Source organism: Phocoena sinus, chromosome 3 (genome assembly GCF_008692025.1).
Source record: "Phocoena sinus isolate mPhoSin1 chromosome 3, mPhoSin1.pri, whole genome shotgun sequence".
Classification (NCBI taxonomy): domain Eukaryota; kingdom Metazoa; phylum Chordata; class Mammalia; order Artiodactyla; family Phocoenidae; genus Phocoena; species Phocoena sinus.
Window position 1 is genome coordinate 89,944,321 of NC_045765.1, and position 144,179 is coordinate 90,088,499.

Sequence of the window (144,179 nt, forward strand, 5' to 3'; positions counted from 1 at the left end):
TTGATAGCATGATCAATTAATATTTAGTGAAGTACTCTAACTTTCGATGAAAGGACCCTTATAAATGAATAATAGTACTAACGTGCTGAAAATATCATATACCAGTATAGTATCCAGTAATATGAGACCTCTATTAACTTTGCTAAAGGTAGTTCAGACATATTCTTTGAGAAGTTTTACAGCCAACAATTAGATTTGAGGAGGTAGGTTCCTTAACAATCTGCAGTCTTATGAAGCATAACAGCTTTGTGTATGTAGTCCTGATTACATAGCAAAAAGAAAATATTTGTGGTTTTTATTATGTTCCTTATTGGAATAAATAGTTCATTTAGGGAAAGATAAACGTTCCAAGACTGTAATATATAGTTTTCAAAATGTCTCTGTTTAAAATATATTACTTTGGGATGTATTAGTATATCTTTAGAAGGGGACAGAGAATGAGTCCTTTGAAAATCTAATCATACCATGATCATGTCACTCCTTAGCTCCAAACCTTCCTATTTTAATCACAATAAAAGCTAAAGTCCTTATAATAGCCTACAGGGTCTGGCCCCAATCACTTCTTCCTCACCCCACCTGCACCCCTTTACCTGCCTTCAACTCCCACTGCTCTCCAACCATCTCATTCCACCGCAGTCACACTACTTCCCCAATATACCAGGCTCCCTCCCTTAACTTTCTTCAGTTCTTTGCTCAAATATCACCTTCTCAGCGAGGCCTTCCCTGACCACCCTCTTTAAGATATTGCATCAAATTCTCCCCCTTCCCCTAACACACACGCACACTTTCCAGCCTGTCCTTGCTTTACTTTTCTCCATAGCATTTGTAGAGATGTACTACATATTTATTACTTATTTTCTGTCTCCCATTAGAATGAAAGCACCATAAGGGTAGGAGTGTTTGTCAGTTTTTGTGCACTATTGTACCCCAGAACTTAGAACAGTGTTCGGCACTCAGGAAATAAATATGCTTTGATGAATGAATGAAAGGATGAATGAATGAATTGTAACTACAATTAGCATAATGGTTTCAGTTCTTCAAAGTGTCTTATTTATTCCACAGGTAGAAATTATTTACACGACTATCACTATTGTTAATCTTAAGATAGGCAATGTACCGCAGAAAGAATATTATATATACAGCTTTAAAGTTTCTGAGTTCCTATTCCTTCAGTTTGGGGGAAGTGAAAGCTAAAACAAGGGGTTCTGTCGTGATGCTAATGGCTGCGGTGTTGAAGGGCGGCTGGGGATTTCGTTTCTAGGGAGGGGTTACAGGTGAAAGTCTTACCACGTGGCTCATGGAATCCAAAGTATTGTACCTGCGGCTGCTTGATTCTTGGAGTCCAGACCTAGCCTGGTTTGGTAAGCAGCAAGGGAAGAAAACCGCCAGATACTTTCTTGAACGATCTCCTGATGCAACTGTGTTTACAGCCTTCCCGGCAGCACCCAGGGGGAACCTTAGGGCCAGGAGACTCACAGCCTTTATTTGGCTCTCAGTCCCTGGGCTCTGGGAAGCAGCGAGGTGGGCTGAGGGCCCTCTCCCCTTCCCGTGGCGGCCGCCGGGCCGCACGCCCACGCGACAGGTGAGGCGCGGCGGAGCGCCAACTACACAACCGCGGGGCCAGACGCCCGTTTTCTGCGCCGCAGGCGGCCGCGAGCTGGCGGAGGAGTCTCCCGGCGGCGGCGAGAGCCCTTGCAGACGGACGCCCGGTAGGCGGGAACTCTTCCCGCACGGGGGCGCTGCCACCTGCCCGGAGGAGGAGCCAGAGCGGGACCTAGCTTTTTGCGGCTCCCGACGCACGAGAGTGGGGAGAACCCACCCTGATCATGAAGGGCTGCAGAGGCATCGAGAACCCGGCTTTCGTCGCCTCCAGTCCAGACAGCCCGCGCCGTTTGTGTCCATCGCCCTCTTCCGTCGAGGTCTCTGTCTTGTCCACCAATCCGCTGAGAGAGGGTTCGCAGCCGCAGGAGCCTCAGGAGCCCCAGAAGTCCCCGGAGCCACCTCTTTCTTCAGTAACTCCTCCTGGCTCCCAGGAGCGGTCCGGGCCAGAGTCACTGTCAGAGTATGAGGAGGGGCCCTGCGGGTGGGGCAACTTCCAACCCCAGTGTCTCCAGTGCTGCAACACGCCCCAGGGCTTTCTGTTTCACTACTGCCTTTTGGCCCTCACGCAAGGTAAGGTCCAGAGCCGGCTCGAGAGGGCGGTGGGCCTGCGCGGGGCGAGGGTGGCGCGGAGGGCCGGTGGGGAGGAGAGGGCAGATGCGCCGCGAGCCCGAGGGGTCGACGCGCCGAGCTAGGTGGCCCCAGGCTTGGGACTTGGAAACGCTCGCACCGACGTCAACCAATGAGGTTCAGGCATCTACATTTTAGCTTCTCTTTTATGGAAACATTTAAAACTGGCCATGCAAGCTTTTTCTCTTTAGTGTGCTACCTCAGTCTAGAAGATTCGATTCCTACAAAGAAGATGAGTGGAGCCTTCCTTCGGGAACCTTTTGCTGGGGGCTGGGGCGGGGGAGATCCACTGTACGTTACAAAAACATACATTTTGCTAAATCCCCTTATTAAAAGGATTTTTTTTTTACGTTGTTTCTGGAAGAGAAGAATTAATAACTTTGCAGTTGAGGTAGGGTGGTTCTTGAAGGAGAAACTTGGTGAAAATATATGGTATCGGTTAGATCTAGGCATTCGTGTTTTGTGAGTATAGTTTGAGTGTATTGGATGCACACGTGGGGCCCAGTGAGTAAATCCGCAAAGGCTTCAGGCGTTGTTAACTGGTAAGGTTGTTTGTTCAAGGATCTCTTTTATATTCTCTTGGGAGTTACTGATAAAGTCCAGGTTTATACCCTCAGGAGTCTGCAATCTAAGCTAGATTTGGGGGAGTGAGTAGTAGGGCAGAGGGACTATGACTCTCCTGAAAGAAAGCATACAGGGAATGAAAGAAATGGGAAGTTACACTAAGGCGACAAATTAAGGAGGGGGGCATTAAAGTGTAGCATCTTCAAGGACATGCTGATGGTTAGCTAGAATTTGATAGTATGTAGATATTTTTTGGTCACTTGAGTCATAGTTTCAAAATATTTTGTAAAGAGGCAATCAAGGACTGACTGAAAGAAATCTAATCCAAAAAAAAAATGGGGGGAGGAGGTGGGTTGAAATTGCTCTTTTTTAAGATTAACAGAAGACTATATCTAAATATATTCTTCCTGTTCTTATTCCTGCTCCACTGTCTTAAAGCAACTCAGTGACCCTTGCACAGGTTAGGTGCTGAGTAAATATTTGTTGATTGTGAGTCTGAAGCTCTTCTACTAGGGACAGTTTTGTGCTAAAGAGTTACTTCTTTAGCACCTTTCTTGTCCCCAGCAAAGTTGGCCTTCTCTCAACATCTTGATCTCAGTTGTCCAAAATCAGTGATTGTGAAGCATCTTAGTGTCAAGGGAATGCAAAGTTCAAAGAAATTGGGCACAAGTAAAAAATTCCTTGTTTTGTGTATTATCTTAAACGTATTCTGAAATTTCAATATTATTCCAGAATATATCATTTTACATTTAATATAAAATATTGTTTAAAATTATTGAATATAATTGAAATTCTTAGAGAAATGTGTCAAGTTTAGCCTGGAGCTACTCTACCTAGAAATCTCTAATTTCAGAAGCATAATCTGAGATGAAAGTGACCCAGTAAGTTCTTATTTGGGTTTAAGTCTGAATGACTGAAAACATTATTATTGTGTTTTTCAAACAAGATCCTTGGGAAGACCATTTCCATGATATAGTAATAGGTGATTAATTGGTAAAAAGACCCAAAACTTGTAAAGTGAGTTTACTTAACCCAGCACTTCTCAAAGATAAACAGGATTTCTCTTAGCACTTAATTTCCAAATGTACCTCATAGCTTCATGCATTTACAATAGACATAGTATGCAATGTTTCATGAAATTTCTTTTTTTTTAAAAGCCAAGTTCTTGGAACTTGTGTAGCATAGAATTCACATTGGGATCATAGGCTTAAAGTGCTATATTTCCACAAGAGTTTGCAAATTTGCTTTCTTAGAAAATTTTTTACCATAAAAACAGTGAGTTCTAATGACTGACTTTTAATCAGTATGGCAAGGAAAGTTGATTTTAGATAGGAAATTTTCAAATTCTCAGACAACCTTATCTCCTTATAAATGTGTCATTCCTAGGTACCTTAGAAATTTTTTCTTAAAACATTAAGAATTATAAATTGGCTTATAGATTTATTAAACTGGCATAAAAGTAAAAATCATGTTAGGACTTGTAAAGCTTATACAAATTTTCTTGAAATACATTCCTAGTTACAGTCTTGATAAAGCAAAACTTGAAGAGATTATAGAGGTCATGACTTGGATATACTCTTTCTATTAATTAATTAATGAAAACAATTCATGGCAGCCTCTTAAGTAAAAGGAATAATCAGTTAAAAACTTTGTAATTTGATCAGATGCCTTTTATTTTCACTTTATAGTAATATTTAAACTTCTGTATATTTAATCTATATCCAAACATTTTCGTTGTGAGTCAAAATTGGATTTTCAGCTTTTCCTTGTTTATCTTGTACTCCTTCATCATGGTTATAATGAGCAGATGAAGTATAATGTTTTTTTATTTTTCTTTTTTCTGTTACTTTGCCTTTTATTTAGAATGCCAGTGGTGAAAATAAGACTTTCAGTTTGTTATTTTTGCTCCAGGAACTTTTAAATGATAACTTTAAAGAGTGCTAGAAGAAAATAGAGGTTTGAGAACTCAATTTCACCTTTCTTAAGACTAAGTCAAGGATCTCATGTTATAAATATGTTTAAAGATTGAGTAATTTGAGCAGTTTTAGTATTTGACTTCTCAATCACCTCTACATTTTGTACTCTTCCAAGCGAGGTCCATGGGACTATGCTACACCTGGAACTCTCTAGCAAACCAGCCTCATGAGACTTTACCGGTCTTTTTGTCATTTAAAGAAAAATGAAGTTAGTTATAATTCAGTATGTGAGAAGCATCAATTTTATTTAACATCTGAAAATTCACAAGTGTATAATTTAAAAGCGAGCTGATTTGTAGAGGAAATATGTTTGGCTTGCTTAGCTTTGAAACTTGGAGATTTTTAAAATTGGTACATTTAAAAATATCAAAAGAAACAAACAATCAAATTTTAGTATGTCGTTAATAATCATAATCTATATGGTAAAGTTGTAATAATGCACTTAAATTTCCTCTTCTCTCTTTTAGGTATGGTGGTAAATGGCCTAGTAAATATTAGCATTTCCACTATTGAGAAGCGCTATGAATTGAAGAGTTCCCTGACAGGCTTGATATCATCAAGCTATGATATCGCATTCTGTTTGTTGTCTTTATTTGTATCATTCATTGGTGAAAGAGGACACAAACCAAGATGGCTTGCATTTGCATCCTTTATGTTAGGATTGGGAGCACTTGTATATTCACTGCCAAAATTTTTTAGTGGAAAATACCAATTTGGGTCCCTTTTTGAAGGTAAGTTTCTGTTGTGTTTTGCTTATTTTAACAAGTAGTATGAAACTATGTTATACTGCAACTCTATATTGCAGCTCACTTGTATGGGTAAATAGGGTAAGGGCTAGTCTCTTCCACTGCTTACTGCTTTGTTATGATGTGAATTGTGTTAGGAGATTCCTGAGACAGATTGAGCATTATTCATCCCTTCAGTGGTTCTCCAAGTTTTTAATCCTCTAATACTCATTCCCCATATTATACACAATCTTCCTCAGAAAAGACATGACTTGTTTTGGTTTGCAGGTGGTGTGACTTCACTGGGGTTCTAAGATCTAGTTTTTCCCTTAATGGTTTTATTTGCTGTGCCTATAGCTCTGCACCCTGGACATGTTGACTCCTGATTTGAGAAAGAGAGGTAAAACTTGTAGGAGTGGGGCTTTTCCTGAGAACTGAAACTAGCTTTATTTTTGACTCTAGTTTAGAGACACAGAAATTCATGAGTTACCTAAAGTGTTGCTCTGGTCAGTACATTATTTAAAGGCTCAGAAAGGAAGTTTGATTATTTATATTTCTTCCCTTTTTTTTCTCCAAATAATCCTTTTTAATGGAAAAACAATTATGGTAGAGCCCAAGAAATGTGCTAATGAAAGTAGACCTTAACGTTTTTTGTCCTTCCTGAGATTTTTATTAGCAAGTATTGAAATAAAATCAGAGGGCTACAAAATCTGAAGTTTTGATAGGTTTGGTAAGTGAAGAAAAGGCTTATAGTAAGAAGAAAGGAGAACTGGGGCCTCCTGCACAATAGGCATTATTTTTAAAAAGTTAAGATTGTTATATTTGTATTAATTTTGAAAATTCATATTAAAGTGTTAACATTTCCCAAAATCTATTTCCCAATTATAGAATGACAACAAATGGGAAAATATTTTCAATAACAAAGTATATATCTTGCAGTGTTTTAGGGGTGCACTTATTTAGAAAGCAGACTTCATTTTGGAAATAAAAATAGAATATGCAAGCATATGGACCAAGAGAGGATGTTTTAAAAATGTGATAGAGTTTGGAATGAATTGGATAAGGTGAATGTGTTATCAGTAGAAAGAACAATTACTAGATTCTAGTATATTAACTAAGATTCCACAGGATTTTATCAGGCCAACTTCACATATTTTCTCTGGGGGTAGATTTGGGAAAAACACATGTAGACTGTAGTATAATACCTTTGAAATCCTAATTTCAAAGAGGAAAGGAAAAAGCTAATTTTAGTCTGTCACACAAGAAATACGAAACTGATTCTATGATAGCAAAAATATTATTGTGTCTATAGTATTTAGGTGTTGATCTTTCTTTGTACTGAATCTAATCCCTCATTTTTCCAGTTGATCAGATGCCGTTTGTTCTTAAAGTATACAGACTTTGTTAAAAAAATCTTTGACTCTCTAAACTAAAACATAAACACCTAGTACAGTGCAAAAGCCTGATTTGTCCTCAGCCGTCTTCTTAGCTTCTTCTCTTGCCATACATGTGTTGAGTTGCAGCCAGTCTGAATAATTTATATTTACTAAAGAGAAATGGCCACAAATTAAGGTGTGTTTGTGGCCAGAGATGAAGCCAAGAAGGTTGCTGAAGCCAGGTTATAAACTTTTAGTACATTATTGTATATTGTGCAAGTTTTCACCAAATTCATATTGATATTTTTCATTATTTTAGTTGAGGTAGATTAGGTAGAGGAATTGGCTGATCTGTAAAAGTTTTACTCTAAGACTCATAATTTAAATAATAGTTTATCTGTGGCAAATAAAAGCAAAAACTCAGGTTGCCCTTACATTATTCTGCCATTCCTATGAGGAATATTTATTGATATGGACTGTACCTGATGCTGAAATAATAGCAGTGAAACTGTTTCATGCCCTCAGGATTTTATATACTAGTGGGAGGAAATACAAAATAAACAAACAAGATAACTGAAGATTGAGGTGAGTGTATAACAGAACAAGTAGTGTGAAGTAATAGTGTACAAAAGGGAAAATTTGTGGGCAAGGAAAGGCTATTGTGATTGAAAACTGGTTTATGAGGACCCAGCCAAGGAAGATGATATCCAGGCAGGAGAAAAAATGATCACGGGCTTTGGAGCAGGAAACAGCTTGGCTGGTTTTAGGAATTGTCAGTTTTGGCCAGCATGATCAAAGCGAGAGAGAATGTGGCATGAGATGAATTTGAGAGTCAGGTAGACCCCAGTGTGAGGCATTTGGATTTTCCTTCAAGTGCAATGGGAATTCATGAGAGAGTTTTACACAGGGAAGTACATAATCTTATTTATGTTTTTAATTGATCATTTGGCTTCTATTGTTCTGAGGGACAAGAGTAGATGGGAGGAAATCACCCAGGAGGTTTTTATTGTAGTTCAGGTGAGCAATAAGGGTGGTTGGGATGGGGTTGGTAGCAGTAAAGATCTAGAGGAGTGATTGATTTTCAGTGTATTTTATTTTATATTTTTTAATGTTTATTTATTTATTGTTTTTCTTATTAGTCATCCATTTTATACACATCAGTGTATACATATCAATCCCAATCTCCCAATTCAGCACACCACCACACCACCACCCCCCTCGGTGGCCATATGTTTGTTCTCTATATCTGTGTCTCAATTTCTGCCCTGCAAACCGGTTCATCTGTACCATTTTCTAGCTTCCACATATATGCGTTAATGTACGATATTTGATTTTCTTCTTCTGACATACTTCACTCTGTACGACAGTCTCTAGATCCATCCACGTCTCTACAAATGACCCAATTTCGTTCCTTTTTATGGCTGAGTAATATTCCATTGTATATATGTACCACATCTTCTTTATCCATTCATCTGTCGATGGGCATTTAGGTTGCTTCCATGACCTGGCTATTGTAAATAGTGCTGCAATGAACATTGGAGTGCCTGTGTCTTTTTGAATTATGGTTTTCTCTAGGTATATGCCCAGTAGTGGGATTGCTGGGTCGTATGGTAGTTCTATTTGTAGTTCTTTAAGGAACCTGCATACTGTTCTCCATAGTGGCTGTCTCAATTTACATTCCCACCAACAGTGCAAGAGGGTTCCCTTTTCTCCACACCCTCTCCAGCATTTGTTCTTTGTAGATTTTCTGATGATGCCCATTCTAACTGGTGTGAGGTGATACCTCATTGTAGTTTTGATTTTCATTTCGCTAATAATTAGTGTTATTGAGCAGCTTTTCATGTGCTTCTTGGTCATCTGTATGTCTTCTTTGGAGAAATGTCTATTTAGGTCTTCTGCCCATTCTTGGATTGGGTTGTTTGCTTTTTTAATATTGAACTGCATGAGCTGTTTATATATTTTGGAGATTAATCCTTTGTCCGATGATTTGTTTGCAAATATTTTCTCCCATTCTGAGGGTTGTCTTTTCGTCTTGTTTATGGTTTCCTTTACTGTGCAAAAGCTTTGAAGTTTCATTAGGTCCCATTTGTTTTTGTTTTTATTTCCATTACTCTAGGAGGTGGATCAAAAAATACCTTGCTGTGATTTATGTCAAAGAGTGTTCTTCCTATGTTTTCCTCGAAGAGTTTTATAGTGTCTGGTCTTACATTTAGGTCTCTAATCCATTTTAAGCTTATTTTTGTGTATGGTGTTAGGGAGTGTTCTAATCTCATACTTTTACATATAGCTGTCCAGTTTTCCCAGCACCACTTATTGAAGAGGCTTTCTCCATTATATATCCTTGCCTCCTTTGTCATAGATTAGTTGACCATAGGTGCATGGCTTTATCTCTGGGCTTTCTATCCTGTTCCATTGATCTATATTTCTGTTTTTGTGCCAGTACCATATTGTCTTCATTACTGTAGCTTTGTAGTATAGTCTGAAGTCAGGGAGTCTGATTCCTCCAGCTCCATTTTTTTCCCTCAAGACTGCTTTGGCTATTTGGCATCTTTTGTGTCTCCATACAAATTTTAAGATTGTTTGTTCTAGTTCTGTAAAAAATGCCATTGGTAATTTGATAGGGATTGCACTGAATCTGTAGATTGCTTTGGGTAGTATAGTCTTTTTCACAATATTGATTCTTCCAATCCAAGAACATGGTATATCTCTCCATCTGTTGGTATCATCTTTAATTTCTTTCATCAGTGTCTTATAGTTTTCTGCATACAGGTCTTTTGTCTCCCTAGGTAGGTTTATTCCTAGGTATTTATTCTTTTTGTTGCAGTGGTAAACGGGAGTGTTTTCTTAATCTGTGTTGAATAATAGTGGTGAGAGTGGACATCCTTGTCTTGTTCCTGATCTTAGAGGAAATGCTTTCTCTTTTTCACCATTGAGAATGATGTTGGCTGTGGGTTTGTTGTATATGGCCATTATTATGTTGAAGTAGGTTCCCTCTATGCCCACTTTCTGGAGAGTTTTTATCATAAATGGGTGTTGAATGTTTTCAAAAGCTTTTTCTGCATCTATTGAGATGATCAAATGGTTTTTATTCTTCAATTTGTTAATATGGTGTATCACATTGATTGATTTGCGTATATTGAAGAATCCTTGCGTCCCTGGGATAAATCCCACTTGATCATGGTGTATAATCCTTTTAATGTGTTGTTGTATTCTGTTTGCTAGTATTTTGTTGAGGATTTTTGCGTCTATATTCATCAGTGATATTGGTCTGTAATTTTCTTTTTTTGTAGTATCTTTTTCTGGTTTTGGTATCAGGGTGATGGTGGCCTCATAGCATGAGTTTGTGAGTTTTCCTTCCTCTGCAAGTTTTTGGAAGAGTTTGAGAAAGATGGGTGTTAGCTCTTTTCTGAATGTTCAATAGAATTCGCCTGTGAAGCCATCTGGTCCTGGCCTTTTGTTTGTTGGAAGATTTTTAATCACAGTTTCAATTTCATTACTTTTGATGGGTGTTGTCATATTTTCTATTTCTTCCTGGTTCAGTCTTGGAAGGTTATACCTTTCTAAGAATTTGTCCATTTCTTCCAGGTTGTCCATTTTATTGGCATAGAGTTGCTTGTAGTAGTCTCTTAGGATGCTCTGTATTTCTGCGGTGTCTGTTGTAACTTCTCCTTTTTCATTTCTAATTGTATTGATTTGGGTTCTCTCCCTCTTTTTCTTGATGAGTCTGGCTAATGGTTTATCAATTTTGTTTATCTTCTCAATGAACCAGCTTTTAGTTTTATTGATCTTTGCTATTGTTTTCTTTGTTTCTTTTTCATTTATTTCTGCTCTGATCTTTATGATTTCTTTCCTTCTGTCAACTTTGGGTTTCAGTGTATTTTAAAGGAAAAAGAGATGGGTCTTTCTAATGGATTGATTGTGAAGAAGGGGTGACTCCTTCATATTTGGTTTGACCAACTGGAGCCATTTACTCTAAATTGGAAGACTGGGTTAGAACAGAATTGGGAGTGGAAATCAAGAATTCAGGTTTGGACTTAAGTATGAACTGCATACTATATATCCAATGTTGTGATGTGTATTTTTGGACATGTATGTTTATGTAAATGTGCAAGTTGTTCTTTAGTCTTCATTCCTTTAAATGAAAATACTGGTTTGAAGGGCTTCCTCATTCTAATTTTTGATAGATAATGTCACACTGACTTTTAGGAAGGGATATACCAGTTACTCTCCCACAGTCAATATATGAAAATGCCTGGTTGCTATTTTGAAATTTTTACATTATTTTATATACTTGTCTGCTCACGTGAATTAACCCACTTTTGCAAATATGGGATTCTGTAACCAAAAATCTGAGTTATTTATCCAACTCTAAGGAGAATATAGAGGAAAACTGGAGATTTAAGTGAGAAAAGGAAAACAAATTAGTTGAAAGCTTTTTGTAAATAAATTAGAAGCAAGGAAATGTATAATCTTCTTAGGTAACATTACATAAATAACCTAAAGAGTATAACATTAAGAAATAATATTATTAATTGAAATCATACATGTAATTTAATTTGAAACTGACATTGAGAGAATTAACATATTCCCTTGTGTGCTTTTTTTTGTTGCTGTTGTTTTTTTGAACTTGAGGTAAACCAAACTCAGGCTCAGTTTGGATGAAATAATCTCTGTGAGAGGATATTAAAGTAATGTAATATATTTTGTAAGTAGAAGAAAACAAAATATGAAATATGATAAGCTTGTATAATTTCCCCAGGTGTGAGAATTACACAGAAGGAGGTTAAGAGTTAGCAAAAAGGTAGAAAAATGTGTTTGGAATCAGCTTGAATTTTCTACTCTATAAAAAATAAATTTAAGTAAGTTTGGGAAAGTATTTTCTTAAGGGAAGTTTTAATGGACACATAAGGTTTAGAGGTGATTATCTGTCTTTGAATGGAGATAACATTTATCAAAGAGAAGTTTTGCTTGTTATTGGACAAAGGAAGAATTAAATTTAACGGAGAAAAATGCTTCTAAGGGCTAATTTTGGTATGTGTTAACCTGAAGATAGAATAATGTCATAAAACATTTTCAAGTAAATCATATTTGCCACTCACTTTTGATATATTTTAATAGACCATTAACATAACACATCATATTTTAATATAACTTTTAAATATTTTAAAAAATGTAATAAATAAATAAATCTTTACCACATAACATTTTGTTTTCATTCAAGCACTTTTTAATTTCCTTTGGATGAGTTAATTTAATGTTGGTAAACAAAATAATATTTTCTTCTCTTTGAAACTTTGTGACAGGGGCCATTAGTAAATAGCAATACTTAGGAATTGTAGAGAAGTAATTACTAAATCCAGTAAAGCTCTTTTTTTTTATTGACCAATAGTTGGATAAATTTTCCTAAGTTATATTATTTTCTTGTTTCTCTTTTCCATCCCTTTCTCTGAAAAGAATGTAAGTCTCAACACTTCCCTTTTGCTTCATCACTAAATTTCTAATATTTTAGAAATGGTATTTCAGGGAGAATGCTGCATTAAAGGACTATGGTTACACAGGCTGACTACCTAAAAATGTTGAACCAGGAAAATGATTAGAGTGGGACTCAAAGTCAGACTTAATTTTTGGTTACTGTTTTGTCTTTGTCTTGTATTCTTAAGGTTTTTTTGTTTGTTTGTTTTTTTAATATGGAATGCTTGCCTAGATTGGAGAAGACTTAGGGCCAAGAATCTTAGAGTTTTTCAACCACCAGTTCAATACAGGATGCTTTAATTTTGCTTGGCATCTGGGAAATATGTGTCCAGTTTAGTGTTTACTTATTTTGTAAAGTCAATTGTGGACATTTCAGGATTATTGCTTTATATTTTCCTTAAAATAGGAGTTTCACAACCATCATGAAATACTACATACCTTACTGTAGCCAGTTTTGTTGAAATTCAAATGACCTAACTTTTGAAATAGAGGAAACTCACTGAGAAAAATAAGTACGAAAGCATGTGTCAATGAGATGTTAGCACAAACTCTGTTCTGCCCACAGTTATAATTTGCAGATAGGTATAAATTTTAAAATGAGTGGCCTTGAACAAGAGAAAGTAACATCCCAACATTTCTCAAAATATGATCTGCTGAGCAGAGTTTCTGAAGGTATTAAGATATACAATGGAATATTACTCAGCCATAGAAAGGAATGAACTTGGGTCATTTGTAGAGACGTGGGTGGACCTAGGGAGTGTCATACAGAGTGAAGTAAGTCAGAAAGAGAAAAGCAAATATCGTATGATAATGCATATGTGTGGAATCTAGAAAAAATGGTATAGATCATCTTATTTGCAAAGCAGAAATAGAGACATAGACATACAGAACAAATGTATGGATACCAAGGGGGAAAGGAGTGGGGAGGGAGGAATTGGGAGACTCGGATTGACACATATACATTATTGATGCTATGTATAAAGTAGACAAATGATGGGAACATACTGTATAGCACAGGAAACTCTGCCTAATGCACTGTGGTGACCTAAATGGAAGGGAAGTACAAAAGGGAGGGGATATCTGTATGTGTATGGCTGATTCATTTTGTTGTGCAGTGGAGGCTAACACAACATTGTAAAGCAATTATACTCCAATATAAATTACTAATAAAAAAAAAAGAGTATGTTAAACATGGGTTCCGTAGTTCAATGAGTTTGGGAAAAGGTGAAAGTTAAAGAGGCATCTCTATTGCATCACTGTAAAAGTGAATGCATTGTGTGCCTCTTTAGTTAGGGAATATGAAATGTATAGTTCTGAACTTATTGACCAGGAACTCCATTGATATGCTTGTCCCTTTTACCCTGCTTCAACTACTCACTTTACATTTTCTCCTCCAGATTACTATTTCAGTGAACAGGCTTTGGAAAAATCTGCTCTATGCTGTCTTATATCTAAGTATGTGATTTTGAAGCCCTTGTTGAATTTAGAAACTTCCTTATGGCCAGCACCTAGAACAGCGTGTGATAGATAGTAGGTACCTGAGAAATGTTTGTTGAGTTGTCAAATATATAAATGAACGATTGGATCCCTTCAACGGAGGCATATTAGGAGTCTGATGAATTGTCCTTCTGTAGAAGGCAGTAAGAGTAGGTAATGGCAGATAAAGGCGATCTGGGATTCTCTGTTCACATTTTCCATAAACTTGGCTTTATGGAATAAACATATTCCATAAAGAATTTTCTTTTGGCCACTGACTTGGGAAGAATTGTAAGTTATCAGAGGCAAAAATTATTTGCCATAGATGATCTTTACGGGTAAGATTTTGGATCTGAAAAATTTGCAGTAAAAGGAAGCTAAAATGAGAAGCATATTCAGAAATAGAAGCAAAATGCAGTGATATTCTATTTTTGGTTTTCATCTTAATTACTTGATAAAATATTGATTTCACTATGTATCTACTGTACTTCTAAAGTGGTGATAAAATGTCAGAGTTATTTTTTCATAGACTGTTAGTAGTGATTACCCTTATTTGTCTTCATGTATGAAATAAAAAGAAATGCTCTGGTAGGACATTCAAGTGGACCATAGGCAAAGTTGTGTCTAACCAGGTATAATGTATGGGAGGTAATGATTAAGTAATGCTTTTTGCTTACATCAGAAAGGTTGGTAAAAATGAGGTTTGTGGTAAGAAAGAAATGAGGAAATTCTTTTTTCTTAGTCACTGTTCTTAAAAATGCACAAATAACCAACGTGTGTTTTAATGTATTTTTTCTCTTTTATTTTAATGCTGTTAGCACATTACACTGAGTGAAAGTATGCAGCAATATAGCAGGGATATTAAGATCAGACAAAACAGTTTAAATTTTTGCTCAAGCACTGTATGATAGAGCTTTGTGACCCTGGACAAGTTTCTTCAACTGTAAATCATGATGGGGATAGTAACTGCTACTTCATAGGAAATTATACACAAATAGTGATAAGGCGGTGCCTGGTGTGAGTAAGTGCTCATTAAATAGTAGCAATGAATAAAAATGATGTTCATGATAATTAAGTAACAGCTATATTAATGTAAAAAAACTGCCTTTCTCCGTTTGTTTACTTATTGTCAATGATAGTTACAAGATAATATGAACAACTAAAAATCTTTCAATATGATACATACTTTTTTTTTGGTGCCCCTTGATATTGACTTATCCCAAAAGTTTGGCTAAACACTTTCAAAGTAATATATTAGAAAAGGTTTTAATTAGCTATGTTTCCAAGATTGTATTCTTTTTATGAGATAAGAAAATAAATTTATTTGCTGTAGCTCAGATTAATTGGAGCTACTCAATATGACATATTAAATATTGCCTTTTAGATAGCCAAGTTGACTCTTTCTAAATATTTTAAATTTTTTTTCCTAATTTTAAACACGATATGTCCCTTTGCAAGCCAATCAGAAGCTAGAAAAATACAAACAAAAATGGAATAGAAGGAAAAAAAATGGAATATATGGAATAAAAAAGTAAGGAAGTAAAATTTGTTTATAACAGAGCCTAGATAACACTGTCAGTATTGTTCAGTACACATTCACACATGTATTCACAAATAGTTATGCATAATTACACTTTTACATTACATAGTCATTAACACACACTCATGCACACACATTCTCACACCCTCTTACTAACCTTTATACATATTCATACATCTTTACATCACATTTTCACATATACGTTCAAATGCACATTTTTAAAGAAACAAGATTTTGAACTTAATGGATATCTACTTTTTTTTTAACTTAGAATATATATTGGATATTGTAAATATTAAAAAAGACAAAACTGCAGAATATTTGTTTTTATTTTATTTCATTTTATAGATAATATGTTCAATCAACCCTCCTTTGTTGTGATTTTTATTAATACATTTTATTTTTCTGATTAGAAAAGTTCTACTGGTCATTGCAGACAATTTGGATAATACTAAGAAGTACAAAGAGAAAAAAACCCAATTCATTATTATTCTTTTCTCAAGGAGAACAACTTTGAGATTGTCTTAATATTTTTATTGTGCCTATTTCTTGTAGAGTTAGTATAATATTTTTCAGAGTTTGCAGCATGTGAGCACTTATTCTTGCATAGCATTCCATTTTATATTTTAATGATTCTCATAAATATTTACATTTTAAAAGTTTTCCATTATAAGTCATCTCATGATAACATTTTTCTGTTTCAAGATTTTACTATATTTTGGGAGTTACACAGTATTTAACATTTTGGAGTTGGCTTTTTTCATTCAGAACAATTCTGTGAAGACTCATCAGGGTTGAATTTATCAGTTGCTCATTCCTTTTTATTGCTAACTAGTAAGTATTCCATGGTATGGATTTACCATAGTTTGTTCAACCATTCACCTGCTAAAGGACATTTGGGTTGATCCCAGTTTTTTGGTTATTACAAATAAAGTTATGAACATTTGTGTACAGATTTTTGTGCAAACATACTTTTTAATTCTCTGGGATGGATGCCTAGGAGTAAAACCAATGGGTCATATGATAGTTCTCTACTTAGTTTTTTGAGAAACTACTGTTTTCCAGAGTGTACCAATTTATATTCCCATCAGCAATGTATGAATGATCCAGTTTATCTGCACCCTTGCCAGCATTTGGTGCTGTCATTATTTTTTGTTTTAGCCATTTTGATAGGTTGTAGTAAAATCTTATTATGCTTTTAATCTGCATTTCCCTAATGGCTAATGATGTTGAGAATCTTTGCTTGTGCTCATTGGCCATCTGTTTGTCCTTCATGTAATATCTTTTCATGTTTTTTGCCCATGTTCTAACTATATTGTTTACCTTTTACTGTTGAGTTTTGAAAGTTACTTCTGTATTCTAAGTACTAGATCTTTGTCAGATAGATGGTTTGAAGATATTTTCATCTCGTCTGTAGCTGGTCCTTTGCAACATCGTAACAGGGTTTTTCACAGAGCAAAAGATTTTAATTTGGGTGAGGTTCAGTTTATCACTTTTTTCCTTTTGTTGTCGAGTCTAAGAATTCTTTACCTAGTCCTTGATCCCGAAGAGTTTCTATTTCTTTTCTTCAAAAAGTTTATTGTTTTCCATTTAAATCTGTGATACATTTTGAGTTGATTTGACTCTCTTTATATTTCCAAATAACATTCTCTGTTTACTGCTTTTAAAAACAGAAATGTATAACTAATGTATTTGTCACAATAATCATTACCGGTTGGAAAGGGGAAAATACACAGGAGTCACTGATTCAGAGAAATCCTGAAATCCCACTGGGAAGCTGTCATGCTTGTTCCTTGAGTAAACTCTCCTTCTGCTTCTTGGGAGGGGCTTCATAGTTCATTGTTCTCTGTTGGTCTTTTTTAAAAATTATCCTTGGCTATATTTAAAGAGGGCAAATGGAGAATATATTACTTAGATGCTTAGAAGCTGTATCAGCCTGTTTCTTGCCTGTAGAAATTTGGGAACTAAGGGACATTTTAACACTCATTCTGTCATAATCTCTCCTAGAAGAGGTTAATGGTTCATCTGATAGTGCAGATGTTTCAAAAACGAATTGATTCAGATATATGTGCCAATAACCACACACTTAGTTTTGCATTATATCTTGTCTTAACCTCCTGTCTCTCTGAACTTAATTAAGCTTATCAGATTAATGGGAGAGTCATACCCTTAGGTACTTTGCCTTGAGCCATATTTTCCAATTAAAAGTATTTGCTTGGGGCCACCTTAATCCATTCAATGGCATTAACAGGGAGTGGGGCCATAGCCTTGGTTTTATCTACATCACAGGCTGTTTTAATTAACCTTTGCTGCTCAAAGGCTTTCTGAGTTCTGAGTTCTGGAACAAGATAAAGTTCTTGCAGCAGGTATGGACAGAGTTTATGACAGTGTTTATGGCAGACAGGGAAGATGTAGGAAGCCTCGGGCAAGTCTCCAATAGGGAAATCCCAGTGAGGACACCTGGGTTTCTGTAGTAAGACCAAGCTTTTCTGCCTAACTATTCTCCTTTTGAAAAGCAGCTATTGGTTTGCTCTTTAATGCTGGTAAACAGGATTATGAACACCGTTCAACCTGGACTCCCCATCATGAAGTGTATGTTATCTACTGTAACAAATCATAAAATTAGACGTGAAAATTAGACATCTCATTGTTGGTAGATGCAAGCAGATTTGGAAGGCACAAATAACTATATAGGCAGGTATCTCATACTACTATCCTGCTTGTTTTTATTGACTTTCACTTCCTTCTTTTTCAATAGAGAAAGGTTATTATAGGCAGAAGTTAGCATGGTCTTACTACAAAAACCTAGATGTCCTTATTAAAAGGATCTCACAGAGTTCCTTGTGGCTGGCTAACAGAGGAGGAAGAGGTTTAGCCTGGCTTACAGTGGGTTTTTGCTGGCACCCACCAGAGATGAACATTTTGAAGAAAAACCCCAGTCAGGCATGTCCCTAAAAGGCAATGGTCAGTGGAAATTCTCTTGACAGAAGGGAAGGCCTGAGGTACAGATTTATATTGATTCATGCACAACACTAATAGATAAGCTGGCCAGTCAGAAGCTTGGAAGAAAACAAAAATGAAAGTTGTTTACAAGGTACGAGGAGTTCCAGCCAAGAGATTTGTAGTATGCTTCTGGGCATGGGCCTAGAATGTAAAGCTATTTTTCCCACATGTTAATACTCACTTGAAGGCATCCTTTGTAGAAGAGGCTCTCAATCAGGAAGAAAAGATGGTCTGTACAGTGAGTGTCAATCAGTGTTTTTCCCCAGCCACTGTGGTGCTTGTGGAATTGTCCCATGTAAAAAAATGGCCATATAGCATAAAAGGAAGCTAAACACGGGTTCCAAAAATGCCCTTTCCCTCATAATGGCTGGTCTAACTACCTGTACTGCAGATTGGTTGCTCAGTTTACCAATTGCAGGGGTCAGTCCTGAGAGCAGTGATTTGGTAACATTCCCTAGGGCAACCACTATACCCCAGGGCAACGAAAAAATATATATCCTGGTTGCAATTTGTCCTCCCAAGACAAGTAAATCTTCTAAATATGAATTTATTTTCACTGCCTGCAATACTTCTACCAACACTCAATGTTGTTTGACTTACAAAATGCCTTATTCATTATTATAACCTATACAGCATCACTTCTGATGAAGAAATTCATTTGCAGCAGAATTATGGTAACAAACTTCTGCTCATGAAATTCACTTGTGTGTCTTACTATGTACCTCAACACCCAGAAGCCGCTGACTCGGTAGAATAGTGTCTGTTGTGTTAAAACTTGCAGAATAAAATTTCCTTCTCTACAGAATATGGTATATGCATTAAATAAGGCAGAAACCATTCTGTGTTGCTGAGTCCTCCATAGCCAGCATACACGGGGTAGTGAACTAGGGCGTGGCAATGGATTGGAGCCTCTTGCTACTATACCTAAAAATCCACCTACAGAATTTTTGTTTCCTGCCTTGGTCTTCATACTAAATAATCAACCGGAGGAGAAGATGGTCACTGAACTGACAGAAGTGATGGATCCTCGTTACGAAGGGGAAATTGGGTTGTTTCTAACAGAGGCAAGGAGGAGTGTATTTTGGACTGAGGGAATTCACTCCTGTGCCTCTTAATATCCCCAACCCGATAGTACTTGTTGAAAGGAAAACTGTGGCAATCCAATAGAGACAGAACAGCTGAAGACTTGTAAGAACTTTGTAAAATCCCTCACCAGCTAAGGGATAGGCAGGAGGTAAAGGAAACATGATCTGGATGATAGAAAAAGAAGTGATTACAGACAGGAGCATTATCAAGCTTGTCAGTTGTCTTACTGCTTTATTAGAATAAGCCTCACGGACTATATTGCCGTGCACTTTTGCCTTCCAGCTTCTAGCTGGGTTCAGCCAGTGGGAGTTTGCATGTGGGGAAGAAGGAGGTTCTTGTGCTTATTTCCCTGGTATGCTCCCCACAAGACCTAGTGTGGGAGTTGCTGTGTGTCTCTACCTAAGGCCACGTTGCTGCAAGGTTTCGGTAATTGCCTAGTAGCACCCACTGTTTGTTCCCTTAACTCTGCCTTTGTAAAAAATCCACCCATAAAACAATCCACATCCATACAAAACTTTTAAATTTGCTTCAGTTATCTCTTTTGTCTGTGTCCTACTGCAACCTTAACTAATACGTAAAAATATCCATACACATATTCTAACTTGAGTATTTTAACAAATATTTTGATTTAAGTAAGTTCCTCCTTACAAATGACTGCTGTTTTTGTTTTTATTTTTATTATTTTTATTTTTTTTGCGGTATGCGGGCCTCTCACTGTTGCTGTCTCTCCCGTTGCGGAGCACAGGCTCCGGACGCGCAGGCTCAGCGGCCATGGCTCACTGGCCCAGCCGCTCCACGGCATGTGGGATCTTCCCGGACCGGGGCACAAACCCGTGTCCCCTGCATTGGCAGGCGGACTCTCAACCACTGCGCCACCAGGGAAGCCCATGACTGCTGTTTTGAAGTGAAATTGTGCTAATACTTCATAACAAATTGGGAAACTTTTTATTTTCTTCTCTATATTGGAACAATTTAAATAACACACAAGGATTGATTTTTTTGATGGAGCTTTGATATAAATTCTCCAGAAAAACCATTTTGGATATGTTGATTTTGAGGTACACTTTTGATTCCCATTTTAATTTATTCCAGAATCATATCTTCATTCAAATTTTATATCATTTATAGTCAATATTTTTAAGAGATTTTCAAATTTCTTGGTATATGATTATACATAGAATTTTCTAATGTTAAAATTTTTTTTATGCATTTGTGGTCATTCCTATTATATTCATGATGTTGGATTCTGGTTTTCATATCTTTTAATGGGTTAATAGCCTGGTAGGTCAGGAGTTTGTATTTTAGAGACCATAAGGAGGTTGACTGTTAGATCTTATATCAAAAGTTTTTGTCTATCTTGATAGTCAGAAGCTCTTACAGAAATGTTTTGAATTTACATCCCAAATTATTTAAGTAACTGATTAATTTTACTTTGTCACTGTTAACCATGAGATGAATCTCTTAAATACATAGGCTCTTAAATCTTAGAGATTTTGAAGTTAATCCAATCCTGACTTTACTCATCGTTAATGAGGAAAATAATAGTATCTCTTTCATAGGATTTTTTCTGGGGATTAGAGAAGATAATGTATGCCAGTGAAGGACCTTGTATAAGATAAGCACCCCATAAGTATTACTACTATTATTATTGCTATTAACATAAATGAGGATAAGGTAAAAGTAAGGTATGGTAATCAAGAACCTAGTGAGTCATACAGGCTTATTGTCACTGAATGAAGAAAGATACTAGTAAATGAAGAAAGGGTTTCCTTTGGACAACTCAGGTGAGAGCTTTTAATAGGAAGTGGAGTTTTAGCTAGACTTGAACAATGGGTATGATATCAGTAGGAAAAGCATATGATATGGTCATTATAGACAAGGAATATATTATTGAATGCTTTTTGTGTTTTAAACTTGACTAGAAAATGGATGTTATGAACACATATGGGAAAATCAGGTAGAGAAGTTGGTTTTATGGTGAAGATTGTGAATTTTGTTTTAGATTTTGAGGTAGAAATTTGGCATTAGAAATATAATGCTAGAACATAAGACATTGGACGTTCAAAATTGAGATTTGGAGCCATCCTCACAGTTTCTGCATCTGTGACAGTATATGTTCACTCCAAAGGAGATGGGTAGTAATAGAAAAGGTGGGAAGCAAAATCCTGAATCTTGACACTATGAATCATTAAGCAATCATTGATAACACTAACCCTTTAAAATTTATGTCTGTCTATACAGGGGTTACATTTAAATTTTTTAATTATCTAGGATTGTTTTGTTTTACTTGACACCTTTGTCATACTTCAAACCAGTATTTTTCAAAGTGTGTTTTATGGAACACTAGTCTGTGAGCTGTTAGACATCAATGGAGGAAAAAAGTAACTTGAATATACAATAAATAATGTATAAAACTTTATCATATTACATATAAATGCATGCTTATTAATCTAAGAGGAGAAGTGCTATAATAGAGTGTTTCCCAAACTAATTTGACCAAAGCATCATTTTGTTTATGGAAATTCTCAGAAGCCTAGGGTTCTATAAATTATACTTGGGGAAATCTTCCTTTGTACCTCTTTAGATGATGGTTCAAGCTCATTAAATTATAGCTCAAAGATCATGGAGTATATATTGGAGGATCAGAAGAATAGGAATCAGATTATTAGGCTGTGTTGCAAAATCTGACTATGCATAGCATGTGATTTCGGGCTTCAGTTTCTTCACTGGTAAAATGATTGCAGAAAGTTGTAAAGATTAGGCTAGGAAGTGTATGTGAAAGCTTATAGTTTTTTTCCTCTGGAACAATACAATGTGAGTAAAATAGGATAGATTTAATTGTAGTTAAAGATTAATATGTTATTTGGCACAAGGTGTTATTCATTTTTGTGACTTCACTGTTTCTCTTTTTTACATTCGTAATTTGATCATTGCCTTTTAGGGAATTTCTTATCCATTCTTATATTATTTAAGTTCTCAGCAGCTTTTTTCCACCTGTGTATTCTGAAATCATTTAGAAGTGCTTGTGACACTGGATATATAATATACTGCTCATATTTTCTACCAAGAATATTCTCAAGGGTCCATATGTCTATGAAATTTGGAGTCTCCTCAAAGTCCAGTTTAAGCTCTATCTTGGTGATGACTGTTGATGTCATGTTTCCCTGGCACCCAGTTATGCAGATTGAAGTATATACATTTACATGCATATTAGCATTTTAGGGACATTTTCTTAAACTATTTATCTGAGTATTTTGTTCCATGATGTTAGTTTTTTTTTTTTTCCTCAGATACTTCAATTATGCGTATGTATGATCTTCTTTGGCCACCTTATATCCTTAGCATTTCCTCTGCTTTTTTTCTTTATCATTCATTTTACTCACTTTTCTAATTTCTGTATTACGTGCCTGTTACTGTGTTTTCTCAATTTGTTCACCCTTGTACCCCTTTCAATTTTATCTTCCTTTCTATGAGATTTTAGTTTTTCCCTTTTCCTTTTTTCTCTGAGTTCTACCAGTGCAAGCTTCATATCCTCTTTCTTCCTCTCACCACTTCTTTTCTAAGTTATTTCATTTCTGCTTTGCCATTATGATGTGTTCACATTTTTCACCTGCTCCATGAAAATATTTCTATGGTCCGTGTCCTAATCTTAATTTTTTTTTTTTTTTTTTTTTGCGGTACGCGGGCCTCTCACTGTTGTGGCCTCTCCCGTTGCGGAGCACAGGCTCCGGATGCGCAAGCTTAGCGGCCATGGCTTACGGGCCCAGCCGCTCCACGGTATGTGGGATCTTCCCGGACAGGGGCACGAACCCGTGTCCCCTGCATCAGCAGGTGGACTCTCAACCACTGCGCCACCAGGGAAGCCCCTTAATCTTAATTTTAATGAAAGTATGTTGGTCTTTTTTCTTACAACATCTTTGTATGGATGCCGTGATAGGTTTTTTTTCGAAAAATCACTTTATTGGTTGAGTTAGGTTCCCATGGGAGGTGAGTGATCAGGTCAGCATCCCAGGTGGGTTAGCTGCACAGGCAAAGGCTCTCAACTTTTTATCACCCATAAATATAGAGTCCTAAATTGTCTGTGAGATTCCTTGTGCTGCCTCTTCCCACCCACGCTATCTATTTTTATGAACCAAAGCAGCCCAAGAATTCCCTGCTGCCACCTGGCCTATCTCCTGTTCCTGTATCAGTTGTCTCAGGCAAGGGAAGTCTGGACTTCTGCGTGTTGCTCCCCACCTTCAAGAAGAGTATTTTTTCCCCCCTTTATCAAAGCTGCCACCAGCTGCCTGCCCTTAGGTCCGGACAAGAAGGGTCTTGCCCTGAGCCCTGTGCTTAGAGGGACCCATATCACAGACACTGAAATTCAAAGATAATTTGTTCTTCTCTTAAAGCTTTGTGAGAAAGATTTTTGCAAGATTGGTACACAGGATAAGTGAACAGAGGTTATAGGAGAGGGAGGTAGGGATGAGCTACCATCCCCAGGCCAGAAGCTGCTACATAGACTTGGGGACGGTCAAGTTTAAAGAAAAGCAGCAGCTCCTTCTCCCTTTTCAGGGCTGGGGGTTGAATATGGGAAGTGGAGCCAGGGGGAGAAAATTACAGTCACTTCCTGGGAAGAGAGAAAGAGAGGTTGCTTTTCATTAAAGTTAGCCACCTCAAAGTACCTGATGCAGGTAATTAGGCAGACCCGGTTCCCCAGAAAACAGTGCTTCTCAGGAGGCACGGGCACCTCCTGGAAATACTGTCAGAAAAGTGTGGCTAGGGGAGTGAAATACCATATCAAGACTGCAACATCCTTCCCTGCCCCTGGTAGCAAGATGGGCCAGAGGAAAAGGTGGTCTCTTTAAACTTATAGGTGTTGAAGGTAAATGCTTGGCGGGGAGCAGGCTGTGGACCTCTAGGTGAGGGTGAGGGCTGCACTGAGCTTGATATTTAACTTCTAAATATTCTGGTATATGGATTTTCTTTTGCCGTTTTGCCTTTTTGCCTTTAGTTCCTGCACATGTTACTGGGCAGGACTAGACACTGGTTTGTTCATTAAGTAAAATTCTAAGCCTTAATTTTATTGGCAACACTCCTCTGTGTTCATAAACAACATAGAAGCTCCCTCTTGTGGTGTATTGTCAAATCACATGCCTTTAATTTAGCGTTAAGTATTTTGTCAGAAATTTTTTGATTTCATGTTAGAAGTTGAAATTCGAGGTTCAGATAGTTTCCTTAAGCAATAATACCTCAGAATTCATATGGGGGTAAATCTATCTATGTTGTAAAGCTGTATTATAACAGACACAATTTAATAAATTATTTAATATTACTTAAGATGAATAGTCTTCTTTAGGTCCCCATGATGCATCTCTGAATGACTATTTCGTGGTAAGCTGAAATGTACCCTCTAGTAAGTGTTCTTTTTGTTTGTTTTTAAAGGAAAGGTTAATTCCATGAGATTTTAAATATGTTAAATATTTGTTTTTTGCCTTTATATTTGGATAAGAGTGTGGCTGAGTGTAAAATTTCTGAGCCACATTATCTTTCACTGATTTTTTTGTCATTCCTTTACTGCCTTTATGGGATTAATGTTGCTTTAAAGAAGTCTGATGCCATCTAAGGGTTTTTTTTTTTTTTTTTCCTCTGCCTAAGTGACTATCTTTTTTCCTGTCTGTTCAAAGAAGTCTTTCTTCATCTTTAAAATTCAGTGACTTTTAGTGTTGAAAGTTCTGCATCAAAATTTCCAGGGTTTTTCTATGCCTTTTAAAATTATAGATCAGTCTTCATTTATTAAGTTTTACCTTTGAATATATATAAATTTTTTCTATTCTGATTGATTATGCATGTTTATTTTCTTTGTCTGAATATCATTTCTATAATTTTCTCTCTAATCTTTTAAGTCTTAGGTTTTGTTCATTTAATTTTGTTTGTATTTCTCAAGCCTTTTCTGTCTGTCCTTGTAATTCTCACAGTCTCTAGTCTCTCTTGTCCATTGCAGTGTGACTTTTATTTCTGTTTGGGGATGTTTTTCCAGAGTTCTTTCAGCCCATTTTTTTTTCCTTTTTTTAAAATCCCTTATCTCACCACATTCATGAGTTTATTAAATCCCTGTTTTCACCTTTTGATTTTAGGAAGCAATTGTTCCTGTCACTTTAAAGGATGGCAATATGGTAATTGTTCTGCTATGCATTTGCTTTTCTTTTTTGGTTATTATTTACCTTTGAATGAAGTGGATTATTCCTTGGCCAGCTTTTTGTAAGATGTTTGTATTAACTTTCTTTTGCTGCATAGCATATTACGCAAACTTACCAACTTGAAAAAGCACAAATATGTTATCTTACACACTCCATAGTTCAAGAGTCTGGCATAGCTCTGGGTTCTCTGCTTAGAGTCTCAAACTCAGGGTGTCAGCTGGCTGCATTCTCATTTGAGGCTCTAGAGAATTCTTTTCCAAGCTTATTAAACTGTCGTGAAATATCAGTTTCTTGTAATTGTTGAACCGAGATCCCCATTTCCTTGACGACTGTCAGTGGGGGTTGCTGTCAGCTCCTAGAAGCTCCCCACATTCCATCTTCAAAGGCAGCAAAGGTTCACAGAGCCCTTTTGCTTTAAATTTCTCTCATTGCTTCTGCTAGCCACAGAAAGCTTTCTGCTTTTAAAGTGCTCATGTGATTAGATTGTTGAGCACAGCCAGATAATCTCCTTTCTGACTAATTCAAAATCAACTGATTAGTAACTTAAGTTAGTTAATTAGTAAGGCGAACTTACTCTGCAGAATCCCTTTTGCCACTGTAACAGAATTAGGTGTGATGTTGTCATATTCACAGTCCCAGGAATTAGGATGGGGAATCTTGGGGACCATTTTAGAGTCCTGCATAACATAGTATGCATGCAGAAGAGGGACTGGAACTCTGTCTGGACAAGTGGGGATTTTCTCTGATTGAGACAGATGTTCCTTCTGAATAAATTATTTAGCTTTTATTTCTTCCCCACATAGAAAGATTGCTGTTCAGATTTAGAATTTTTCTCTGGCACCATGCCTCTATGTGACATACTGTTCCTTGTTCTGTCCCACCTTGCTTGCTTCTCAATGATGCTAGGTAGACAAGTATTCTTCATATAGGATGTTCACATTTATTTCTAAGTGTATTTAGTTGATCTTTCTTACTATACATTGGTATTTCTACCATCATGTCATCTAACTTATGCATGTGAAGCTAACTTATTTTTTTGTATATTCTTTTTTTATCTCTTTCAAAATTAATTTTATGTTTTACTACTTTACTAAATTCCTTTATTGTTTTTAGTAGTTTTTCCATTGGTTCTGGAACCAATTAAGTGTTCCAAAAAGACAATTATAATTTCTGCAAATAGAAATTGTTTTACCTCTTGATTTCCAATTCATAGGCCTCTAGTTCCTTTCTCTTTCCTTCCAATACAATATGAAAAGTTGCAGAGTTAGGGCACATCCTTGTCTTACTCCTGATTTTAGCAGTCTATGTGTGCATATACATACACGTGTATGTATACACACTTATATGTTTGATCATGTTAAAGAAATGTCTATTCCTATTTTATGTTGACATTTGTCAGTTTGTCAGTTTTCTACTTGAAATCTATGAAACTGATCATTTGATTTTTCTAATTAGATCTAATATGTTAAATTTTAATAGACTTCCTAATGTGCTTCTTTAAAAAGACATGCTGTATTTTTCATATATGTTGTTGGATTTTGTTGCTAATATTTTGTTTATGATTTTTTTGCGTTGATATTCAGGTATGAGATTGGTCTATGGTTTTCTTCGGTGTTAATGTTTTTCACATGTTATTATCAATTTGTAATCAGTAAAAATATTTTGGTAATTTTTATCTTGTTTCTATGTTCTGGAATAGATTAAGTAGTGTTAAGTTTATCATTTATTATTATTGTCATGATTATTATTTAATGTATAAAGTTTTGGTAAAAATCATCTCTGAAACTATCTGGGCTTGGTAATTAACCATTTTAGATTTTCAGATTAATATGCTAGTAATTTGTTCTAAGTAGTCTCTTGTGATTTTTAAAAAATTTCTTCTCTTCATAGTTTATTTCCTTTTTTCATGTATTATTTGTATATATGTAATTTCTCCTCATTATGTTAGCTAGTGGTTTATTTTACTGAATATTTCAAAGGATTTATTTTTGTGTGAATTTTATTATTACATTTTATTAATCAGATTTCTATTCCTTTGTTAATTCTTTCTTTTTTTAAAATAACTTTATTTTGTTATTTATTTTTGGCTTCATTGGGTCTTCGTTGCTGCACACGGGCTTTCTCTAGTTGTGGCGAGTGGGGGCTACTCTTCCCTTGCGATGCGCAGGCTTCTCATTGCGGTGGCTTCTCTTGTTGTGGAGCACGGGCTCTAGGTGTGTGGGCTTCAGTAGTTGTGGCTCATGGGCTCTAGAGAGCAGGCTCAGTAGTTGTGGCACATGGGCTTAGTTGCTCTGTGGCATGTGGGATCTTCCTGGACCAGGGCTCAAACCCGGGTCTCCTGCATTGGCAGGTGGATTCTTAACCACTGCACCACCAGGGAAGTCCCCCCTTTGTTAATTCTTTATTGCTTTTTATTAGAGATGCCTCTTAATTGCTTGCTTTTTTCAGTATTTTTTTTTTTAACATCTTTATTGGGGTACAATTGCTTTACAATGGTGTGTTAGTTTCTGCTCTATAACAAAGTGAATCAGTTATATATATACATATGTTCCCATATGTCCTCCCTCTTGCGTCTCCCTCCCTCCCACTCTCCCTATCCCACCCCTCCAGGCTGTCACAAAGCACCGAGCTAATATCCCTGTGCCATGCGGCTGTTTCCCACTAGCTATCTACCTTACTACGTTTGTTAGTGTGTGTATGTCCATGACTCTCTCTCGCCCTGTCAAAGCTCACCCTTCCCCCTCCCCATATCCTCAAGTCCATTCTCCAGTAGGTCTGCGTCTCTATTCCCGTCCCACCCCTAGGTTCTTCATGACATCCTTTTTTTTCTTAAATTCCACATATATGTGTTAGCATACGGTATTTGTCTTTTTCTTTCTGACTTACTTCACTCTGTATGACAGACTCTAGGTCTATCCATCTCATTACAAATAACTCAATTTCGTTTCTTTTTAAGGCTGAGTAATATTCCATTGTATATATGTGCCACATCTTCTTTATCCATTCATCCGATGATGGGCACTTAGGTTGTTTCCATCTCCGGGCTATTGTAAATAGAGCTGCAGTGAACATTTTGGTACATGACTCTTTTTGAATTTTGGTTTTCTCAGGGTATATGCCCAGTAGTGGGATTGCTGGGTCATATGGTAATTCTATTTGTAGTTTTTTAAGGAACCTCCATACTGTTCTCCATAGTGGCTGAACCAATTCACATTCCCACCAGCAGTGCAAGAGTGTTCCCTTTTCTCCACACCCTCTCCAGCACTTATTGTTTCCAGATTTTTTGATGATGGCCATTCTGACTGGTGTGAGATGATATCTCATTTTAGTTTTGATTTGCATTTCTCTAATGATTAATGATGTTGAGCATTCTTTCATGTGTTTGTTGGCATTCTGTATATCTTCTTTGGAGAAATGTCTATTTAGGTCTTCTGCCCATTTTTGGATTGGGTTGTTTGTTTTTTTGTTATTGAGCTGCATGAGCTGCTTGTAAATTTTGGAGCTTAATCCTTTGTCAGTTGCTTCATTTGCAAATATTTTCTCCCATTCTGAGGGTTGTCTTTTGGTCTTGTTTATGGTTTCCTTTGCTGTGCAAAAGCTTTGAAGTTTCATTAGGTCCCATTTGTTTATTTTTGTTTTTATTTCCATTACTCTAGGAGGTGGGTCAGAAAGGATCTTGCTGTGATTTATGTCATAGAGTGTTCTGCCTATGTTTTCCTCTAAGAGTTTGATAGTTTCTGGCCTTACATTTAGGACTTTAATCCATTTTGAGCTTATTTTTGTGTATGGTGTTAGGGAGTGATCTAATCTCATACTTTTACATGTACCTGTCCAATTTTCCCAGCACCATTTATTGAAGAGGCTGTCCTTTCTCCACTGTACATTCCTGCCACCTTTATCAAAGATAAGGTGTCCATATGTGCGTGGGTTTATCTCTGGGCTTTCTATCCTGTTCCATTGATCTATCTTTCTGTTTTTGTGCCAGTACCATACTATCTTGATTACTATAGCTTTGTAGTATAGTCTGAAGTCAGGGAGCCTGATTCCTGCAGCTCCTGTTTTCGTTCTCAAGATTGCTTTGGCTATTCGGGGTCTTTTGTGTTTCCATACAAATTGCGAAATTTTTTGTTCTAGTTCTGTGAAAAATGCCAGTGGTAGTTTGATAGGGATTGCATTGACTCTGTAGATTGCTTTGGGCAGTAGAGTCATTTTCACAATGTTGATTCTTCCCATCCAAGAACATGGTATATCTCTCTATCTATTTGTATCATCTTTAATTTCTTTCATCAGTGTCTTATAATTTTCTGCATACAGGTCTTTTGTCTCCTTAGGTAGGTTTATTCCTAGATATTTCTTTTTCCTAGATATTCTTTTGCATGTTATCTTCTCCATTGCTATTCTATGATAAACTCATCTAGTGCCAGTGGTGTTAGTGCTGGGGGCAACTCATTAATGTGCAATTTATTTTTATATGTTTTTTATTTTGACTTCTTTTTTTGGGGGTCTTTTTTTGTTTCAATGAGATGGTTTTCTTATAAGAACTACTTTAGTTATAGCGTATAAATTTCGATGTGGTTTGTTTCTAGTATCATTTCTGAGAAATTTTGTAATTATAATTTTTTGATCAAAGAATAGTTTAATAGAGTTTAATTTTTTTGAATTCCATATAGAAGGGTCTTTTCATTTTCTGTTGTCTTAAAAGTATCTAGCTTTTTTTTTTTTCCATTTTGGTCATAGAGTATTACTGTTATTTACTCTTTGGATTGTATACTGATATTTTTGTTGCATGATATTTGGTCAGGTTTTTTTAGAATTGTCCATGGTACCTAAAAATGGAAGACACAGTTTTATAAGAAAGTAGAATTTGACATGTTTTCCTAAATTCAGTGGTACTAATTATACTGTTTAGGCCTGCTCTATTGTTGCTTATTTTTAACAATTTGCTGTCTTGGACTGGGAAAGATGAAAATTAGTCTGCTGTTTTAACTTTTTATGTCTATTTTGGCATTTCTGGTAGTATCTGCTTAATAAAAATTGCTGCTGTATATTTATATTATTTATTATTTTTTTTAATTTTTATGAAAGTTTAAGTCTTTATCTGTAATTGGCTGTTTTATTCTATACTTTAAAAAATATTAATAAACTTGCCTTTTTAGAACAGTTTTAGATTTACACAAAAATTGTAAAGATAGTATAGTTTCCATATATACCACAACCATTTTCCCCTATTATTAACATCTTACTTTGTATGCTACATTTCTTATGATTAATGAATTAATATTGGTACGTCATTTATTAAATTTTCTACTTGTTAACTGAAGTCCAAACTTTATGTAGATCTACTTAGTTTTACCTAGTTTCCTTTTTCTATTTTAGGATCTGATCCAGTATACCTTATTACATTTAGTTGTCATGTCCCTTTGGCTCTTTGTGGCTGTGATAATTTCTCAGATTTTTCTCTTTTTTTTGATGACCATAGCAGTTTTGAGGAGTGCTGATCAGATATTTTGTAAAATGTCCCTTAGCTGGGATTTGTCTGATGTTTTTCCTGTGATTAGACTGGCTTTATAGGATTTTCAGGGGGAGGACCACACAAGCAAAATGCCATTTTCATCACATCATATGAAGGGTACATGCTATCAACATCACTTATCACGCTTGATGATAACCTTGATCACCTGACTCAGGTAGTATTTTTCAGGTTAATCCATTGTGAAGTAACTCTTTTCCTACTTTCTATACTATATGATTTGGAAGAAAGTCACTATGTGCACCCAACATTTCAGAAATGGAGTGTTATGTGCCGTCTCTTTGAGGATGCAGTATCTACATAAATTACTCGGAGTTATTCTGCATTGGACATTTGTCTCTTCTCCCACATTTATTTATTTATTCAATTATTTTTTTTCAGTGTGGCTGCATGGATTTATATTTTACATTAGATTATAATCCAATGCAACTTTATTTCGTTGCTCAAATTATTCCAGCTTTGTCTACCTGGAGTTTTTTCGGTTGGCTCCTGTGTACCTTTGACATACCTCCATCATTGCAGATATTTTTGTTTGTTTTCCTTATTTTCTTGCACTCTGAGGTGCTGCAGGCTCATCCTATATATTTCCTGCTCCAGTCCTAAAATCAGCTATTTCTCCAGTGGGCCCTGGTTTCTTTAATTACGGAATGGGAAATAACTTTATCATCTAGAAAACAGTGATTATATATAGTTACTTTTGCCTTTAGTCTTGCAGACTCCACTCATTCCAAAGTTACTTAGGTCAGCACCCTTACCCCCACTCTCCTTAGTGGGGTTGTTTCATATATTTGCATTACAGTTAGATCCTTTTGTCACATTCTGCCTTTCCTCCTGGAAACTTTTGGCCTCAAATGATTTTTTTAAATTTGTGTAAAGTTCACTCTTTGTACTATAAAGTTCAATGTATTTTGACAAATACTAGTCAAATATATGACTAGTGTCGTATATCCACAATCAAACCATCATATAGAATAGTTTCACTACCCTAAAAAAAATCCTGTCGTGGTTCATCTGTTCAACCCTCCCTCCCCTCTTCCCTTGGCAACTATTTCTATGGTTTTACTTTTCCAGATTGTCATATATTTGGAATTATAAAGTATGTATCCTTTGTGGACTGGATTCTTTCACTTAGCAATAAACATTTAAGATACATCCATGCCTTTCTGTGGCTTGACATCTCATTATCAATTTTTATCAATTCTAGGAAAAGTAAAAGAAGGAAATTATTCAGAAGTAATGCAGAGAGAGTAATATATTGGATACAGTAGTTTTCATAAGTAGATCTTAGGCCTTGTTTATTTGGGAAAAATGATAAAATAAGATCTGTTAACTGTTACAGCCTTTCATGTAGTACTGTAAAATGGGATATAGCCGGGCTAAAATATTGATACCCACAAACCTTAGACAGCTGAAGTACTTAAAACAGATCTGTGGAGAGGGACTGCAAAGATCAGTGACATGAAACTGATTATCCAGAAATAAACCCATACATAGGAAACCTAACAAAATATGTACTCTTTGGTTAATCCAACACAATGCTATAATCCCTATCTTTTCCCACTAAAATATATTACATATGAATTAAAAAATAAAGTAGTAAAAATGCTAGGATAAAGCCCAACATAAATAACTTTATATGTAATCATGGAGAAAGGGAAGACTTTTATAAGTCAGATATCAAACTCAGAAGCTCTGAAGTAAATTTGAGAAGTTAGTTCACAGAAAAACATGCAGGTGGCCAATAAACATACAGAAAAATGCTTAAGTTCACTGAAGATTTTTTCAAAAGTGTTGCTGCATTGCTAATGGGAATGGACATATTTATAACTCTTTGTTATGGCAACTTGGCAAATCAAATATAAATATTTATACACGTTGACCTGGCAGTTCCACTTTCTGGAACCTGTCCTACGATAGGCTTGCACAAATATGCCAAGATAAATTTTAAAAATATTCATCACAACATTGTTTTGACCTAAATGTATGTATAATATAATATTAATAATATATGTTACATTATTATTAAATAGAAGTTGGGAGGGAGATGCAAGAGGGAGGGGATATGGGGATATATGTATGCATATAGCTGATTCACTTTGTTATACAGCAGAAACTAGCACAACACTGTGAAGCAATTATACTCCAATAAAGATGTTAAAAAGAAAGCATACAAGCAAACTTAAAAAAAAAATAGAAGTTGTGGACTTGGTAAATAAATCACATTTATGCTGTGGAATATTATAACAGTGCCAACAAAGAAATTTAAATACAGCTTTAAGTTCCAACATCAAGGATTTCTAGGACATAAGAAGTGAAAACTGGAACTTGTTGAATATAAGGATAGTATGTTTCATATGATCATACATATGTAAAAATGTAAATGGATATAAAGCATGTGAATGTGTGAGAAAATGTCTGAAAAATGATCAAAGGAACTGTTAACAGGGGTTATTGCCTTCATCTAAGTGACATGTGAGAGCATAAATAGAGGCAGGCAGAGGTAAGGGAGAGCTTGGATTTTTTCTTGGTATTCTTCTGTTTTATTTAAAATTTATTTAAACAAGCAGGTTGAAACCCATTGATTACTTCCTCTGGGAGAAACAAAAAACACCAAAACCCCACAGAATACTCTTATAATCAAAAAGTCTACCAGATTACTACAGAAAGATATTTTCCTAAAGGCAATTTACCTATTATAAAAAGGAAATAGGAGAAAATAGTAAACCAATAATGCATGTACGTATGTTCAGTTTTGCAAAATAAACAATTTGCAAATAACAAAGCAAATAATAAGAGATTGTTAGTCTAATCTACTACCTCCAGGAAAGTGAATATTGAAACCAAGAATTATAATTCAAATGTTTGACATGACCAGGGAAATATCACAAATAATGCAGACCTAGCCCAGTTATAAATATAAATAAATTTTCTGCCAAAATATCCATCAACCTCTTATAACATGAATATATACAGTATTATAGAGTATATTTTAAATACAAAATTAAAAAAAAATATTTTTATGCATAGAATTTGCATCTGAAAATTTGATGACAGTGAACCAGTTAAAGAATATTCAGGATTGGTGCTTTAGGGGCCTTATGTCTCATCAGTCAGGAAATAATAAATCTTGATCTGATATCAAGGAAATGAAAATAGAATTAGCTGAGGCCATTATTAAAATGAAAATTCCTGGATACTACACCATATTCAAAGGGAAAGGGTTGGAAATATATTTTTAACAAATCTCTTAGTTCATTAATATTATATGATGAGTTTAGGAAATATGGATTTACTTTAATACCCAGGCTTTGAATGTGATTTTTTTTTTTTTTCTTTTTTGCGGTACACGGGCCTCTCACTGTTGTGGCCTCTCCTGTTGTGGAGCACAGGCTCTGGACGCGCAGGCTCAGCAGCCATGGCTCACAGGCCTAGCCACTCCGTGGCATGTGGGATCTTCACGGACCAGGGCACAAACCCGTGTCCCCTGCATCAACAGGTGGACTCTCAACCACTGCGCCACCAGGGAAGCCACTGAATGTGATTTTTAAAAAAGATTTTAATCAAATCCTAAAGATAACTATTTCTCAGGTATCTAAATTGGAAAGGAAGAGGTAAAATTATCATTATATGCAGATGACATGATATGATATATAGAAAACCCTAAAGACTCCACACAAAAACTGCTAGAACTGGTAAAAGAATTCAGCAAGGTAGCAGGATACAAGTTTAACATACAGAACTCTGTTGCATTTCTTTACACTAACAATAAAATATCAGAAAGGAAAGTAAAAAGACAATCTCTTTTAAAATTGCATTAAAAAAATATAATACTTAGGAATAAACCTAACCAAGGAGGTGAAAGACTTATATGCTGAGAACTATGAAACATTGATAAAGAAAACTGAAGATAATTTAAAGAAATGGAAAGATATCCCATGCTTTTGGACTGGAAGAATTAATATTGTTAAAGTGGCCATATTACACAAAGCAGTCTATAGATTTAATGCAATCCATATCAAATTACCCATGACATTTTTCACAGAACTAGAACAAATAATACTAAAATTTATACAGAACCATGAAAGACCCAGAATTGTCAAAGCAATTCTGAGGAAAAAGAACAAAGCTGGAGGCATAACTCTCGCAGACTTCAGACAATACTACAAAGCTACAGTAATTAAAAGTGTTGTATTGGCACAAAAACAGACATGGATCAGTGGAACAGAAAGGAGACCCCAGGAAAAAACCCACACACCTAAAGTCAATCTTCGACAAAGGAGGCAAGGATATACAATGGGAAAAAGACAGTCTCTTCGGCAAGTGGTGTTGGGAAAGCTGGACAGCCACATATAAATAAATGAAGTTAGAACACTCCCTCACACCATACACAAAAATAAACTCAGAATGGCTTAAAGACTTAAATACGAGACATGACACCATAAAACTCCTAGAAGAGAACATAGACAAAACATTCCCTAACATAAATTGTAGCAATGTTTTCTTAGGTCAGTCTCCCAAGGCAACAAAAATAAAAGCAGAAATAAACAAATGGGACCTAATCAAACGTATAAGATTTTGCACAGCAAAGGAAACCGTAAACAAGACAAAAAGACAACCTACAGACTGGGAGGAAATATTTGCAAATGATGTGACCAACAAGGGCTTAATTTCCAAAATATATGAACAGCTCATACAACTCAATAACAAAAAAAACACCCCAATCAGAAAATGGGCAGAAACCTAAATACACATTTCTCCAAAGAAGACACACACATGGCCAATAGGTTTATGAAAAGATGCTCAATATCCCTAATTATTAGAGAAATGCAAATCAAAACTACAATGAGGTATCACCTCACACTGGTTAAAATGGCCATCATTAAAAAATCTACAAATATCAAGTGCTGGAGAGGGTGTGGTGAAAAGGGAACCCTCTTACACTGTTGGTGGGAATGTAAATTGGTGCAGCCACTGTGGAAACAGTATGAAGTTTCCTTAAAAAACTAAAAACAGAGTTACCACATGATCTAGCGGTCCCATTCATAGGCATATATTCAGAGAAAACTCTAATTTGAAAAGATACATGTACCCCAATGTTAATAGCAGCACCATTTACAATAGCCAAGACGTGGAAGCAACATAAATGTACATTGATGGATGAATGGATAAAGAAGACTCAATACATAAAATGGAATACTACTCAGCCATAAAAAATAATGAAATAATGCCATTTGCAGTAACATGGATGGACCTAGAGATTACCATAGTAAGTGCAGTAAGCCAGAGAGAGAAAGATGAGTACCGTATGATATCATTTATATGTGGAATCTAAAATACAATACAAATGAACTTACTTATAAAACAGAAACAGACTCACAGACATAGAAAACAAACTTAGGGTTACCCCCCTTAGGGAAAGCGGGTGGGGGAGGGATAAATTAAGAGTTTGGGATTAGCAGATACAATCTATATAAAAATAGATAAACAAAAAGGTCCTACTGTATAGCACAGGGAGCTAAATACATTCAATATCCTGTAATAAACCATAATGGAAAAGAATATGAAAAAGAATATATATATATATATATGTGTGTGTATAACTGAGTCACTTTGTTAAACACCAGAAACTAACACAACATTGTAAATCTACTTCAATAAAAGGAAAAAAAGAAAAAAATAGATAACAATTTTTCCTTTTAAAATATTCAAAAAAACATCCTATGGACCCAAAGATTGCTTCAAAATATAAATGTAATAGTTTGACCTGTAAAAATGAAGTAGACATAACTTCTAAATATTACTGCTTTGTAGTGAATATTTTTAAAAATTAATTAATTTTTGTCTGCGTTGGGCTTTCTCTAGTTGCAGCGAGCGTTGGCTATTCTTGGTTGCGGTGCACAGGCTTCTCATTGCAGTGGCTTCTCTTGTTGCAGATCATGGGCTCTAGGCTCACGGGCTTCAGTAGTTATGGCACGTGGGCTCAGTAATTGTGGCTCACGGGCTCTAGAGTGCAGGCTCAGTAGTTGTGGCGCACGGGCTTTGTTGCTCAGCGGCATGTGGGATCTTCCCAGATCAGGGCTCGAACCTGTGTCCCCTGAATTGGCAGGCAGATTCTTAACTACTGTGCCACCATGGGAGTCTCATGTAGTGAATATTGAGAATTACTGTTTTGGCCAAAATATCCTATAGTCTACGTACACTTTTCAAATGTGTTTAAGATGCTGATTGATAAAATCAATATGGTGGTAACAAAAAAAAATCTTTTTAAAGAAAAAATCAATACGGTGGTCATATTGTATTTATGACTTGTAAAAAAATCAAGTGTAGTGGTTTTTTTCCCTTCAATTTGAAAACTGTCCTTCCCTGGCACCACTTAATTCACTTGTGTTTACACAATTTGTTAATTTTGGTTCTTAAGTAATGTTTCTCAGTTTTGTTCTGTATTTTCTAAATTTTGATGTAATGTTTCATAAATTTTTTTAATAATGTATGTATTTTTAAATGTTTTAAGTATAATCAAAGTGAAGTGATTGGAAGAAATAGGAAGGTTATGTTAGGCAAGTATAATTTGTAAGATATTTAAATTATTAACTAAAATTTTGATAAATTCACAATTTTTTTTCCCCTAAAGATACATGCTTAACAGCAAAGAATAAAACCACCTGTACTGCTTCAAGTTCTTCACTTTTCTACTACTTGTATGTCTTTATTTTGGGACAACTATTGCTGGGAACAGGAGGAACTCCTCTTTATACCCTAGGAACAGCCTTTATTGATGATTCTGTGCCCACCCACAAATCTTCTCTCTATATAGGTAAGTTTTCTCTGTAATGTTAATGTCTCGGTGTCATTTTATCTTATTGCTTGTTTAATTTATAAGTAAAGCATAACATACACTTATTAAGAAGTTATGATTTCATAGTTATTTACATTTGGTAAATGCAATATTACTTTTTTTGTTTAATTATATGCTGATGTATCATGTCCTTTATTTGAATGCGGTTATGATTTTTATTGACATCCTGCTCTGTTTCCTGTGGGGGGCATGCCAGCCTTCCTGGAAGTGCCATCCAAGCAGTAGGCTGTCTAGATTGCTGGAATGTACCCCAGGCTAATTTACACAGGTGTGGGGATAGAGCTCTGCTGTTCTACTGACTTACTTCATCCTACGTGGACTTGACTAGAGTCAACAAAAGAAACCACACAATGGTACTCAGAAACTCCTGTGGAGTTCTCTATTTCAGATTAATGCTGTTTATGTATGACTCAATTTTCTTCCTTTGTGAACTAATACTTAGCAGTACAAGTTTCTCTTAAATTCCATCCCTGAAGTTCCTGGAAGGTAGAGTTAACTAGACCATGCATGGCCCTACATCCAAATTAATGTGTAATTTATTTGCACATGAATTTTCACTTTATCAGTCTATTATTCTAATGTAGGGGACTTAGTCCATTTGGACTACTATAACAGAATACCATAGACTATTTGGCTTCCAAGCAAGAGAAATTTATTTGTCACAATCCTGGAGGCTGAGAAATACAAGATCAGGGTGCCCATAGATTTAGTATATGGTAAGGGCCCATTTCTTGGTTCATAGCTGACTTTTAGCCATGGCAAAAGGGACAAGGGAGCTCTCTGGGGCCTTCTTTTAAGGGCACACTAGTCCCTTTTTGAGGGCTCCACTCTTATGACCTAATCACTTCCCAAAGGCCCCACCTCCAAATACAATTGCATTGGGAATTAGGTTTCAACATACGAATTTTGGGGTGACACAAACTCTTAGTCTATAACAAAGACCTATTGCTGTAGTCACTGGAAGCCAAGTGTGTTCAGTGCAGCCCTGATAGAGGGTACTAATCTCTTAGGCTCATCTTTAATATGGAAACCACTACACTTCTACCTGTTTTCTCTACTTGCTTTGCTTTGGTCTCTCCACAAGATCTGATGCTCCCATTACACGTTCTGGCTGATCTGTACAACTTCTCCATTTACTAATTTAACAGTGCTTTTATTTCAATTAGCTACTAGTTATGCTTTTCACTCTTCCAGTTCACAGATTTTCTTTCTGAGGTCCTCTTCTAATCAGTACTTCTCATAAAACAACTTCAATCTTTATATTTTAGTAACACACAAAATATGAAGTTATTCAAAAATTATTTAAGCATGGGAAGGTGGGGTGAAGGCCCACGAGACCATCCCAGATTTGAAATTCTCTATGACGTGACAGTTCTCAGGGCTATGATTTATCACAGCAGACAGATACAAAGCAAAATCAGCAGAGGGAAAAGGTACGTGAGGTGAAGTAGAGACAACCAGCTGCAAGCTTACATGAGTCCACTCCCTCCTCATGGAGCCCCCTACGGATTGAAATTAATTCCCCCAGCCAGGAGTTGTGACATGTATGAAATGTTTTCTACCAGCTAAGTTCATTAGAGATTCAACGCCCAAGGATTTTATTGGTAGTTGATCATGTAGGAACCCTCTGCCTTGCACATAGAAAATTTCTAGACTCTCAGAAGGAATACAAGTGTTCAACAAAACCACATTGTTTATACGAACAGTTTGAGCACAATGAGCCACCTTTATTAGTTAGGGAATTGTGGCATCCTTCTGGACATTTAAGATCCCAGGTGCCAGACAAAAGCCAAACTTGCAAGCAGGTCTTTCTAAAGATAGCAGCCACAAGGCCTGCTACCTTATCTTTTTCTTCTACTGTAGGAATTCATTGAATGGTATTTTTTGAGAGTAAAGGAAAAAAACAAAAAGTAACAAAACTGGGAAACTCATTTTAGTTTTTTTCAATTTCAGTTAACTGATACTTTTCATTGGGTAATTACGTTTTGTTGATTGAAATCCTTTTGTATGCTTTTTATATTTGTATACATTTCCCCATTTCCAAAATCTTCCTCCCTTCTTTATTTCTTTTAAAATAGTATATATTACTGGTAGCATGCCTTCCTCTATGTGAAACAATTTTATGTAACAAGGCAAAAATGGGCAAAATGAAAACAGTCAAAATTTGCTACCTATTAGAATGAAGGAAAAGAGTGGTTACACAGCATCTCTAGCCTCACAACCTTTTCCTCTTTAAATGCTTTTTTGGGGTTTACAATTTTTGTCCTTTAATTGAACTTTTAAATTCATTTAATGTTATTTTGTGTTTAAATCTTTCATCTTAATATGTGCTTCCTATCTGCTCTACACTCTTATTTCTTGCCCTTTTTTCTTTATAATTTAATATTTATTATTTCATTTCTCCCCTCCATTAACTTCCTAGGTATATGCTCTTTTACTATTCATCTGCTAATTACCTTATATGCAAACTTGATTTTATGAAATTCTAATGTTAATTGATACTTTTACCACATTCCTAATCATCACATAGGTCTTAAAACTCTTTAAATTTATTCCTTTCCCAACATTTATTCAATTATTTCTGTGTACTGTAATCCCTTCTATATTTAAATTCCTGAAATAAGTATTATTGTTTTATTTAAAAATATTGATCCACTTTTATAAACATGTTTACCTTTTTTTATTGCTCTTCTTTCCTTTGCTACTCTGAGTTTCAGTCTGGGATCATTTTCCTTTAACATGAAGAGCAGTGTTGAGTTCATTTATTGGAACAGTCTGCTTGTGATGAATTCTCTTAGTTTTTCATCTAGTTTTTACTGGGAATAGATAATTAGTTGGCCATTAATTTTCTTTCAGTACTTTAAAAGTGCTATTCTACTGTATTCACTTCCACTGTTTCTTATGTATGTTTACCATTTTTAAGATTCTTTTCTGGTATTTGATTTTCATTTGTTTTATTTACTATGAGTGTATAGGTGAAAGATTACATTTATTTCATCTGTTTTGAACTTATATGACTTCATGAATATATTGCTTGATACTTTTCATTGGTTTTGGAATATTTCCTATGATTATTAATATAACTTCTGCCCTATTGTCTCCTCTCCTGGGACTCCAGTTACTCCAATTACATGTATGGTAGGCCTTTGTGGGTTTTGTTTTTTTTTAATGTATTCTTTCTCCTTTACTGTCTTTTCTGTATTTTCTATCCTGTATTTTTTCTGTGCTTGTTGATAAATATTTACTGATTTAATAATATATTTTCCAGTTTAGTAATACTCAGTTCAGTTCTAAGTAATCTGCTGTGGATCCATTTCATTTTTATTGTGACAAATGCATTTTATAGTTCTAGAATTTTTTTTCAGAATCACTCTGTGTGTCTTTTAATAACTTTCCCACCTCTGTCATACATGGGAACACTACAGTCTGGGATGCCCTTTATCTAATTTCAGGGACTGAGTAAGTGCTAAACTGCACTTACTCTGTGAGCCAGTCTACTTCTAACTCATCCTTGCTTTTAGAGTATAGCCTCGTAGGTGCCAACTTAAAATGTAGGACAGGGTAAGTTTATAAGCTCTACTCCCTAAACTGCAACTTTTGTTTCCCTACTTCCTAGAGACTAGCAAAAGACAGTTTACCCTCCCAGTGCCTCTTATAGAATTAGCCAACATACCCAGGAAAAAAAATCAGTCCCAATTTTTGTTAAATCTCTCTCTTCTTAAGAATCTTAACACAGTGGTCCTTCACTATTTTTATCTGCCTTATATTTAAAAATAATTTTTACAGTTTTTAAAAGTTTTTCTTAGTGGGCAATTTGGTTGGAAATGCTAGTCTACCATAGTCCATCCACCATTACCAGAATTTTTAATTTTGGGGTCATAGCAAATTCACCTTTCATCAATTGAAAACTTTAAATTCTTTGCTTTCTTGATATATTTCTTTTATGAACATATTTGTGAACATATGCAAAGCATTCTTTATTGTTAACCAAGGAGTAATTGCTGAGGACTGAGAAAGCAGGTGATATAGATAGTGCTATTCAGTGTGAATTACATAGATCCATGCCAACATGAAGAAAGTCAAAAAATGAAAATAAACTTTTAGAAACTTTTATAGCAATTTTTAAAATAGATCTATATTTATTTATTTAGGCTGTGCTGGGTCTTCGTTGCTGCTCGTGGGCTTTCTCTAGTTGCGGCAAGTGGGGGCCACTCCTCATTGTGGTGCACAGGCTTCTCATTGTGGTGGCCTCCCTTGTTGCAGAGCATGGGCTCTAGGCGCACGGGCTTCAGTAGTTGTGGCCCGCAGGCTCTAGAGTGCAAGCTCAGAAGTTGTGGCGCACAGGCCCAGTTGTTCCACAGCATGTGGGATCTTCCCGGCCCAGGGCCTGAACACGTGTCCCCTGCACTGGCAGGCAGACTCTTAACCACTGTGCCACCAGGGAAGCCCTATAGCAATTTTATACTTCCACAAAACTTATAAGGTATTCTTACAAATGTATCAGTCTAAACCCTTTTGGAAATAATTTATAAAAGGATCTATCACCAAAGATAATTTGGGAATCATTGATTTCCAGATTTCCAGCATTTTTAATCATGAACATGAGTCATATATATATATATATATATATATATATACTTATTTATAAATTATATACTTAAAATTTTCTACCAATACATTTTTTACATTCAGAAATACAGTTATGGGCTTCCCTGGTGGCGCAGTGGTTGAGAGTCTGCCTGCCAATGCAGGGGACACGGGTTCGTGCCCCGGTCCGGGAGGATCCCACATGCCGTGGAGCGGCTGGGCCTGTGAGCCATGGCTGCTGAGCCTGCGCGTCTGGAGCCTGTGCTCCGCAACAGGAGAGACCACAACAGTGAGAGGCCCGTGTAACAAAAAAAAAAAAAAAAAAAAAAAATATATATATATATAGTTATAATATAAATTAGGGTAGTTGATAGATAAATAAAAGTTCTTATAGTTTTCAGATCATCTTGAATGACCTCTACTTTGGAGCCTTGATCTAGTACATAAGTCATTTTTACCATTGATGTATGCTTCACTTTGTGTATGGTATATTCCTTTTCTATTGTGTATGAGAATGAGAATCTCAGTAATTAATAAAAAAACTCAGAAGGTGGTAGCATATGAAGATACTGATGTATGCATAATTTTTTAACAAAAAGTAAAAAGTTATATATGGCAAAGTTTTAAATATCAGAGAAATAAGGTCAGTTTAATTCTGTTGCAAGTTAAAATGGGAGATTCACTAAGAGAAGGAGTTTAATGGTTTACTTTTAAGAAACAGACTAATGAACCAGATCCAGGTTTTAAATCAGCTGCCATAGAATGCTTTTGGAATGTGTATAGAATATAAAAGCCTTCTCATTTCACTTTGTTTTCTTCCGTAAGAATTGTAGCCAGTAATTACTATCACTGTTCACAAAGGGTAATAGTAGATGAACTACCCCTGCTGTGAGTTAACATGATATAACTTTCATAAATTTATAATTATTGGATTTGTTGCCATCACTATTGTAGTCTAAAAAATTTGACATTGAATTATGTATTTTAAGCTCCTTGACAAATATGTGTAATTTTCATATAATTCTAATCATTTTGTTTTTCTATAGTAAAATATTTCTCTTTCTTCACTTGTCAGACATTCAAAGCAAAGTTCCACAGATGACCATTTTCATTGTCTTTGTTCTTTTTCTAGGAATTGGCTATTCCATGTCAATTTTAGGCCCTGCTATTGGCTATGTGTTGGGAGGACAGTTGCTAACCATGTACATTGATGCTGATTTGGGACAAAGGCAAGGCAATATCTATTTTTCTTTTATTTAGATTTATATTATTTGAATCATGTTAGTACCATAGACGGAATATTTTTATAATATTTCTTCAGAATATCATGAGGGATTTTTCAGGAAACAAAACGGAATACACACAATTTTTATGTACTATTTTGGCTGCATTGCTTCACGAATTAATGCCACACCATCTCTTGGTATAGAGTATTTCTTTACAAATAAGGATGCTTAATAGTTAGATGGTGAAAATTTTCAAAATACATAACCAGTACCCTGTGCATTGTTCAAAAATAATAGTTTAATTAAAATTAGTTGTGCTTTCAGTAGATTTAACTGTAGGTAGATAGCCTGAAGAGTCTCGAGAGTTTATGATTCTCAGACTAAGTGCTATAGTAGCTCTGATAATATAGAGATCACAATTGTTCAGCTTTAACAACTGTAACACTGGAGGATAATAATAATAGGTAATGTTTGTTTATCCCATACTGTGTTCTAGACAACATAGGTTTTGTGTGTAATGTAATTTTACACGCCATTTTATTTAATCCTCTGAATAATCTTATAAGGTAGTTGATACACAGAACTTGTTAAGTGGCCAAGGCATGAAATGAAGTAGATCTTTTTGACTCCAAAATCCCCTTCTTACCCACTGAGTTACCATCTCCTTTTCCTGAATAAAGAAGTTAGTGGCCTTTGCTGAGGCCATATTTTCTCATTTTACTGTAACTTCACAGTCCTTTGCATGACTGTGAGCAATGAATAAGAAAATGTGGTCACAGTATGTGATTTGTTAGTCCCAGGTTAATCTTTTAGAGACTAGGTTAATCTGTTTTTTTGTTTTTTTTTTTTTTGGTACGTGGGCCTCTCACTGTTGTGGCCTCTCCCGTTGCAGAGCACAGGCTCCGGGCGCCCAGGCCCAGCGGCCATGGCTCAGGGGCCCAGCTGCTTCTGTGGCATGTGGGATCTTCCTGGACCGGGGCACGAACCCGTGTCCCCTGCATCGGCAGGCAGACTCAACCGCTGCGCCACCAGGGAAGCCCTAGGTTAATCTTTTAGAGACTATAGGTTAATAAAAAATTTCAGAAGGTGGTACAATACAAAGATACTGATGTTTGTAGCCCTAGGTTAATCTTTTCCAGACTGTATAAAAAGGTGTACAGAGGAAGCCCTTGAGCAGAAAGCTGGGTTTTAATTTCAGTGGAGTGAAATGAGTTGTAGAAATGATGTGTTTTGAGGAAGAGCCTGTTGATATAAAAATATGACAACCATTATAACAAACTGTTAATATATTATCACTTTAAGAAGAATTTTACATTCAAATGAATGCCACAATTGGGGCATAGTGTATGGGCGTTTAACAAAAATCAGTGATTCGCTGTGAGATGTATTTAGTATTCTATATATATACTATATATTATAATATTCAGAGAAGAAAAATGTAGCCAAAGTCAAAGAGTGTTCAGAAATTCCATGCATGCTTTCAAATAGTCAACATACATATATTTACTATTAAATATTTAAAACTTCTGTTGTATTTGCCATGTGGAATACTTTATAAATCATTATTCTTAGAGCTCTCACTTATGCCTGCTATCCATTGTGATTCTTCAAAATGGCTCCACTAGAAATTTTGGATAATATAATTATATTTCTCTATATATGCATTTGAATGATAAATTATATAATTATCGTGACTGAGTTTTAATTAACAAGATAGAGTTGACTTTTACCTCCTGTTTTTCTGTCATATAGCATTGATATCACTGAGGATGATCCACGATGGCTGGGGGCATGGTGGATTGGATTTCTCATGTCTTGGCTCTTTGCCTGGTCTTTGATAATACCTTTTTCTTGCTTTCCAAAACACTTACCAGGTAAAAATATTTTCTTTAAAACCAGGGAGTTTTATTCCAATTCTAGGCCAAGTGTTGCTTTCTACATTATTACTGAGAACCCTAGAAAATTCACTATTTTTTTTAATAGAATCTCAGTTGTCTGCCTATGCAAACTTTTGAATATCTGTCTTTATTTTAGGAAATATTGGGTAACAATCTTAATATTCATGGTTTTTCTTTATTTTCATTTAATACCCAATAAAACTGTACATATTCACCTCTTTATTAAATTTATATCTTATGTGTTATCTGGAATCTTGCTTTATGTTTATGTGAGATATAATATCTTTTAAGCTATTAGTTTGTATTCAGTTAGTAACTTCAAGAGCCAATCGACTTTAAATTATTGATGTTAATTATTTGTTAATGATAGTACAAGTACTTTTTTTTCAATTGTCACCGAAGTCATGCTTTTGTATACTTTTGTTTTTTTTTTTTGCGGTATGTGGGCCTCTCACTGTTGTGGCCTCTCCCGTTGTGGAGCACAGGCTCCAGACGTGCAGGCTCAGTGGCCATGGCTGACGGGCCCAGCCGCTCTGCAGCATGTGGGATCTTCCCGGACTGGGGCATGAACCCGTGTCCTCTGCATCGGCAGGCAGACTCTTAACCACTGCGCCACCAGGGAAGCCCTTGTATACTTATTTTCACCAAATTTCAATACTAAAAATCTGTCCTAAAAGAAAAGATTAATAGAAAAGAATATCTATTCCTTTGTCTGTGAGATTTTCTTTATAATCATGTGGTTCATATATGTATCTATAGAAGTATTTTTCTCCAGGCTGAAGGCATTTAGTTGTTTCTGTTATATGTAACAGAATAGATGTAACAGGATAGATGATTAACTTCTGGAAATGGGCAGAAGAAAAGTAGGCAGAGTAGAAGTAGATGGACTCATTGATTTCTTTCTACCTTGGGCCATCCAACTTACGAGTCTATGTATTGACTGTTTTCTCAGATTTATTCACGGTACTATTATTAAAAATTAGACATGATAATAGGTAGTAAATATTATTTCATCTAAAAAACATGTTAGAATTAGAGTAGAAGAGAAAAGCTTTAAACATTCTTTGTTTAATGCATAAAGGATGAGAAAGAATCATTAGAAAGCAAGAAGATAGAGCGGGTAAATTTACTATATTTTTAGGTACAGCAGAAATTCAAGATGGAAAAACTTCCCAGATTCATCAGAGTAATTCTTTACAACATACAGATGGGAATTTTGGACAAAGTTTTAAAGATTTTCCAGCTGCTCTAAAGGTAAAATAACACTGTACACACACACACACACACACACACACACACACACAACTATACACACATACATATGTAGATATATGTATATATTACAGATATATGTAAACAGTATATCCATACACACAAGTATTATCATAATGCACTCTTGCTGGCTTATTTACTATAGTTCTAGCTCTTATAAAAACCTCTTTAGATTTAATTGTATTGTGCTTTGAGTAAATGAAAACTATTCCAGAGTAGATCAGTTGGAAGAACATGAGTTATCTTATTGGCAATATCAATATTCAGTGGTTCCGCGTTAGCATGTAGTCCATTATCCCATGCCATTTCCCTTGTGTAATGGATGGATCAATTGTCATTGAATTGTAAATGTTTTTGAGAATGCCAAACCAATATTTTTCCCTTGTGAAAGAAGTGGTGGTTAGTGGTTACTTGTTTTGAATTTGAGGTTAAAGAAACAAAAGTGTTATGGTCTGTTTTATTGAACTCGGCAGAGAAGTATTCTTTCTATTTAGCATCATAAAAGTTTTGTACTTTAAGGGAATTTATAATTTTACCTTTTCAAGATTTGAACTTATTTACTTTTCATTATTTTTTTCCCTCCTCAAATGAAAGCCTTAACATGTTTTTACTCCATTCATCCTACTTTTTAACTCTCCTTCCTCCTCTTCCATACAGGCACATTCTTGCTGAGATTGTTTATAATTTTTAATTCTAATTACTGTTATTTTCTTTTATAGTAGTTCTGTTCTATTTCATATATTACTATTTATTTTATAAATTCTTATATGTATCAAGAGTCATTACTCACCAATGCTTTTTTTATCCTTATGTTCTCATGCTTTGAGATCTTGATTCTGATTCAGATCTCTATAGATACAGCATTTTATTGCTGGTTTTTCTCAGATAGGATGCCATCTAAGTATCCTTGAATGTCAGAATGATATTTCTGACTGGATGGATACTTTCAGATCATACTCCTTTAATTCTAGTAGTCTGTAGATGTTGTTTGGCTCTTTTCTAGTTAAATATGTTGCAGTTGAGAAGTTTCAAGTTAATGTGATTCTTAGTTATTTCTATCTGCAAATTTGTAAATTTTTTCATTTCTCTTTGATTTCAGGAAATTCACTAGTTTATTCCTAAATATGTATCATTTTTCATTAATCCTTGCTTGGAGTCCATTATCTTTTTCAATCTGAAAACTTAAATATTTTCTACTCATTATTTTTAAAAATTATTGCATTTCTTCATTCAGGTACTTTTTTTCCTTTTGTCACTATTGTTATTCTTATGTTCGATCATCTGGCTCTGACTTCTAAATCTCTTATCTTGCCATTTTGTGACTCCTTTGTGTGTGTGTGTTGCTCAGTTTTATTAAATTTTTTTGCATTGAATATTCTAGAACTATACTTTGTAGTTTTTCACTTTATGGTTAAATATTGTGAAATAACTGAATCTCTACACTCCCCTCTGGTAGATTAATAAGGTTCTGAGAACTCCAGCAATATAAACCCTTATTGAAAATTGCTTAACTCTATACCTAAGGTTCTTAACTACTGAGAGCAATACTTGTGGAGCAATAGCAAAAGTTTGATACTTAGAGACCACTCTCATCTTTGCTCACAGTCAATTCTTCATTTACTGGACATAGGGATTCAAAACACAATTTTAAAAAATCGAATATGGGGTAGATTTATTGTATGGAGATATATAGTAAGACTAGGGAAGAGAACTTTCCAAGCCAGCTTCTACCTCCTTTCCCTGGTCCCTTGCATATGATCAAGGCACATTCACCCTACTGATTAATCATCTGTCAATTTTCTAGGTGCTCCATGTATAAATTTTCTCAACATTGTATGTATAAAACTATTAGTGATAAGTATTTATACTTTTGTGCTAAAGAAAATGCTGAAATTTTACAAATAATTATATTGTGTGTATTTAAAATGTGCTATTTCATCATGGTACCTACCATTCTAATGCTGTATTTTGCAGTATAATCATAGTTATTCATTTGGTGAACTGTATTTTTTCTTTAGAATTTGATGAGGAATACTGTCTTTATGTGTTTAGTTCTATCAACTTGCTCAGAAGCCTTAGTTACTACTGGATTTGCTACATTTTTACCTAAATTTATAGAAAATCAGTTTGGATTGTCTTCCAGCTCTGCAGCTACCCTTGCAGGTAAAACATTTTCTTTGTTCTAGCTTAATCTAATAATTACTTTACCACATTAGATATTTATTAAAATAGCATAAAATTTTGGATAGCCCACTCCTTGAAGTTTAAACTTTACACTGATTTTTATAAATGTTTCCAATTTTCTGACATTAGACAATCTATTGTATGAATTTGAGAGATACAAATGCTATATACAGAGGTAAAGCGAATATATATTAATCTTAATATTCAAAACATTAATTTTATTAATCTCTTACTTAATATAGCCGTTAACTCATTTACTCATGTTGTTTCTAAATCACATGAGTGCTTTCATATGTTAAAACAATAGTACTACTTGTTTTTGATGTTTTCCAATTGTTGGTATAAATTACTGAGTATACGTGTATGTTTTCTCACTGTGTCTTCTTTCTCATTAGGGACTGTTTTAATTCCCGGAGCTGCTCTTGGTCAGATTTTAGGTGGTATCCTTGTTTCGAAATTCAAAATGACGTGTAAAAACATAATGAAGTTCGCTTTGCTCATGTCTATAACTGCACTTACGCTGACTTTTGTATTTGTTTATGCCAACTGTGAAAATGAGCCATTTGCAGGTGTATCTGAATCATATAATGGGTAAATATATTTCACTGCTTTTTGATATTAATATCAGAGTAATAAACTATGTGTGTATTTCCAAGTATTTGCTTTCTTAAATAAAATGATAAGAAATTGGCTTTTTAAAAAAAATTGGAAGGTTGCTTTTCCTATGTAAGCATATGTAGTTTTTACTACATATATCATATTAACAGTTGGATATTTTTTCAGAAAGAATTTAAGAAACAACTATTCTGTACTGAGTACTATTCTCGGGGATACAAAGATTAATATTACAGAATTTTTGTCCGTAATGGATTTCAACATCCTAGGGAGAATTTCATATTATATGTTCCTATTGATTTAAATTTTAAAACTCCCTATGGTGAAATTCTCCTATTAGATGGATTGAAAATAGGCTAGTAGAGAAATTAAAATGAAGTTAAACTAGGTGATACTAATCACTGTTGTGTTTACTTTAGAAGTTCATGTTTATTATAGAGAAATAAATAACTTCTTGTTGTTATGACCTGTAAACATATTTCTACCTATAACTGGTTTGACCATTTTATCTTTCCTTGCCTTGTTTGTTTTGCTTTGAAATCCTAAGCCACAACAGAGGATCAGGCTGTAGGACATTGCCCAGCAGTGTGTTTTATGGCCCACGGTGCTGCTTTAATTGTTTGAATATATGTGTTTGAGACTGTTGAAGGGGATGGTGCTCCAGGTCAAGGACTCTCTAATTTTGTATTAATATGGTATTCAGATAACCTAAATAAAGGGAAAAGTTTGTTTTGAAAAGTTTGCCAGTAACAATTATCATGGTTTGTAGCTACTGTTCATGTCTGTCATTCTTTTATATTAATGAAAAATGTTCGAAAGCAATGTTTAATCCAGCTCCATTACATTTGTTCAACAATTCATCGACTGCTTCCTCTGGCAGACTTTTATGGCAAAATTCCTACTCTAAAGGAGTTTCCAGGGTAGCAGGATAGATTGGGAAACAAAACAGTGAATGAACAATGAATTAGGTGGTGAGAGATATAAAAGGCTATGGAATTAAAAAGAGCTTTTCAGTTTCTTTAATTAGATTTAGGAATGGCTTCATGGCATAATAGAGAAATAGGGCTAAAATATCCTCTAAGTATACAAAAAGCTTGAGAGAGAAAGATTTGGGAGAGAGGGAATGGCAAAGGAATATGTTAAGCCAAAGCATAAATGCTAGAAAGTGAAGGTACCAGTTTGAATGGCGCTTAGGTCATGTGTCTGGAAATAGTAGAAAGATACCTGGAAAGGTCGAAAGATAGATAGAGGTAAGTTGTACAGAAACTGACTGACACCTATAAACTTTACCCAAATGTACCCCAAGAAACCACTTTTTTTGTATGTTCCTTTTAGAAGTACAGAAACTTCTGGATAGTTTAATACTACTCTATCACCTTGATGCAGAGATGATGTGGATGTGAATCCATCTGATATTTTCTACCTTAAGCAAGAGTCACTACCAGATGAGTGGCCTTAGCCTAATCAGAAGGGAAAGCAAGTGAGGTGGTGTCAGTTTGAGGTGCATGTGGGGGCTGGTCATCGAGAGGTATCAAGGTCTGGGACATAGAGACAGAGCTTAATTACATACACATTCTCAGTGGTGAAAAAAACTGAAAGTGAGTATACACACATACACACGCATATTCACACACACGGGATGTGTGTGCGTGTGTGTGTAGATTCTATTAATAAAGAGATAAGGCTTGAAGTCACAGTGGAGGTGTGAAATTGTCAGATTTTTTTTTTTTTTTTTTTTAGTGGTACGTGTGCCTCTCACTGTTGTGGCCTCTCCCATTGCGGAGCACAGGCTCTGGACGCGCAGGTCCAGCGGCCATGGCTCACGGGCCCAGCCGCTCCGCAGCATGTGGGATCTCCCTGGACCGGGACATGAACCCGTGTGTCCTGCATCGGCAGGAGGACTCTCAACCACTGCGTCACCAGGGAAGCCCTGTCAGATCATTTTTCTCTGTGGTCCCAGATTCTTAATTTAGCTATGTGCCCTGCATATTAAAATGTCCACATCATGGACAGCTTAGTCATAATAACCTTATGCAAGAAACACGTGTATAAGAAAAAGTACAATGAAAGAACAGACTAAGAAGCTCAAGAGGGCTTCCCTGGTGGTGCAGTGGTTGAGAATCTGCCTGCTAATGCAGGGGCACATGGGTTCGAGCCCTGGTCTGGGAAGATCCCACATGCCACAGAGCAACTAGGCCCGTGAGCCACAACTACTGAGCCTGCGCATCTGGAGCCTGTGCTCCGCAACAAGAGAGGCCATGACAGTGAGAGGCCCGCGCACTGCGATGAAGAGTGGCCCCTGCTTGCCACAACTAGAGAAAGCCCTTGCACAGAAACGAAGACCCAACACAGCCAAAAATACATAAATTAATTAATTAAAGTACCCTTAATTTAAAAAAAAAAAAGAAACTCAAGAAATACCTCCTTAGTGAAGTGGGAGAAAGAGAGGTTGTGAAGATGCAGGGTTTGTAGTAAGTACACACAGTATTTTTTCCCTATCTGGCCTATAGCTAGAATTTCATTGCTTATCTGAAACAGCGCCTTAAAGAGGCATGTCTATCAAGGAGTTGCAGTAGATTTAGGGAAATCTTTGCTTATTGTAGAAACATAATTATAGAATAATAGTTTGGATTCAAATAAGACATTAATGTTTAAATTCAGCTATTCGTGATAAACATGTTTCTCATATATACATATATGTATGCATAAACACACATTTATGTGTATTTTTTAAATTATTATATATATTTTGTATATAATCAAAATGATATATTTTAAATATTTTTAATATTCAATTTTTAAAAATTTAAGATATTTTATATATTAAAAAATATGTATATATTAAGAAAATTTAATAAACTTCACAAACACTGGCTATTTTCCTGGTAATAGTTTCCCCTTTATGAAATAAACCTTTAGAAAATGTGTAGGCTAAGGTGATTAACCCTTGATAATAAAGAATATATTCTATAGTTCTTTGTTTCTACTGTAGTTTGCCTCAGACTGTCTTAAACTTTCATGTTCTTAGTAATCATTTATCAATAATATGGGGATTATATATTGGAAATTTTTAATTTAAAAATTATTGTGTTGAGGCTATTTCTAAAGTTGCAGGGATAGTTTTTCTGTCACCTTATTTCTACATCTATATTGTAAACTCGATGTGGGCAGAGACTATCCTGATTGCTTTCATGAATGGAATCATGCTTGATAAAGACATCTAGCAGCAGCCTGTGGAACAGATTTGAAGACAGAGAGACTCTAAGCAGAGAGATGAATTACTTAAAATTTACTCTTTGATCACCCTTTCCTTCAAACTCCCTACTGATTTGTTCCCCATTTGTTTTATATTCTTCTCTTTAATCTGTTTCCTTCATGAGCTGCTTGTTCTCCACTTACTCCTTAGGTATCATCATTTTGCAACATAGCAGTTATTATCTTCTGATACTTAGATAAATCGCTCATTTACTGTTTTTGATCCCCTTTGCAAGAAACTTGGCTTCATGGTTGCAGGGAATTTTATTCCTTCCTCCCTCCCTCTTCCCTTCCTCCCTTCCTTTCTTTCCCCCTCCCTGCCTTCCTTCCTCCCTCCCTCCCTTCCTTCCTCTATCTTTATCTCTATTTCTTTATTTATTTTAGATACGTTTCCACCACTTTGAGTCTAGCACATGATTGGAGCTCACTACGTATTCATGAAATAAATGAACTCCCAAGACCTCTCTGTACTCTTCGACTCTTTATATGGTTGATCTTATCACTCCCAGAGTTTCAGCTACATCTATATGCAAATGGATATTAAGATACCTGGCTCCAGGCCAGATTTCTTCACCAAATTTGAGACTGTTAATCTCAATATGTATAAAACCATACCCATCACCTCTTCCCCAGAACTAGTTCTTCTCCACCAAAATGCCAAGTTAGACACTAGGAGTCACTCTTGACTTTTCCATCCTGTTCCTATCTTCAGTCAACCAAACACCAAATCTTACTGATTCTACATCCAAAATATTTCTCAAATCTGTTTTTTTAAATCAAAATTCTATTTTAGTTCTCCTACACATTATCATAATTTATTGCCTAGGGTATTGTAACTGGTCCCCTTCCTCCAAATTCAAACTGTGTATAACTCCTAGGGTTATTTCTTTAAAATGTACTTTTCACATTGCCACTTTTCAGTCTAAAATACTTGATTACTTTTTCAAAATAAGTTAAAGCCCATTGTTTTTTAACAAGGCCCATGAGGCTTTCAACAATCTGGTCCATGACTCTTTTCCAACTACATTTCCTATCACTCTCTGCCTCAGACATCATTCATATTTCTCCATATAGAATGTTGTTTCTCACCTTTTGACTTTTATCAGCTTCTCTGAAGTACCCTTCGCCTTCCCCATTTACTCAGCTAACTCTTACTCATTCTTTAAGACTCATCTCAGACAGATGCTCCTTCAGACCCTCTTATCTAAACTTTGGCTTGTTTTAAGTGTCATTCCTCAGTGCAGATATATAAAATACACTTTGTTGATATCTATAACCACAGTCTATAACCATATTAGTGTATAAATTTGTGTCCACTCTACTCCTAGACTGTGAAATCTTTGAGAATGGTGACTGTCTTATCAGCTTTGTAGTCCCAATACCTAGCATAGGGCCTAGCACTTGCTCAATATATATTGGTTTAATGAACAAATAAATAAGGGATTGGAGAAGTATCGTTGCCTAGGGTAACCCTTTATATTTTAAAAGATGTTCTTCCTATTAAGAGGCAGCATGGAACAACACCGAGCCTGGGAACCAGGAGTATTATATTTGGAAAAGAAAGAAAAGTAAATTAATTTCTCTGGGACTTAGTTTTCCCATTGATAAAGTGAGTATGCTGAAGATTACAATTGTATTCATCCTTCCAGGTTTAAAATTTCACTCACATCCCAGGGAAATTAGGCAGTGCCTGGGTACATTTTGGTTGTCACAACTAAGGGGATGCTACTGGCATCCAGTGGATAGAGGCCAGGGATGCTGCTAAATATCGTACAACCCACAGAACCAGCCCTCCCTTACCCCGCACCAAAAAAAAAAAAAAAAAGAAAGAAAAAAAAAAGAATTATCTGGTACCAAATGAGAAACTGCTTTATTTGCTTACTCTGCCTATGTTTTTTAAATCATTGACAGACATTATATTATATAGCTATTGTTTCTACTGCCTGTCTCTTCCACAAGAAGTTAATTAAGCTGTATGTGAAAAGGCAGACATTCTGTTTGTTTTATTTGTTCAGTAATTAAATGAAGTGTTGAGTAAGTGAATAAATGATTGAATGGCAAGATATAACAATGCTTCTGAACTGTTCATTAAAAGTTATAACATAGATAATTTACCCATCTTTTATTTCTTGTTGGCAGGACAGGAGAACTGGGAAACTTGATCGCTCCTTGTAATGCCAATTGTAACTGCCTGCGATCATATTATTATCCTATCTGTGGAGGAAATGGAATCCAATATTTTTCTCCCTGCTATGCAGGTTGTACAAATTCTGTTTCCAAAAGACATCCAAAGGTAACTTGGGCCTTTACCTTACTTTACCTTACTTCCTTTACCTTAATGAGGCAGTATGTTTATTTCTGATGCCCTTCCTTATCCCTCTAGTGGTGTTATGCTGTGCCTAGTCTTTCCTTCCTGGCCCACCTCCTCCATTCAGAAGCCAGGCATAAAGTTTCAGTCAAGTAAAATGAATAAGTTCGAGAGATCTGCTATACAACATTGTACCTGTGTCAACAATAATGCATCGTACACTTAAAATTTGTTGTGTTCTTACCTTAATTAAAAAAAAAAAGGCCCCTGACCACTCCATATGAAAAAGATTCTTCTTCCTTTATACCTCACATTCAATTACTGTTGAAAAATCAATTTAGCAGCTCTTCACATACATCTTTATAACATCACTTCTGTTATAGAAGTGAAATATTATTTACCTTTTTACATTGTTTTATTTTTTCTCAACTATACTTTATGTTGCTGGAAGTCAGGGAACTTCTCTTATTCTTACTGAGTACAGTGTATATAATAAAAACACAGTAAATATTTGTTGCTTTTAATTGATACACCATGGACACATTAAAAATATATACAGATCACTAATCTGTTCTCAAATGCAAGTTTACTTTTAGCTGTGGATTAGAATGCATATCAGGACTTCCCTAGTGGTGCAGTGGTTAAGAATCCGGCTGCCAATGCAGGGGACACGGGTTCTATCCGTGGTCCGGGAAGATCCCACATGCCGCGGAGCAACTAAGCCTGTGTGTCACAACTACTGAAGCCCATGTGCTCTAGAGCCCGCATGCCACAACTATTGAGCCCATGCACTGCAACTACTGAAGCCTGCGCACTCTAGGGCCCATGCTCCACATATGAGAAGCTACCGCAATGAGAAGCACGTGCACTGCAATGAAGAGTAGCCCCCGCTCGCTGCAACTAGAGAAAGCCTGCGTGCAGCAACGAAGACCCAACACAGCCAAAAAATAAATAAAATTAAAAAAAAGAATGCATATCAGTTTACCTAAATATGATTTCTTTTTAATACAATTAAATGGTTTAAGAAAATCCAATAGAATTTTGTTGTACTACATCTACACTCTAAAGATTTTATCTTCGTTAAATTTAATAGCCTGGGAAGAAATAATATTCACATTACTAGTAGTACATAATAGGTAATATTATGCATTAATAGATAATGTGATAACTTTAAAAAGACCTGAGGGAAATATGTAATATGATATAAGAGACTACAATGAATAAGGTATGTAAGAATTATATGACAAAACAGCACAATCTTGGATATTTGAAATATGTATTAGTGAAATGGCATTCCTTTTCCTATATAAAGATAACTTTAAGATTGCAAGAAAAAATTTTTACATAAATAAATAGAAATCATTAATTGAAATAATCTGTAACAGTACTTCAGATTTCTTTTAGAACTAACACAGATGTCTGTATGTGTGTGTGTGGTTATACACATTTATATGTTCATATATATGCACATAAATATATGTCTGTACATATGTATACATATCTTTAATGATTTTGTGTGTAATAAATACATCAAACATTTATCTCAACAGAGATGTAGGATTTCATCTTTCTGCTAGGGGTAAACCAGAATGTGAGAAACAGTATACTTTTTTTTCATATTACCTAGCTTATAGACTTAAAAATAGTTGTCTAAGAACATTGAAAAATATGCCAGAAAAAATGTGGTGAATCATAGCAGACTTAATAGACTTGGTTGACGTGCAGTTTTAATCCTTGGAGTAAAACTAACTAAATAACTACCATAAAGTTCCTGTGAAAATTTAATGAACGATTACCATACCTTCAAACCAGTGGACATCTGGGGTTGCTTTAGTTTCAAAACAGGTTGAGAAAATTAGGTGTTTGTGTCAGTTATAAGGAATCAGATTCCACAAGTGAGCATAATACATATCATAGGTGAAGGTAAACTATTCCTTTGAGAGGGAGATAAGTAGGTAGCATTTTCCTGTATATAAAATATCATCAATCAATAAGTGCTATTGACTAACTCTAATTAGAAGATTATGACAAGGAATTAAATTAATGGAAAGGTTTTACTCACATAGCAAAACGTATAGACACAAATACCGTCCTGCACAAGGAAACCAAAATAAATGAATAAATAAGTAAATAAATAAAAAATCTAATACCCAGAGCACACTTGAAATGGTATTGGTTATTTTGACATGGTTAATTCGATATTTATATTTGTCACCAAATATTATCATCACCATTTTAAACAATAAATTGTCTTCTAGGGATTGTTTCAGAAAAGCAAGTTATTTTGACTTCCAAATTTTCTTTTTGACCTGGCTTTTTTATGTCCAACTAGTCCATGTAACAACTCATTTTTTCGCAGGATCTTTTTATGAAATGTATCAGATAGGCAAAATGCATTGATAATAATGTAATAAATATCTATGCACATTTGTTCACAGAAATAGAATATATTTCCTACCAGTGATCTGAACTACAAAAACAGATGTTGACTAGCAGCTATCTATATTATAGGCAAATGTATACTTTTTTATATAAGAGAGTTGTAAAGCTTCATTAAGATACAAAATACTGTTTTCAGTTTTCCTTCTTAAAAATTTTAAAGGCTACTTTATTTCATTACTTGACATATCGGATTACTGAGTATGTAATATTTCATTTTAGGAATGTCACTTGCATATTTGATTTTCCTGAATCAGTACCAGTGGTCTCTGGCCTTTGGGACAGTAAAAGCACCACTTCACTTTGACTTCTCTAGCTCTGCTCTGACTTTATTGAGGCCTTAAACATATAAAAAGATTTGTAGTAAGGATGGGCTTGAGATGTAAAAAGCCTTTAAAAAATGATTATGCCTAACTTTTCAAATACCTGAACTCTTTTCTTATAAAAGTAATACTTGTGATTTTTAAACATGTTACTTTCCAACATTTCATATTATTAATTTATATGTATACATATAGGTGCATATATATGTGTATATATATATTAAATAGTTAATATGTTAATAAAAAATAGCCTTCAGGATAACATAATAACTTCTAGTTTTTGATTATCATAAATATGTCATCTTAAGAAGGATCCAGTTTGCTTTTGGTAAAACAATTCAAAAAGTTCAGAAAATTATAGTAAAAAGGTTTAGTTGAAAGTAGTTTTTTTTTTCCCCAAACTCTTGTAATGTATTAGTTAATTTACTGTGGCAATTGTTAAAATTAGAGTGTTAGTTCTTTCAAACTAGCATAGATAGTGAGATTGTCACTATGCATGCTTTTCTTTGTGTCCTAATAATGGAAAAGAAGAAAATTAGGAAAACTATTTGAACAATTGTGATCTATTGAAAGCAGCCTAGAATGTGTGAGATCATCTAATTGTTATATTCTTGTCAATTTGTTTTATAAGACATGAATCAATAACAGGTTACAAGTTAAAATAATGGACACAAAAGTCAAATACATTATTCTGCTTTGTAACTATGGCCCCTTGTTTTCACTTGCTTGATTTCTTAAGGGTTATTACTGTTTCTTATCACTATTTGATGTGTATGAATTAAGACTGTGTAAGTGTTTGCCATGTCTAAAACTCACATAATTTGCAATGATAAAATATGTTTTGAAGATAATCACTTTTAGTATGTTTATGTCTAATATTTCCAGGTATATTATAACTGTTCATGTATTGAAAGAAAAACAGAAGTAACACCTACTCCATCAAGTTTTAGTTTTGAAGCTCAAGCTGGGAAGTGTTCAAGTCAATGTAAAAACTTGCCTGTATTCCTTGGCATTTTCTTTGCTGCAATTGTTTTTACTTTCATGGCTGGTACTCCTATAACTGTGTCTATCCTAAGGTATGTGTTATATTGTGAAATTTGCCATCCCTAAGCCAACATGTTGAATGAAAAAAAATGGACTTAGGGATTTATTTGGGGTTTATATTGACTGTTGGTTCCAATACTAATTCAGCCCTTACAAGATCATTAGTTCTGTGGCATTGGGAATGCTACCTCATTGAACCCAAGATGTTTGAGGCTTTAACGAGATCATGGTTGTGAAAGTGTCTTAACATTGCCTACTTGGCATGTACTCAATGCTAGTTTCTCTGCTTCTTTCATGAGACTTTGGTTGTAAGCTGGAGTTACAATCATTTGCATTTGAGTATGATGGAAATAGCAGTGCATTCCACATGTGTCAGAATCAGAATGATGTGCATTCTGTCTTATACAGTAGGTGCTGTGATATTAAACCTTCCTGTAAACAGTAAAATATGCTGGCTGTCCCCTGGCTCTTCAGTGTTTTGTGCTTTCATTGGCTCTTCTTCCTTCCACACCACTTTGTAAAAATATTTCCTATTTGCCCTTCCATAAGCTCATCAGCCTTTCGATATCTTTCCTAACAAACTAGCTTTTTCTGTCTTCAATTTTTGTTCCTTGATACTCACTGCTTTTTCACATACTTTTTGACAAACAGAAGCTTCAGAGATTTTGTCTAAAAACATTAAGTCTGTTAACATAACACCTATTACATCTATGTCACTTTCTACCTACATATATTTTTTTTTAAAGACTACTTGATCTCTTCTATCTCCCATCTAACTCTCTTGTGTGCCAATATCATGTCTCATTCATCTCTAAGAGTTATTACTTAAAGAATTATTGTTGAATCAAATTGAGCATCAGAAATTGTTTTACACTACCTCAAATTTGTAACCGTAACTCACAGGTATGATTTCTGTCTCAAAGTTAATAAGAGAATAAGAATTATTTGCTTGCAACTTAAGCCATATGACTTGTAACTTATGGGATAGTCGAATAGAAGTCTTGTTAATGAATGTCCTTTCTTCTTTACATTTGCTAAAATTCATACATATTCAATACATTTGTTAAAACTCATTTGACTCCTTTTTGGTATTATTTGCAGTATTTTAGTTGAGATAACATTTTTCTTCTCTTATAATTCCAGAAAGGTTGAACTGTATATAAGCTGTTATGAATAATTTGTTTATTTCATGTGTATAGTATTTGCTTTAATCTAGAAATGCTAAGCTGTTACAAAAATGAATTTGCTCAAAGAGTAAATATACTATACTACCATTTTTTGTCTTATATGCATTTAATATATCCAGGTGTGTTAATCAAAAGCAGCGGTCTCTAGCATTGGGAATACAGTGTGTGTTGCTTCGATTATTAGGTATGCCATTTTTCTTAATGCATTGGTAACTGTTGGTTATTTTTATTCATTACTGTTATTGATTTATTCACTTACAGTATGTGCCAAGAAAACAATTAGTTTAACTGCAGTTCAACTGCAATTAGTTTCTGCAATTGTCATTGAACAGAGCTGTTTTTCACTATTTAAGATGTAGTATTATTTATATATCACATAGGAAAATAATGACTTTACTTTTCACCTACCTGATTGGTTAACTGTTGTTTCCAATTCTGTTGCAAATATAATCCTAAAGAGTATATTATATTTATTTAAAATATAACATATTATCATCAACACATTTCTAATAGAGCAAGTAAAAGATATAATTTTTTTATTCATATAAAACCCATCACCAACATAAATTATGATAAAATCTTATTTATAACTGTTGTAATTCCTTTTCCTCTCTTTATTTAACTCCATTTAGGACATAATTATGTTACATTAGCATTGAAAAATGATGAATTTATATGTTTCAATAAAAACTGTGCTGTGAATATTGTATCTAGTTAAGAATTGATGGAAGAAATAATTTATGCCAGAAAATTTTTAAGGTTCCAGATGTAGGAAGAATAATAAGGCAGAAACATGTCTTACACGTAATTATATGTGTGTATAATTTTACGTATAATATTATACCCATAATATTAAGATTATTTATAAAAATAAAAAGCAGGAAACATTAAGAGATCCCCTAGACCAACTTTTCAGTTTTTTAGATGAGTAAATTAAGGACCTGAGAGATTCAGGGATTTGCCCATAGTTGCACAATTAATGGTGAACTAGGCATGTTAGTGTGAATGTTTGTGTGCATGTACATATGTACATTCCCATGCACATTTATGTCACCGTATGTATGTGTATATATATATATAAATATGTATACTCACACACCCACATTAGTTTACATGCACATGCACACACACCCGCACACACACGTGTAATATATATGCTGTAGTTTAGGAGACTTATTCTGTGCATCAATAATTTATTTTTTTTTAAAGTATAATAGATAATTTCAAAGACATTTATTAAATTAGAAAAGCAGTGAATTAGAATATTTACTTAACTAAATATTAACCCAATACATGACAGAGATGTTTATTAAAATAATTTCTTGAATTGATTAGAAATATATAATATGTATAATTATTTTAGAATGTTTTATCTGCGTTTCTTTATATTCCTATTACTTGTACATGAACTGATTGATTTGCATATGGGCAGATTAATACCTATATTTATATAAAATATATACATAATCATATATTAAAAATTTGTAATTATAAACTATAATCTTCACTTATGTGTATATATATATATATATATATATATATATATATAAGCACTTATATATAATCTTCACATGTAATTCTTCTAGGCACAATACCTGGGCCTATTATATTTGGCATCACAATAGACAGCACATGTATTCTCTGGGATATCAACGAATGTGGAATTAAAGGAGCTTGCTGGATTTATAATAACATCAAGATGGCCTATATGCTAGTGGCCATAAGTAAGTGTGACTTTTTGATATCTTTAGAATAAATGGATTATGTCAAGAGAAAAAAAATCTTATTGTTACTTACTTAGGTTTTGAAATGTTCAGTCCATGCTTTTGGATTATCCTATAGTCCTGAAGCCGAGATCATTTACCATAGCATATTATAAAAGTCTTACCTGGAGTCGGCGAGGCTCAGTCTAAAATAGAAGAGAGTAACATTTTAGCTTTCATCATATCACATATCATATAATTTTCTTTTAACAACTTCTCTCAAACTTTTTTTGGAAAGTATAACAAAAAGCTAAAAGAGAATTCTAAGAAACTGAAACGATTGTCATTTAGGCACCTGGGCTTTGGAAAGCACACAGAGCTGAGGTAGGGAAGTATTTTCTGGCTCTAAGGCAAGTTGTAAAAAACCTTTTTGTGGTTTACAAGGTTAGCCATGATGTTTAACCCTTTTTGCCTTTGGTAGTCTGTCTTCCATAGTCTTGGTTAAGCAATCAATGAAAATTAAGAATAAGGAAATAGATCAATACATCTAGTTTGAAAGAGTATGATAAAATTTAAAATTTAAAAAAACAACCTAAGAAATTAGAGTATTTAAAAATAGAGAAATTCTAGATATAAATACACACACATACAGAGTTGACCCTTGAACAACATGGGTTTGAACTGCTCGGGTCAATTTATAAGCAGATCTTTTTCAATAAATATGTACTACAGTACTGCACAGTCTTCAGGTTGGTTGAATCCACCATCTGGAATCGCAAATACAGAGGGCAGTCTGTAAAGTTATATGAGGATTTTTGACTGCATGGGTTGCCGGTGCCCCTAACCCCTGAGTTGTTCAAGAGTCAACTGTGTGTGTGTGTGTGTGTGTGTATTTAAAATAATGTGTGATTTTCATTGTGATTGTGGTGTGATTATTTTCGCACATGTATCAAGATAGCTTGTTTCTCCTACATGTGTTTAAATCCATAGTATGCTGTCTGAATTTATAATGACAGAATAATAAATTATCCATTGAAGAAATAAATATATAAATCTAGCAAAGTAATGAGAAGATAAATATTGACTAGAATAGGCAAAATTAATCTTCCCATCACTTTTACCTGTTAAAAAACATTTTTATTCAGTGTATTTTTATGCTTAAAAATTTATTTAATTGGTTATGTTTGTACTTTTTGTCCAAAAAATATAGATAACGAATTGTTCCTTTACCTACTCTGTAGTGAATATGAGACTTTTTTCCCCAAAACATATATACCTTTAAATATTCCAAGAACATTGTAACAGTAGTACCTATGTAATTGTTCTTCTTATAAATCTAGAAATGCTTAGCGCAGTGAGTATTCCTGTTTTTCAAATACACAGTTTGAGTAAAATATTAATGATTAACACAAATTAGCTACTGCAAAAACCTTATTGTGAGGTCATTTAATTTATTTGGCTGGCACTTTGATGCTTGTACTGTGACCAGAACTAGTTTTTCTTCAAATAACTGAGCTTAAAATCAGAGTTCTTTGAAGACAAATTGAAGCCTGTGAAGAGCATTGAATGTTATATATTCCCATAGAGGCTTTCTTTTAAGAACTCCAAAGCCTTTTTTATTTTTAGAATTACTTTTCATCATGGACATGAAAATGTTGCAACTTATTACTCAGGTTCAATGATGTCGTAAGCTATTTTTCCTTGGTTAAGAATGTATTATTGTAACCAAAAATAGAATAATTATTGTACATTTTCATTGTTCAGAAAGAAAATAAGGACTAGTTCATTGAATTATGGGCAGATGTTCTATTGAAGAATAGCAACTTTCTCACTAAAGTTTTAAAAATTTAAAACATAAAACTAATTGCTTATATACTTCTCTTTAAGTAGTGAGTTTCTACTCATGAAGAATTTTTCAATGAGAATTAATTTTTGTAATAATTAAAGGCCCAAATGCATGATTAATATTTGTTTCTATATTTAGGTGTTACTTGTAAAATTACCACCATTTTCTTCAATGGGCTTGCAGTCTTTTTGTATAAACCGCCACCATTAGGCACGGATGTGCCGTATCAAAATCAGGATTCAGTTGTGACTGCGGTTTCATTAGAATGTGATCTCAGCAAAGCAGGGAATGATGGGTAAAACAGCAAAAAAGAAGATTGAAAATTGGCCTCCATCTGTAAGAATACACATTGTCACTGCAGCATTAACTATACAATATGGACAATCATATTTTAAAAATTGATATTTTATAATTAAATGTGTTTTCTGTATATGTATGGACTCTTAATTTGGTTTTGTTTTAATATAAGAAACAGACCTGTGCCTTCAAGGCCCATCAGAAGCCTCAAAACACACACACACACACACACACACACACACACACACACACACACACATATATACACACAGAGATACATCTAGGTACGAAATCCCCAACTAATAAACTATACTAGAAACATAAAACCAATGATTAGTTAAAAGTTTACATTTTAAAAACAAAGTGATGTTTCTATCCCTCTTACAACTTGTCTTATCTTAATTATCATTGCCAACAGTTTGGGCTTTTTTAGAAAATTTATGGTGTAAAAATTTAGATTCATCAAGTTTATGTTCGAAGTTTCAAGAACTGTTATTGAAAGACCATGAATTTAAAACCATCTAAATAATATTATTTGATTTTAAATATACATATACTAATCTGTCCTGGATTTATTACAGAAAGTTACTGAACTATTAGAATATTGGTTAATTACCTTCTTTGTGTCCCAGTACATAGTGAATTCAGAAATATTAGCATTGTATGCACATATCTTCACTTTAACTCAAGAATTCCAGAAAGTGATTTGTTGATATTGCTGATTTTTAACACTTACCTCTTATTACTCTATGATAGTTTTATTCAATAACATGTCTTCCAGAGGGATGTGCCAGCTTCAGTAAAGAAAAGTGCCAATTAGACAGGAAAAGATCTCTTTTTTTTTAATGGCTTACATGCATTTTATTGATATTCTTTGAAAAGATTTCTTAATGAACTACTGATCAATGTTTGTATACTCAGTACTTTAACTTTTCTCATTTTCAAAACTGATCACCTAGTACATTCCTTATAGCACTTCAGTAGTGCTTTGCTCATAGTAGGCAGGTATTATTGTTGTTTGATTAAAACATTGAACTCTACTCTTTAACTGATCCACTTATTTAAAGATTAAGTATTTCACATATATGATAACATTATAATTCCATTTTTTCAGATCAGACTTAGGCCAACTTTGTCTACTCAGAATGTGGAGGAGATAGATCAGTGAACATCAATAAAAATAACTGCTACCTGGTCAAGAATTTTACTGATTAAGAGAAGTGCTGAAGTTCATACCCATTTGAAATTTCATAAAATATGGCTACTAATTTAATAAGATTCATTATCAGCTTTTTCCTAGTTTAGCTTTTTACAAGCAGTGTTTTATATACACTGTGATCAGAATAACAAAAAGAGTAAAGGCCTGATAGGAGACCAGGATCAGAAGCATTAGTACTTCACAGAGTTTAGGAGATTATGTTTGGTGGTAATTAGTGGCCAGTGATGATTCAAGAAATGAGTAGCATTTATAAATTGAAATGCAAGAAGGAATGCATTAGAGTTAGGCAAGCAAGCACACTTGAATATTAGAGAATTATAGGAGCAGTGGGTCAGGAATCAGAGGGACAGACCTACTTAAACCAGGAACATATAAACGCCAGAGATTGAAGCCAGATGGGTGGTCAAAAACCCAGGTATTTGAGAAGCAGGAAATTCATAACAACCAAAGAGACAGTTCAAGGTAGGCAGGGGAGCAAACACGTGATACCTCAATTCAGAAGCAGTCTCCCTCCCACCCAGACGGACACATTTTAAATTCCTCTTCGAGCCAAGGCTAAAAGGAGATTTTAGGCTTTCTATATCCTATACGTAGAAGTAGGGAATTGAAACATTTTCTAGCTGTAAAATAATGACAAATCCTCAGGAACTCATTATTAGAGATGTGAAACAACAGAAAGAGAGGAAACAATAATTATAAAACATATTAGTCTAAAGCCACTTAATTTAGAGAAAAGAAAAAAAATCACCCCACTCATAGTTCGATGAATAAGTCACTAAATAATTGGCATTCATAATGATTTTTAGTTATCAAGGCTTTCACTGTATTCAGCATATGCAATTTTAAAGATGATAAACGTTTTTACAAAGCTTTAAATGAAAATGATTAAAGTCAAAATAATTTTGGCACTTGAAAGAAGTCAGACTTTTATTTATAACATACATATTTACAAAGAACACCTTCTCTTATGATAGGGCAGTATAGACACTACTGTAATTTATAAACATTGTTTATACTTTTGGATTTACCTAGATTATATGAGTTGGTATTATGCTACTCTTAGAACATAATTTTTCATAATATGTATTTTTCACAGTTTATAATGATTTTTAAGTAAGTCTGAATCTGTAAGTTGACTATGGTGATTTTTGTACATAATTGGATATATGTCTTAAAATTTAACATTTGGATTTTCTTAATTGTAGGAAATACAAATGTAAAACTCTTATACATGGAAATAACTGTATATAATTGTTTAGCTATGTAAAGTGACAGAAAATACAAGTAAAATTTTGGCTCTTATTTTTTTCAAGATTTTCTTTATTATAAATAATTATGTAAAAAATATATATATTTTTAAAATATCAAAATGTTTGTATTAGTTTGTTTTAAGTGTTTAACCTTATTAAATGTCACAGATTATGAAATATGATTTGTCTCTGTTTATGTATACACATACATTTGATGGCTGGGAGAGGGAAAATCAGTGTACTTTTGAAGTCGGTGAATGTAATTTAATTAATCCAGTGATTTCTGCTATCCCAATGGATGTATTTAATTCAATATAAGCCATTCCTTATGAAATATAGTCTAAAATTCTTTCATATAACATTTTCCATGTAAGACAGATGAATATATAGGATTTATATGAGTAGGATATGTGTTACAGATGGTTTATTGTGAAGTATCTGACACCGAAAGTAATATGTCTTGGAAAGGTTATATTTAATTCATCTTGGGTTATCAAAATTCTCAGTACAATATCTTTAAAGAAATCAAATTGGACATTAATTTGAGATGTAATATCTTTTCCCCTCACTATAGCACATTCAGGTTCCTTTAGCCTTTTTTGTATGTACCCCAAACAATAAACATATGTTACATGTGAGTGATGAAAAATAACTAAGAAATCAAAAACAGATCTGGTAAATTGGATCAAAACATTTTAGAATTTTAACTAAAATGAATATAGCTTATAAAGATTATCAAGAATTGACATTCTAGTTTTTTCTTTTTAGATTTAACTTGTCTATTTTTAAAATTTTATTTTGTAATATTTTAGACTCTTAAAAAGTTGTAAAAATAATACAATTCCCCTATAAGCTTTACTCAGCTTCCCCTAATATTGACATTTTACATATCCATAGAACAATGACCTAAACCAGGAAATCAGTTAATACCACATCTGCAAAAGGGCGTGGCAGAACTATTTACTATGATGGTAGTTTTATTTTTGAATTGTTGAACTATGCACATTAAAATGGTACATTTTGCCATATGTAAATTATGCCCCCAAAGAGTTGATTTGCAAAGAAGAAATGATATTAGAAACAATGTTAAAAAAACAACTATTGCTGGGTGTTTCGAAGTCAAATGAGAAAGCCTAAGAGAATCACGCTAGTGATGAGGGTATTTCTAAGAAAGGAGGCTGGTATCTCCTCCTTACTTGGATGTTTGCTGAGTTCAGTCCCTCCCGTCAGAATGGAGTATGTACCCCAACATGTTAAGGCAGGACAGGAACACAGAACTGGGTTCCTGGCTTAAGCTGAGGGATCACAATGCAAAGAGAGGAAGCCTCAGAGGGTTAGATGCACTCATAACATCTGAAAATGAGAATTTCCCATGTGCCATGAGATCATGAGATGCCATGAAATGTGACATTCTCGAGCAGCCCTGATGGGACTCTGCCCAAAAGAGCTGCCTGCTATGAGGGCCTACTACAGGAAGAAAGTAAGGTGGGTAGGTCTGTAAGAAATCAACTCAAGGGAGCGTCAGCCTGCCTGGGAATTGATAATTTCAGATGTCAGTATTGACCCACAATTGCACCCCATTGTTAAACCAGCTTTTATAGACTTGCCATAATGGAGGGCATGGAGGTCAGCCAGGGCTAGTCAAGAGAAAATTATGTAGGTCCTGGTGGTGTCAGGTTTTCGCCTCTCTTCCTCTATTCCTTCCACCCCTTCCTCAGTGCACAAGAATACAGAAGATGAAAAGTCAAGATCTCCCTTGACTTACAACAGGGTTATGTCCTGATAAACCCACTGTAAGTTGAAAGTATTGTAAGTCAAAAATATGTTTAATACACCTATCTATCAAACATCATGACTTAGCCTATCTTAAAGGCACTCAGAACACATATTAGCCTACAGTTGGGCAACATCCTGTACACGAAGCCTATTTTATAATAAAGTGTTGATTTTATTGAATTCTGAATTCCACAAAGTGAAAACAGAATGGTTGTATGAGTACAAAATGGTTGTATCGTTTACCTCAGTGACCACGTGACTGGGAGCTGTGGCGGCTGCTGCCCACGTGGCAGCAGAGTATCTACAACATATCGCTGGCCTGGGAGAAGATCAAAATTCAAAAGTCGAAGTACAATTTCTACTGAATTACTATCACTTTCCCACCATCCTGATCTCAGAGAGACGGCAGTGAGTGGTCCTGAAAAGAGATCTTAGTTCCCTGCCCAGGAATTGAACCTGGGTAGCCTGGATGAAAACCAGGAATCCTAGTCACTAGACCACCAGGGGCTGGAGGCTAGAAGCAAACTGGCCCTGGCTCTTTCCCCTATTTGAAAGCAAGAATGTTTCAAGGAGGCAAAAACTGTAAAAACAGGTACAAAGTTTATTATTAAAGACACAGCACAATGTATGGGAGAGCACACAGAGAAACAGTTTAGGACTGAAGCTAGGCAGAGATACACACCCGGAGAGAAAGGGTGTGGGCGTCTTCTCTACTGAGGAGGAGCTCAGTAAGTCAGAAACTAGGCAGAGATACACACGCGGAGAGGAGCGTGGGCGTCTTAAATGAGGAGCGCAGGAAAGAGGTGATTTAAATCACTTACATAGGACAGTCCTTCCGGGTCTTTGTTTACTTTGGCCAATTGTTTGTTTCTTTTTTCCCACATGTGACCTGTTCTAGGATCCTCCCCAACATGCATGCGCAAATTTTTGCTAAGATGGATCCCACCACAGAGGCCTGTGGGTGCGTATCCACACTTATTATGGGGTGGCGGCCCCTCCCTTTTTGACCCCCAGGGAGCCTTCCTGCGCATGTGCAGACAGGGAAGTTTTCCTTGACCTCAGGAGTGGTCATCTTATCTCTTTACTTGAGCAGAGCTCAGCTTCTGCGACTAGCTTTGTCTTGGAGTGTCTGGGTGAGAACAAAGCTTCAGTTTTACTCCACCTGACAGGCACCAGCTGTCCAGCCCAGGGGCCCATCTATCTCCTACCTCAGTCCTAAAGTTGAAAAAACGGTAAGTGGAACCATCGTAAGTTGGGACCCGTCTGTAGTGAGGAATTTAACCTACTGCTCTTATTAGGATTCTTTTCCACAAGTCAGTTCTAATTCGAGGGCCAGAGAGAAATGGAACCTTTCTGATACCTAAAAATGGCCACATAGCTATGGAATCTATCCAAGAATGTTTTCAAGGGGTAGAGCTAGCAGATCCTGCAGAATGTACTTGAAGGTAACAATGGGATTAAAATGTTTTTCATGAGTTTCACCTTTTTGAATTACTGTACTATTTTTGTATCCTTTTACTTATTCAAAGGAAATAAACATTATGGGTTTAGTATATTTCTTCCTCTCTAACCTGTGAAAATATTTATTTCTTAACTTTTTGAAATTCATTAACTAGTGTTTGGATTGAGTTGTTGGCTAAGATGACTATAATTGAAGTCACCTGTGGAACTTTAAAACAATGTTCAAGCCCCATCCAGGACCAATTAAATTCGTTAAAAATTTCCTAGGTGATTGTTAAAGTGAAATCAGGGCTGGAAACTTCTGAATATGAACTAACACATTGAGGAAGATGGGGGAAGAGCATGAATCGCATTTTGTGGTCAGTGATTTAATTATGTTTTCTTATTTCTAATTTTGGTCTCTAAGAAAATACAAGTTTGGTTTGAAAGTAAAGGAGAAAGAAGAAATAATTGGGTAATTTTGCTGCTGGGGCTTTCTTCTCAAAACACAGAAGCAGGGACTTCCCTGGTGGCACAGTGGTTGAGGGTCCGCCTGCCGATGCAGGGGACCACGGGTTCGTGCCCTGGTCCGGGAAGATCCCGCATGCCGCGGAGTGGCTAGGCCTGTGAGCTATGGCCGCTGAGCCTGCGCGTCCGGAGCCTGTGCTCTGCCGCAACAGGCGAGGCCACAACAGTGAGAGGCCCGCGTACCGCAAAAAACAAGAAACAAAAAAACACAGAAGCATGTCTTCTCTGGGATGCAGTAAAGTGAGTTGAGGAAGAAAGGGTGCCAGTAAGTTGGAAAGCAATGGAGAGAAATTACCTGTTCTAAAGTTTTCCCAGGGCTATTCCTTTCAGAAATAAAAAATTAGAGACAGCACTTGATGAATTCCTTTTCTTGTACTAGCGAGGTACTTCAGTAATAATGTGGATCTAACATTTACTACAGCCTGTTTCATGGAGGGATCCAAGAATAGTGGGGTTGAGTGCATGGCATCATGTGGTGATGGGACATGAGAAATTCTGATAAATAAAGTAAAACAGAGCAGATTTGACATAACTAAGTGGAGAGGAGAAAGACACTGACAGACATAAAACAAAGACATCCTGGCACATGCTCCTCAGCAATATTCCTGAGATCCTTTAAAGAATATGGAAAAAACGGATCCATCTGGTTTCCCAATGACAGGACACTGGCTGGTCTTTGCTACTTGTCAGCAAAGCAGAAGCTTGCCCACGGAAAGGAAAAATACATCACTGATTCAAATGTATCTGAATTTTTTTCCTTCTGCTCTCTCTTTCCCTTGCTTTATATACATCCTGCTTTTGCCTTGGTTAGACTAAATCAGGTTATTGTTGACTTTCTTCTTTCTATAAGTAAGTGGTGTAATGATAATTACCATAGGTCTTTGACAAGGAATTTGACGTTCTGAAAATCATAAGCAGCAAACCTGTTGGGTAACACTACTCATGAAAACACTTTAAAAAAATATAGCAAAGATCAGGTAAATTCTAGTGAAAATGAGGCTGCTTTTGCTTATTGAAAATATCAGTTTTGTTTATCTCTTGGGTATGAGGAAATGAGCTGGACATGTTACACATTTTATACTCACTACAGTCCTATCAATTGTTTCACATGTGAGACAACTAAAGCCTAGGGAAATTAAGTTTTCAAGGCCACAAAGCTAATAAGTGTCAGAGCTAGAACTTGAATCCAGGTATCTTTGGCTCCAAAGCTTAGGCTTTTTCTTTTTCATTGGAACATGCTGAGGTTATTAGATTTAAACAAACAAACAAACAAAAAACCTCAAACACATATTTTAGTTAGGTGATTACCCAATATAATAATAGAATAATAATTCTAAAATTATATTTTATGAAGTTATAGTCGGTAAGCAAATTTAAGGCACTTAGACATGAAAATAAGCTGGTCTCCAGAAAAAGTGTTAAAATCCTTTCATAGCCTTTCCAGGCTTGCAATTTATATTTTTACCAGCAGATGGTAGTGTTGGCTTGGCTACCACAGTAAAGGTGGTTTGATTTTTGAACCTTTTCTTAATTTTCTTTTTTTAACATCTTTATTGGAATATAATTGCTTTACAATGGTGTGTTAGTTTCTGCTTTATAACAAAGTGAATCAGCTATACATATATCCCCATATCTCTTCCCTCTTGCATCTCCCTCCTCTCACCCTCCCTATCCCACCCCTTTAGGTGGTCACAAAGCGCCTACCTCATCTCCCTGTGCTGTGCAGCTGTTTCCCACTAGCTACCTATTTTACATTTGGTAGTGTATATATGTCCATGCCACGCTCTCATTTTGTCGCAGCTTACCCTTCCCCCTCCCCGTGTTCTCAAGTCCATTCTCTAGTAGGTCTGCGTCTTTATTCCCATCCAGCCCCTAGGTTCTTCATAACCTTTTTTTTTTTTTTTAGATTCCATATACATGTGTTAGCATATGGTATTTGTTTTTCTCTTTCTGACTTACTCTGTATGACAGACTCTAGGTCCATCCACCTCACTACAAATAACTCAATTTAGTTTCCTTTTATGGCTGAGTAATATTCCATTGTATATATGTGCCACATCTTCTTTATCCATTCATCCGATGATGAACACTTAGGTTGCTTCCATGTCCTGGCTTTTGTTAATAGAGCTGCAATGAACATTTTGGTACATGACTCTTTTTGAATTATGGTTTTCTCAGGATATATGCCCAGTAGTGGGATTGCTGGGTCATATGGTAGTTCTATTTTTAGTTTTTTAAGGAACCTCCATAATGTTTCCATGGTGGCTGCATCAATTCACATTCCCACCAACAGTGCAAGAGGTGAACGTTTTCTTGATGGAGGATTCTTTCTGGCTCTTTGGTAAAAATTACATTTTCATTTATTCATTTCCTATCCTTTTAGTAATTTTGCCAGAATTCTTTTCTCATGCAGATCATTGGAAATATTTCCAGTTGGAAGTGACACTATTCAGTAACTAACAAGAATTATTTGGCAAATGCAGCAGAACGGTTTTCACTATGCTGACTTTACCCGGTTAGAAATACGATGGCACATATTTCTGATTTCATGGATTTTGTCTCCAGATATTGACCAAGAGTGAATTTTTCATATTATTCTATATTTTATTTTAAAATACCAAAAAGCTATTTAAATTATCTTTCATAAAAAGAATTTGATCCTTAAAAAGCATAGAAAAAAACCCCCAAAATAATAAATTTCAAAATTTTGTTCAGATTGTCTTTCCATGGGTAAGCATGAATTCTGTACATCCTGAAATTATTAACATTCTTTTACTGTTAGGCTGGCATTTCATCCCATCAGTATCTGTAAGACCTTCTCCAAATCGAATTAAAAAGAACAAGTCTGAGATGAGAACATAAATAATATGCTCTCATACTTTATACTTGCTATTAAAAGGAGATATCAGTTGTGTTTATAATGCTCAAACGCTTTTTGGCTAGCCAAGAAATGCATTATGTTATATGTAGTTTTTTTACAAAACTGCCTCTTAAGGTTTTCTTTTTAAGCCAATAGGGGCTTTAGTATGCAGTTTTGTGACTGAAGTTACTCTCCTCAAAAGTAAAGCAATTAGGGCTTCCCTGGTGGCGCAGTGGTTGGGGAGTCCGCCTGCCGATGCAGAGGACACGGGTTCGTGAGTCGGTCCGGGAAGATCCTATATGTCGTGGAGCGGCTGGTCCCGTGAGCCATGGCCGCTGAGCCTGCGCGTCCGGAGCCTGTGCTCCGCAACGGGAGAGGCCACAACAGTCAGAGGCCTAAGTACCAAAAAAAAAAAAAAAAAAAAAAAAAAGTAAAGCAATTAAAGGTTTAAACGAAAAGTCAGAACATTCAGCTTCCAGAAACGTTTATTGACAGTTTACTTAATGCCAGGAACCCTAAAAATTGGGGGTTGGGGTGGAATGAGAAAGAGAAAGAGATTGAGAGAGAGGCCATCTGTCTGTATTCCTTAGGGGCTTGTGGACTTTAGTAAATAGAACTGTATTTAATCAATTATATTAAAATACAGTTCAATGTTATTACCAGGCATTTTTTGTAGAGGAGATTGATGTCAAGCATAACACAGATAACATGGAAGTAGAGCCCCTCCCCTCTCACCCGCCATTCGCAAGCCGGTGCTTACAGTTAATAAATATATGGAAGTGTAATATGGTGTTACAAATTGTTACCAGAACACACAATGGGAGCGACACAACAAGTCATGCAGGGCAGTGACAGCTGTGTTAGTGATTCAGAAGGTGATGGATTGATGTAACGTTACAAAGCAATGCCTGATCACAAATGATTTGCACTGCTCTGTGCCCCAACTGGTTCAGTCAGAGCTGTCTCCATAAAGGAACATACATTTCAAAGCCCTGATTATGCATCCTAACCTCATTTTCCACAGGTGATAGTGCTTTTTGCTTTTCAGAGTAGACAGAGACTATTAAATAGGACTGTTCTCAGCTTCTGTTTACATCTCGTTACACCCTGTTTACAAATTAACGTTTATCTTTCATTCCATTTCAGTGGAAAAGAGGTCGTTTTTAAGTTATCTACCAACCTAGTCCCTTCATTCTATTCTGAAGGCCCCCTGATCTTCTTAGGACATTGCTCAATTTTCCTCTGTTCTGTGGAATATATTAATCTCTCTCTGTTCCATTTCTTTCACATCTAAAGAGTTCAGAGTTTCCCCTTCTGTAGGACATTATCTTTCTCCCTCCTGCTTTCCAAATGTCCAAGTCCAGCCCTGATCAGCCATTAAATATTTAGGGTTTTGGTGGACACCTCTCGGGCTAAATCACAGGCATCATAAACTCAATTTGTCAGCTGCTGAACTCACCATCTGCCCTGCCCCTCCCTCTTTTCTTACCTCTCTCTTTTCTCTATTTTGATTGATGACTGGATCCAGCTGAATCCCAGACACCTGCCTTTGCATTGTAAACCTGTCAGCATCCTTTTCTAAATCCATAAACAATCCCTATCTCTACAACTGATTATAAACTAGCAACAAATAGTGCATATGACTATAATTTCAAGGAAAAAAAATAACATACAAACACAGTTTTAAATTTCTTCAATAAATATGTATTGGGTCATACTATGTGAAAGTAGAATAAACAAAATGCCATGTCTACATCTAGAGTAAATTTTTATTTCTTCATTATCTATATGTATTGTCAAGAGACAATTGAATTTTAAACAATCAAGAACGATAATACTAAATTTAATTTCTTGGCTTAATTTTTATTTTCAAACATTATTTCATGAATGTATGATAATTTAATAATCTGAAATATGAATTACTTGATGATATAAACTGTCAGTGGAAATGCTTATTCTCTTAAATTCTTATTTCCCAGCTCCACAGTACTCAGCTGATTGGCCAGAGGTGGGAAAAAACTATGAAATAAAATCAATGATTTTGAATATTTTTTTAATAATTTTATCAGGCATTAGGGTATCAAAGCAAAAATTGCTCTAGCAAAGTTAAACAGGAAAGGAAGACTTTATTCAAGATTGTTGCAATAGGGGAGAGACAGACAAATACCAAATTCAGTCTGAACTCAGCTCTGCAGAAAGAAAAGGTGGTGTGGTTTGTAAGAGGTGGGGTGAGGGGAAGATATAGGCCACCTGTGTTTGCCAATGGGCTTTATTTAACCCAAGGAAAAGTAAACTTTCTCTTCATGAGTGAGATAGTTTTACAACTCAGAGCAAGGAGCCCACTGAAGTTAATCTCCTATCCTTACACAGAAATGGGTGAGGGAGGGATGAATAGGGATGTTATCTTCCTTGATAATGCATTTCAAAGGAAAGGCTCCTAAATCCTCGAAAAAGACATCCCTAGGTTGTAAAATAGGCAAGAACCTTTTTAAAAAGTTTACATCTCAAAGGGGCAGAGAAAATGTACGCTCACCAGTTTTCTAAAAGTAAATATTCTAAGAAAAGGGAAATCAGGGCCTGGAGTCAGGAAGAAGTTTTTTTAAGATCAGTCAAGCAGAGGGAAATGCTGAGGATGTATTTGTCAAAAGGATACAGATTCTTTGACTTCATTTCAATCTTCCTTAAATCCTCTCTGAGCACATTTTATATAGCATATTTTTATAGTTGCTTGGTATTTCATTTTGGACTTAGGGACTCTGTAATAGAGTAGCCCTTCATACATTTTAGTCTGACTTAACCTTTTAGTTTTTAATTAAACAATACATCTGTCGATGGATTTGTGTTTTTACTCAAAGAGTGTAACAGAGCAGTTAGCTGCTAGGAACTGAAAAAAATAGGACCAATGTCTGCTGAGGACACTGTGGCTTATTTTGACTCTTTAAAGTTCTGATATAAGAAGAATACACATAAAAGACTGCTGTGAACAGAGCAGGCACAGATAACACAGGCTCAGACACACTAAGCTAATTACTTACAGTAAGTGGTTTGAATGTGCGCCAGTAAGAGACTGGGGAGTAAGCATATTAAAGCCCCTTATAGTAGAAGACATGAAATGAGACAAAAGAAATGAGGGATGAAAATGTAACACATGGAAGGAAAGTCACATAGGAGATTAAGAAAATTACATTGCTATCGTGTTTCATTCCAGTTGAAGTGAATGACCTTGGTTGGCAATAGTTCATGAATCCAGTATTATAAGAGAACACAGACACATCAGTGGTATACAGGTTAGTCTTTTTTTTTGGTCTTTCTCTGTTTCTTTCCTTTTCCTTTTTTTTCTTTAATGCTTAGATAATTAATTACATTGCAGGTTTACAATCTGTACACATGAAACCTTAAAGCACTAGGCTATGCTTATCCAGGTGAAGACAGACTTTTCCAATGTTATATCCTCTTCACCAATCAAAACACTGCTGGATTTACACATTAATAACTGTTTAATTGATGAAATAATGCGTTGTCAGGGCTTTTTCTCAATTTTCAGTGAATTGTTAGGCCCAAGAAGTCTGGCCCTCTGTCGGGTGGATGTCTCCATTTTGGTGGAAAGTAATTTTTTCATTAATTCATTCTCATGCATATATAAATGTGAATAATATGCTTTATTATTCCTATGACAAGATAGCAGTGGGACTTCCCTGATGGTCCAGTGGTTAGGACTCTGTGCTTCCACTGCAGGGGGCACAGGTTCCATCCCTGGTCAGGGAACTAAGATCCTGTATGCCTATGCTACACGCACAGTGTGGCCAAAAAAAAAAAAAGGATATATATATAAAGAATTCATTTTAAAAAAAGGAAAAGAAAAAAAGATAGCAGTGGATCCTGTCATTAGTGAGGGGAAATAAAACTTAAATTTGGTGCCATCTCTGATCTGTCCTAGATAAAGAAATTAAGATTGTCTTAGAATTATTCCCATTTTAATGAATATGGACTTAACTCTCAGAGAGTGGGAGGGAGCAAATATCTTCCTTTCTATCATTTAAATTATGAGGAAAAGAGGCATAGACTGAGGTGAGTTTACTGTACTCCTGTATTACACAGTAATTTTGCAGAGATTAGGTACTGATCCAGAGGTTCCCAAACTTTCTTAGTTCACAACAAACTTAGCATCTCAGTAATTTTTTTCATGGCACATCTAGACCCAAAGAAACAGCTAACAACTGTGTTTATTAACTAGATAGGAAGATAGGTCCAAAATTTAATAACTATTTATTTCCTAAAAGTTTAATACTTATTTGAAAAACACAACACACATAAATTTAAAGAACAATTATATTTTTATTTCATTCTTCAGTAATCACAATTACTAATGTGTGCACCTGTTGGACACTGCATACCTTCTCAAAGCTTGGAATTGGATTGGACACTGTCATCCTTGTTTCCTTTCCTACACTGATATTCACAGGTACTTGCTTTTATTATCATAGTGATTGCTGAAAACCCATCTTTGCAAATAACATCATCTAAAGGAATATAGTACAATCAAATATTAAGACTTTGAATTTCTCAAGCTGGCAGCTTGTACAGAGTACAACAGATACTGAGTAGTGCTGTTTTCTTAAAAACTTTAAATATCCCACTGGGCCTTTGTGAGTTTGCTGTGGCATACTGGGATGTAAAGAGCAAATACAAATTAAAAATTAGATGCTTAATTCTCCCTGTGGGAATAAGGAAAGAGACTTCTTTTCCCTCCCTTTTCTAAGAGCATTTAATCTTTAGAAAACTTGTACTTGTAGCTTCCTTCTGTCTTCTCCTGTAGGGAGGAGATTTTTAATTATATTTCTCTAAGATCTTGGGCTTAGTTTCAGAATATGATCCTAGATGCAAAGGTTGTAGTCTTCCATGTTTTTACCTGGTTCAAATATTACAAACAAGTTATGATTATCATAGATTTATACTTATAGACATTTTCACTTTTTTATATGTTGAAGAGATCATTTGTATCCCATAACATTACCACAACCTTCTACAAGTTAGAAGGCAGATATCACACTCCTTTTTAAAAACTGATTTTAGAGACAAAGAAGAATCTAACAAGGATTATGTGAGTTGCCAGGAAAAGGACAAGGTTAGTATCTAGAATGGGTATGACAGCTATTCTTTTACATTATTTTAAAAAACTCATTGTATATGGTTTGCCTGAGAGTCTAATTCAGCAACCAAATTTCAGTATCTCATCACACTTTCCACAACTTCACGAAAGAAGGGTTTTTTTTAAAAAAATGACTAACACATGTACCGCAATGTTCATTGCAGCTCTATTTACAATAGCCAGGACATGGAAACAACCTAAGTGTCCATCAACAGATGAATGGATAAAGAAGATGTGGCACATATATACAATGGAATATTAGTCAGCCATAAAAAGAAACGAAATTGAGTTATTTGTAGTGAGGTGGATGGACCTACAGTCTGTCATACAGAGTGAAGTAAGTCAGAAAGAGAAAAACAAATACCGTATGCTAACACATATATATGGAATCTTAAAAAAAAAGTGGTTCTGGAGAACCTAGGGGCAGGACAGGAATAAAGACACAGATGTAGAGAATGGACTTGAGGATACGGAGAGGGAAGGGTAACTTGGAATGAAGTGAGAGAGTGGCATGGATATATATACACTACCAAATGTAAAATAGATAGCTAGTGGGAAGCAGCCACATGGCACAGGGAGATCAGCTCGGTGCTTTGTGACCGCCTGGAGGGATGGGATAGGGAGGGTGGGAGGGAGACGCAAGAGGGAGGAGATACAGGAATATATGTATATGTATAACTGATTCACTTTGTTATACAGCAGAAACTAACACACCATTGTAAAGCAATCATACTCCAATAAAGATGTTAGATAAATAAATAAATAAAGCTCTAAGCCAGCCAGGAAAAAAAAAAAAAAAGACTAACAAAGAAGAAATATGCTTAAATTATGAGAAAAAAAATCTTGCGTGTTAAAATTTGTAAGACATTAGAAATCACATTCAAGTAAGGTCCTGGAACTTTTCTTTCAGGAGACTATGCTTTATTGATATTTTCTGTTCTGGTTTAAATTATAACATTTTTATATGGCTATAGACACAAATCAAATAATCTTTCCATCCCTTCACCATTCTTTTCTCGATTTTCCCACCCCTCACAATCTAACTCCCCTAATTAATTAGTGTAATAGGGCATAGGCTTTCTAATTTTTTCCTACATGTAGGTACACACACACACACACATTCACAAGGGTTTTCTTATTTATTTGTCTATTTAATTTTATAAAACTGTAAAACGAGTCTTGCACTATTTCTCCCCCCTTTCATTTACTATATCATGGGCAACGTCAGTACCTCTCTAGATAGATCTAACCTAGTTTTTAAACAACCTCATAGATTTCTAATGTATGACTATCATGATTAATTTACTCTTTCTTTCCATATTATGAAAAATAATATGACAGGCCAATATCTTTAAATGGATTTGAATGCAGTAGAAGTTGCATCAGACATAGGAGATAAATTTGATGAGTCTATCAGTTACCAAGAGAGAAACAATTGTGGTATGCAATACAGCCTTTCTGGTAGACGTGGTACTTATGTGGTACTTAAAGTACCATATTTGGTAGATGTGGTACTTTATGTAGGACATAAAGTGATTTTAGAACATAAAAATGAAAGAAATCAAAAGAAAATTAAAAGTTTTCTTTGCCAATATTTTTGAAACCATGTCATCCAACTTCATAGACCTGAGATTGAAATCTTAGAAAAATTCCTAAGGAATAACAAATTTTGAGCAGAACCTTAAGGGGACAAGATTATATTGGAATAAAGACTAAATAGTGGCATTAAAAATCATCCAGTAGTAATCACGGAAGAACATACTAATTTTTAAAAAGCATGAAAGATACTCTCCCTTGCAGGACAGTTTGCCAAAAACTGACCACAGAGCATTTTAAAAAACATAACACAGGTGGAGCCCCATAATGATTTTACTTACATACATCATGAAGTGATTATCACAAAAAGTTTAGTGAGCATCCATCATCTCATAGAAACAGAAATAAAGAAATAGGAAAAAAGTTTTCGTGTTAAGAACTCTTAGAATTCACTCTCTTAACAACATTCACATGTAACAGTTGTGTTAATTATATTTATCGTGTTGTACATTACATCCCCAGTACTTATTTATCTTATAACTGGAATTTTGTACCTTTTGACCACAATCCCCCTCCCCTAACCCCATGCCTTTGGTAACCACAAATCTGATATCTTTTTCTGAGTTTGTTTGCCTGTTTGTTTTTGAAGTATAATTGCCCTACAACACTGTGTTCGTTCCTGTTACACAAAGTGGTTTGGTATTTCTGTACATTTCAAAATGATCACCATGATAAGTCTAGTTATCATCCGTCACCATATAAAGATATTACATAGCTACTGACTATTCCCCAACTGTACATTTCCTACCCATGACTCATTTATTTTGTCACTGGAAGTTTGTACCTCTTAATCTCCCTCATCTATTTCTCTCCTCCTCCCAGCTTCCTCCCCTCTGGCAGCCTCCTGTTTGTTCTCTGTATCTATGACTCTGTTTCTGTTTTGTTATGTTTGTTCATTTGTTTTGTTTTTTAGATTCCACATATAACTGAAATCATACAGTTTCTGTCTTTCTCTGACATTTCACAAAAACTCTTGTTTTCATTTAGCTTTCAGCACTATTTGACCTTTCAAACTCTGTGTATATATTATGTATACAAAGATTAAAGTTAAAAACCTCTTGATTCATACAAGAAAACAGATTGTTTTTGAAAAAACGTTGACCTACAAAGAGTTTTGTGGGTTTTTCAGTGGAATGTCTAAAATTTTCCTTCAGTGCAATTGCCTAAACTTTGATAGAACTTTCATACTCTGTCTTCTCATTCTGCTTCTCCTATGTGTTTATGAAAAAGATGCACAGAGACTGATGGATCTCAAAGTAAAACACACAGTTTGAAGATTTTCTGAAATTTGTTATTTGTCTAAAAATTTGGAATAGATACATTATGTCTGCATAGGATGCCAGAATAATCAGCTAAAAAGGGAAGAATTTAGTCAGTCAAGGGAATGCAAAAAGGCTTTTGACTCTTTGCCAAGTTTTTTCCATCTTGTATAGATACAAATTCAGTGCTTTCTAGCATTTATGCTACTGAGTTTTAAATGCATTTGCTATGGAATGGTTAAATAGACCTCCAAACTTTTGCGCGCACATACACACACACGTACGCACACCCACTTTTTTTCTTTCCCTCATAGAATTCAAATCCTGAGTTTTAAAAAATTTCTTGACCACAGTAATAGAAATACATGGAAATAGAATACTTCATTTTTATGCTCAGAAGCATAACCTGAAATTTATTTGATTGAATACTGACAGCTTATGGCAGGAAAATAATCAGGAGTTGGTGAGAAAGGCAAGTTTTGTGATTTTTTCACATGGGATACATTTTAGCTCAATGTGTGCATTAAAGTTATGTGTTCCACCACTTTGTTAATTTAAAAAGTGTGTAAGTAACATTAAAATTGAAAATCAAAGTAATCATTTTTCTTCGTTACTGATAAGCAGCCTTAAGCTCTAAGGCTGAGAAAATGAGAATCTACTAAAATCATCACTGAATTCACGTAATATCTAGATATCAGAAGATTTATCATTAAACTAATAAAAAGAAAACTGTTCATTATGCTTCTAAGAGACTATCATGTGAGATAATAAGCCTAAAGAATCTCCCCAAAAGGACCTCATAGTCTTTTTTCTCTTTCCTCCTGCTGGTACATTTCTGACATGCTTTGATTGCATCATATTTTCTCTAGTCACAGAAATGCGAGGCATCTGGACTTGAAGTTTGATCCTGATCAAGAGAGCAACCCTTGCAATCCCAACAGTGGCCGACTTTGCAGTGGCAATGTTATTACAGGTTATTTTTGAAGAAGGAACAATTGGAACAGCATTTTTATTAAAGACAGGGGAAAGTCATTTGGACCAAATGACTGTTACTCTGGGGTATGTGATAATGAATACAATAACGAAGTTTACAAACTAGCTTTCAACAAAATAATTATTTTCAATCACTTGGAATTAACTAAAATAAAACCTAGTTTTGACATAACTTTTTCACATTTGTTCTAAGGCTTTCCAGAGGGTATTTTTTCTGAAAGTTGAAGAAATATTTCTTCAGCAATCTTTGAAAACTCAAGTCTCAGGAAACAATGTCTACTTTTGTAAAAATTAGTCCGCACATTTCCTCTTATAGCCAATCCTATGCATCAGTGATGGATGAAAGTTAATATTGCAAAACCAAATATTCCATAAACTTTTGTCACATCTCCAAATTAATATTAGAAGCAAATTATCTTGGATAAAAAATTCTAATATAGCAAAACTGGCATAATACTATTATGTTTTATGCCAATAGTTTTATGCCAATAAAACCCAATTCATTAATATCTGGTTCCTCCTCAACCTTTAAGCTTGTTCTTTTTTAAGGGGCAGCTCTTTTTGTCTCCTAGATGCCAATTTTTCTCCTGTTCCTAGCCTTTTTTTTTTTTTTGGCTGCACCACGCAGCTTATGGGATTTTAGTTCCCCGACCAGGGATTGAACCTGGGTCCTGGGCAGTGAAAGCGTGGAGTCCTAACCACTGGACCGCCAGGGAGTTCCCCCCAGCCTGTCTTCTTGTTTATGCTGTATAATACCCAAATCAGTTCTCAAGTCCCAGACACACGTTTTCGATTGTTTCATTAGCATCACAAACCCAGTGCTACCAAAACTGGGTTTAGAGTCTACACACTGCTCTTTTTCTGACTATACTTATTCTATTACTTGCCTCAAGTCACACAAGTTCAAACCATCCTAAGTACTTCGGACTCTACCATCCTTACCAGAATACTGTCAGTGCCCAGCCACCTCCCTCAGCCTACCCCGAGGAGCTTACACACAGTCTGTTGTCTTACTTGCTGGCATCCTGAGGGAATTCTCTGGTCACGGAAGCAGGTTTGACCCAGGTATGGAGCAGGATGGAAGTGCCAGGAAGTTGATTGCTTATAATTTAAACTAAAATGTGTAAAATATACAGACTTTTGAAAATCCTGAAGTTAGTCACCTAAAGAAGTTTTTCTCCGATTTTGCAGACTATGTAATCACAATTTTATATACTCAGCTACTGATTTATGGAAATATTAGAGAGAAATTTGCAAAACATTTGTCAGGAAATGAAAAGAAATGTCAAAGTGTCCTCATAGTGCTAGCATAAAACATGCATTTCTTTGATCATACTGTTCATTCTTTTAAAGAAGATGTGAAAATCCCTGCCTTAAACCATAAAAATTACATTTCTTGTCACAGAGATCTAGTGAATGGGTCCCCTATCCACCTACTTCCCATACCAGGGCATTGTCTGCCAGTGATTTTGTTCCACGGCATATTTATTATGAGCTTGCTATTTTCTGTACAGCTTATCCATGACCTGTTAGTAATCTTTCCCTAAGCAATAAAGCAAGGTCATGACTAGAATGATGATGGAGCACCATGCACTGAGAGAAGGGAAGCATGGTGGAACTTGATGCAGGTGCCTTACACAGTCTTCTAGCCCAGGTGACTTTGAGTCTTCCTGAACTGAAAGAACACTGCTGTTGCTGGCCAGTCAGTGCTGAAACAGTTCTGGGTTCCTGGTGGAAAGTCTCCCCATGGCCCAGACAGGAAGTATGTAAGGGACCCCTCATAAATCATTGTCAGGGACAGAATGCTAGTATGTGCCAAGTTTATTGGTCATGTTTTAAGTTCTGCAACTGACCCAGTCGTGAATGTGCCTCAGAAATTTAGGGCAGAGAACGCGTCATATATTTCTTTGCATGCATTCAAATCACTTGTCTCATAGTTGCTACTTAATGAATCAGTAAAGTTTAGAAAAATTCAGAACCTGTACGTTCCTGAAACCAATCCAAGTGTCTTCACGTATATTAACTCCTTTAGTCCACAGAACCTTTTGAGATGGTTTTTTCTTTTTTCTTTTTTTTTGCGGTACGCGGGCCTCTCACTGTTGTGGCTTCTCCCGTTGCAGAGCACAGGTTCCAGACGCGCAGGCTCAGCGGCCATGGCTCACGGGTCCAGCCGCTCCGCGGCATGTGGGATCATCCCGGACCGGGGCACGAACCCGTGTCCCCTGCATCGGCAGGCGGACTCTCAACCACTGCGCCACCAGGGAAGCCCCTGAGATGGGTTTAATAAATGAAGAAACAGAGATTTGAGAAGGTTAAATGACTATTATCCAAACTAACCACTATAAAATGAATGAATGAATACACTTTACAGCTGTGTCGGCACAGTAACATGAAGACCTCACTTTCTCTTCCCTGCACACAACACACATGAAAGGTATCTTTTATGGGGCAGCCTTAAATCCAGTAAATAATTGTTCTGAACAGCTCTGTAACTAAGCATAGTTCAGGAAATGAGTTTCAATACTTAGAACTAGTAGCACCCATCATAAAATTTACTGCATACTAACAGAAACCCTGGGTAAGTAGAAGACCATAGGAAATTATTTAGGTTATTTCACAACATTTGACATTTTTTTCCTGATAAACTGAAAGAAACAGCAACATGAGGTACATCGATTGTAATCACTATTTACCTTTTATAACTTTCACTTCTCTTCACAAAATTAATCCAAAATGAAGTTGTGTTACATCAAAGATAACTAACCCAGCCGTTGCCACACACAGGGAGTTTAGAATGGAAATAGGGGGGGGGACCTTGAAGATGGCGGAAGAGTAAGACGCGGAGATCGCCTTCCTCCCCACGGATACACCAGAAATACATCCACACGTGGAACAACTCCTACAGAACTCCTACTGAAGGCTGGCAGAAGACCTCAGACCTCCCAAAAGGCAAGAAACTCCCCACGTAACTGGGTAGGGCAAAAGAAAAAACAGAGACAAAAGAATAAGGACGGCACCTGCACCAGTGGGAGGGAGCTGTGAAGGAGGAAAAGTTTCCACACACTAGGAAGCCCCTCCGCGGGCGGAGACTGCGGGAGGCAGAGGGGGGAGTTTCGGGACTGCGGAGTAGTGCACAGCGACGGGTGCGGAGGGCAAAGCGGGGAGATTCCTGCACAGACGATCGGTGCCGACCAGCACTCACCAACCCGAGAGGCTTAGCTGCTCACCCACCGGGGCGGGCGGGGCTGCGAGCTGAGGCTCGGGTTTTGGTTTTGGACGGAGCTCAGGGAGAGGACTGGGGTTGGCGGCTTGAACATAGCCTGAAGGGGTTAGTGCACCACGACTAGCCGGGAGGGAGTTCGGGGAAAAGCCTGCACCGGCCGAAGAGGCAAGAGACTTTTTCTTCCCTCTTTGTTTCCTGGTGCGCGAGGAGAGGGGTTTAAGAGCGCTGCTTAAAGGAACTCCAGAGACGGGCGCGAGCCGCGGCTAAAAGCGCGAACCCCAGAGACGGGCGCGAGCCGCGGCTGAGGGCGCGAGCCCCCGAGACGGGCGCGAGCCGCGGCTGCGGCTGAAAGCGCAAACCCCAGAGACGGGCGCGAGCCGCGGCTAAAACCGCGGAGCCCAGAGACGGGCGGGAGACGCTAAGGCTGCTGCTGCCGCCACCAAGGGGCCTGTGTGCGAGCACAGGTCACTCTCCACACCCCTCTTCCGCGGAGCCTGTGCAGCCCGCCACTGCCAGGTTCCCGGGATCCAGGGACAACTTCCCCGGGACAGCGCACGGCGGGCCTCAGGCTGGTGCAACGTCACGCCGGCCTCTGCCGCAACGTCACGCTGCCTCTGCCACCGCAGGCCGGCCCCGCACGCAGTGCCCCTCCTTCCGCCATCCCCCAACCCCCGGCCTGAGTGAGCCGGAGGCCCCGAATCAGCGGCTCCTTTAACCCCGTCCTGTCTGAGCGAAAAAACAGACGCCCTCCAGCGACCTACACGCAGAGGCAGGGCCAAATCCAAAGCTGAGCTCCTGTGAGCTGTGAGAACAAAGAAGAGAAAGGGAAATCTCTCCCAGCAGCCACAGAAGCAGCGGATTAAAGCTCCACAATCAACTTGATATACCCTGCATCTGTGGAATACCTGAATAGACAAGGAATGATCCCAAATTGAAGAGGTGGAATTTAGGAGCGAGATCTATGATTTTTTTTCCCTTTTCCTCTTTTGGTGAATGTGTACGTGTATGCTTCTGTGTGACATCTAGTCTGTATACTCTAGCTTCCACCATTTGTCCTAGGGCTCTATCCGTCCATGACTATTTTTTAAAAATTCCTTTTCTTAATAATTAAGTTTAATTGTAATAACTTTATTATACTTTACCTTCGTTCTTTCTTTCTTTCCTTCCTTCCCTCCCTCCTTTAGACAACGAATCACCCCAAATTGAGGAGGTGGTCTCAGGGAGCAGGATTTATGATTTTTCCCCCTTTACCTCTTTTTGTGAAGGTGTATGTGTATGCTTCTGTGTAAGATTTTCTCTGTATAGCTTTGCTTCCAACATTTGTCCTAAGGTTCTATCCATCCCTTTTTTTTTTCTAAATATTTTTTAACTCAATAACTATATTATACTTTATTTTATTTTTACTGTATCATCTTTCTTTCTGTCTTTTTTTCCCTTCTTTCCCTCCTTCCTTCCTTCCTCCCTCCCTCCCTCCCTCCTTTCTTTCCTTCTTTGCTTCTTTCTTCCTTCCTTCCTTTCCTCCTTTCCCTCTTTCTTTACTCATACTTCTACTAATTCTCCCTACTTTTTCTCCCTTTTATTCTGAGCTGTGTGGATGAAAGGCTCTTGGTGCTCCAGCCAGGAGTCAGGGCTCTGCCTCTGAGGTAGGAGAGCCAACTTCAGGACACTGGTCAACAAGAGACCTCCCAGCTCCACATAATATTAAACGGTGGAAATATCCCAGAGGCCTCCATCTTAACACCAGCACCCAGCTTCACTCAACGACCAGCAAGCCACAGTGCTGGACAACCTATGCCAAACAACTAGCAAAACAGGAACACAACCCCACCCATTAGCAGAGAGGCTGCCTAAAATCATAATAAGGCCACAGACACCACAAAACACACCACCAGACGTGAACCTGCCCACTAGAGAGACAAGATCCAGCCTCATCCAGCACAACACAGGCACTAGTCCCCTCCACCAGGAAGCCTACACAACCCACTGAAACAACCTTAGCCACTGGAGACAGACATCAAAAACAACGGGAACTACGAACCTGCAGCCTGCAAAACGGAGACCCCAAACACAGTAAGCAAAATGAGAAGACAGAAAAACACACAGCAGATGAAGGAGCAAGATAAAAACCCACCAGACCTAACAAATGAAGAGGAAATAGGCAATCTACCTGAAAAAGAATTCAGAATAATGATAGTAAGGATGATCCAAAATCTTGGAAGTAGAATGGACAAAATGCAAGAAACAGTTAACAAGGACCTACAAGAACTAAAGATGAAACAAGCAACAATGAACAATGCAATAAATGAAATTAAAATCACTCTAGATAGGATCAATAGCAGAATAACTGAGGCAGAAGAACGGATAAGTGACCTGGAAGATAAAGTAGTGGAAATAACTACTGCAGAGCAGAATAAAGTAAAAAGAATGAAAAGAACTGAGGACAGTCTCAGAGACCTCTGGGACAACATGAAACGCACCAACATTCGAATTATAGGGGTTCCAGAAGAAGAAGAAAGAAAGAAAGGGACTGAGAAAATATTTGAAGAGATTATAGTTGAAAACTTCCCTAATATGGGAAAGGAAATAGTTAATCAAGTCCAGGAAGCACAGAGGGTCCCATACAGGATAAATACAAGGAGAAACACGCCAAGACACATATTAATCAAACTGTCAAAAATTAAATACAAAGAAAGCATATTAAAAGCAGCAAGGGAAAAACAACAAATAACACACAAGGGAATCCCCATAAGGTTAACAGCTGATCTCTCAGCAGAAACCCTACAAGCCAGAAGGGAGTGGCAGGACATACTGAAAGTGATGAAGGAGAATAGCCTGAAACCAAGACTACTCTACCCAGCAAGGATCTCATTCACATTTGATGGAGAAAATAAAACCTTTACAGACAAGCAAAAGCTGAGAGAGTTCAGCACCACCAAACCAGCTTTACAACAAATGCTAAAGGAACTTCTCTAGACACGAAACACAAGAGAAGGAAATGACCTATAGTAGCGAACCCAAAACAATATATAAAATGGAAATAGGAACATACATATCGATAATTACCTTAAATGTAAATGGACTAAATGCTCCCACCAAAAGACACAGATTGGCTGAATGGATACAAAAACAAGACCCTTATATATGCTGTCTACAAGAGACCCACTTCAGAACTAGAGACACATACAGACTGAAAGTAAGGGGATGGAAAAAGATATTCCATGCAAATGGAAACCAAAAGAAAGCTGGAGTAGCAATTCTCATATCAGACAAAATAGACTTTAAAATAAGGACTATTAAAAGGGACAAAGAAGGACACTACATAATGATCAAGGGATCGATCCAAGAAGAAGATATAACAATTGTAAATATTTATGCACCCAACATAGGAGCACCTCAATACATAAGGCAAATACTAACAACCATAAAAGGGGAGATCAACAGTAACACATTCATAGTAGGGGACTTTAACACCCCACTTTCACCCATGGACAGATCATCCAAAATGAAAATAAATAAGGAAACACAAGCTTTAAATGATACATTAAACAAGATGGACTTAATTGATATTTATAGGACACTCCATCCAAAAACAACAGAATACACATTTTTCTCAAGTGCTCATGGAACATTCTCCAGGATAGATCATATCTTGGGTCACAAATCAAGCCTTGGTAAATTTAAGAAAACTGAAATTGTATCAAGTATCTTTTCCGACCACAACGCCATGAGACTAGATATCAATTACAGGAAAAGATCTGTAAAAAATACAAACACATGGAGGCTAAATAATACACTACTTAATAATGAAGTGATCACTGAAGAAATCAAAGAGGAAATAAAAAAATACCTAGAAACAAATGACAATGGAGACACAACGACCCAAAACCTATGGGATGCAGCAAAAGCAGTCCTAAGGGGGAAGTTTATAGCAATACAAGCCCACCTTAAGAAGCAGGAAACATCTCGAATAAACAACCTAACCTTGCACCTCAAGCAATTAGAGAAAGAACAAAAAAACCCCAAAGCTAGCAGAAGGAAAGAAATCATAAAAATCAGATCAGAAATAAATGAAAAAGAAATGAAGGAAACAATAGCAAAGATCAATAAAACTAAAAGCTGGTTCTTTGAGAAGATAAACAAAATAGATAAACCACTAGCCAGACTCATCAAGAAAAAAAGGGAGAAGACTCAAATCAATAGAATTAGAAATGAAAAAGGAGAAGTAACAACTGACACTGCAGAAATAAAAAAAATCATGAGAGATTACTACAAGCAACTCTATGCCAATAAAATGGACAATCTGGAAGAAATGGACAAATTCTTAGAAATGCACAACCTGCCAAGACTGAATCAGGAAGAAATAGAAAATATGAACAGACCAATCACAAGCACTGAAATTGAAACTGTGATTAAAAACCTTCCAACAAACAAAAGCCCAGGACCAGATGGCTTCACAGGTGAATTCTATCAAACGTTTAGAGAAGAGCTAACACCTATCCTTCTCAAACTCTTCCAAAATATAGCAGAGGGAGGAACACTCCCAAATTCCTTCTACGAAGCCACCATCACCTTGATACCAAAACCAGACAAGGATGTCACAAAGAAAGAAAACTACAGGCCAATATCACTGATGAACATAGATGCAAAAATCCTCAACAAAATACTAGCAAACAGAATCCAACAGCACATTAAAAGGATCATACACCATGATCAAGTGGGGTTTATTCCAGGAATGCAAGGATTCTTCAATATACGCAAATCTATCAATGTGATAAACCATATTAACAAATTGAAGGAGAAAAACCATATGATCATCTCAATAGATGCAGAGAAAGCTTTCGACAAAATTCAACACCCATTTATGATAAAAACCCTCCAGAAAGTAGGCATAGAGGGAACTTTCCTAAACATAATAAAAGCCATATATGACAAGCCCACAGCAAACATCATCCTCAATGGTGAAAAACTGAAAGCATTTCCACTAAGATCAGGAACAAGACAAGGTTGCCCACTCTCACCACTCTTATTCAACATAGTTTTGGAAGTTTTAGCCACAGCAATCAGAGAAGAAAAGGAAATAAAAGGAATCCAAATCGGAAAAGAAGAAGTAAAGCTGTCACTCTTTGCAGATGACATGATACTATACATAGAGAATCCTAAAGATGCTACCAGAAAACTACTAGAGCTAATCAATGAATTTGGTAAAGTAGCAGGATACAAAATTAATGCACAGAAATCTCTGGCATTCCTATATACTAATGATGAAAAATCTGAAAGTGAAATCAAGAAAACACTCCCATTTACCATTGCAACAAAAAGAATAAAATATCTAGGAATAAACCTACCTAAGGATACGAAAGACCTGTATGCAGAAAATTATAAGACACTGATGAAAGAAATTAAAGATGATACAAATAGATGGAGAGATATACCATGTTCTTGGATGGGAAGAATCAACATTGTGAAAATGACTCTACTACCCAAAGCAATCTACAGATTCAATGCAATCCCTATCAAACTACCACTGGCATTTTTCACAGAACTAGAACAAAAAATTTCGCAATTTGTATGGAAACACAAAAGACCCCGAATAGCCAAAGCAATCTTTAGAACGAAAAAAGGAGCTGGAGGAATAAGGCTCCCTGACTTCAGACTATATTACAAAGCAACAGTAATCAAGACAGTATGGTACTGGCACAAAAACAGAAAGATAGATCAGTGGAACAGGATAGAAAGCCCAGAGATAAACCCACGCACATATGGACACCTCATCTTTGATAAAGGAGGCAGGAATGTACAGTGGAGAAAGGACAGCCTCTTCAATAAATGGTGCTGGGAAAACTGGACAGGTACATGTAAAAGTATGAGATTAGATCACTCCCTAACACCATACACAAAAATAAGCTCAAAATGGATTAAAGACCTAAATGTAAGGCCAGAAACTATCAAACTCTTAGAAGAAAACATAGGAAGAACACTCTATGACATAAATCACAGCAAGATCCTTTCTGACCCACCTCCTAGAGTAATGGAAATAAAAACAAAAATAAACAAATGGGACCTAATGAAACTTCAAAGCTTTTGCACAGCAAAGGAAACGATAACCAAGACCAAAAGACAACCCTCAGAATGGGAGAAAACATTTGCAAATGAAGCAACTGACAAAGGATTAATCTCCAAAATTTACAAGCAGCTCATGCAGCTCAATAACAAAAAAACAAACAACCCCATCCAAAAATGGGCAGAAGACCTAAATAGACATTTCTCCAAAGATATACAGAATGCCAACAAACACATGAAAGAATGCTCAACATCATTAATCATTAGAGAAATGCAAATCAAAACTACAATGAGATATCATCTCACACCAGTCAGAATGGCCATCATCAAAAAATCTAGAAACAATAAATGCTGGAGAGGGTGTGGAGAAAAGGGGACACTCTTGCACTGCTGGTGGGAATGTGAATTGGTTCAGCCACTGTGGAGAACAGTATGGAGGTTCCTTAAAAAACTACAAATAGAATTACCATATGACCCAGCAATCCCACTACTTGGCATATACCCTGAGAAAACCAAAATTCAAAGAGAGTCATGTACCAAAATGTTCATTGCAGCTCTATTTACAATAGCCAGGACATGGAAACAACCTAAGCGCCCATCATCGGATGAATGGATAAAGAAGATGTGGCACATATACACAATGGAATATTACTCAGCCTTAAAAAGAAATGAAATTGAGCTATTTGTAATGAGATGGATAGACCTAGAATCTGTCATACAGAGTGAAGTAAGTCAGAAAGAAAAAGACAAATACCGTATGCTAACACATATATATGGAATTTAAGGGAAAAAAATGTCATGAAGAACCTAGGGGTAAGATAGGAATAAAGACGCAGACCTACTGGAGAACGGACTTAAGGATATGGGGAGGGGGAAGGGTGAGTTTTGACAGGGCGAGAGAGAGTCATGGACATATACACACTAACAAACGTAGTAAGGTAGATAGCTGGGGGGAAGCAGCCGCAAGGCACAGGGATATTAGCTCGGTGCTTTGTGACAGCCTGGAAGGGTGGGATGGGGAGAGTGGGAGGGAGGGAGACGCAAGAGGGAAGACATATGGGAACATATGTATATGTATAGCTGATTCACTTTGTTGTAAAGCAGAAACTAACACACCATTGTAAAGCAATTATACCCCAATAAAGATGTTAAAAAAAAAAAAAAAAAAAAAAAAAAAAAAAAGGAAATAGGAATGCTGCTTTCTCTGCCAGAAGCCTTTTCATCTTCCCCTAATCTCCAAGTGACCTTTTCCCTACCCTCTCAATCCATTCTCTTGGCTTTTATTGCTTCATATGACAAATGTGAAGGGCTGGAAAATGTTGAAAATTCTTAGAGGTACTCTGCAGGACTGTTGTCTTCTCAGAGAGAAGAAAATTCCATTACTTTGACTTCTTTTTCCTTCTCGTTATACTACTTAGGTTTACTTCTCATTATACTACTTCCCGATATTGAGGGTTGTAGCCCTCTGGAAGATCTGGCTCTTTCTCTCCCTACCTCATCACACTTAAAATAGTCTCTTTATGAGACTAACATTTTTCAAAGGAAAGAGGAAAGGCTTGGCTTCAACAAGATTTTGTCTTCCTACCCTGCAAAACTCTCTTAGCAAGAAAATACTAAAGATCTGGCTACAGCCTTGAAATTGGAGAAGCATCTGTTTTTCCTTATCCCTGAAAGCAAAATTGCTTGAAAATTCCAAATTTAAAACTTGAAAAGAAAAGTCTGATGATTTGTCTTTCATTTCTCATGATTAGACACATTATCCTCTGTGGAATTATGTAGTTAAGAGGAATAAATATGAGGAAATGGAGATCTTGATTAAGGGTACTCTTTTATTTTTAATTAGCTATGCCCTTAAATAAAAGGAATTCTTTTTTTTATTTTAATTTTTTATTTTTGGCTGCATTGGGTCTTCATTGCTGCATGCAGACTTTCTCTAGTTGCGGCGAGCAGGGGCTACTCTTCGTTGCAGTGCACGGGCTTCTCATTGCGGTGCCTTCTCTTGTTGTGAAGCACGGGGTCTAGGTTTGCAGGCTTCAGTAGGTGCAGCACACAGGTTCAGTAGTTGTGGCTCGCAGGCTGTAGAGCACAGGCTCAGTAGTTGTGGTGCACGGGCTTAGTTGCTCTGCTGCATGTGGGATCTTCCCAGACCAGGGATCAAACCTATGTCCTCTGCATTGGCAGGTGGGTACTTAACCACTTGTGCCACCAGGGAAGTCCCTAAAAGGAATTCTTAAATGCAGTCATCATTCTTGATTTAATGGTGAGATTTAAAGGATTTGTTAAGAGTAGCCATAGATCAGAACCTAGATGCTTGCATGCCACTCACCCTTCAATTAGGCTGAAATTATGAGAAGAGATATGGATTTATATAACTAAATGTGGTATTAGCATAACAATATAGTATAAATTTTTGTTTGTAATAATAATTACCATAATAATACGGTATTTATTTTTTGTTTTGAATATTTAGTCCTGTTCTTTCATATACTGTTAGTTACGTGTAAGTTTAGGGATCCAGGGATCTGTTACTTTTATTTTTCATAATATTCTGATGGCTTAGAAAAATCAAGTCAAATCTCTGCTTTCAGGAATGAGCCGTCTCTTCTGTGGCCAAAAAAAAAAAAAAAAAAAAAAAAATTCAATAAGTAAATAAATAGCAGGGGTCTTTGCAAAAAGTTTATTATAGTCATAAAATTACAGGACATGGGGTTTCTGGGAAGTTCTTGACATCATTGACTAAGCCTTTAAAGGTACATCTTAATAGAGAAACTTTAGAAATAATGAAAAAATAAAACAAAATTCTAGCTCTAAAGCATTGCCATACTTCCAGTTTCTTGTTGCTTATCTCTGTCATTGATATTTTACAAGTCATCTGGGAAAATGGATCTTAATTTCTATCTTCAGTTATAATATTTTAGAAACTGGCCCATCGATGAATAATTAAAGAAAGATTGCCTTTAGAATGATATGAATCAGCTTTGTATTTTCTTCCATAACATCACAATGGTACAAAGATGACATGGGAGAGCCATCAGGAGTGAGGACCAGACTCGCTTAATCTAAAGCAAAGGCCAAGTGCCTTCTTAGTGCAGCAGGCAGTACGTCAGTGTCATAAAAGCAAGGCCAAGCCTGCTGAGAAATGGAAAAGCTACTTTCACCAAATCAAACTTTGGCTTACATTGTATCATCTAGCTTTGATTAGAGTCATGTACTTTAAAAATCCTTTTGATCTTCCCTAGTATTCCTAAGTTTGCATTTTATCATTTGAAATTTAGAATGGAGAAGCTAGTATTAAGAGAAAGTAAATTCCTAAGCGTGCAAATAAATTGAGCTATTTGAATATTTTTTCTTCTTCTGTGGCTCACATTGTTTGTTCAATTTTTCTACTCCTATTAGAGGGGAAAAAGCCCTGTATCTATATAAGCCTTGTATCAGTCTTTGATCTAAAGATGAAAAGTTGCGTAGGGATTATTTTTCTATGTTGATACGTAGGCAGGATGCAGAATTGTGAGGATTAGGCATTGGACTAACATCCTTTTTTCACAAAATAAATTTTCAAGGAATAAGAAATTCCCTGTGTGAAATTGTATAATAGGGTGGAATATTTATTTTTGATAATGATCTGCTCAACTTAAAGTGTCTCTTTTCTTCCTATAATTTGTCTGGCTTTCCTTGCAATGCCTTGACTGTAGGGTTGAACACAAGTCTCACGTCCTCCCTCTCCTCCCTTACTATTATTAATTTACAATACAGTAAACTCATTCAAATTCAGCAATTTAACAGTTTCTCTACATAATTTGGTAACATTCTCTTAGAGATGATTTGAGATTTAAAAAAAATATTTTTGTCATCCCCAGCTGTTTGCCAAGATGCCTTCTGGTACATGTGACGTGGGGCTTATGTGACCTTATGGTGATGTCAGGAGACAAGGTCTGTGGAAACAAATGATTCTTCTCTTGATTTTCTCTGGTCTCTGCTGTGGAGTGACTAGTCCTATATATTCCTTGAGTTAGTGATCGCTGTGGTGGATCCATGAATGTTTGGGCTGTTAAAAGATAAACTGAGGCGTAATACAATTTTTCAGACTTTATTTGAGCAAAAATTGATTCCAACTGGGCAGCTCCAAACCAGAAGTGGTTAGGAGTGCTCTACTGACAGGAGCTCTACTGACAGGGGAAAGATTTTTATGGAGTAAAGGTGGACACAAAGAAAGGAAATTATTGATTATCTGTAGCTTAAAGCCCATAGTCTCTTTGTGATTGGTTGTTCTTAAGTTTCAATTTTGTAACCTTGAGGCATTTATAGGCTTAAATTTTGGTTTGCTTACATAGGCAGCCAGGGCATTAGAGCCACTTCAGTCTAATGGCCTCCTTGTTTAATTCATTTAACACGGCATTGTGCTGAAACTTCCTATTGGGGTGAACGGTCCCATGAAGTCCCTACACATAGCATTCTTTTGATCCCAGTCCCACATGCTTCTGATGGTACCCCGTGTCTATCTCTTTACCAGGGTGTAACAAAACTGACGTCCCTCCACAGCACCCCAGCTGGAGGCGATCCAGAAGGGGGCTACCTTAGGCTATCTCTCTAACTGCTTCCCTCTGCCAATACTGACATAGGATTCCAGACATGCCAGGTTGAACATGGCCACATGCAAAGCTTCCCTCGAGCAGATATATCCAGACTACAGCCTTAGGTCTAATCCACCTGCCACCTGATACTGTAAAGAAACTTATATTGGTCCATGACACTTATTCATTTATGTGCTGTCCATGGCTGCCTGCATGTTACAAGGGCAGAGTTGAGTAATTGCAGCAGAGATGATATAGGCCACAAAGCTTAAACTATTTAATATCTGGACCTTTACAGAAAAGATTTGTTGACTCATGCCCTACAGCCTTGCAGCCTTTCTCTGAGTATCCTGGGTAAACATGTCACCATCCTCTCTCCCCGTCTCCTACTCTCAGGATCTACCATTCCCAGCAGGAATTTTCCAGAAAAATGAGGGCATAGGTTGACCTTTCTTACCACCTTCATGTCTCCTGTTTTTATCTCAAGAGACTCAGGGGACTTGGGGGCACTTCCCATTCTCATCTTGTCTTCTAGGAATTCTCTTAAATCAATCTCTTCTTTCTGTAATCATATTTAATTCTGTTTCCTTTCTTGAGATCCTACTGGCAGGTTGGCCTTGGGAGGGAGAAATAGGCTTACAAACAGGAGAGTGTAAATCAGGAGGTATTCAACAAACATTGTACTTGTTTCACGTGGCTCACTTTTCCTACTTGTATAAATAAATGACAGTAAATAGGCATTTGAAGAGTCGAGCGTTACATTGTTTTTCCTAGTAATGCTAATATTCACATGAATTATTTCTCTTTTTCTCAAATTAAGTAAAACATTATGATTATGAATGATCTAGATAAGCGAAAAATAAATCAGAAAGACATGTTAAGAATAATACTGTGGGGCTTCCCTGGTAGCGCAGTGGTTGAGAGTCCGCCTGCTGATGCAGGGGACACGGGTTCGTGCCCCGGTCTGGGAAGATCCCACATGCCGCGGAGTGGCTGGGCCCGTGAGCCGTGGCCGCTGAGCCTGTGCGTCCGGAGCCTGTGCTCCGCAACGGGAGAGGCCACAGCAGCGAGAGTCCCGCGTACCGCAAAAAAAAAAAAAAAAAAAAAAAAAAGACAAAAAAGAAAATAATACTGTGGTATTAGCAACCAAGTAGACTGCGCAAACTCTGTTTCTACCACACATAGACTTCTATCAGCTCCTTTATTTCCATTCTTCACATGTTTGGATATATATTTATTCTATCTTTATTTCTATCTATCAACCCTAAATTCTATAGTTGCATACAATCTGGGAGTGGACATTCGACTACATTTAGGGTCATTATATAATAATATAATATATATCAGTGCTCAGAGGATAGTAAATATCTTTATTCATGTTTGTTTTTGACTCAGAACATTTAGGAAACATTTGAATTAGTTTTCCTAGTAGCCACGATATGTACTTATTTTTCACTATAATTTTATGTTACTGTGAAGATCAAAGCCACCATCCACAGATATTAGGTCTAAGCCACATTCTTTAAATTAAATACATCTTTAGCTAAATACATCTTTATGGAATTCTTAGGAATTTTGTGTAACATTATATTTTTAAAATCTGAAATTTATATTCTCCCATAAACGTTTATATATTAATATATTTCCTACAAAAGTAGATTCACTGATTTTCTATTCTTATTTATAGGCATGGGTTTGATCATCGTTTGTGCCTCAGAAATTATTCACACAGCATCTTCTTCGTATGCTTGAAATTATATCTGTTACCTGGTTTCTAGAATTTCCATGGGCTGATCAAGAGCTGTTTCAATTTGTCAGCCAAATGTTGTATCTTTGTTTCCTTCATGATAATTCAACTTACAATGATTTAAAGACTTTGAGACGTTTGTACTCAGTAAGGGCGAGTGTGCAGCAAATTTATGAGGATTCTGATGATCCCTAAATTCTGTGTTTATTGTGTGTGTGTGTGTGTGTGTGTGTGCATGCTCGCATGTGTGGGAGCATCCATGCAGGGAGCTCCAAGGATAGCAGGAAGTATTGGTGATGATTAACTGAGAGGCCCTGATGCAGAAGCCCACCTTCCTCCCCTGTTCTTCTCTTCACAGTTGTACTTATCTAGCCAAATACTAGCCTTTTTAAATCCACATTTCTACCCAGTCAGTACCTGCACCCAACCAGCTAAATGTAGCTGGGGAAAAATATCCAACTTACTGGTCTTGTTTTTAATTTATGACCATAAATCTCAAGTGAGTCCTCGGGACTTTCCAGCAAAACTATTACCTAGGGGGCTTCCCTGGTGGCGCAGTGGTCGAGAGTCCGCCTGCCGATGCAGGGCACACGGGTTCGTGCTCCGGTCCCGGAAGATCCCACATACCGCGGAGCGGCTGGGCCCGTGAGCCATGGCCACTGAGCCTGCGCGTCCGGAGCCTGTGCTCCGCAACGGGAGAGGCCACAACAGTGAGAGACCCGCGTACTACAAAAAAAGAAAAGAAAACAAAACAAAACTATTACCTAGTAGGGAAAGAGAAGTTGAAGATGTTGAGGAGCTATGGTATAATTGGTAGAGGTTCTTGATATTAGAGTAGATGGTATCCCTGGGTCATGTGATGGGCAAGATGTGGGCAGGAGCATGGATTCCTCAACCATATTTACAGAAGAGTAGGTAGGGTATCCATGCTGTCTCTTACTTCCAAGAAAACTGTTTCCCGTATCCTCATCTCACTCCAAACCTCTACTCACTCTCCCCATTCCTAATCTCAGCTAATTTAATCTCTTATTTCCCTGAAAAAAATCTGAGCAATCCAAAGAAAACTGTCTTATCTTCCACCTGCAAATCTGCACACATATTTGTCACTATGTATTTACTCTGCTTTCTCTCTTGTTACTTTGGTTGAATAGTCTGAGCTCCGAACCAAGTCTGCCCGTGATGTGACCAGTGGCTACTATGCACTGGGACATCAAGAACCTTCTGTAATTATCCCATAACTCCTCAGCATTTTTGATTTCTTCTTCTCTACTGGGTAAATATTAGCTATATATTATACAGTAATTATACATATGCATATATATATAAAATATATTATTTCCCATTAAAAATAATCCTCCTAAATCCACATGGCCCTCTAGCTACTTTTGCTTCATCCATTTATAGCAAAATTCCCCCCAAGACATTATATATTCTCATTCTCTCCCTTTACTCACTTCCTATTCCCTCCTCAGTCCCCTCCAATCAGAGTTTCACTTCCATTTTTCCACTAAAATTGCTCTTACGTAGGTGCTCTGTGATCTCCATCTTTGAAGCCCAATGCACCATCCACAGCATTCTCTTACTAGACCTCTTAATAACATTTAACACTGTTGATCTATCTCACCCTTTTGAAATATTTTCTTTCCTTGACTTCTGGGCTGCAACATTCTTCAGAACCCTGCACACTTTTCTTCTTACCCCCTAGTAGCTCCTTTTCAGACTCCTTTTCTGATTTCTTCCTCTCCTGAATCATTAAATATTGGAGCACCTAGTACTCATTCTTGCACTTTTTAATTTTTTTAATTTACACTCAGGTCCTGGATGACCTGATCTCATCGCATACATTCAAATACCATCTCTATACCTGTAATTCCCCACTTTATATCTCAGGCACTCATTGTGTTACTGAACTCAAGCTTCAGTAACTATAAATGCCTTCTTGACTTCTGTACTTGAATGTTTAATAGACCTCTGTATCAAACTTCATTATCCTAAACCCCTTTTTTCCCACAAACTTGATAGTCACTCAGTCTCAGTAAATGACACCTTCCACATCACAACCAAACCATGTCCAAACCACGAGCAATACTGTCCTCTTAATCTTCAAAAATATACCTTGAAGTTGATTAACTCTCAAGTCTTCCACTACTGCCACCCTGGCCAACACAACAGAGCTTCTCACCTGGAGCAGTATTTCAGCTCAATTTGGTTAATTCACTAAAAAAACTTCAAGTAAATCTGCTAGCTGAGGAGTAAAGAGTGAGGTGAAAGCAGGAAAATAAACTTGGAAGGGACAGTCATTTGTGATGACATTTATTAACTTCTGATGTTATACATATGAGAACTCACCAAACAAGATTGTTTTTATGACTTGGTGACTATAGATTGAAAACTTTTGGGTATTACCACAAACCCTAGTAGGATTTCAGACCACAATTCCATGCAATAATAATTTTCTGTGTTCTAAGTGATTTAAGTTGTAGAGTTGAGGGGAAGAAATACTACTTCATCTATATTACACTGGGGAAGATAAGACCTCTAGACCTAAATATAACAAGTAAGATGCAACAGTGGGCTATCACTTTAAAGTTTGTATGAATTGTGGGCCATCAATCTATGCATTTAATGAATAAATTTCTACTTTTTTAGGATAACTTTCCCACTATAAAGAATAGCTTCACACGATTACACCCAGTGTGTAACACCTGCATTTTATGAAAAGCTCTGATATACTAGGCTACCCCCTCACTCTGATGACAGTAATGGTTCTGATCCAATCTACTTACATTCTCATACTTTTACACATGTCAGTTTATTCTGGATGATCTGTCTCTCTGCTGGAAATGAGTCAAGATAATGAGAAACCCAAAGCCCTCTTTATTAGATCTCTGATGAGGTTTTGGATTGCTGAGGTGAATCATCCTGATGTCTGGCCCCAGGCAGAGGTGGGGAAATCAATGAAGGAGAACTTCTGAGAATGTCCTGAAGACTCTCAATCCCTTCCAGGTATATGGTCTGCTCTGAGAGCAATGAGCTAACAACTCTGACTTTCTTTCTTGACTTTATTTCCTCCTATAATCTTAAATGATGTGACTCATTTAAAACTATTTCTCTTCTCATATATTTCTCCTTGACCTACTTAGACTAGGAAGTGGGAGGCAAGCAGCATGAAAGAAATAAAACTGAAAAACAAAGTATCTGTTGAGAACTGAATTGCAGGTAACAAACCAGTATCTCCAACATTGTGAAAAATGAGTACATATTTTGCTCTAAAAACTAAAGAGGAGGAAATTTCATTATTGTAATAGCTCATCCCTGTGGCTATTACCATATGTACTATAAAAAGTAACTACTTTAACCTCATATCTTAATATTATTTCCAATTAAGAAGCTGCTTATAATCATCCTCTGTGTAGTAAAGTACTGTACTCTTCATTTGTCCAGTAAGTACTTACTTATACATCATTTTATTTCACTTTAATATTTTGTTTTATATCATTTAACACACAAGAAAATTTCACTGTTAAAGTAATTCAATCATAATTTATAATGGAAAGTGCAGAAGTCTTTAGAAAAATATAAATAACCCTATTTGGTGAATTCAGATTTTATTATTTAGAGTTTAACATAGTGGTAAAGACCATGAAAGGTTTTCAATCATTAAATCATCCCTAAAATGGAACAGTAATGTTCATTTTCCTTTAGTGATCTTTTTCTTTAGTTGTTTAATTTTGGGTCCTCATGATCTGTATTTTTAATCCTTTAGCTCCCATAGAGCCTTTCATGTTGTCTTTTGCAGGTTTTCATGGTCTCAGGTTATTCCTGCCCAGAACTGTGCAAGGTCAAAGCTCTTTTGTCTTCATAGACTCAAATGAGGAAATGTATGTAACAAAGGTTCTCTCTTTGCATCTCATCACTTCTTTTCTCAGAGTGCCACCTTCATGCCCTCAGGCTTCTTCCTTTGATGAGAGGCCTGGCCTCAAGCATGCCTGAGGTTGTGTCCTTTTAGTACAGGTCCTGAGAGGAAGAAGCTTTTTTCCATCAACAGCAACAGAAAATTCACCAGGGAGTGATTCCATTTAACCTGGTTTATGCTCCTTGCCCAACTCCTGGCTGTGTGTGAACTGCAGGGTGAGGTGCCTTGCTCATATCTGTCCTCCACGGACCATCTGCACGATAAGAACTCCTGCTGCTACACAAGTGTCATTACGTGTTTATGAGTAGCTTCCTTTGCCCCTAAGGTCACCCTGTGTAAGCGGGACAAACTTCTTGAAGTTCAGCTTTGGTTTCTTTATGTGCTATAGTTTAGAGGGAGAGGAAGTAAAGGATGCCTGTGGGTGTGTTTGAGGGGTAGGGGGAGGAAGAGAGAAGACCAAGGAGGAAGAAAGAGAGAAAAGACAGTATGGCAACACCAATGAACCGATAAAGCAATAAGGATCGCTATGGCAGCAAAGAAAGAAATGATGGAGAGAGAAAAAATAGGAATTGTTGACAGATTCAAGATATAGGCCCCGGGCTTCCCTGGTGGCACAGTGGTTAAGAATCCGCCTGCCAATGCAGGAAACATGAGTTCGAGCCTTGGTCCAGGAAGATCCCACATGCCGTGGAGCAACTAAGCCCATGCGCCACAACTACTGAGCCTGCGTGCTACAACTACTGAAGCCCATGTGCCTAGAGCCTGTGCTCCACAACAAGAGAAGCTCCCTCAATGAGAAGCCCGCCCACTGCAACGAAGAGTAGCCCTTGCTCGCCGCAACTAGAGAAAGCCTGCATGCAGCAACGAAGACCCAATGCAGCCAAAAATAAAATAAATAAGTGAATTAAAAAAAAAAAGATATAGGCCTGCCTCAGAGCTCTGTACCTCGGCAAAAACTTAGATGTCCCAAAAAGTTTTGATTCCATTTTGAAAAATATGACTTTAGATTAAAATCATTGCTTATTTGGAAGAATAGGAATGAGATTTTACTAAAATCATTTTTGAATATTGTTGCTTGACTGGATGTAATTGAAAATGGTTATTATCCTATAAATGTTTCATAATGTGTAGTGAAATGAGCCATGAACTCTACCCCTTCAGCTCAGTCTTATACCTCTCTTAGCTATGAAAAGCAAAGCCCCAAGTGCACTTTGTGCTGTTGGTTTTAAAACCACAAAGAAAGAGGAAGAAATGGTCTGCAGATCTGATACATATGACATGACAACATATAAATCAATTATCCCGCTCAAATTTAACCCAACTGTAAAATCAACAAAACCATTCAAAGGGGTTGAGGCCAGGCATCACTTAATTGACTTCATTCCACCTATAAGTGGGTTCTTTGAGAAGCTAGTAGACACATACTTATCTGGTGGTTAATATGAACTCAGTTTCGATAACTGTAAATGTGTTGCCTCATAGAAGGGAGTCTGGGGGTTGTGTGGCATTTGGCTTTATTGACATATTGACAATGACATATGATGTACCCATGTACTGTGAAACATATTGCAGTAAGATTTTTGGCAGAGTGTTCCTTTCTAAATATCAAGCTGAAGCTTACAATGAAGTTTGCATTACAACATTCTGTGGTGACACATGAGCACTGCTTAGTTTAGGACTGCTATAAAACAGTCAGATCTAGGATATGAAGGAGGAAGCGTATAAGACAGTCATTTCAATAGATTATCATTTGATCATTCAATTATTAAAATTTTTAAATTTCAGGACAGTTTTAGATTTACAGTATTTTGCACAAAAAATTTACAAGTAAACCAGAGGGTTCCCATAGATCCTCCATTCACTCTTTCCTATTAGTATTTGAAACTATTAAGGTACATTTGTCAAAATTAATGAACTAATATTGTGACATTATTACTTATTAAAATCTATATTTTACTCAGAATTCCTCAGTTTTCTCCTAATGTTGTTTTCTTTACCAGGATCATCCAGTAGTCATGTTTCCTGAGGATCCTCTTTTTTTTTTTTAACATTTTTATTGGAGTATAATTGCTTTACAGTGGTGTGTTAGTTTCTGCTTTATAACAAAGTGAACCAGTTATACATATACATATATCCCCATATCTCCTCCCCCTTTCATCTCCCTCCCACCCTACATATCCCACCCTTTTAGCTGGTCACAAAGCACCAAGCTGATCTCCCTGTGCTATAGGACTGCTTCCCACTAGCTATCTATTTTACATTTGGTAGTGTATATATGTCCATATATACACTACCACTCTCTCACTTTGTCCCAGCTTACCCTTCCCCCTCCCTGTGTCCTCAAGTCCATTCTCTAGTAGGTCTGCCTCTTTATTCCTGTCTTGCCCCTAGGTTCTTCATGACCATTTTTTTTTTTTAGATTCCATATATATGTGTTAGCATACAGTATTTGTTTTTCTGTCTGACTTACTTCACTGTTTATGACAGACTCTAGGTCCTTCCACCTCACTACAAATAACTCAATTTCGTTTCTTTTTATGGCTGAGTAATATTCCATTGTATATATGTGCCACATCTTCTTTATCCATTCATCTGTTGATGGACACTGAGGTTTCTTCCATGTCCTGGCTATTGTAAATAGAGCTGCAGTGAACATTGTGGTACATGACTCTTTTTGAATTATGGTTTTCTCAGGGTATATGCCCAGTAGTGGGATTGCTGGGTTTTATGGTAGTTCTATTTTTAGTTTTTTAAACAAACTTCATACTGTTCTCCATAGTGGCTGTATCAATTTACATTCCCACCAACAGTGCAAGAGGGTTCCCTTTTCTCCACACCCTCTCCAGCATTTATTGTTTGTAGATTTTTTGATGATGGCCATTCTGACTGGTGTGAGATGATATCTCATTGTAGTTTTGATTTGCATTTCTCTAATGATTAATGATGTTGAGCATTCTTTCATGTGTTTGTTGGCAGGATCCTCTTGATTGTGATATTTTCTCAGAATTTTTCAGAATTTCCTTCTTTTGATAACTTTGACAGGTTTGAGAATTAGTGGCCAAATATTTTGTAGAATGTCTCTCAGTTGGGGTATGTTTATCTTTTTAAATCAAGATAAGACTGGGGTTATGGGTTTGAGGGAGAAATACCACTGAAGTAATGTGACATTTACTTCACATCTTATCAAGATAACATTACAGTTGATGTTACCTTAATGTTATTTGTCACATTTCTCTTTGTTTTATTTTTAATGCACTCTGCTAATCTCTATCTTTTAAATGGTGTATTTAAGTCATTTACATTTAAGATAATTATTGATATGTTGGGGTTTAAGTTTGCCATTTATTTATTGGTTTTCCTTTTCCCATTCTTCTATTACTCTTTTCATTCCTTCTTGTGAGTTAGCTGAACATTTTTTAGGATTCCATCTTGATTAATTTATAGTGTTTTTGAGTGTATAGTTTGTATAGTTTTCTTAGGGGTTATGCTGAGTGTTACAGTATGCATGTCTGACTTATCAGAGTTTACCAGTATCAACGCTCTACCATTTCAAGTGAAGGGTGGAAAACTTACTTCCACTGAGGATGTTTACTCTTTCCATTTTTAAGCATCACTGTCCTGAGTATCAGTTGGTGTTAAAATTTGTATCTTAGTCATCACATATGATTTAGAAAACTCATAAGAAAGATAGTCTATTGCATTTACCCATTTTTCTGCACTTTCCACTATTTTTTCTTTCCTGTTGCTCCAAGATTCTTTCTTTTATCATTTGCTTTGTCTTTGAAGAACTGTTATAGCCATTCTTTTGTGTGTGTGTGTGTGGGATTCTTGTGACTTTTAATTCTTATTATACTAATGTTTTACATAAGTGTGGGGAGTAAAGATCGGAATGGAGTAAGGGAAAGGAAGAAGTGAAAAGCATCTTTCAAGTTCCTTGAACTATTGAAGCATGTGCTAGGGTAAGAAAGTTCAATAAAAGCATCACGACCTTATCACCACAGAGCTTTTAATAGAGATGTGCAACAGACACCTGGCAACTCTTTAGCTCAGGTAGAAGTGACTCTGACAGAATTAATCCTGCGTCAACTTGGCATACTTGGAACACTGGGCACTGCAGCTGCTACACAGTTGGGCAGATGAAAAGTCAGCTGTCCAGAATCTACTTCCTAGCATGCAAGTAGGAGCATGTGTGTCTCTTCTCTGGTATCTCTGGTATCTCTTCCTCTCCAGCAGAAAAGAGACACTCCACCAACTTTGTAGCAATGAGAAAACTGTTGGGCAAGACTCTTAGAAAAGAGAAAGATTTCTTATTTTGTATTGAAGTATAGTTGATTTACAACGTTGTGTTAGTTTCTGGTGTACAGAAAAGTGATTCAGTTAGACATATACATATATATATTGTTTTTTATATTATTTTCTACTATGGTTTATTACAGGATATTAAAAAGAAAGATTTCTTTTTTATATTTTCTGGTGATGTAGACTGACTGAGAGTGACATGCCCCCTGTGGGTACTGCGCATGCCCCTGCACACAACACCACTTAAGGGGTGGGCAGACCACCTAAGCCACCCTTCCGGCTGACCCCTTAGACACACCCCAACCCTCACCCCATATAAGGAATAAGCCTCCCCCAGGGGAGCCAGGCAGCAAAGGAAACTGTTTCTTGTTCTGCTCCCCACTGCTGCAGCAGGGGCCCCAATAAAGCTTTGCCTGAATTTCTTGCCCAGCCTCGGTCAATTTCTATTGATTAAGGAGGCCAAGAATCCTGTCAGTAACAGCGTCAGTCGTGGATGATTGGTTTATCCTCGGTAGTGAGATTATACAGCTGAGTAAGGGTTGGGTCTAGTGCATGAATATAGATTTAAATTTTAATTCACAGCAAATGATGATGAGCACAGATTAAGCACCTTAGTTTGCGCTTCCCCTGTACCTGAATCATCTATTGCTGGGAAGCTGAGCTTTAGAGGAGAGAGCTGAATCCTTAGGTAACTTCTCTGATTGCCCTAGAACTGCAGTTTGCTCCAATCTAAGGTGTGGTTTTCTTACTAGAGAAAGTAAGTATTCAATGCTAACTTTGAGACTGAAACTTTTAAGACATAGTGGTGACAGGTGTTTTGGGTCAGGAACAGGCTGTTTAACAAGTCAAATGCCTATCATTCCATCTCAAGCATTAACTTGTTTTAAGCAAGAGAATTCTATGTTGTTTTTTTTTTGACTTGAAATGGTGCTTTCTTCTATATTTGATTTCTCGGTTTTCTTCGTACATACTAAGATGTACTAAGTACATACGTCTTCAAAACTTTCCCCTTTTCTGGGAGGTTTTCTCAGAGGCAACTTTTAACGTTCAGCATCTCCAGGTGGTGCAGCTTCTCCGGGCGAAGGGAGGCGGAGGCCCCGCAGCTGCTCCTTGTTGCAGCGGATGGTCTTGTTCCCGTCGGCGCACGGCGCGGAGAGCTCAGATCCAGCCTGATGGACGCCGGCGGCAGGCCGGGCCAGGCCGAAAGACGAGGCCATGTTGCAGCGGGACAGCGACTGCGACCGCGCCGTTGGCCCCGGAGAGGCGCGAGGACAGGTAGGAGATGGGCGAGGCGGGTGGCGGCGCTGGGGCGGGAGCGCGGGGCAAGGGGCGCGGGGCTCAGGGTCGCTCCTGGGCGCCGGGGAGGCCTCGCCGTTCTTTGGTGGTCGGTCTTCTAGTGATAAATTCTTTTAATTTTCCTTTGTCTGAGAATATATTTCTCCTTTCTGGTTGAAGGATAGTTTCACTAGACCTCGGTTTTTGTACTTTCCTTTCTTCCAGGATCACACTAGTAGCAACTGCTGTGAAACAAACCACACCACAAATTAGCAGCTTAAAATACCAAACATTTATTTAACGATGATTCTGTAGGCTTGCAGTTTAGGCGGGACTCTGCCGAGGACTTCTTTTCTTTGAGCTGGGTTTCCTCGTTTATCTTAAACAGTTACAAGTAACTAGACAGTTGTGCTTCTGAAGGTTGGTTGGCTGAGAGCCTGGGCACTTTAGCTGTTCGCCACATGTCTCATCTTACGGGTGTGTCATTCATTAAAGACGTTAACGTGGCAGTGGTGGGCACCCATGAGAAAATTTCAAAAGCTTCTGGAGGATCAGGCTTGGAACTGGCACAGCATGTCTTCAGTTGCATTCTCTTGGCCAAAAGCAAGTCCCAAATCCACCTCTATACCCAAGGGTGTGGGACACGATTCCACCTTTAATGGGAGGGTCTGCAAAGTCCAAATGCAAAGGGAGTGGGTGCGCACGGGAAGAGTGGAAAACTGGGGGCATTTTTGACATCGGTCTGCCACAAATATCTTAGAACGCCGTCTTGCCCGCAATTGTAGGTCCTTGATGTTGTCAGAAATGTTTTACTCATAGGGGGGTTGACCTGATACAACTTAATCCTCTGTAGTTGGAGGTGGAAGTCCTACGATATTTTTAAAGCATGAATTTTGGAGGAGGTGGTGTCAAAAGTTCAGAAAAAAACAACAGTAAAACCAGCGAATCAACGAAGTAGTACTTAATCAAAGCTTATTTTGCACACACCGAAAGGCAGTTTGTGAATCAGGAGCAAACTAAAAAATGGAATGAGGCTGAAGGGTATATTGTTATAAAGCAGCATAGTGAGAAGGCTGTGACTTTGATTATTCACAGTGATTGGTTATGATATTAGAATCTTAAATGACAGGGAATTGGTTAGTGGTTACCTCATATCAATCTTGGGAAACTGTTTAAAGTTTTGCTTATGATTTCCAGAGGGACAAACAAGTAATGACTCAGTTTAAGGTAGTCTTGCAAAATAAGCTAAATTAAGCTGTTTATATGACTAAACTCGTTTTGTCTGCTCAGGGAATTTTCGAGGCTTGTCTCATTTGTTTTCGATTTTAACAGTGGAAAGATGATTTGCACTTGTGGAAAAGGTAGCCATCTACATGATAAGACTGTAAATGATATAAACTGCTTGAAGTAAAGTTCAGAGCACTGTTGATTTCCTTTGTGTAAGATGACAGTCAGAATTAAGATAATTTAGCAACAGTTGCCTAATCAAGATAGAAATAGAGAAGTCACAAGGATGTGGCAACCATTGTTGTGAGAGAGAAATAAGTATACATGGGGAATCACGATGAAGCCATAGATCTGTGTCCAGCATCATGACTAAGTAAATAAACTTACCCATCAAAAAACATGGTAAACACAAGGGGGAGGTAGAGTTCTTTGTAATGCTAATGCACATGTCTTTTGCTATTGAAATGGAATTGTTTTCTAAGGGTAAAGATCAATGACAATGCATATCACACAGTCTTAAATTTAGTCAGCCTGAATTCAACACTATATTTCTGATGACATTTTTGTTATAATATGTGACAAGACAGTTGTTTTTTTGAATTTTATTTTATTTTTTTATACAGCAGGTTCTTATTAGATATCCATTTTATACATGTTAGTGTATATATGTCAATCCCAATCTCCCAGTTCATCCCACCACTACCACTGCCCCTCGCCGCTACCCCTCTTTGTGTCCATATGTTTGTTCTGTGTCTCAATTTCTGCCCTGCAAACCGGTTCATCTGTACCATTTTTCTAGGATCCACATATATGCGTTAATATACGGTATTTGTTTTTCTCTTTCTGACTTCACTCTGTATGACAGTCTCTAGATCCATCCATGTCTCTACAAATGACCCAATTTTGTTCCTTTTTATGGCTGAGTAATATTCCATTGTATATATATACCACATCTTCTTTATCCATTCACCTGTCGATGGGCATTTAGGTTGTTTCCAGGTCCTGGCTATTGTAAATAGTGCTGCAATGAACATTGGGGTGCATGTGTGTTTTTGAATTATGGTTTTCTCTGGGTATATGCCCAGTAGTGGGATTGCTGGGTCATATGGTAATTCTATTTTTAATTTTTTAAGGAACCTCCATAATGTTCTCCATAGTGGCTGTATCAATTTACATTCCCACCAACAGTGCAAGAGGGTTCCCTTTTCTCCACACCCTCTCCAGCATTTGTTGTTTGTAGATTTTCTGATGATGGCCATTCTGCCCGGTGTGAGATGATATCTCATTGTAGTTTTGATTTGCATTTCTCTAATAATTAGTGATGTTGAGCAGCTTTTCATGTGCTTCTTGGCCATCTGTATGTCTTCTTTGGAGGAATGTCTATTTAGGTCTTCTTCCCATTCTTGGATTGGGTTGTTTGCTTTTTTAATATTGAGCTGCATGAGCTGTTTATATATTTTGGAGATTAATCCTTTGTCCCTTGATTAGTTTGCAAATATTTTCTCCCATTCTGAGGCTTGCTTTTTGTCTTGTTTGTAGTTTCCTTTGCTTTGCAAAAGCTTTTAAGTTTCATTATTTGTTTTTTTTTTTAATTTCCATTATTCTAGGTGGTGGATCAAAAAAGATCTTGCTGTGATTTATGTCAAAGAGTGTTCTTCCTATGTTTTCCTCTAACAGCTTTATAGTGTCCAGTCTTACATTTAGGTCTCTAATCCATTTTGAGTTTATTTTTGTGTATGGTGTTAGGGAGTGTTCTAATTTCATTCTTTTACATGTAGCTGTCCAGTTTTCCCAGCACCACTTATTGAAGAGACTGTCATTTCTCCTTTGTATATCCTTGCCTCCTTTGTCATAGAGCAGTTGACCATAGGTATGTGGGTTTATCTCTGGGCTTCCTATCCTGTTCCATTGATCTACGTTTCTGTTTTGTGCCAGTACCATATTGTCTTAATTACTGTAGCCTTGTACTATAGTCTGAAGTCAGGGAGTCTGATTCCTCCACTCCGTTTTTTTTCCCTCAAGACTGCTTTGGCTATTCACGGTCTTTTGTGTTTCCATACAAATTGTGAAATTTTTTGTTCTAGTTCTGTGAAAAATGCCAGTGGTAGTTTGATAGGGATTGCATTGAATCTGTCAATTGCTTTGGGTAATAGAGTCATTTTCACAATGTTGATTCTTCCAATCCAAGAACATGGTATATCTCTCCATCTGTTGGTATCATTTTTAATTTCTTTCATCAGTGTCTTATAGTTTTCTGCACACACAGGTCTTTTGTCTCCTTAGGTAGGTTTATTCCTAGGTATTTTATTCTTTTTGTTGCAATGGTAATTGGAAGTGTTTTCTTAATTTCTCTCGCAGATTTTTCATCATTAGTGTATAGGAATGCAAGAGATTTCTGTGCATTAATGTTGTATCCTGCAACTTTACCAGATTCATTGATTAGCTCTAGTAGTTTTCTGGTGGCATCTTTAGGATTCTCTATAGTGTCATGTCATCTGCAAACAGTGACAGTTTTACTTCTTTTTTTCAAATTTGTATTCCTTTTATTTCTTTTTCTTCTCTGATTGCCGCAGCTAGGACTTCCAATACTATGTTGAATAATAGTCGTGCGAGTGGGCATCCTTGTCCTGTTCCTAATCTTGGAGGAAATGCTTTCAGTTTTTCACCATTGAGAATGATGTTTGCTGTGGGTTTGTCATATATGGCCTTTATTATGTTGAGGTAGGTTCCCTCTGTGCTCACTTTCTGGAGAGTTTTGGTCGTAAATCGGTGTTGAATTTTGTCAAAAGGTTTTTCTGCATCTATTGAGATGATCATTTGCTTTTTATTCTTCAGTTTATTAACATGGTGTGTCATGTTGATTGATTTGTGTATATTGAAGAATCCTTGCATTCCTGGATTAAACCCCACTTGATCATGGTGTATGATCCTTTTAATGTGTTGTTGGATTCAGTTTGCTAGTATTTTGTTGAGGATTTGTGCATCTGTATTTATCAGTGATATTGGCCTGTAATTTTCTTTGTTTGTAGTATCTTTGTCTGGTTTTGGTATCAGGGTGATGGTGGCCACATAGAATGAGTTTGGGACTGTTCCTTCCTCTGCAGTGTTTTGGAAGAGTTTGAGAAGGATGGGTGTGAGCTCTTCTCTAAATGTTTGATAGAATTCACCTGTGAAGCCATCTGGTCCTGGACTTTTGTTTGTTTGAAGATTTTTAATCACAGTTTCAATTTCATTACTTGTGATTGGTCTGTTCATATTTTGTTTCTTCCTGGTTCAGTCTTGGAAGGTTATACCTTTCTAAGAATTTGTCCATTTCTTCCAGATTGTCCATTTTATTGGCATAGAGTTGCTTGTAGTAGTCTCTTAGGATGCTTTGTATTTCTGTGGTGTCTGTTGTAACTTCTCCTTTTTAATTTCTACTTTTATTGATTTGAGTCTTCTCCCTCTTTTTCCTGATGAGTCTGGCTAATGGTTTATTAATTTTGTTTATCTTCTTAAAGAACGAGCTTTTAGTTTTATTGATCTTTGCTATTGTTTTCTTTGTTTCTATTTCATTTATTTTGCTCTGATCTTTATTTCTTTCCTTCTGCTAACTTTGGGTTGTGTTTGTTCTTCTTTCTCTAGTTCCTTTAGGTGTAAGGTTAGATTGTTTATTTGAGATTTTTCTTGTTTCTTGAGGTAGGATTGTATTGCTATAAACTTCCTACTAGAACTGCTTTTGCTGCATCTCATAGGTTTTGGATCATCATGTTTTCACTGTCATTTGTGTCTAGGTATTTTTTGATTTCCTCTTTGACTTCTTCAGTGATCTCTTGGTTATTTAATGTATTGTTTAGCCTCCATGTGTTTCTGTTTTTACGTTTTTTTCCCTGTAATTGATTTCTAATCTCATAGCATTGTGGTCAGAAAAGATGGTTGATATGATTTCAACTTTCTTAAATTTACTGAGGCTTGATTTGTGACCCAAGATGTGATATATCCTGGAGAATGTTCCATGCGCACTTGAGAAGAAAGTGTAATCTGCTGTTTTTGGATAGAATGTCCTATAAATATCAATTAAATCTATCTGGTCTATTGTGTCATTTAAAGCTTGTGTTTCCCTATTAACTTTCTGTTTGGATGATCTGTCCATTGGTGTAAGTGAGGTTTTAAAGTCCCCCATTATTATTGTGTTACTGTCGATTTCCTCTTTTATAGCTATTAGCAGTTGCCTTATGTATTGAGGTGTTCCTATGTTGGGTGCATAAATATTTATAATTGTTATATCTTCTTCTTGGATTGATCCGTTGATCATTATGTAGTGTCCTTCCTTGTCTCTTGTAGCATTCTTTATTTTCACGTCTATTTTACCTGATATGAGTATAGCTACTCCAGCTTTCTTTTGATTTCCATTTGCATGGAATATCTTTTTCTATCCCCTCACTTTCAGTCTGTATGTGTCCCTAGGTCTGAAGTGGGTCTCTTGTAGACAGCATATAGATGGGTCTTGTTTTTGTATCCATTCACCGAGCCTGTGTCTTTTAGTTGGAGTATTTAATCCATTCACGTTTAAGGTAATTTTTGATATGTATGTTCCTATTACCATTTTCTTAATTGTTTTGGGTTTGTTTTTATAGGTCCTTTTCTTCTCTTGTGTTTCCCACTTAGAGAAGTTCCTTTAACATTTGTTGTAAATCTGGTTTGGTGGTGCTGAATTCTCTTAGCTTTTGCTTGTCTGTAAAGCTTTTGATTTCTCCATTGAATCTGAATGAGATCCTTGCGGGGTAGAGTAATCTTGGTTGTAGGTTCTTCCCTTTCATCCCTTTAAATATGTCATGCCACTCCCTTTTGGCTTGTAGAGAGTCTGCTGAGAAATCATCTGTTAACCTTATGGGAGTTCCCTTGTATGTTGTTTGTCATTTTTCCCTTGCTGCTTTCAATAATCTTTCTTTGTCTTTAATTTTTGCCCATTTGATTACTATGTGTTTTGGCATGTTTCTCCTTGGGTTTATCCTGTATGGGACTCTCTGTGCTTCCTGTACTTGGGTGACTATTTCCTTTCTCATGTTAGGAAAATTTTCGACTATAATCTCTTCAACTATTTTCTCGGGTCCTTTCTCTCTCTCTCCTCCTTCTTGGACCCCTAAAATGCGAATGTTGTTGCATTTAATGTTGTCCCAGATGTCTCTTAGGCTGTCTTCATTTCTTTTCATTCTTTTTTCTTTATTCTGTTCCACAAAAGTGAATTCCACCATTCTGTCCTCCAGGTCACTTATCCATTCTTCTGCCTCAGTTATTCTGCTATTGATTCCTTGTAGTGTATTTTTCATTTCAGTTATTGTATTGTTCATCTCTGTTTGTTCTTTAATTCTTCTAGGTCTTTGTTAAACATTTCTTGCATGTTCTTGATCTTTCTCTCCATTCTTTTTCCACAGTCCTGGATCATCTTCACTCTCATTATTCTGAATTCTTTTTCTGGAAGATTGCCTATCTGCACTTCATTTAGTTTTTTTCCTGGTGTTTTATCTTGTTCCTACATCTGGTACATATCTCTGTGTGTTTTCATCTTGTCTGTCTTTCTGTGATTGTGGTTTTTTGTTCCACAGGCTGCAGTATTGTAGTTCTTCTTGCTTCTGCTGTCTGCCCTTTGGTGGATGAGGCTATCTAAGAGGCTTGTTTCCTCATGGGAGGGGACTGGTGGTGGGTAGAGCTGGATGTTGCTCTGGTGGGCAGAGCTCAGTAAGACTTTAATCCGCTTGTCTTCTGTTGGTTGGGGCTGGGTTTTCCCCCTATTGGTTGTTTAGCCTGAGGCAACCCAACACTGGATCCTGTCCGGGCTCTTTGTTGGGGCTAATGGCAGACTCTGGGAGGCGTCATGCCAAGGAGTACTTCCCAGAACTTCTGCTGCCAGTGTCCTTGTCCTCATGGTGAGACACAGCTACCCCCCACCTCTGCAGGAGACCCTCCAACACTAGCAGGTAGGTCTGGTTTAGTCTCCTATAGGGTCACTGCTCCTTTCCCTGTGTCCCGATATGCACACTACTTTGTGTGTGCCCTTCAAGAGTGGAGTCTCTGTTTCCCCCGTCCTGTCAAAGTCCTGCAGTCAAATCCCAGTAGCCTTCAAAGTCTGATTCTCTGGGAATTCCCCCTCCCGTTGCCAGACCCCCAGGTTGGGAAGCCTGATGTGGGGCTCAGAACCTTCACTCCAGTGGGTGGACTTCTGTGGTATAAGTGTTCTCCAGTTTGTGAGTCACCCACCCAGCAGTTATGGGATTTGATTTTATTGTGATTGTGCCCCTCTTACCATCTCACTGTGGCTTCTCCTTTGTCTTTGGATGTGGGGTTTCTTTTTTGGTCAGTTCCAATGTCTTCCTGTCAATGATTGTTCAGCAGTTAGTTGTGATTCCAGTGCTCTCACAAGAGGGAGTGAGAGCACGTCCTTCTACTCCACCATCTTCACGTTTAGTCAAGACATTTCTTTATAGTGACCCTTTATAAAAGTAAATTTAAAGTCATTTTTCTTATTAGATTTTCACAAATATACAACTTATTAAAATATTTGTGAATTATGTGTTTTGAAATTATCAGTAGTAAAGAAATCTAGAATATTTGTGAAAAGTAAAATATATTCTAGTGCATACAATGAGAACAAAATTTTTAAAGTGCCAACATGGAAGGGAAAAGCATCAAATGGGAAAACTGGAATCAATTTTAATGTAATTATTATAGTAATGAGAGTATAAGTGGTCCAGACTTTTTTGCTTGATGGTAAAGAATCTCAGATTTGACTGTTTAAAACCAGTGTATTTCAACAGCATGGCATTTGCAAGCTAGAGATCTTGACAAAAACATTAAATACCAATGAAAGATATAGTGAACTGAATTCAATTAGACTAAAATTAAAGCATGGATAACAAGTAATAAAGTACAATAACAATAATCATTATGTAATAACAAATAGAAGTACTAATGTTGAATAATATAAAATAAAAATATAGAAGATGAAAATTTCTATAAGGAAACAAAGAATTTATACAGGTATATAGTTGTATTTGGAGACTAAAAAAATTGAATCTGACTGGTCATGTAGATAAAATTTAAATGAGAACCTGCCATATAATGAGCACCAAAATAATCTTTATGTAATTAATTTGATATAAATAATGCAGTAAATAAAAAGAACCACTTGCTGTATGTTGTATTTTATGTGGTGTAATCAATACAAATTTCATGTATTCATGGAATATTTTCCCTAAATGCCAAATGTTACATACTAGGCCTAAAAGAAATGTTCAATAAATGATTAGAAAATATTGAAGTAAAATATGAACCAGAAAAATTAAGAAACTCTCATAAACACATGGGGAAAGATGATGGAGCTGATTAAAGGAATCCTATTCCTTACTTTAATATTTTCCAAGACCATTCCAGATGACCAGCATTAATCAAAATATATTTTTGATAATAGTGTGAAGGCACCACTTTCCATTACTAATAATTAAAGAAACTAAACTGCAATGAAGATTTTTTGATGGAAATTTATATAAAATCTCTAATTTTTTAATGAAACACAATAAAAAGCAAAAACAAATTTGTGTCTTTAGAGCTCAGTTAAGTACACTTTTGCAGGTGGGAAGTGAAATTGTGATTTTTTACAAAGAAAATCTTAGACAAAGCAGCGATGAGGAGGGCTACTGCCATAGAATGAAAAGAAACATGTAGTTTTAATCAATTTCAGTGACTCTATGTCTCCTAAACTACAAATGACTATGATTGTGAGGTCGATTATCAATAACAAGGGGAAATGTGTTATTAAAAAGGTCAGAAAAATCTAACTGGAAAAGGAATAGTTTTTAATATTAGGGGGGATGAGAATTTTTCTGTTTTTTTTCATAATCGTGGAATACAATTTTGACTTCTTTTAGTCTATGCATTTAGACATAGCATAAGACAATTTAGAGGCTTAGATTTTTTTTCTGACTTCCCTGAATTATTTGGTTGAATGGTTCATATTTAAATATAATATGTCTTGAGTAAAATTTGAAAAAGTGGTTGCCTAGTCTATGTGGAATTTGCAAAACTGGGATGGCCTTTTGAGCTTGGGTTGGGGAGAGGGTAGAGGTGAGAAGTAGACTGTTGTTTCAGTCAGGAGTTGAGAATCATAGCAAGATAGGTTTCTGTAGTTTCCTGCTGGGGTAGGTAAATTCACTCTTAACCTTCAATCATACCTGCCTTTGCATGTCATTTTAGTGGTTATCTGTGGTCAAAGTCAAATTTCTCCAACTTGCTTAGGTTGTCATCCTGCCCAGTCTTGGCTTTATTCTTTTTTTTTCTTTCAGTTTTATTGAGATGTAATTGACATACATCACTGTATAAGTTTAAGGTGTACAGCATAATTATTAGACTTAAATATATCATGAAATGATTACCACAGTACATGTAGTGAACATCCATCATCTCATATACATAAAAATTAAAGATGTAGAAGAAAAAATTTTTTTCCTTGTGATAAGAACTCAAGATTTACTCTTAACAACTCTCATATGTAACATACAGGAGTGTTAATTTATCATGTTGTACTTTACATCCCTAGTATACTTATCCTATAACCAGAAGTTTGTACGTTTTTACTGCCTTCATCCAATTCCTCCTCCCCCACTCACTGATGTCTTTTTCTAGGCATTCGTTTGCTTGTTTTTGAAGTATAATTGACCTGCAACATATGTTAGTTCCTGTTACACAATATAGTGATTTGATATTTCTATACATTTCAAAAAGAGCAATAAGTCTATTTAGTGATGTCTCCATGCAAAGATATTACATAATTATTGACTATATTCTCCACACTATTCATTTTGTACCTGTGACACTTTTTTATTTCAACTAGAAGTTTGTACCTCTTAATCTCCCTCACCTATTTCTCTCCTCCCTCTACTTCCCTCCCCTCTAGCAGCCATCTATTTGTCCTCTGTATTTATGACTTCATTTCTGTTTTGTTATGTTTGTTCATTATTTTTTAGATTCCACATGTAAATGAAATCATACAGTATTTTTCTTTGTCTGACTGATTTCACTAAGCATAATATCCTCTAGATCCATCCATGTTTTCACAAATACAATATTTCATTCTTTTTTATGGCTGAGAATTATTTCATTGTATATATACACAACATCTTTATTCATCTATTAACGGGCACTTATGTTGCTTCCATATTTTGGCTATTGTAAATAATGCTGCAATGAACATCAGGGTGCACATATCTTTTCTAATTAGTGTTTTCATTTTCTTTGGATAAATACCCAGGAGTGAAATTACTGGATTGTATGGTAGTTTTACCTTCAGTTATTTGAGGAACTTCTGTATTGTTTTCCATACTGGCTGCACCAATTGACATTCCCACCGGTGGTACATGAGGGTTCCCTTTTCTCCACATCCTTCTCCAACACTTGTTATTTCTTGTCTTTCTGATAATAGCCATTCTGACTGGTGTAAGGAGATACCTTGTGGTTTTGATTTCCATTTCCCTGATGATTAGTGATGTTGAACATCTTTTCATGTGCCTGCTGGCCATCTGTCTTCTTTGGAAAAATGTCTCTTCAGTTCCTCTGTCCGTTTTTTAATTGGGTTGTTTGATGTTGAGTTTTATGAGTCCTTTGTATATTTTGGATATTAACCGTTATTGGATATATCATTTGCAAATGTCTTCTCTCATTCAGTGGGTGGCCTTCTTGTTTTGTTGATAGTTTCCTTCACACTACAAAAGCTTTTTAGTTTGGTGTAGTTCCGTTTGTTTATTTTTGCTTTGTTTCCCTTGCCTGAGGAGACATATCAAAAAAAAAAAACTATTAAGATGTCAAAGAGCATACTGCCTATGTTTTCTTCTAGAAGTTTTGTAATTTCAAGTCTTATATTTAAGTCTTTAATTCATTTTGAATGTATTTTTGTATATGGTGTGAGAAAGTAGTCCATTTTGATTGTTTTGCATGTAGCTGTCCAGCTTCCCTGTCACCGTTTATTGAAGAGATTGCCTTTTCTCCATTGAATATTCTTGCCTTCTTTGTCATAGATTAATTGCCCAAGTAAAGGTGGATTCATCTCTGGGTTCTCTATTCTGTTCTATTGATTCATGTGTCTGTTTCTGTGCCAGTACCATACTTTTTGATGACTGTAGCTCTGTAGCACAGTTTGAAATCAGGGGGTGTGACACCTCCAGCTTAGTTCTTAAGATTGGTTTGGCTATTTGGGGTCTTTTGTGTTTCCATACAAATTTTAAAATTATTTGTTTTAGTTCTGTGAACAATGCCATTGGTATTTAAGTAGGGATTACGTTGAAGCTGTAGGTTACTTTGGGTAGTATGGTCATTTTAACGATATTAATTCTTCCAATCTATGAGCACAGTGTATCTTTCCATCTGTTGGTGTCATCAGTTTCTTTCATCAGTGTCTTACAGTTTTAACTCTATTCTTCATCCTATACTTAATGCTTTTCTCACCCACCCAATTCAGGCTTCTGCTGAGGGAAAGGCAACATGAGAAGACAAGCAAGACACCAGGATTAAAACTAGACTTTCATGTACTTTGAGAATTTTCTTGGGTAGCTGAGAGTTTACAAACTTTTTTCAGATCTGTGTATCTTGCGACTTGAAGAGTGTAGGTCATCAGTAACAAGGCCCCAAATGGAGCCAGAACACCAGCAGCTTCCTGCTCGTTGTTGTTCAGGGCAACTGTAGATGTATATACTCATGTTATTCTGAGCCTTATTCAAGTTAGTGTCTATATCTTTCCTGTTTTGGTAAATGGAAGTTAAAAAGGAATATGTGGTAATAGTAAAACCAATTAAAGAAAACGTGTGAAAGTAATCAGAAAAATGAGTGTTATCCAATTGTTCTATATTCATTAACCAATTATGATTTTCATATCAGTTGTACTGTCAAACCAAATGTGTAATTTTTTCAGAGCTTACATAGTGAACTCAACTGATGATCACAAAATTAGACTGCATGCTTTTCAAATTAATACACCACCAATAATAAAAACTGGAGTCTGAATAAGATGGCAATTATGCAGATACATAAGGAAGATTAGCACACAAAGGGCTAGTCTTGCTTTGCAATACTCATTTTTCTCTTGATAAAGGCTTGGGGGAGTCACTGCACCTATACTGCTCTACATATTGATGAAGCAGTTAGGAGGGGCTAGGCTATAGCTTTGTAACAAGGTAAAATTCCAGGCTAGAGAAATTACTTTATCAGATGTCAGCTTAATTAAAGGCTGCTGCTATACATTAGAAGCCTTGTTCTTTTTTTTTCATAAATGTATTTATTTATTTATTTATTTATGGCTGCATTGGGTCTTCATTGCTGTGCGTGGGCTTCCTCTGGTTGCTGCGAGCGGGGGCTACTCTTCATTGCGATGTGTGGGCTGCTCATTGTGGTGTCTTGTTGCGGAGCATGTGCTCTAGGTGCCCGGGCTTCATTAGTTGTGGCACGTGGGCTCAGTAGTTGTGGCTCACGGGCTCTAGAGTGCAGGCTCAGTAGTTATGGCACACGAGCTTAGTTGCTCCGTGGCATGTGAGATCTTCCCGGACCAGGGCTCAAACCCGTGTCCACTGCATTGGCAGGCGGATTCTTAGTCACTGTGCTACCAGGGAAGACCAAGCCTTGCTCTTAATAATGCCACTCATGCCAAGTCCCCAGAAGAGGAGGAGAGGACAGAAGAGGTGATCAGCTTGTCTCTCTTCAGTTACCTGGTGAACACTGGCCATATCCTTCCTCTGCAGCTCCGGCTGTCTCCATGATGGCTGTTGGCTGTGAAAAGCATGGGTATGTGTCTGTCACTTTAGCTGATGGCCACCTTGATAATGCCAGTTTCAGTGCCAGAACCTAGACTTTGATACTCACAAAGTTGGGACCCAAAGTGGTGGGTCCTACAGTCCCTGGAACTATGCTGAGTATTTATCAGAAACTGGGGAGAATGTTGATTTTCTGATTCAAGCTTATATTTTCTTACTGAAAGACTAGAGCCAAACCTAGAATGTCATGAATATAGCTCAGTTATATATGCCTCCAGCCCCCCTTACCACGTGGCTCAGATTCCAGTGTGGGGGTGGGCTAAGACTTGGTGCATCCATCTCTCTCATGAGGAGCAGCTCAGGTCACAAAACTTACCTGACTGCCCACCTCGTTCCTCAGATATCTGTCATGCCTAGCCAACTCTGATTCCTAGCAAAGGACACAAGGTAGGCTTAAGCTGAGGCTTCTGCAGCACAGTAACAGAAATATGCACAAGTACATTTTAAGTTTCACCTAAGTTGGTGTTTTATAAATTTTGCAATGTAAAAATTATAAATTATAATTGACCCAGTGGTCTCACTTTCTGGAGTTCATTCCTTTGAGCAACTACTAGATGCAAATAAAGATGTCTATTAAGACTGAAGCCAGTGCTTCAGTTTCTCAGAATGTCTCCTCTTTATAGGTTATATTCAGTTTCCTTAAGTCAAAAATGCCTTGTAATGATATTTGTCTAAATCCCTAATATGAATATCCTCAGAGGATTCATATTTGAGATAAGTAGAATTCCTATTTCTATTAAAATGATTTCTCTTCATTGTTTCCTTCTATTTCAAGAGCAAGTCAATTTTGTAGTTTTATTTCCAAATGTCTCTAGTGATCTGCTGACCATTGTCAGGCAATTACCATAATGATCAAAGTGTAGGCCATTATCTGATAGCTCTGTGACTTCTAAAGTGAGCATCCATGCGTTTAAGGACAGCAAATGTTCTCCACATTATAATCTTGACTACATATCTTTTAACAGTAGGCAATAAATATGGGGGTAGAAATCATTTACTGAAGTGGAGATAGAGAGATGAATTTCTACTGATTATAAAAATCATCATCTCTGGGCTTCCCTGGTGGCGCAGTGGTTGAGAGTCCGCCTGCCGATGCAGGGGACACGGGTTTGTGCCCCGATCCGGGAAGATCCCACATGCCGTGGAGCGGCTGGGCCAGTGAGCCATGGCCGCTGAGCCTGCACGTCCCGAGCCTGTACTCCGCAACGGGAGAGACCATAACAGTGAGAGGCCCGCGTACCGCAAAAAAAAAAAAAAAAGAAAAAAAGAAAAATCATCATCTTTTGAGTGAATAGAGGACTGTAGTAAGAACATAAAATATTTTTAAGATTAGTGGAAATTTAGGGATTTAAAGGAAATGGAGAATGGCACTTTAAACCTAATAAACAGTTTACATCTTCCCCACAGTTTGATGACTAGCCAAGGCGAGTTGAAAATAGCAAGAACTCTTTCTTGCCTTGAAGTTATTAATCAGCAGAATTCTTCCATGTTGAAAAAGGTTTGGGAAATAATAACATATCTGTAGAGCAGCTAAGCTGTGTTTCTGGAGCACTCCCTTGCAGAAGAGCTCTACCAGGTAAGGTGAAGGTCTTTGAATCTCTTCAGCCTTGTGATTACTCACTTTGGCCATGATGCCAGATTCTTGGGAACTGCCTCTTGTTCTCTACCAGGTTTTCTTGGAGTATCATAGAGATAGTCATGAGTCCTAGATTATAAAGCAGACCCCAAGTAAGGCAGTCTAAAATGAAGTATTCCAGATCCTGTAACTTTTCTTGAAATGCCCTGCCCTGACTTTTGTTCTTCTTTCCCTCCTCCCAGGCTCCCTAGACCGTTATTTACCCTGCTCTTCTCCAGCTAACTTAGCAGAAACTGCCTATTTGGTCGTGCAGATGCATTTTCTTTCTCTTGAAAATTTCTCTGCTCAGGAGTATACTAGAAAGACAACCTCTACTTTACAAAATTCACACTTTTCCAATTAGAGCCGATATGAAAGTTGACAAATTTTGGTGAATTAGTGAATCCACAGGAAAATATAATTAGACGTTAATATGCAGCCATACTAGGGCATACCATTTTTGTTTCAAATAAAGATTTTTTAAAAACCCCTCAAAATAAGGTTGGGAATTTAAGGCAATAAAACGGGCATGGGAATTATATATGTTTTAGTGGAGCTCTCAAATCAGCTAATCAGGGAGACTTTGCTTAGAGTAGCTTCTACTTTAAACTTATCTGCAGCTCCAGGAGTTGGATGTCAATCTGTTAGTGCTGTTGAAAAGTACTCATTCTGTAACTGAATTTGAGAAAGTAGTAGATGCTCCTGGGCACATCTGACCTCACGATGTTTCATACCAAGTCCTTTTCAGATTTTAACTTCGTTTCTATTTATTTTATACTTAATTTAGGAGAAGACTTTCCTTCTCAGCAGTCACATCCCCATATTATGTAGAAGGTCTGCTGTCCTCTATCAGATCCAAGAGCTCCCAGTCAGAACAACAGAGCATTTTTAGCCTTCAGTGGTTCACTCAGGCAGCTGAGATGAGATCATGCCCTTATAACTCAAGTTCAAAGTTCAAACCCAAGGTTAATGCAGAGGGAGAGGCATCAGTGATCATCAGTTGCCTCTTCTACCAACTGCAGCCACAAGATGGCAATGTGACAATTTAAATAAAATCAAAAGTTATTGAGCTTTGTTTTATTTAGGTCAGAGAATTTTAAAGACTGTAGAATCCACTTTAAGCAACTACTTAAGTTGGACCAGGAATTATATCCCACAATGTATTAATGTTTGTGCTGTGGTTCAGGAGATGGGTGAACCCCAGTCACAGTGATGTCAGCTGGGACAATATTATAACCACACGTCTTGCCTTTTCCTTTTCTCCTCTAATGTACTCAAGTATAGTGGTTGGTGCAAGTCCATAGATTCGGCCTTTACAGAGTAATGAGAAGGTTTCAGATGACATTGACTCGCACTGGAGGACAAGAGCAGACACTTTGCTCTGATTTTATTTTTCTTCTCGTGAGATGAACAGAGTAAATTCCGTCAAAAAGTTAGCTTTTGTAGGACAATAAATTCTATTCTTTTATAGCCAAGTCATTTAACAATTACTCCAAATCTCATTGTTTTTCTCAGTGAGAGAGTATATGGTGAGCTTTTACTTTACGAAAAATTTATTATTTAGGTACTTGATTCATTATAGAGAACTGTTTCATGTATTTTGGGACTATGTAGTTCGAAGTATGCGGGTAACATGTTTATTTATTTATTTATTTATTTTTTGCAGTATGCGGGCCTCTCACTGTTGTGGCCTCTCCCGTTGCGGAGCCTAGGCTCCGGACGCGCAGGCCCAGTGGCCATGGCTCACAGGCCCAGCCGCTCGGCGGCATGTGGGATCCTCCCGGACCGGGGCATGAACCCGCATCCCCTGCATCGGCAGGCGGACTCTCAACCACTGTGCCACCAGGGAAGCCCCCATGTTTATTTTTAAAATAAGTCTAGGCCATGTTTCTTTCCTTAGGACTTAGAATTTTAAAATATATAGTAACTACCTAATAGAAAGTTTGTGGATGTTAAAGAAATAATACATGTAAAATAGTATAGTCTTTGGCACATAGATATACAACGAATGTTAGTTATTGTGATATGATTATTCTTGTTGTAGTGTTCATAGTTGGTGTTACATGGGCGATTATTCATGGGAACCTGTTAGCTTAACTCTGTCACAAAGCCACAGCTAAAATTTTTTACCCAATTATCTGTTTTGGAAATGCAAAGAGAATAATATTAGTAGGTAATTCATGTTGACTAAAACTTTGAAATGTATGCTTTATATGCATAATTTCTTCCTCCTCCTTCATTCTCCCTTTTACATGCCCAGATCACATCCTCATAAATGGGAATGAAGCTCAGCTGTTTGCCCTACTCTCAGTAGTTACTGAATAAAATGTTTCCACTTGGACCACTGCTCAGCAGTGTTTATCTCTGACAGAGCTGTAGAGTGGAAGCAATGGTGATCTCAGTTGCTGTCACTCATAATGACCTGAGTGGGGCTGGATGCTTCTTGCCTCTGCAACTCTAGACTCTGACAGTTAGATGTCTTGGTCCGCAAAGTGAGCACACTTTTGCCAGGATCCACAGTCTACATCAGCCAACTGGGCACTTTGAATTCCTTGTGTCCAGGAAAGAATTGCCTAACAGGCAAGGAGTAGAGATACCATCTTTGCAGGAGTCATTGACCCTGATCATCAGGAGGACTAAGACTTCTGATACACAGTTGGGGCGGGGCGATACTTAAGGAACCAAGGTGGACTATTTAGGTTGATGCTCCTTCTTATGGATTGAATTGTGTCCTCCCCACCACCAAATTTGTATGTGGAAGCTCTAACCCCCAATGTGACTACATTTGGAGATAGGGCACTTAAAGAGGTAATTAAGATAAAATGAAGAGCCCTACTTCAATAAGACTGGTATATTTATAAGAAGAGGAAGAGATAGCAGAGCTCTCTCTGCATGTGTAAAGAGGAAAGGCCATGTGAGGGCATGGTAGGTGAAGGTGGAAGGTGACCACCTGCAAAGCCAGGAAAAGAGCCCTCATCATAAATCAACCCTGTTGGACATGATCTTGGACTTCTAGCTTCCAGAAGCGTGAGAAGATAAGTTTCTGTTGTTTAGACCACTTAGTCTGTGGTCTTCTATTATGGCAGCCCAAACAGACTAATACCTTCCTGTTGCCCACTTTTTACTGTAAATGGACAGTTATAGCAACTCTAGCCTGAAAACAGCATACTGGGGACCTAGTCCCCTCTGGGATGAGAGTTTGGGTCCTGTCAACCAATAAGCTGCTGAGAACAGCAGAGATGGTAGCTGAGAGTTGGGGGAATCTAGCATGGGCAGTGGAGGAAGGTGAAAGTCAGTGTCAGTTGTGGATTGGATAGCTGTTTGTCTTTGCTACCTTTCTTCCTCATTCCTCTCAAGAAGTGAGGCTTACTGGGTTCCTGAAGATGCCTGTTCCCTGAGCATATATGCAGATATGACTGTCAGTGGTATGAAGAGGGTCTGTATGGGCAGGAATACATGCCACGAGATCTCTCTTCAGGGAAGGGCTTGTTACCCAGGTGCTGCAGCAAATAGTCCTTGCCTGTTGAATGACTGCCTCACCTCGAGGCACATCCTTCCAGGCTGATTTCACATCCAGTGACAAATGGAGGCAGAGGTATGAAGGCTCATCTGTTCTGTTCCAAAGCAGGACAGCTCTGAAGGGCCACTTTAGCTCCAGACGACTCCTGAGGTCTGGGGAGGCTGCCTGACTTCACAGCAAGATGCCCTCTTCTTCTGCTCAGTTTTCACTCCTCCCCTGCCCTTCTACCACTGTTGATTTTAACGATGCTCCCTTATCAGCATCTCTTTCTGTGAACTCTGTCTCAGAGTCTGCTTTCAGGAAAACAGAACCTGTAGCATTCACTAACAATTGGGGTAATCTTATTAAAATGGGGACTGTTTAAAGCTTCTGGTTTTCATTTGGGGTCCTAATCACCTTTCTTGGCAAAATACAGAGTCACACTCAACATTCTGTTGCCTAAACAATTGCCTTTTGACTCTGTTGGTGGAAGTTGGTTTACAATCATGAGAGTCCTAAAGGTAACCAGTAGAAGAGGAACAGGTGCATGAAAGGCTGTCGCTGTTTTATTGTAGCTCACTGTCAGGGCTTCATCACTTTGATGCCTCCTTTGATGCCTCCTTTGATGCATCTAGAAGACGGTAAATGTTGAAGGCAGATGGAAAAAGGATAGTATAATAGAGCTGAGAAACATTGAATTTTCCTTCCATGGGTGATTATAACTAGGTATAATCTCATAATCTTTGTGCTAAAATTGTGTCAAACTGACGGTCGTTGTAATTGATATTAAAGGGGACCAAAACAAATGGAACAGGCTGTGTGTGATGGGCTTATTTTGAGATTAGACATCCATCCTGGGTAGACAGCCTATAATTCTGTAATTATGTTCTGCAAACTATGGGAAACGGCAGCAACAACAAAAAGTGCCGTGTCCAGTTTGCACATCATGAATGGAACAACACAGAATAAATACATCCTACTCTATTGATTGATTGCTTTTCTGAACAGTTCCTGTAACACAATATTGCTTTGTCGTGTCAAATCTCTTTATGCCATTGAACTTCCCATTGGATTAGCCGTGTTCCTCCCCTGAAATAGGGAAAAAGGGAAAAGAAAATAGTCAGTAGAAGATATTTCAGTAGAAGAAAAATCCTTTAAAAGTTAAACTATTTTATATTCAAACAAACCATTAAATAATAAATTTGAATATCCAATGGAGTTTTTACTTTTAGTTTTTGTATAATAACTTAGATCTGGATTAATGGAATTTTGTGATCCAAGACACATTTTAAAGTTACTCTCTTTGACTCCTTCATCATACTCATTTCTATGGCCTACATTTTAAAGTCCCTACATCCATCATTAACCTCTCTTATTCACTAATGCATGTACTGTAAAACATTTCTTAAGTTTAAAAAAATGACTAAATCGAACTTCAGTAGATATTTGCTGTTTCACATAGTGGCTTTGTCTTTTTACCTCAGCATCTCTAGTTTTTATTCTGTTGGTAATGGCTTTTAATTGCCTTTTAGAGAAGTATGCCTCCCCCATTGTCGGAATCTTAGTGTATATCCAGATGCTCCGCACACAGTTAGTGGACAGAGAAGAGAAAACAGTTGGAGTTCTTGACTCCAGTGGTGATGGCCAGCATGAGACAGGTCAGCAGCAACAGCACCCTTGACCTTAGGTGCATCCCTGCCTTCACCCTTTTACCCAGTTGGGGTCTTTGGTTATTCTCGCTGATGGTCTGAGGAACCTGACAATTTTCTAATAAATCTCTTTTTCAATCATGTTAGCCAACCACTTTTGTTGAAGCAATAAAAACAAAATCTCTGGTTCAGAACTCTCAAAGTACCTAAAAAATGTCAAGTTTCAGTTTTGTATAGCGAATATAAAATAGGGAACTAATGCATCTAAAGTGTTGTAAAGACAAGGAGTTTTCAACTTTATTATTGAATACCTATCTTACTCATTTTCCTCCATGATCACTAATCTTTTAGAATATTGTCTCTTCATATGCTTTCATAATGTATTTGACCCAAGAACATGTTTCCACTCATTGAAAGTTCTTTATTTTGGAGAGGATATGGCAGAATATTGTCAGAGTGAAGAGTCTTTAGGATATTTGAGTTATCAGGATTGGGGAAGAGGATTTGAATCAAGCAGCAATTATGTCCATATTGATCATATTGATTGATTGATTCATTCCTCCATTAGACAGGTATTGTGTACTTTATGCCAGACAAGTAATGGAGGTAATGAAATAAACAGTCAACTGCAGTGCCCTGAGCAGTGAAAGCATGGGGTGCTGTGGAGCTCAGGGGGATCCTGAAAGGGCCATCGAATTCTCAAACTATGTGATGCTTGTTTTGGGTCTGGAAGAATGTGGAGGAAGTATTCTGGCGAAGAATGAGGGAAGGGAAAAAGAACCAATAGCCTGTGGGTAAGATCCAAGAAGGAAAGCATGGTGCATTTGGAGAAAGGAAGTGGTTCCCTGTGAGCAGGGTTTGAGGGTTGACATTAAGGATTTGATGAGTCGAAAAAGGGTGGTAGGAGCTAGAGATGGAAAACTTTGTGTGCCACGTTCGAGCTTGGCCTTGATCTACAGACTGTGAGGGGCTTGGGAGCTACAGAGTTAAGATAGGCATTTTTAGAGAGTCAACCTGACTGCTGTATAGAGAATGAATTGTATGAGATCTAAAATCAAAAGAGAGAGAGCAGTTAAAGCTATTTAAAGAGTCTAGATGAGATACTGGAGGGGAGACCTAAGACAGAGACTCAGTACGGTTAGTCTAAATGCCCCTTCCATGTAACCACAAAAGCAGAAGGCCTTTCCTTTGTTAATTTTAAATGTAAGTCCCATAAGCAGATTTCTTTCCTCCCTCCTTCCTTTCCTTCATTCAGGAGTTAAATGTTTATGTGCTCTTGTAATGCATTATTCAAGCTACGTAGTTATGGTGGGGAATGTAGCAGGTATATTGTCTACCCTTATTTCTGCCAGCAAGGGTTCTAGCAGGAAATGGTGACATACTCCAAATTGCATAATTCAAGAATGGGTTATTAAAGGGAATATTCTTTAAAGTGGTAGAAGGTGGTAGCCTGGGGCCAGTAACAGCTGTTAGAACCCTTGACCTGAAGAAACAAGGGAAGGGAGTGGCTTTTCATAATCTGGAATACGACAGCCTTGTGGAGAGGACCCACCTTGGGAGAAGCTGTGATCTTCAGTTGGGGTGGAAGGTACTGCCAATCCAAGGTGACTTTCAAAGAGGGAGCTGGAGAACAGATATCCTGCCTATCCTTTTATCATCCTGCTCTATCCTTCCCTCCAGTATGCTGCTGGGCTTTCAGCTGGCCCAACCAAACAGAAGGGCAAAAGGCATGGGGGTCTATGATGTTTTCTATTTGGGTCCTCCTCATGGAGCAAAAAGGCAGTACAGAATTTTGGAGAATTAAGTGGGACGAGCAAACAAAAGTTATAGAGAATGCCAGGAAACTCCCATGCTTTCCTCTATCTGTGCGTGCATGTGTTTACCTTTTCAAGACTGTCTGTGATGTTTCTTTCAACTTGGTCTCACCTTGCTCCGGCAAGGAGAATCCAAAAATAAAAGATTGTATTGTGTGCTTCAGGGAGTGTGAATTGAGCAGGGATGGATTTCAAGACTGCAGCCCACGTGTAATAGTCCATTCTGGACAATGTGAAAGGCCAGAGTTCTCACAGGACCTCCTAGGAACTCCACCTGTGCTGCACAGAAAGCCCACATACCTGCCATACAGAGGGTTGTCGGAGGTCATCCAGCGTGAGCCAGGAAGAGAGAAATGCAAATGTAAAATTTTACCCACTTTCTCTGAACTTCTCATGGGCTCTAGAAAAGCCAGAAAATAGCAGGGCTGAAGAAGTCAAGTGGAAAGTGAAAGAACAGATGTTCCCTTCCCTCTGTAGATCCATGGTTCAGGCTTGTATTGGAGGAGGGAAAGCTCTGGATTGAAATGGAGATGACAGTTTTGACTTAGAATGAAGTTTTTCAGTACCTGAAGGTGAATCTTACTTGCTGAACATGGATTTTGATCCCTTAAAATGACTCCAAAGTCATGTGATATGCATAAAATGGGAGCAGAGATTGAGCAGAGTGTGTTTAAAGACAGTGTTTGTAGAAAAATAAAGCTACTCCCTGGTCTCCGTAAACCAGTTATAATAGTATCATAGGATCTTCTGTGTGTTGAATTTGAAGCCCCAGTAGCGTAATTAGTCAATGCTACACTTTCTGAATAATTTTATTTCTCTAACGATATGGTGGAAAGGTTGAAATCATTTGGATTGAGCAAAATATATATCGTATTCATTGTTCAACCAGAGTAAACTGAGTCACTGAGTCTTGGTCTCCACAACTGCTACTTTTGCTTTCTGGTGCTTAGCTCTTTAACTTCTAGGGAAGTTCTCACTAAGACTGACTCAGCAGTAATACAGGCAACACTTCATTCCAGTTTTAAACATCAGCATCTGTTGAATAGACATGCGAAAGAGGCAGACCGTTGAGAATCTATGGAGTTGGGAGGAAAAAACACAAAAGGAAAACTTCATTCTGAAAAAGGAAGAACAACTGAAGAAGCCAGCAGTGGAAAGGAGTGTGGGTACATCTGACAAAGAAAGATTAGCTCAGTGGTTAATGATGAATTTACTGATAGACTGTAGAGTGGGTTTGAAATGTGGGAGAGTTTAGAAAAGAGAATAGAGTTAGACAAAAAGAGGAGTTTTTCATCATGGGGAGGTTTTTAATCGAGAGAGAGAGAGAGAGAGACAGAGAGAGATAGAGAGAGAGAGAGAGAGAGAGAGAGAGAGAGAGAGATGGGCGGGCGGACTGAGGGGGAGAGAGAAACAGGATCAATAGGAACCAAAGTGGAAAAACAAACAAGAAAGGGCAAATCTCATAAATTCTGTATATGTAACTTAAGAGGGTAAAAAATGAAGTTCCATTTTTTTGTGTGTGAGTTTGAATTTTGTGCATGGGTCTACATCATCCTGGATAAATTGCTGCATGATCCTGATCAGTCAAAATACTTTCTGTGCTGTTTATGTCATTTTAAGTTTCAAGTTCCTGGTGATTAGGCAGGATGCTTATTTTTCTCTCATGATGTTATCACACAAGGGCTCCTGTGCCCACAGCACAGAAGGCCAAACTCTGCAAGCAGGTGTTTGCAGCAAAGTAAGGGTTTGTTTGCAGGGGTCAAGCAACGGAATAAAGTTTAGAATTGGGAGATTAATCATAAACTCGGTGAGGAGATTCGGATTTAGGGGGCTTGGTTTCAGTGATTCAAACTGAGGACTTCCTCCAAAATACGGAGGTGTTCGTAGTAAGGTGTTGTAAGCTCCTAGAATAGATCTGATGAAAACCTTATTTTAAGCCAGAGGAACGTATTACACCAGGCTATCACTGTAAGCAGGGCTTGAATCCCAGTCACCACAGTGATGACTGATTCCAGGCACCGTTAGTGTGCCTTTCCCCATTGCATCCTCCACACAGGAAGCCTCCCACTACTCTTGATCTTTTCCGTTCCCCCATTCTGATGGTTCCGTCTTTCTCAGCAGGTTTTCCAATTGGCAGGTTAGTAGTTTACAGTTATCCTGTTCCTGGCCTGCTGTCCACAGACCATGTTATGTTGATGGTATCATTGGCTGCATTTTCGGTGTGATGATGCCATAATTTTGATGGTTCCTTTTGATTTCCTATGGGGATTTTGACGTTTTTTAAAAAAATTTGTTTTTGGAGGGAGACATTATTTATTTCAGTAGTTGGCTTGGGCAAAGCCATAAAACTTATGCTTTTTGGTATGCAAAATACCAAAAGCACTCTGAGCTATTTGAAGAGAAAAATTCATAGGGTATTGGTATTTGTTCATTTAGAGTATGAAGAGAGCAGAGATGGGATTCCCAGACTATACTTTTCTCAGATTATGCTTGCAAAACGTTAATCTTTAATAACGCAGGGTAAAGGACAGGTAATCAGCAATTTCTTCCAACAGTAATTTACATTTGATATATATTCCTGTCCTCTTTACAAGCTTCATGTGGTCCCATAATTTTATATCTCATGCTCACTGGCATCTAATATAAAATGCCAGTATATAAATCAACTGTGAAATTGGCCTAAATTGTGTAATAAATTGTGTCATACTTTAGTGTTTTAGAAAATATTCATTAACCTCTTTGTAACTTTACTAATTAGAATAAAATGGAAACTTTCCTCTCTTCACTTTCAAACATATATGTACACAAATGCATACATAGTACGTTTGGTTCATTATTTGAGGAATTTACTATTACTGAGTTTTAAATACAAAACAGTTTAAAAGATTATCCAGAGTTCTGCTTCTGCCTGGTATATAGAAAGTTGGAAAAAGTGTGTCGCTCCCAAGCTAAGTACACTAAAAAATTATAACATTTTTTGTACCCACCAGAGAGCTGAAGTCACAGGACAAATAAAGTTACTTGATTTCTAAAGAAAAACAAGTCCCTCTAAGGGTATAGGGCACAATAAGAGTCTCAACTGTGCAGGGTATGGGAGGATGAGACACTGGCACCTTACAAGCATGTAAGAATCCAGTTAAAGTTTGTAATAAGCTCCCAGAGTCTGAGCATGGATTACAGTGAGAGGATAACCCCCATCTCCTGCCACCAACAGAAGGCACCCATTCCCAGGCTCTTCTCCTTGAACCTCCAAGGGGTCCTCACAAGAAAGGTCGTGGGGAGAGTGGGAGACCAGGGAAGGCCCCACTGCATGATGGAGTTCTGAGGGGAGGGGTAGCCACACTGGTGGATGGCTTTAGGGGCACCACTCCCTTAGGAAATGAAAGCCCTAGTCTCTGAGAGAAAGGCAGCAAACCCTTTGGCCCCCAGGGCACAAGCGAAGATCCGTTTTAGGCACAAAACTAAAATGTGTTATCCCTGAGAAAGAAAGAAAAGGTAATTGGATTTTATCAAAATTAAACGCATTTGTTCTGAAAAAGACTAACAACAGACTATAAGAAAATATTTGCAATCCACTTATCTGTTAAAGGATTTATAACCAGACTATATAAAGAACTCTTAGAACTCAAAAATAAGAAAATAACACAATTTAAGAAATGGGTAAAAGGTTTGAGCACACACTTCAAAGAAGAAATATGTATGGCAAGTATGTACATTAAAAGATACTAAACATTATGTATCATTACAGAAGTTCAAATTAAAACAGCAATGAGATACCATTATGCACTTACTTGTATGGCAAAACCCCCAAATCTGCCAATAATGACTGCTGGCAATGATGCAGAAAAACAAGAATAAGTAATTTTGTTTTTAATTGCTCTAAAAAGTAAGTAAAAACCAAAAAACCAAAAAAGTATCAATGCACTTTGGTTTTATAGTATATGTAAAAGTAATGACAGCAATAGCACAAAAGATGGGTTATGGAAATAAGTAGATATAAACATATATTTGTTAACATATATGCATATATATATGTTTTCACTTACATATGTTCCCTAGCTCTCTCCCCTGAGAATAACTGGATGCAGCTTCACCACAATAGCAATATAGTGCCCTTGATCTCTGGACATTTCTTCAATAAAAGGAACCAGGGTTCCATGAAGAAATGCCAGGGCTGGGATAGGGAATGTACCAGATGAGCCTGGAACTTCTTTTTGGAACATAAAGTAAGAAAGTGTTCCAAAACAATGGGGATATGTTGAAAGTACATAGGAGCCAGCTATGATAGGGTTTCCAAGGGTCAAATCTGGAAACATTTGAAACTTGAATAATATTAGTAATGGATCATGACTCATTGAATAAAATAGGTATCCTTATGTTCTTATTGATATAAGCAAACCAATAAATTCAATTTTGATGAGGAATGGTATTTTTATAGAGTCTCAGAATAACTTCCAACAAAACACATATTCATTACAAAGGGGAAAAGGGTGACTTTTTAGTGATGAGTCCTGGCAAACACTACTTTAATCAAGAGAGCAAAGAGTGAACATTATCAGTAATGGGACAAGTTTAAATCCTGAGACTCCTGATAGGATGCATAGTAAAGGAACAGCATCAGTAATATATAAATACTAATTTCCTTATTTTCAGTTTTCATATTGGATTATGTAGAAGACTGTCTTCACTTGTAAGGAACACACTAAAGTATTTGCGGAAGAGTAGCATCATGTCAGCAACTCACACCCATAATCAGTTTTTTGAGGTTTTCTTACAAATTTTCTGTTGAATTTGAGATTTTTTTTTTAGAAACGAAATGGTTTTGACAGTCTTAATTGCAATTTGCATTTAATATCTTGTTATTCTTGCTGTAGTAAAGAGATTGGTGTGTCCTATTAGGCCAATTAAATTCTTAATTTTGGTTAAAGACTTTTCAGAGATCATTTAAGGAGAAAAAAATAGATTTTACACACCAAACTGAGATTCAAGGTAGTAAGTTCCCAGAATTCATAACACACTACATTATATTCATATTCCATTCTAGAGTAATTAAAATATTTTATGACAACAGTGGGACTATGGGAAATTGATTAAAAATTTGATATGAATGTGTTTTTATCATTTTAAGATTATTAGTATAAATGACAAGTTTAGTTTTTGATTGAGGAATATCTTTATTTTTTAGGGTTTACTAAATACCAATGGTATACACATCTCCAACTGTTAGTAAAATTTAATCACAGAAGATTTGTGGTGAAATAAGGCAAACAAGATAGAAAGGTTATCTAATCCATTTAAGATCTTAATAGTACTTAATAGTACTCTTTCCAAGTTATCAAAGTTTCCAAGTTATCACGTAGAGACAAATTATTTTGTTTTCCTCGATTACCTCTCCTATTTCCCTATGATCTTTTCAGAGGTTTCAGAAACTCGTGTGTTACAAGTAGCCTCAGGGATGACACATTTGTACTCCTTCGCCATTAGGTAAGGGTACTCACTGAATCTGTGGGAGAAATACCATATTTTGTCAATTTCTCTTTGAAGGCACCATTTAAAACGTGGACATAACAGTCTACTAAGTGGTGTCAAGTGCTTAAGCTCTAGAAAATAAGCCATTTGCTCCCTGGTTGCCCCGGGTTCATTAGAAGCTGTTTCTTCCAGGACCATATCTATATGTGTGTGCGTGCATGAGAGAAAGAGATGGAGGAGGGGAGAGAGGGAGAGAGGGAGTGGGATAGCAAGTCGTTTCTTTTTATGGTGTCCATTGGGAGTTGGTAAGAGTTCTTTTTAAACAATCTAAGATTCCTGGACTCAGAATTTAAGTGTGTAATATAAGATTGAATTATCAATATCTCAGATCAACTTGTGACCAAGGAACACTTTGAGGTGACATTCAGTTGCAAATATCCAGGCTTAGAGACCTGATTTGCACAGGTGATTCTTTAGGTACTCCACAAGCATGCCCCATAGGTAGTAGCTGAGTCTTTGTGCTTGACATGAGCAACTTTACACTCAGAACCACTTTTATTTTACAGTTTAGAGAGTGCCTCACATTGGTGGCATTCAGAGCCATAGAGTATAGTCCCCAGTGGGCAATGAAAGGCCCAGCAGTTTTTGGATTTTGTGAAAAAGCTTTTCTAGAAACCGAGTAACCCTAGGAAGACTTACTTGACTTTTTGAGTAGATGATATACATTGTAACACTTTATCCTAAGTAGTATGTTGAGGTCCGTTAATATTTCAGTATCATACTTAGCAAAGCAGCTCATACCCTCCTACTCATCAAGAAAAAATTCATCTATTTTTCTTTAGGTTTCTCATGATGAAGTCCCATGATCTGAAGTCCATTGATCTCTGTTGATTCCATGATTCAGAACACGACTGGAAACCAGAGTAATGTAGTGTGTTTTTCCCTGAATTCTGGGTCTCCAAAAACTCCTTAAAATTTTGGAGTCCATAGAAATACCAAATGGTAGGACAGAGTTTGATCTCTTTGAACATCTGTGGTAGTAGCCTGAACAGTGGTTTATAAACTTTGGACACTTCTGTCAGGGAGAGTCAGGAGTTAATTTTGTAGGTAAGTTGACTACGATGCTGAAGTGCCTCATTCTCAGAGGCCAGGCAGGATCTTAAGCTTTAACATAACTATGGTTACTGTAAATGCAGAGTGTCAAGTGGTCTGGGATGCTTTGAATGGCATGATGTATTGAAGTATAACCCAAACCTCTTGCAGCGCCATCAAAATTTTCACCATATCTGCATATCACCTGATATCTACATATCATCTCATGTTTACTCCATATATATATATTTTTTTTTTTTAAATAGACTTTAAAAAATATTTATTTAAAAGGGAGACTTTGTATCACTATTGCACAATGTCCGTCTCTTGCCCGCAAATAGAAAACAGCCGTAATATAAACTGGTAACAGATGATCTCATGTTTCACAGAGAAAAGAGCATTGTCTTTGCTGTCAGGTAGGTCTGGATTAAATCTTTGCATCTTACATGTCTAATTCAAATACCTGATTGGTGATCTTGGGCAGTCTCTTATAACTTCAGTTTCCTAATTTGTAAAATGATATAATTTTACCTAATTTTAGTGTTCTAAAAAAAATAGGTATAATGAAATTATAGGACAAAAGCAAATAGCAATACTGGAACAAAGTAGGTAATCAGTAAACAGCAACTTGTTTCAGAACAAGTTGTTCTGAAGCAAGTTGTTTCAGAATAGATGTATTTTTAAGTGGTTTTCCGCAATTTTCTCATCTCTATCTATTGAAATACTACTTCATCTTCAAGACCTAAATTTTAAAATTACTTCTTCCTCCAAGATTTCCCTGCTGGAAATAAAAATTTGTTCTAACATTTTGAAATAATTTAAAAACATAAACATAAAAAGGGAAAATGTAAACTTTTTTGTCCTTTATGTGATTTTTCTCTAGTTTTAAAAGAAGGGATAATTAGTATAAATATTGGACGAGGTTTTTTTTGGTTTTCTTCAGAGAATAGCTGTTTTCATGAAACTGGTTTGTTTTTTAATTAACAGAAGAGAGATGATACATTAAGTGTCACGATTTATTTTCAAGTTGTTATAACCATAACACGCACAAATTTCAGAAGAGAAATTTTTAAGTGACTACAGAGCCTAGGGAGGTTATAACTAGAGACCTTAATAATGATAATAAAAAGCTCCCATAAAGGACAAAATTGTGTTTATGCATATTCTTTAGCTTTATTTGAAATGGAGTGCAGAGCACACTAAAATTTGCTAGAATAATGCTTCTCCCTTTAATGACCTGAGACGTAGTCTGTGTATGTACAGTCGGATACATGCCTATCAGGACAGCAGAAGGCTATTAAACCTGAAGGATTAGAGTTTAGTGCAAACTAGAATAACAGTAAAAGGCTAATAAATGTCTTCATGCATACCAAGTTCTGGCTGGTATCATTAGTGTATTTCAAATAACTTTATATAATTGGTAAGCAGCTGTTTGAGTTAGTTTAAAAACTAACCTTGGTGTTTCTGATTTTAAAACTTATTTTAAGGAAGAATGCTTCCAGTTTTTATACATCCAAACCTTGACAAATTTAAAAGACAATAGTAGCTGAACACCACTCTTCCAGGCAAGTTAAGCGAAAAATGGATAGTATGAAATTGATTCTCCTGAACAACTGAGTTAAAGAGCAATAAATACACAGATCTAAATAGATGCACATAACACCCATTCTCACCTGGTAAGATTTTATCTCTAAAGGTAAACAAAAAAGGGAAGATTTTTCTCCCTATGATTACTGCTGGCAGTGCTGTGCACTCAGAAGTTGTATCTTTCGTTTAACACTCTGCATTATTTTTCTATTGCTGCTATAACAAATTAGCACAAACTTGGTGAGTGGCTTGAAGCAGCACTCATTTATTTTCTTAGAGTTCTGTAAGTTAGAAATCCAACATGAGTCTCAATGGGATAAAATCAAGGCATTGGTAGGGCTGCTTTCCTTCTGGAGGCTCTGGTGGAAAATTCCTTGCCTTTCCTGGCTTCTAGAGACCACCTGCTTTCCTTGGCTTGTGGTCCTCTTCTTCCATGTTCAGCTGCTTAATTACATTGGCAAATGTGAATGTGTACAGTAAAGTAGTCACAGTTTCCAGGAACTATAGCACATGGGCATTTGTTGGTGGGGAGGGGTGAGGTGGGGCAGGGTTTCTGCCTCCCACACACTTTGAACTTACAGGGACACCATGCTTTTGCTTCAGGGATCCCCTGTTGCTACTGATTGCCACTGGTCTTGGCAAAGTAGTGAAAGAGAAATTTTCAGTCTAGTTAATAATGAAGCATTTAGAATGAATTACATATTAAAAAACCCAAACCTTACAAAATGTGGGTAATGAATCCACAGGCATCCAATCCTTGGGGCTATTTCACACATGAGGACAAGAAGGTATGGTGCTGAGATTTGAGCCCAGGCAGCCTAGCTGTAGAACGTCTCAACCCTTAACCACCATTATATACAGTCTCTTCATGCAGTGGAGAAAAATCTATACCTCAGTAAGTTGACAGGAAGTTTAAATAATAAAATGTATGCAAAAGACCCAGCACAGTGCTTAAACTAAGATCACCCCTCAAGACTGCTTGTTTTCCTACCTCTCTGAATATCAAGGATCCAATAGAATGACAGCAAGATGCTGAAAAAGAAGGTATTTCTTGGGAAGGAGAGAAAACAAGAGGGAGAAAAAAGGGCAGAAAAAAAGGGAGGTTTCTTTTCTCATTTGGCAGGGGACCATATAGGGTAATGGTTAAGAGCAGAGGCCTTCTGGAGCAAGGCTACCTGGGTTCAGATGTGAGCACAGTGTGCATCCATATGTAAATACTGGTTTGAAACCTGTATCCAACAATCCTCAAAATATTAGGGTATTTATCTTCCCTAAGTGTACACTTCCTTATGTAAATGACCATAGGTCTCTCTGAGGAAGGACAGGGGAAATTATTATAGTACACTTTTACCATAGTTTTGTTAGTCTCCTCCTCCCAAGGAACTGGCCACCTCTTTAGTCAATGGGTCTAAGTCTGAAAACTGACTCTGGTGTGGAAACTGAACAAGGTCCTTTATTGGAGTAACTACCTTCAGCCTCCTGACCATCATCTTTGATTTCTTGATGCATATAGATTTGTACCCTTGTTGGTTCCCCATATATTTGTGGACATGAGATTCCATTACTTCTTTCCAGGTCCTTTCACTACTTCTGACCTTGCCACTCATTGTAAAATTGAATGCACCTGGCTTCTGAGGATTGAGAGGCACCATCTGGTCTCTATTATTTCAGGATCCTCTCATCCCCATCATGTAGGTCTGTATCAAACTCTCCAACTCTGAGCCCTAGCCTGAAACTGAAACTGCCTGAGTACCTATGTGAACTCTCCCTACCCTGCAACTTTCTGAAATCTTAAATTATTAAAAAATGTTATTAAAATTGAAGAGGACTTTCCTGGTGGTGCAGTGGTTAAGAATCTGCCTCCCAATGCAGGGGACATGGGTTCGATCCCTGGTGCAGGAGGATCCCACATGCTGCGGAGCAACAAAGCCCCTGCACCACAACTACTGAGCCTGTGCTCTAGAGCCCGCGAACCACAATTGCTGAAGCCCCTGCACCTAGAGCCCGTGCTCCGCAACAAGAGAAGCCACTGCAATGAGAAGCCTGCGCACCTCAACGAAGAGTAGCCCCCACTCACTGCAACTAAAGAAAGCCCGCGTGCAGTGACGAAGACCCAACACAGCCCTAAATAAATAAATTTATTTTTAAAAAATGAAGAAATGCTAATCACTATTACACAATTGTGATAGTTTTATTTATATTGATCTAAATGCCTTCAGTAGACCAATATTCTTTAACACACACATTATCTTAAAATTATCTTGCATATAATACAATCTAGTAGAGTTATGTTACTTGCAGCATAATTATAAGAGTATTATTAATTAAAGCCATTATAGGCATTGTGATCCAATACTGAGACACAGTTTAAGATTGTATGACGAATGTCTTCTTTCAACACTGTCAGTGGTTGTATCATTAAGGATCTGCCAAACTAAAAACATCTTGGTAAATTGGACCATACGAAATCCCCAAGTCACTTGACCTCTTTGATTATAACTGAGTAAAAGCCACTCCAGAACACTGCTTAGCTGCCATAGAAAAAAGGCACTGACACTACCAGTGATGATCAAAATGAAAACTTTCCAACAACATTGCTACGTTAATATAGACCGAGAAGCAGCAGCTTAGCAACTAGGCCAAGAGAAGCACAATAAGTGAGTCTGATAGTCTCGTCTATGAGTTTTTTTTTTTAAACATCTTTATTGGCGTATAATCGATTTACAATGGTGTGTCAATTTCTGCTTTACAACAAAGTGAACCAGTTATACATATACATATGTTGCCATATCTCTTCCCTCTTGCATCTCCCTCCCTCCCACCCTCCCTATCCCACCCCTCCAGGCAGTCACAAAGCACGGAGCTTATCTCCCTGTGCTATGTGGCTGCTTCCCACTAGCTATCTATTTTACGTTTGGTAGTATATCTATGTCCATGCCACTCTCTCACTTTGTCCCAGCTTACCCTTCCCCCTCCCCATATCCTCAAGTCCATTCTCTAGTAGGTCTGTGTCTTTTTTCCCATCTTGCCCCTAGGTTCTTCATGACCATTTTTTTTTTTTAGGTTCCATATATATGTGTTAGCATATGGTATTTGTTTTTCTCTTTCTTAATTACTTCACTCTGTATGACAGACTCTAGGTCCATCCACCTCACTACAAATAACTCAATTTTGTTTCTTTTTATGGCTGAGCAATATGCCATTGTATATATGTGCCACATCTTCTTTATCCATTCATCTGTTGATGGACACTTAGGTTGCTCCCATGTCCTGGCTATTGTAAATAGAGCTGCAATGAACATTGTGGTACATGACTCTTTTTGAATTATGGTTTTCTCAGGGTATATGCCCAGTAGTGGGATTGCTGGGTTGTATGGTAGTTCTATTTTTAGTTTTTTAAGGAACCTCCATACTGTTCTCCATAGTGGCTGTATCAACTTACATTCCCACCAACAGTGCAAGAGGGTTCCCTTTTCTCCACACCCTCTCCAGCATTTATTGTTTGTAGATTTTTTGATGATGGCCATTCTGCCCGGTGTGAGATGATATCTCATTGTAGTTTTGATTTGTGTTTCTCTAATGATTAATGGTGTTGAGCATTCTTTCATGTGTTTGTTGGCAATCTGTATATCTTCTTTGGAGAAATGTCTACTTAGGCCTTCTGCCCAATTTTGGATTGAGTTGGTTGTTACTTTGATATTGAGCTGCATGAGCTGCTTGTAAATTTTGGAGATTAATCCTTTGTCAGTTGCTTCATTTGCAAATATCTTCTCCCATTTGGAGTGTTGTCTTTTCATCTTGATTATGGTTTCCTTTGCTGTGCAGAAGCTTTTAAGTTTCATTAGATTCCATTTGTTTATTTTTGTTTTTATTTCCCTTTCTCTAGGAGGTGGGTCAAAAAGGATCTTGCAGTAATTTATGTCATAGTGTGTTCTGCCTATGTTTTCCTCTAAGAGTTTGATAGTGTCTGGACTTACATTTAGGTCTTTAATCCATTTTCAGTTTATTTTTGTTTATGGTGTTAGGGAGTGTTCTAATTTCATTCTTTTATATGTACCTGTCCAGTTTTCCCAGCACCACTTATTGAAGAGACTGTCTTTTCTCCATTATATATGCTTGCCACCTTTATCAAAAATATGGTGACCATATGTGCGTGGGTTTATATATGGGCTTTCTATCCTGTTCCATTGATCTATATTTCTGTTTTTGTGCCAGTACCATACTGTCTTGATTACTGTAGTTTTGTAGTATAGTCTGAAGTCAGGAAGCCTGATTCCTCCAACTCCATTTTTCGTTATCAAGATTGCTTTGGCTATTCGGGGTCTTTTGTGTTTCCATAAAAATTGTGAAATGTTTTGTTCTCGTTCTGTGAAAAATGCCAGTGGTAGTTTGATAGGGATTGCATTGAATCTGTAGATTGCTTTGAGTTGTAGAGTCATTTTCACAATGTTGATTCTTCCAATCCAAGAACATGGTATATCTCTCCATCTATTTGTATCATCTTTAATTTCTTTCATCAGTGTCTTATAATTTTCTGCATAGAGGCCTTTTGTCTCCATAGGTAGGTTTATTCCTAGATATTTTACTCTTCTTGTTGCAGTGATACATGGGAGTGTTTTCTTAATTTCACTTTCAGATTTTTCATCATTAGTGTATAGGAATGCCAGAGATTTCTGTGAATTAATTTTGTACCCTGCTACTTTACCAAATTCACTGAGTACCTCTAGTAGTTTTCTCGTAGCATCTTTAGGATTTCCTATGTATAGTATCATGTCATCTGCAAACACTGACAGATTTACTTCTTCTTTTCTGATTTGGATTCCTTTTATTTCTTTTTCTTCTCTGATTGCTGTGGCTAAAACTTCTAGAACAATGTTGAGCAAGAGTGGTGAGAGTGGGCAACCTTGTCTTGTTCCTGATCTTAGTGGAAATGCTTTCAGTTTTTCACCATTGAGGACGATGTCGGCTGTGGGTTTGTCACATATGGCCTTTATTATGTTGAGAAAAGTTCCCCCTATGACTACTTTCTGGAGGGTTTTTATCATAAATGGGTGTTGAAATTTGTTGAAAGCTTTCTCTTCATCTATTGAGATGATCATATGGTTTTTCTCCTTCAATTTGTTAATATGGTGTATCACACTGATTGATTTGTATATGTTGAAGAATGCTTGCATTCCTGGAATAAACCCTTTTAATGTGCTGTTGGATTCTGTTTGCTAGTATTTTGTTGAGGATTTTTGCATCTATGTTCATCAGTGATATTGGCCTGTAGTTTTCTTTGTGACACCTTTGTCTGGTTTTGCTGTCAGGGTGATGGTGACCTCGTGGAGTGAATTTGGGAGTGTTCCTCCCTCTGCTATATTTTGAAGGAGTTTGAGAAGGATAGGTGTTAGCTCTTCTCTAAATGTTTGATAGAATTCACCAGTGAAGCCATATGGTCCTGGGCTTTTGTTTGTTGGAAGATTTTTAATCACAGTTCAATTTCAGTGCTTGTGGTTGGTCTGTTCATATTTTCTATTTCTTCCTGGTTCAGTCTTGGAAGTTGTGCATTTCTAAGAATGTGTCCATTTCTTCTAGGTTGTCTATTTTATTGGCCTAGAGTTGCTTGTAGTAATCTCTCATGATCCTCTGTATTTCTGCAGTGTCAGTTGTTACTTCTCCTTTTTCACTTCTAATTCTATTGATGTGAGTCTTCTCCCTTTTTACTTGATGAGTGTCCGTAACGGTTTATTAATTTTGTTTATCTTCTCAAAGAACCAGCTTTTAGGTTTATTGATCTTTGCTATCGTTTCCTTCATTTCTTTTTCATTTATTTCTGATCTTATCTTTATGATTTCTTTCCTTCTGCTAACTTTGGGGTTTTTTTCTTCTTATTTCTCTAATTGCTTTAGGTGTAATGTTAGGTTGTTTATTCAAGTTGTTTTTTGTTTCTTAAGGTAGGATTGTATTGCTGTAAACTTCTCTCTTAGAACTGCTTTTGCTGCATCCCATAGGTTTTGGGTCGTCATGTTTTCATTGTCATTTGTTTCTAGGTATTTTCTGATTTCCACTTTGATTTCTTGGTTATTAAGTAGTGTATTGTTTAGCCTCCATGTGTTTGTATTTTTTACAGATCTTTTCCTGTAATTGTTATATAGTCTCATAGCATTGTGGTCGGAAAAGATAGTTGATACGATTTCAATTTTCTTAAATTTACCAAGGCTTGATTTGTGACCCACGATATGATCTATCCTGGAGAATGTTCCATGAGCACTTGAGGAGAATGTGTATTCTGCTGTTTTTGGATGGAATGTCCTATAAATATCAATTAAGTCCATCTTGTTCAATGTATCATTTAAAGCTTATGTTTCCTTATTTATTTTCATTTTGGATGATCTGTCCATTGGTGAAAGTGTGGTCTTAATGTCCCTTACTATGATTGTGTTACTGTTGTTTTCCCCTTTTATGGCTGACCGATGTGTATCTTCTTCTTGGATTGATCCCTTAATCATTATGTAGTGTCCTTCTTTGTCTCTTTTAATAGTCTTTGTTTTAAAGCCTATTTTATCTGATATGAGAATTGCTACTCCAGCTTTGTTCTGATTTCCATTTGCATGGAATATCTTTTTCCATCTCCTCACTTTCAGTCTGTATGTGTCCCTAGTTCTGAAGTGGGTCTCTTGTAGACAGCATATATACTGGTCTTGTTTTTGTATCCATTCAGCTAGTCTGTGTCTTCTGGTTGGAGCATTTAATCCATTTACTTTTAAGGTAATTATCGATATGTATGTTCCCATTACCATTTTCTTAATTGTTTTGGGTTTGTTATTGTAGGTCTTTTCTTTCTCTTGTGTTTCATGCCTAGAGAAGTTCCTTTAGCATTTCTTGTAAAGCTGATTTGGTGGTGCTGAATTCTCTTAGCTTTTGCTTGTCTGTAAAGGTTTTAATTTCTCTGTCAAATCTGAATGAGATCCTTGCTGGGTAGAGTAATCTTGGTTGTAGTTTTTTCTCATTCACCACTTTAAATATGTCCTGCCATTCCCTTCTGGCTTGCAGGGTT

The 144,179-nt window shown here is 36.8% G+C and overlaps 1 protein-coding gene across 2 annotated transcripts; it reads left to right on the forward strand.

Moving 5' to 3' along the window:
- The first annotated feature begins 1,713 nt into the window (after nt 1-1,713).
- SLCO4C1 (solute carrier organic anion transporter family member 4C1) lies at nt 1,714-64,331 on the forward strand. 2 transcript variants are annotated; one of them, XM_032628223.1, is made up of 13 exons: nt 1,714-2,172; nt 5,237-5,500; nt 37,788-37,970; nt 43,732-43,828; nt 45,578-45,699; nt 46,865-46,977; nt 49,014-49,158; nt 49,575-49,770; nt 55,189-55,342; nt 59,005-59,195; nt 60,470-60,534; nt 61,937-62,074; nt 64,038-64,331. In XM_032628223.1, exons 1-13 carry the CDS (start codon nt 1,827-1,829, stop codon nt 64,196-64,198), a joined length of 2,175 nt encoding a protein of 724 aa, XP_032484114.1. In that variant the 5' UTR covers nt 1,714-1,826; the 3' UTR covers nt 64,199-64,331. The 2 variants fall into 2 exon arrangements, with proteins under 2 accessions (XP_032484114.1, XP_032484115.1); XM_032628224.1 differs by lacking the exon at nt 5,237-5,500.
- The last annotated feature ends 79,848 nt before the right edge of the window (nt 64,332-144,179 follow it).

What these genes read in the sequence shown, in the direction of transcription:
- SLCO4C1 (XM_032628223.1), top strand. Translation starts at nt 1,827, where the DNA reads ATGAAGGGCTGCAGAGGCATCGAGAACCCGGCTTTCGTCGCCTCCAGT. An exon ending in CCTTTTGGCCCTCACGCAAG is followed by an intron (nt 2,173 to 5,236) that starts GTAAGGTCCAGA and finishes TCTCTCTTTTAG; the next exon opens with GTATGGTGGTAAATGGCCTA. An exon ending in ATAACTGTGTCTATCCTAAG is followed by an intron (nt 59,196 to 60,469) that starts GTATGTGTTATA and finishes TAATATATCCAG; the next exon opens with GTGTGTTAATCAAAAGCAGC.